Source organism: Phalangium opilio, unplaced genomic scaffold (assembly GCF_054372755.1).
Source record: "Phalangium opilio isolate 3A_F unplaced genomic scaffold, DU_Popi_V2 ptg000041l_1, whole genome shotgun sequence".
Taxonomy (NCBI): Eukaryota; Metazoa; Arthropoda; class Arachnida; order Opiliones; family Phalangiidae; genus Phalangium; species Phalangium opilio.
This window is the reverse complement of record NW_028324165.1, coordinates 3452878-3597056: the sequence shown is the minus strand read 5'-3', so window position 1 is coordinate 3597056 and position 144179 is coordinate 3452878. Positions and strand designations below refer to the sequence as shown.

At 38.9% G+C, this 144179-nt stretch overlaps 9 protein-coding genes across 15 annotated transcripts in view; all 9 read left to right on the top strand.

The window, feature by feature from the left end:
• LOC149679408 (uncharacterized) overlaps positions 1 to 7825 on the top strand; it is an 8206-nt gene extending 381 nt beyond the window's left edge. Inside the window, exons 1-4 of the mRNA XM_089835835.1 lie at positions 1 to 156; positions 7053 to 7134; positions 7208 to 7270; positions 7640 to 7825. The exon at positions 1 to 156 is cut by the window's left edge and continues 381 nt beyond it. Of these exons, the coding sequence (XP_089691961.1) occupies positions 110 to 156; positions 7053 to 7134; positions 7208 to 7270; positions 7640 to 7825 (378 nt within the window). The 5' untranslated portion in view covers positions 1 to 109. The remainder of the gene's footprint in view (positions 157 to 7052; positions 7135 to 7207; positions 7271 to 7639) is intronic.
• Positions 7826 to 7866: 41 nt separating this feature from the next.
• Positions 7867 to 10723, top strand: LOC149679407 (uncharacterized). The gene is made up of 2 exons (XM_089835133.1): positions 7867 to 8005; positions 9120 to 10723. Exons 1-2 carry the CDS (start codon positions 7897 to 7899, stop codon positions 10226 to 10228), a joined length of 1218 nt encoding a protein of 405 aa, XP_089691259.1. The 5' UTR covers positions 7867 to 7896; the 3' UTR covers positions 10229 to 10723.
• A 5064-nt stretch (positions 10724 to 15787) lies between these two features.
• On the top strand, positions 15788 to 18100 carry LOC149679406 (uncharacterized). The gene has a single exon (XM_089835181.1). The coding sequence runs from the start codon at positions 15953 to 15955 to the stop codon at positions 17252 to 17254; it is 1302 nt and encodes a 433-aa protein (XP_089691307.1). The 5' UTR covers positions 15788 to 15952; the 3' UTR covers positions 17255 to 18100.
• A 24845-nt stretch (positions 18101 to 42945) lies between these two features.
• Positions 42946 to 44905, top strand: LOC149679405 (uncharacterized). Its single transcript, XM_089835834.1, has 4 exons — positions 42946 to 43017; positions 43074 to 43137; positions 43757 to 44863; positions 44901 to 44905. The coding sequence occupies exons 1-4, from the start codon at positions 42946 to 42948 to the stop codon at positions 44903 to 44905; spliced, it is 1248 nt and encodes a 415-aa protein (XP_089691960.1).
• A 13466-nt stretch (positions 44906 to 58371) lies between these two features.
• LOC149679400 (uncharacterized) lies at positions 58372 to 136059 on the top strand. 7 transcript variants are annotated; one of them, XM_089835149.1, is made up of 8 exons: positions 58372 to 59058; positions 59979 to 60835; positions 60904 to 60975; positions 61966 to 62097; positions 124209 to 124345; positions 126038 to 126126; positions 126222 to 126878; positions 132648 to 134144. In XM_089835149.1, exons 2-8 carry the CDS (start codon positions 60797 to 60799, stop codon positions 133715 to 133717), a joined length of 2196 nt encoding a protein of 731 aa, XP_089691275.1. In that variant the 5' UTR covers positions 58372 to 59058; positions 59979 to 60796; the 3' UTR covers positions 133718 to 134144. The 7 variants fall into 7 exon arrangements, with proteins under 7 accessions (XP_089691275.1, XP_089691280.1, XP_089691279.1 ...); XM_089835154.1 differs by lacking the exons at positions 58372 to 59058; positions 124209 to 124345; positions 126038 to 126126; positions 126222 to 126878; positions 132648 to 134144 and adding exons at positions 62188 to 62324; positions 63861 to 63949; positions 64045 to 64695; positions 79471 to 82361 and having other exon boundaries at positions 60319 to 60835; XM_089835153.1 differs by lacking the exons at positions 58372 to 59058; positions 124209 to 124345; positions 126038 to 126126; positions 126222 to 126878; positions 132648 to 134144 and adding exons at positions 62188 to 62324; positions 63861 to 63949; positions 64045 to 64695; positions 68014 to 68723 and having other exon boundaries at positions 60319 to 60835.
• LOC149679404 (uncharacterized) lies at positions 66044 to 67707 on the top strand. The gene has a single exon (XM_089835205.1). The coding sequence runs from the start codon at positions 66593 to 66595 to the stop codon at positions 67040 to 67042; it is 450 nt and encodes a 149-aa protein (XP_089691331.1). The 5' UTR covers positions 66044 to 66592; the 3' UTR covers positions 67043 to 67707.
• LOC149679403 (uncharacterized) lies at positions 68733 to 70135 on the top strand. Its single transcript, XM_089835202.1, has 2 exons — positions 68733 to 68859; positions 69695 to 70135. Exons 1-2 carry the CDS (start codon positions 68733 to 68735, stop codon positions 70132 to 70134), a joined length of 567 nt encoding a protein of 188 aa, XP_089691328.1. The 3' UTR covers position 70135.
• On the top strand, positions 84206 to 99181 carry LOC149679402 (uncharacterized). Its single transcript, XM_089835175.1, has 6 exons — positions 84206 to 88285; positions 88602 to 88683; positions 88756 to 88860; positions 89215 to 89346; positions 89432 to 90296; positions 98525 to 99181. The coding sequence occupies exons 1-6, from the start codon at positions 88239 to 88241 to the stop codon at positions 98800 to 98802; spliced, it is 1509 nt and encodes a 502-aa protein (XP_089691301.1). The 5' UTR covers positions 84206 to 88238; the 3' UTR covers positions 98803 to 99181.
• Positions 101792 to 108008, top strand: LOC149679401 (uncharacterized). The gene is made up of 6 exons (XM_089835182.1): positions 101792 to 101820; positions 102148 to 102340; positions 102408 to 102538; positions 102927 to 103057; positions 103143 to 104001; positions 107134 to 108008. Exons 4-6 carry the CDS (start codon positions 103055 to 103057, stop codon positions 107565 to 107567), a joined length of 1296 nt encoding a protein of 431 aa, XP_089691308.1. The 5' UTR covers positions 101792 to 101820; positions 102148 to 102340; positions 102408 to 102538; positions 102927 to 103054; the 3' UTR covers positions 107568 to 108008.
• Positions 136060 to 144179: the final 8120 nt, after the last annotated feature.

Here is a 144179-nt window from a genome sequence, read left to right as displayed (position 1 = left end):
AACAAGTAGTTAATGCAAAAGCATTCAGTTAGACGATATAGGGCTTGACTTATAGCCTTGAATGATTGGTTTAGTCTGATTCTTTGGCGTGTAAAAGAGGACAAGTAGGATGGATTCGTTGAAAGATTGTGTTGTTACGTTGAAGCCTTTAAGCTGGTAAGTAATAAAAATATTTCGAACTCGAAGAATGCCTCAAGTGGTTTAATGGAATTGCCCAGGCTAAACCGTATCTAAGCAGACCTAATCTGGGCTAATGTAACTAACCAAACTTAACACGAAACAAGTTTCAGTTCTTTGATCCATCTATCATAGAATGGCCAAATGGGCCAGAGAAATGAAAATCGTTAAATTAATTACAAATCACGAACTCTTCAAAAAACACGTCTAGATGTACATTCCCTCACAAATCACGTCGTGATGTACATTCCCTCACTAATCACGTCATGATGTACATTCCCTCACTAATCACGTCATGATGTACATTCCCTCACTAATCACGTCGTGATGTAAATTCCCTCACTAATCACGTCGTGATGTACATTCCCTCACTAATCACGTCGTGATGTACATTCCCTCACCAATCCCGTCGTGATGTACATTCCCTCACTAATCACGTCGTGATGTACATTCCCTCACCAATCCCGTCGTGATATACATTCCCTCACCAATCCCGTCGTGATGTACATTCCCTCACTAATCCCGTCGTGATGTACATTCCCTCACTAATCACGTCGTGATGTACATTCCCTCACTAATCCCGTCGTGATGTACATTCCCTCACTAATCACGTCGTGATGTACATTCCCTCACTAATCACGTCGTGATGTACATTAACTCACTAATCACGTCGTGATGTACATTCCCTCACTTATCGCGTCGTGATGTACATTCCCTCACTAATCAGGTCGTGATGTACATTCCCTCACTAATCACGTCGTGATGTACATTCCCTCACTAATCAGGTCGTGATGTACATTCCCTCACTAATCACGTCGTGATGTACATTCCCTCACTAATCACGTCGTGATGTACATTCTCTCACTAATCACGTCGTGATGTACATTCCCTCACTAATCACGTCGTGATGTACATTCTCTCACTAATCAGGTCGTGATGTACATTCCCTCACTAATCACGTCGTGATGTACATTCCCTCACTAATCAGGTCGTGATGTACATTCCCTCACTAATCAGGTCGTGATGTACATTCCCTCACTAATCACGTCGTGATGTACATTCCCTCACTAATCACGTCGTGATGTACATTCCCTCACTAATCACGTCGTGATGTACATTCCCTCACTAATCACGTCGTGATGAACATTCCCTCACTAATAACGTCGTGATGTACATTCCCTCACTAATCACGTCGTGATGTACATTCCCTCATTAATCACGTCGTGATGTACATTCCCTCACTAATCGCGTCGTGATGTACATTCCCTCACTAACCACGTCGTGATGTACATTCCCTCACTAATCACGTCGTGATGTACATTCCCTCACTAATCACTTCGTGATGTACATTCCCTCACTTATCGCGTCGTGATGTACATTCCCTCACTTATCGCGTCGTGATGTACATTCCCTCACTAATCAGGTCGTGATGTACATTCCCTCACTAATCACGTCGTGATGTACATTCCCTCACTAATCAGGTCGTGATGTACATTCCCTCACTAATCACGTCGTGATGTACATTCCCTCACTAATCACGTCGTGATGTACATTCCCTCACTAATCAGGTCGTGATGTACATTCCCTCACTAATCAGGTCGTGATGTACATTCCCTCACTAATCACGTCGTGATGTACATTCCCTCACCAATCCCGTCGTGATGTACATTCCCTCACTAATCACGTCGTGATGTACATTCCCTCACTAATCCCGTCGTGATGTACATTCCCTCACTAATCCCGTCGTGATGTACATTCCCTCACTAATCACGTCGTGATGTACATTCCCTCACTAATCACGTCGTGATGTACATTCCCTCACTAATCACGTCGTGATGTACATTCCCTCACTAATCACGTCGTGATGTACATTCCCTCATTAATCACGTCGTGATGTACATTCCCTCACTAATCGCGTCGTGATGTACATTCCCTCACTAATCACGTCGTGATGTACATTCCCTCACTAATCACGTCGTGATGTACATTCCCTCACTAATCACTTCGTGATGTACATTCCCTCACTTATCGCGTCGTGATGTACATTCCCTCACTTATCGCGTCGTGATGTACATTCCCTCACTAATCAGGTCGTGATGTACATTCCCTCACTAATCACGTCGTGATGTACATTCCCTCACTAATCAGGTCGTGATGTACATTCCCTCACTAATCACGTCGTGATGTACATTCCCTCACTAATCACGTCGTGATGTACATTCCCTCACTAATCAGGTCGTGATGTACATTCCCTCACTAATCAGGTCGTGATGTACATTCCCTCACTAATCACGTCGTGATGTACATTCCCTCACCAATCCCGTCGTGATGTACATTCCCTCACTAATCACGTCGTGATGTACATTCCCTCACTAATCCCGTCGTGATGTACATTCCCTCACTAATCCCGTCGTGATGTACATTCCCTCACTAATCACGTCGTGATGTACATTCCCTCACTAATCACGTCGTGATGTACATTCCCTCACTAATCACGTCGTGATGTACATTCCCTCACTAATCACGTCGTGATGTACATTCCCTCACTAATCACGTCGTGATGTACATTCCCTCACTAATCACGTCGTGATGTACATTCCCTCACTAATCACGTCGTGATGTACATTCCCTCACTAATCAGGTCGTGATGTACATTCCCTCACTAATCAGGTCGTGATGTACATTCCCTCACTAATCACGTCGTGATGTACATTCCCTCACTAATCAGGTCGTGATGTACATTCCCTCACTAATCACGTCGTGATGTACATTCCCTCACTAATCACGTCGTGATGTACATTCCCTCACTAATCAGGTCGTGATGTACATTCCCTCACTAATCAGGTCGTGATGTACATTCCCTCACTAATCACGTCGTGATGTACATTCCCTCACTAATCAGGTCGTGATATACTTCCCTCACTAATCACGTCGTGATGTACATTCCCTCACTAATCACGTCGTGATGTACATTCCCTCACTAATCACGTCGTGATGTACATTCCCTCACTAATCACGTCGTGATGTACATTCCCTCACTAATCAGGTCGTGATGTACATTCCCTCACTAATCACGTCGTGATGTACATTCCCTCACTTATCGCGTCGTGATGTACATTCCCTCACTTATCGCGTCGTGATGTACATTCCCTCACTTATCGCGTCGTGATGTACATTCCCTCACTAATCAGGTCGTGATGTACATTCCCTCACTAATCACGTCGTGATGTACATTCCCTCACTATTCAGGTCGTGATGTACATTCCCTCACTAATCACGTCGTGATGTACATTCCCTCACTAATCACGTCGTGATGTACATTCCCTCACTAATCAGGTCGTGATGTACATTCCCTCACTAATCAGGTCGTGATGTACATTCCCTCACTAATCACGTCGTGATGTACATTCCCTCACCAATCCCGTCGTGATGTACATTCCCTCGCCAATCCCGTCGTGATGTACATTCCCTCACTAATCACGTCGTGATGTACATTCCCTCACTAATCCCGTCGTGATGTACATTCCCTCACTAATCCCGTCGTGATGTACATTCCCTCACTAATCACGTCGTGATGTACATTCCCTCACTAATCACGTCGTGATGTACATTCCCTCACTAATCACGTCGTGATGTACATTCCCTCACTAATCACGTCGTGATGTACATTCCCTCATTAATCACGTCGTGATGTACATTCCCTCACTAATCGCGTCTTGATGTACATTCCCTCACTAATCACGTCGTGATGTACATTCCCTCACTAATCACGTCGTGATGTACATTCCCTCACTAATCACTTCGTGATGTACATTCCCTCACTTATCGCGTCGTGATGTACATTCCCTCACTTATCGCGTCGTGATGTACATTCCCTCACTAATCAGGTCGTGATGTACATTCCCTCACTAATCACGTCGTGATGTACATTCCCTCACTAATCAGGTCGTGATGTACATTCCCTCACTAATCACGTCGTGATGTACATTCCCTCACTAATCACGTCGAGATGTACATTCCCTCACTAATCAGGTCGTGATGTACATTCCCTCACTAATCAGGTCGTGATGTACATTCCCTCACTAATCACGTCGTGATGTACATTCCCTCACCAATCCCGTCGTGATGTACATTCCCTCACTAATCACGTCGTGATGTACATTCCCTCACTAATCCCGTCGTGATGTACATTCCCTCACTAATCCCGTCGTGATGTACATTCCCTCACTAATCACGTCGTGATGTACATTCCCTCACTAATCACGTCGTGATGTACATTCCCTCACTAATCACGTCGTGATGTACATTCCCTCACTAATCACGTCGTGATGTACATTCCCTCACTAATCACGTCGTGATGTACATTCCCTCACTAATCACGTCGTGATGTACATTCCCTCACTAATCACGTCGTGATGTACATTCCCTCACTAATCAGGTCGTGATGTACATTCCCTCACTAATCAGGTCGTGATGTACATTCCCTCACTAATCACGTCGTGATGTACATTCCCTCACTAATCAGGTCGTGATGTACATTCCCTCACTAATCACGTCGTGATGTACATTCCCTCACTAATCACGTCGTGATGTACATTCCCTCACTAATCAGGTCGTGATGTACATTCCCTCACTAATCAGGTCGTGATGTACATTCCCTCACTAATCACGTCGTGATGTACATTCCCTCACTAATCAGGTCGTGATGTACATTCCCTCACTAATCACGTCGTGATGTACATTCCCTCACTAATCACGTCGTGATGTACATTCCCTCACTAATCACGTCGTGATGTACATTCCCTCACTAATCACGTCGTGATGTACATTCCCTCACTAATCAGGTCGTGATGTACATTCCCTCACTAATCACGTCGTGATGTACATTCCCTCACTTATCGCGTCGTGATGTACATTCCCTCACTTATCGCGTCGTGATGTACATTCCCTCACTTATCGCGTCGTGATGTACATTCCCTCACTAATCAGGTCGTGATGTACATTCCCTCACTAATCACGTCGTGATGTACATTCCCTCACTATTCAGGTCGTGATGTACATTCCCTCACTAATCACGTCGTGATGTACATTCCCTCACTAATCACGTCGTGATGTACATTCCCTCACTAATCAGGTCGTGATGTACATTCCCTCACTAATCAGGTCGTGATGTACATTCCCTCACTAATCACGTCGTGATGTACATTCCCTCACCAATCCCGTCGTGATGTACATTCCCTCACTAATCACGTCGTGATGTACATTCCCTCACTAATCCCGTCGTGATGTACATTCCCTCACTAATCCCGTCGTGATGTACATTCCCTCACTAATCACGTCGTGATGTACATTCCCTCACTAATCACGTCGTGATGTACATTCCCTCACTAATCACGTCGTGATGTACATTCCCTCACTAATCACGTCGTGATGTACATTCCCTCACTAATCACGTCGTGATGTACATTCCCTCACTAATCACGTCGTGATGTACATTCCCTCACTAATCACGTCGTGATGTACATTCCCTCACTAATCAGGTCGTGATGTACATTCCCTCACTAATCAGGTCGTGATGTACATTCCCTCACTAATCACGTCGTGATGTACATTCCCTCACTAATCAGGTCGTGATGTACATTCCCTCACTAATCACGTCGTGATGTACATTCCCTCACTAATCACGTCGTGATGTACATTCCCTCACTAATCAGGTCGTGATGTACATTCCCTCACTAATCAGGTCGTGATGTACATTCCCTCACTAATCACGTCGTGATGTACATTCCCTCACTAATCACGTCGTGATGTACATTCCCTCACTTATCGCGTCGTGATGTACATTCCCTCACTTATCGCGTCGTGATGTACATTCCCTCACTTATCGCGTCGTGATGTACATTCCCTCACTTATCGCGTCGTGATGTACATTCCCTCACTTATCGCGTCGTGATGTACATTCCCTCACTAATCAGGTCGTGATGTACATTCCCTCACTAATCACGTCGTGATGTACATTCCCTCACTATTCAGGTCGTGATGTACATTCCCTCACTAATCACGTCGTGATGTACATTCCCTCACTAATCACGTCGTGATGTACATTCCCTCACCAATCCCGTCGTGATGTACATTCCCTCACTAATCACGTCGTGATGTACATTCCCTCACTAATCCCGTCGTGATGTACATTCCCTCACTAATCCCGTCGTGATGTACATTCCCTCACTAATCACGTCGTGATGTACATTCCCTCACTAATCACGTCGTGATGTACATTCCCTCACTAATCACGTCGTGATGTACATTCCCTCACTAATCACGTCGTGATGTACATTCCCTCACTAATCACGTCGTGATGTACATTCCCTCACTAATCACGTCGTGATGTACATTTCCTCACTAATGACGTCGTGATGTACATTCCCTCACTAATCACGTCGTGATGTACATTCCCTCACTAATCACGTCGTGATGTACATTCCCTCACTAATCAGGTCGTGATGTACATTCCCTCACTAATCAGGTCGTGATGTACATTCCCTCACTAATCACGTCGTGATGTACATTCCCTCACTAATCCCGTCGTGATGTACATTCCCTCATTAATCACAGTTCAATGACATTTTATGAGTGTTAAATATAAAAAATATTTTATTAAAATTTAATATTAGACACTAATCAGTCGGAATTTGTAACAATGCTCTCCCACTAATCAAACCTTTCAGCCTTGAGCCGGTTTGTCTCACAAAAGTTTGGCAACACTGTAAACTATTATTAGTTTAAAAAATCAACATTTTTCTCCATTCCTTAGCTTGTTTTTCAAAAAATGTTTCATGTTTCGAAACACGTCTTCATTCAAAGTTTAATTTTAGGAAAGAAATGTGTCGACATAAACTGTCTTTACGCAACGCCTATATGAATGTGGTCTATTTTCAAAGGGATAGTCATAGAAAGGTATTTGACCATAAATTGAACTATTCCTTGTTCTACCGCGTGAAATTACAAAAAAAACTGCTGTTTGTTCTAGGAAATGGATGAGAATGATTGTTGCTTAAGTAAAGATGATAAAATGAAGAAACTGAGGAACAAGGTACTATTTGACAAAACGAGAAAACTTCCCAAATAGTGTTCCCATAGAAAAAACATTACGAGGAAATCTAACATAAAACATGCTTGACCGAAAGCGCCTAGATTTCCTGTCCCCTATGAAGTCTTTATGAGATTCAAAATATCATTGTCTACCCCCATTAAATGGCTGATGAACATTGAACTTTTGTAAATGTCCTGCCAACGAAAAATTTCACTCTCATTGGCTAGAAGTTTAGAGGATAAAGCTCCCTTGTTTTAAGAATCATTGAAAATGAGGATTATAAATGTTCTTTAAAGGACATTGGTTTCCTCTGTCTCTTGTTTGTCCTGAAAGTCACATGGAAATCAGAATCTTAATTAAATTTTTTAGTTTGACATTTTAGTTTCAAACGTGAGAAAAGAGAGGATGGAAAATGAATTAACTATTAATGAGCAAGGAGATAAAATTGACAGGCTCAATAAGGTCAGAGAAGAATTGAAAAACAAAGTCATGAGTCTCAAGGTATACAACATTGTTTATTTGATGAAAACGAAAGATGAGATTAACAATGATTAATGAATATTCCTAAAATCTAATTGTTTAAAAAAAGGCTAACGATGTATCAGTGAAAGTTGAACCAGTTGATTATGATTCAGAGCCAAAAGTTGAACCAGTTGATAATGATTCAGAACCAGATAGCCAAGCATTATCCCTACCAGTTGCGGAACAGCAACAACCTCAACCTCAAAATGAAAGGTTTGCAAGTGAAAAAAAGGTGTATTTTATTGTTTTATTTTATCATAATTTTAATTGTATAGTTCGGAAGGAGTCCCTACTGAGGACCAGAACCACAACCAGCCTGGTGTGTAAATTTTTATTTACGTAGAAATATTGTAGATCTCCCACAAGTCACTTGCTAGGTGCACAATTCTTTGAACCCCCCCACGGATAAGCTACAACTATAGCCCCGAGCAGTTTTACGGCAATTTCTAAAAGCCTTATTAGTCAGTGATGATGGTATGAAGTTGGGCAAACACATTGTGGAACCCTTTAAGAATGTGCATTATACATAATTTTTATGTATTGAACTGATTTGCATAATTTGATGGCTTAACATACAAGAATGAAATTCATTCGACCCCTGTTGGCGAAAGTAGCAAATGTGATTTTATTTCTGAACTCTACTGCTGATGCCAATCACAAAGATTAAGGCATCGGCCCAAAATAGAAAATATTTCGAATTTCTCAACAGTCTTTTGAGGATTGACAGAGCATGCTGGGAAATAACTTATGATAATCTGATTGAGCTAAGATGGCACAGAGAAAGGCTTTAAAATATTATAACGGCAAAAGCAATAAAACCAGAGCTTGAACGCCTCAATTTTTATCGTTTATGATCAGATTAGAATTTTTATATGATAAGTGAAACAAATGTAGGCTTTACTTACAGCGAAATTACGTATGTTCGATTTTGGGAAAGGATAAGGGATTATTAAGTTATTTGGCCACTAGAATACTTATTTCTGTGAAATATTTGAGTTAGATGTTGGGAAGTGTAAATTTGCCTCGTTTTCAGCTTTAGCCCAAAAACTCGCCCCTAGGTCCAAATATAAGTGTGCTTGCAGAATACAGAATTTTTAATGTTAATTTGTGGACTACGTGTGAATATTACTTAGAAAAAATAGATGCGATTCTGAGAATCTTTCACTCCTAGTCCCCACTGTGTGTGAAAAGTGGGCGGATACTTTAGAAGGCTCGCGACTAATTATGGGGTGTGATACGAGCTCCGTCCACATCTCATAGAATCATCGCGCTTTCCAGATGTTACATGATTTTTTTCTTTATGAAATGTATTTTTTGATTTGTGTAGGTAAATCCAAGGAAAAACATAATATTGAAGATAAAAGAGTTGTTGAACTTCGCTTCAAAATTCATAATAGAGAACAAATCTTCAAATGTGATCAGTGTGAATTTTCCAGCACACAGAAAAGTAATTTGATCAAGCACAAACTCATTCACTTTGGGGGAAAAGGAAGACCCTTCAAATGTAATCAGTGTGATTATGCCAGCAAGCTGGAGAGTAATTTGATCGCGCATGAACGCGTTCATAGCGGTGAATTACCCTTCAAATGTGATCAGTGTGAATATGCCTGCACACGGAAGCATTATCTTATCGCGCATAAAAGCACGATGCATATTGAAACACCCTTCAAATGCGAGCATTGTGACTTTAGTAGTGTGTGGAAGCATTGTTTCATTAGACATCAACGTCTTTACCATGGTGTAAATCCCTTCAGATGTGATCAGTGTGAATTTGTAACCACAGAGAGTGGTCATTTGATCAGTCATCAGATCAGTCATCAGCGCATTCGCAGCAGTGAAAAACCATTCAAATGCGATCAGTGTGACTTTGCTTGTACTCGGAAGTATGATTTGGAAATACATCAAAGCATTCACAGGGGGGAAAGACCCTTCAAATGTGATCTCTGTGACTTTGCAAGTACTCGGAAGTATGATTTGAACAAACATGAACGCATACACGATGATGAAAAATCCTTCAAATGTGATCAGTGTGACTTTGCAAGTATTCGTAAGATTGGTTTGATCAGACATCAACGCATACATGGTGATGAAAAATCCTTCAAATGTGATCAGTGTGACTTTGCAAGTATTCGTAAGAATGGTTTGATCAGACATAAACGCATTCATGGTGGTGAAACACCATTCAAATGTGAGCATTGTGAATATGCAACCACACAGAGGAGTAGTTTGAACATACATCAACGCATTCACAGTGGTGAAAACCCCTCCAAATTCGATGAGAGTGAATACGCTATCGCGTGGAAGAGCTTATTGATCAAACGTCCACGCATTCACAGTGGTGAAAAACCCTTCAAATGTGATCGGTGTGGCTATGCATGCACGCATAGGGCTCATTTGATCAATCATCAACGCATTCACAGTGGTGAAAAACCATAATAAACCATTCAAATGTGAATAGTGACCTATGTTAGCGCGTGGAAGTCCTTATTGATCACACATCAACGAATTCATGGTGGTGAAAAACTTCGTATGTGATCATTGTGATTTTAGGTGAGCTGAAAGAGTAGTTTTATCAGACTCGTGAACGCGTTCACAGTAGGGAAAAACACTTCTAATGTGATCATTGTGACTTTACCAGCAAACCCTTAGCACGTGATCGCAATAAATATTCAAAACCATTGACCATAACTAAATATTCAAAAGAATTCTAAATGAAATTTATTAATAAACAGTAGTGGAGGAAGCTAATGTATAATCTTCATTATAGGTTAATACTACATAATTTTTAACTTTTTAATTTTTTTACTTACTCTGATTTTATTATAAGTGAATTTTAATTGTTTGAGTTTCATTTTTGGAAAGAAAGTTAGTTGTACAAGCCTTTGATATTGTAACGAGTATTAAAATTAATAAAAATCTGTTTAAATGATATCAATTTTCACTTGGTAATTCAATTGAAGTGCCTAACCTTGTCATACTGAGATAAATATGGCCTATATTCGTTTCATTTGGCAATATCATATCTCTTTCCTTTGAGATATTAACAAATGAAGTTTTTGAGCAGTGCAGGACTGTATTCGAGGTTTAGTATATGAATAGACCATTCCATAGTTTACTTGAAGAGAAACCAATAGACAGCGTATTCCCCTAAGCCAAGAAGCAAAGCAACGTCCCGCCGACTCGTACTGCCTCGTCGAGCGCGTCAAAGGGCCAGGCTTTCCAGCGCTGTTAGTCAGGCGTCGCTAGTATCAACTTGCCTACTTTTTTGTACAGGGAGTTGCACATCCTATAGAGCTTCGAATGTTTTTCACGCCCATCCTTTATCCATTGACCTCCTTTCTTTATTGTGATTATTTTCATTTTTGGTAACTAAAATTGCCTCAGCGCCGCACTTTACAAAGACTACTCTCCTTATCCTGGAACTAACTGCAAAAATTCACAGAAAAATGTACCTTCAAACAAAATAGCTATTAGAAAACTGTAGTCTCTCATTGAAAAAGCAAGAAGTGACCTTGCAAAGACGCAAGTGCAGGTATTTTACAATTAAAACATCATCGCTCGGTCTACCAATAATTTAAACCATTTTTCCTAACGTAATAATGAATGTAAATCCTTTATTGTTTAGTAATAAACAATGTATATGTTGTGTTTAAAACATGGTGGGAAATATTTTAAAATCTATATAATAACAAAAATATTCACCTTTTTATTAAAATTTGAACTAACATTATCTATAGCAACACCAATGATTTAAAACTAAGCATTTTAAATTTCGCGCCAAAGAGTAGATTTTCTCGCTATTTACGTGTTGCTGTTGGAAGTAAAACATCCAGTGGTTATTGCGCATGTCAATGGGCGGGGCTTTACATTTCCCCACTCGGTCTATATCCCACTCTAGCCGCTGCGACTGCGAGCAGCTTGTGTCCAGGAGCGCATGATCGAGTTGGCTATGGCATACCCCAGGTGCCAGCCCCGGCCCCCAGTCGAGCCGTCCTCAAAAATTAGAACCTTCTGAGTCTGCTAGAGATTAGTTTTTGGCGGCAATTGGTGTAGTTATCTTTTGTTCCGAAATCCGTAACTACTTCAGTTAAGTTTTAGCCATACAGCTGGAAAACGGTAAATAAAAGAGGAATCTATCTCTCCAAAGAGCAAGAATATCAGAACAGTGTAAGTGATAACTGATAACATTATTTTTATAGGGTTTAATCAATAATAAAAGAAATGCACATGGGTAAAATAAATTATTATAAAAGTTAAAAGGAGGGTGAAATCAAGCGATTTTTTTATGGACTCTTCTACTAATTATAAGACCAGTCTACATTATGAAATATTCAGGAAATACCTCCAAATGATTTCAAAATTCAAATTAGGTTGAGATTTTATGGATAATTTGAAATAAGCACCTCCGACCAATCGCATAACGCTTTGCATTCCTGTTAAAAAAAAAATTCGTTGCACCCTCTACATCTCCCACCCAATTTTAAAAAATCTTGCGCTAAATTTCATTCGACATGAAGCACGTACCGCGAGAATTTTGTTATCAAGAGGGCAGGGTGGTACGCAATTGCCCAGAGGTGCTTATTTCAAATAGTCCATAAAATCTCAAATAGGTAAAAAAAACACTTAACCATGGACATGAGTAATTTTAAAATTTATGATAACACTATTACTAAAATAGTATATTTTTTAAGCCTCGACTTAGAACTCTGTTGTACTAAACTTATCTATGCCAAATCTTGATTTACATTTATTTTTATTATATTAAAACTTTTCGTGTCAAAGGTCCTTGACAAAGAGAGAAAATCGAGATATTACATCGCAGTCCATGAAAGTGTGAGTTCCTCAACTGAATGTCGAAGTCAAAAAACGATTTGGAATTGTCCCTTGAAAGAAATATGGAGAACGATTCAATTATAGAATCTATGGAAGCACAGGAATCTAAAAATAAATGTCATGAAAAAGGAAATATTGAACCGAGCTGCGGTTCATCTGAACTGACCCCGGTTCATCTGGATAGCGACGATACTTCAGTGCCCAACTTAGACGCCCTTGAACCTTGCACGACAAACTATTCGTCTGCTAGTTCGAAAATTGGTAAGTTATTTTCTTCTTAAAAAGTGTGGGTACCTAGAGAGAGAATAGCCCGAGTCATACTACTGTGTTTGAAAATAACCTTGAGCAATGTATCCACTGAAGCTGGTAAAAAGGGTGAATTTGAAAAGTCCGTCAATTATGAGGGATCGTGTTTATTGGGAACAACTGAGTGAAAAGTATCAATGAACATGGGGTGTACATCAATTGGTTACAGATATATGCCCCCCCCCCAAACATTGACCATTATAACAAGGAAATATCCAACAATGTAGAGTACGACTTTAATCCGAGTAACCAGCTTGTTTAGAACTATCAGACAATTTCTATAACTTTGAATCTAAGTTAGATTCAAAACCTTTAACTAGCTTGTTGATGGCACTTGAAAACGACGGGGTTTCTTTAGTAACTGGGTCAACTAGAAAATTATGCAGCTAAAATGGTTACGTAGATAATAGTATGGACTGTGTTCAGATCTATGCAACATTGTACTAACAATAGTATTTGGACCAAGTTAATTTTGTCTGTTTTCCATCGAATAAAATGAAAATGTGGGGAATATTTTTTGATAATTCGAGGCAGAGTGTAATACTGTAGCCAGTAAAGACAATTTTAACTCAATATTACGATAATTTTGGTTAATTTTTGCATTTCAAAATGTGTTTTGATCCTAACTTAGCTAGACCAAAATGGATATATATACTAAGCCAACTCATCTCCACGGCACCGAGCTCAGTATCCTAAGCTTGGAGCAGGTAAATCCAGCTGCTTCGAAATCGAGGCTTTAACGGTCTGGAGTGGACCGAAAGTTAATTACACTCTTAAATTATGCCTATATTTAAGATTAATGGAATAATCATATTTCTTTACATGGTCTCTCTTATTTCAGGGTTATTAGGGTCATACACATTTTTAATACATCTTTAACACATCTAAGCATTTTTTTGGAAAAGGTGGCAGCTAATTAGTAGCACAATATTGTGGGAAACGTGACAACGAATTATTGGAACCATTGTTTTGGAAAAGGTGACACCTAACTATTAGGAAAATATTTTGGAAAAGGAGGGAACTAATTAATAGGTGAATATTTTGGAAAAGGTGACAGCTAACTATTAGGAGAATATTTTGGAAAAAGTGGCAGCTAAACTGATGATGGAGGAATACCAAATTGGGGGTGAGGGTTTGGTGGTAGAGATAGACGAAACCAAAAGTACCATCGAGGCTGTAAACTTGACGGACAATGTATAGTTGGGATGATGGAACTTCAAACTGGAAGCGAACGCGGTGGAGGAAGGTTCCGCATCGAATTATGTCCGGATAATCGCCACGATAGTACTACATTATTGAGGAGTTGTTCAAACCAAGGACTTGGACATGCACCTATGCGAGTATTTGTTGCACCGTGAAGCTTTACGATGTGGAGACGACGTGTTTTATCACTTTCTTTTATGTGTTAAAAATGTGGATGACCCTAATAACCCTGAAATAAAAGAGGTCATGTAATGAATTCTGACTATTCCATTAATCTTAAATGTAGGCATAATTTAAGTGTGTAATTAACTTTCGGTCCACTCCAGACCGTTAAAGCCTCGATTTCGAGGCAGCAGGATTTACCTGCTCCAAGCCTAGGATACTGAGCTCGGTGCCGTGAACATGATTTGGCTTAGTATATATATATCCATTTTGGTCTAGCTAAGTTAGGATCAAATTCATTTTGAAATGCAATAATTAACCAAAATTATCGTAATATTGAGTTAAAATTGTCTTTACTGGCTACAGTATTACACTCTGCCTCGAATTATCAAAAAATATTCCCCACATTTTCATTTTATTCGATGGAAAAACAGACAAAATTAACTTTGTTAACGTTATGTCCAAATACTATTGTTAATACAATGTTGCATAGATCTGAACACAGTCCATACTATTATCTACGTTAGTATATTGGCTTCATAATTTTCTAGTTGCCCCAGTTATTAAAGAACAGCCAAAACGACTGTCGTACCTTTTCAGCACCGCGGTTAGCTTCCATTTTCTGTTTAGTTTGCTCGAGGTTTTTTTCTCTAGTCGGAATACGTCATTCGTGTCTGTAAGACCTATCCCCCTTGGGATCCAATGGGAAAGGGCGAAGTAATGACGGACATGAAAAGGGTTTACTTGTCCACTGACACCGGCGTAAGAGTAGAAGTTAATGATCTCGCAACTTATACCTTCTTATAGTATATTCCTTTTTGTTTTAACCATAGCTAAGTTATTAATTTGCAAAATGTGAAAATATCTCAGGGTTTGAAATGATTCTTAAAAGGCCTATCGAATCACTCGTCGCACAGTGATACCATAATTTCATAAGACATGTTACATATGTTTCTCAGTTGTTACTGAACACTTGTCATTAAGTGACGTTGGTGAAACAACATAGATTCTCGAAAATTGACGCCTGGTTATGGCGATGTCAAAGGCTTAGTTCCGACTAAATAGGATGATGAAACTACTGCAAAACCGCGTGTAGTCAATTGACGTGTCGTTCGCGAACTAGCTCTCATTATGTCTCTAGCATTACGAAGTATTAGAAGTGTCATACTTATGGAATATTTCTTATAAACTTATGGTGATACCAACGAACCAAAATTATGAAGTAAGGTCTGCATGGTGAGCAACTGATCACCAAAACTGGTCAGGGATATCTTGCAACAGCCGACGATTTTTCATCGGAAAATTTCGTCCGAAGAGTATTTTTTAATACTATTTATACTCCTATTTTTTCCTATGAGGGATTTACATTTTTGGCTGGGCTCCCTTCAACTATAATTTTCGTGATAATTAAACTTCTTCAGAAGTGAATGATAATCCGCTAAAACTTTGGAAATTCATAACCTTTTTGAAAACAAACCGAACGTTATATTATCTGGAAAATTTGTATCAAGGAGACACAAATTAACAGAGGGTTCAGCTTTTTGTGCAAACTTCGATTTAAACTTATATTCAAGGGTTAATTTTCTTTCTGTAGAAAAATCCAAGAATGAACTTTCAACTCGATGCAAATACTCTAAAAATGATCAAGAACGTCACATGCGAAAGAGGAACGTTGAAGAGATCTTCAAATGTGATGAGTGTGACTTTTCCAGCAAAGAGAATAGTCTTTTGATCACACATCAACTTATTCACAGTCGGGAAAAACCATTCAAATGTGTTCAGTGCGAATATAAATGTTCGCACAAGAGTAGGTTGATCACACATCAACGCATTCACACTGGAGAAAAACCATTCAAATGTGATCAGTGTGAATTTAAATGTACGCAAAAGAGTGGTTTGATCACACATCAACGCATTCACACTGGAGAAAAACCATTCAAATGTGTTCAGTGCGAATATAAATGTTCGCACAAGAGTAGGTTGATCACACATCAACGCATTCACACTGGAGAAAAACCATTCAAATGTGATCAGTGTGAATTTAAATGTACGCAAAAGAGTGGTTTGATCACACATCAACGCATTCACACTGGAGAAAAACCATTCAAATGTGATCAGTGTGAATTTAAATGTACGAAAAAGAGTGGTTTGATCACACATCAACGCATTCACACTGGAGAAAAACCATTCAAATGTGATCAGTGTGGATATGCCAGCAATAACAAGATTAGTTTAATCAGACACCAACGCATTCACAGTGGGGAAAAACCATTCAAATGTAATCAGTGTGAATATAAATGTACGCAAAAGAGTGGTTTGATCACACATCAACGCATTCACACTGGAGAAAAACCGTTCAAATGTGACCAGTGTGAATTTAAATGTACGCAAAAGAGTGGTTTGATCGCACATAAACGCATTCACACTGGGGAAAAACCATTCAAATGTGATCAGTGTGGATATATATGTTCGCAAAAGAATGCTTTGATCACACATAAACGCATTCACAGTAGTGAAAAACCCTTCAAATGTGATCAGTGTGATTATGCCTGCACGCAGAAGAGTGGTTTGATCACACATATACGCATTCACACTGGGGAAAAACCATTCAAATGTAATCAGTGTGAATATAAATGTACGCAAAAGAGTGGTTTGATCACACATCAACGCATTCACACTGGAGAAAAACCATTCAAATGTGATCAGTGTGAATTTAAATGTATGCAAAAGAGTGGTTTGATCGCACATCAACGCATTCACACTGGGGAAAAAAGATTCAAATGTGATCAGTGTGGATATATATGTTCGCTAAAGAATGCTTTGATCACACATAAACGCATTCACAACAGTGAAAAACCCTTCAAATGTAATCAGTGTGATTATGCCAGCAATTACAAGATTAGTTTAATCAGACACCAACGCATTCACAGTGGGGGAAAACCATGCATTCAAATGTGATCAGTGACAACGTTAGCGCGTGGAAGTGCTTATTGATCACATATCAACGAATCCATGGTGGTGAAAAACGTCGTATGTGATCATTCTGATTTTAGGTGAGCTGAGAGAGTAGATTTACCATGTTTTACCAGACCCGTCAACGCGTTCACAGTAGAGAAAAACCCTTCTAATGTGATCAGTGTGACTTTACAAGCAAACCCTTAACTGTGATCGCATAAATATTCAAATCCATTGACAATAACTAAATATTCAAAAGAATTCTAAATGAAAACTATTAAGAAACAGTAGTGGTGGATGCCAATGTATAATGTTCATTATAAGTTAATACTACTAAATTTTTAACAATTTAAATTTTTTACTTCATACTCTGATTTTATTATAATAGTATTTTAATTGTTTGATTTTGTAACTTCGACCCATTTCATTTATTGAAAGAAAGTTAATTGTACAAGCATTTAATATTCGAACGAATATTAAAGTTCATAAAATCTATTTAAAGAAGATCAATTTTCAGATGGTAATTCAATTGAAGTAGTGCCTAACCTTGTCATATTGTGAAAAATATAGTCAATTCATCTTGAACAAATCAACGTCCCGCCGACTCGTACCAGGGAGTAAGGAACGTTAGAGGGAGTGTTGATCTAATGCTAAAAAAACCGTCATACAGTGGCAAATGGGAAAGAAAGTGGGGCGGGGGGGTAGGAATTTTTATCTCCGTTCCTCAATTTTAGCTAACGCGCAGGCGCGAGTGACGTCGTTTACTACCGCCAGCAGAGAGAATTTAAAAATTCTCTCTGCCGCCAGCGCCAGCTTCCGCTTCCATCGACTGCTGCCCCACTCGCTCTGTTCAACGAACAATCAACGTCTGTTGGGAGGAAACCGAGGCTTAATAAAAATGCCAAATTGTTTTTGCAGGGTTCCCACCAGGTCCCTAAAGTCCCTATTTCCCTACAAGGTCCTTAATCTACCCTAAAATTGGTATTCGGTCCTTAAATCACCATATTTTTATAAACCTCAGAAAAAGAATAAGGGTGACCTGAAAATGTCTTGTCTGAGATTTTAGCAGAGACCCAAATTTGCGGAGCTCGCTTCGCTCGCGCCGGTTATTTATGATTTACTTAATGTTAAATTTAATCGAATTAATTGGCCAATTTTTATAACAACAAAAACGGGTGAAAAATATTCGACTGAATTTAGACTGGTTTTCATATATGTTCGCCATGTACGTTATTGCAAATGGTCAGAGAAATTTGTTCAAGTTAGTTAGTAAACATGATACGAAAATAGTTACTTCTAATCAGAAAACCTACCGTTCCCTAAGAATAAGAATATAAACAAAAGAAAGTCAGAAATAATATCCTATTTTGTCGAAAAAATAGAAAAGAGTAATAGGTTCCTAACTGTTTGTGATATTTTCACAGAATAGATATCATTTTGCTTTACCAGTGGTCCCTTTTTGGTTCCTACTTTTAAAATTTAGGTCCCTATTTTACCCTATTTTTATCGTGAAAAGTCCCTTTTTCCCCTATTTATTTTTGAGATTTTGGTGGGAGCCCTGTTTTTGTAACGGTTGTAGGAATGATTCAAGGTATTCGCTTAAAAATATATGAAAGGAATATTCTTCCACGCGTTCCCAAAGCCAAAAACCCAGATAGAAAAATGTAAAAGATGGATATTAGCTTGTGAAAGACCGATTTCCACTAGCTTCTATTCACTTTCAATAAATTTCAAGCTTTGTTTTTAGTTTGGGAAATGGTTTGAAAACGATATTAACCATGTCGGGTCTTGTTAAATACTTAGGGTTACTTGAACAATTAAAAAACAACACTTCTTATAGTTAACCATGGCAGAAATTCAAACACGACCTTCCCCTTCTAGTTCAAAGCCGGTTTTTAAATTTGACGCATGCGCGCGGACACCGCAATGAGTCCCCGAGTCAGCGCCAGAGAGAGACGAGTTTAGCCAGGAAAGCGAACGAACGCGCCTATTCACTTTAACGCTCCCTCTCAAGTCTCTCCTCCCTGCTCGTACTGTCTCTAAACGCGAGTAGCTTGCTTCGTCGAGCGCGTGAGCGAGTGGGTTATAGCCCAGAACTTTCAATTAATTACGCAAGGCAGGGTGGGACATAATAATGTTTATTAAACTGGACATTTGGCCAGCGACCCCCCCTGGCCTGAAATAAACTGAACCATGACCATTGACCAGTTCGCGTTGTTTGCTGAATTTTAGAAGTGGATAATAAAAATAGTTGAGATAATGTCTGGACTCTGGTTAGCCTTGAATTTTCCGCGGATTTAATTTATAAACTGGTCCAGGCACTATTTAAACTGGTCATTTGCCCTGTGCCACTGCCTTATTTCCCACGCTGATTAGTAGACGCCTTTAAATATATGCCACTTAAATTGCTCATATCCGTCTCGAAGATTTCTTCCATTACAATGGGCCATGCCCACAAACTATTGAAAAGCCCCTCAAACACTTGTCCACTACTCTCTGTCTAACTCACTTCACCCATTTCTTATATATATTCAAATTCCACTCCAATAATAACAATATTACAGCCTCCATGTCTTAGTCTGGGAAACTTAACTGTCTGGTAGTCATTCTTATTGGCGCGAAAAGTGGGAGACAAAGTAGACGCCGAAAACTCCGCTCGACCATTATGATTACACTCCATCAAACTCACTTCACCATAAATTTCCCTTGACTGCACTCCAATTAACTGACAAATCGAAATTACGGAAAGCCCTCTCTCCCCACTACTCCATAAATCATAACTTCTTTATCGCATAATTACTACACATAAAACAAGATGGCCCCGGCCAGATTAGAGCCCCATCGTTTTTAAGGCTCCAGCTATGTAAAACATTTTACATGTAAAAAATGCCATAATCTTTGAAATCCCAATCGTTCCCCCGCTACATAGATCGAAAAGAAGCCCAATTTGGGCGGTAAACCGACCATCTGGAAACTGTGAAGCTATTTCAGAGAAATTAAGTAAATAAATACTAACAAGTTGGGAAACCAAAATAAACCTCCCCGAGCCGAGACGAATTTACTTTCTAAACACAGGTCCACCAGCCAATGAGAAAAACCGGAAATACATAGTTCAAATTGGCGAAATATTGCCAAGGTCTTTAGCAAAGGCTTAAGCGTTTAACATTTTCCTTTGTATCCTCAATAATTCTAATGAGGACCTAAAATGTATCACTGAAGGGTGTATTTAACTTTCGGCTCACTCTGAACCGTTAACACCTCCTATAAGAGGAGGCGAAACAAGGTCATTTCTAGTTTAAATCTAGAGTATCTTATTTCACAACCCAATCGTTTCAACACTTGTGGATAGATGAAGAATTAACATCCATATTATCTAATTAATATAAAAAATGCGATTACACTATATATAAATGTAGTAAAGCTGAATTAAAAAGTAAACACCAAATTTGAAATGTTAATATCAAAAGATGTTCTTGGAATATTAAGATGAAACAGAGCTTTATAGCTACACAACTACTTAAAGAATCGTAATGCCGAAAAATATTTAAAATATTTCCATTTAATATTCTGCAAAAAGGAAATGTTATCGTTTTGTAAGAGATCTTATCATTCTACTCGCTTTATATTAACTTTGATGTGCGTGTAGTGTTTCGATTCATTCATTACTCGTTCTATATAAACTCTCACTTGTGTCATTACATATAAATAAGTTTATCTTAAATAATTAATTAAATATAAATGATATTAATTATTTTAATCGCCAGTAAATAACTTTAAAAATAGTTAAATCGTTTAAAATAAAGTTGTTCCTATCATCTTTCGAAACTTTGCTAATATTGACGTTTAAAGTGAAGGGTACCCCTCTTGCCCGCTTTCTTCAAATTTTGGGGTATATATACGATTCGTTTCCATTATAATAATAGATAAAAACGCATTCGCGTGAACCGATGGTGGAAGCCCTGCCATTGGGAGGCTAGACGTTTCTCGTAACCCTAGCCGATCGCCGCGTATATCTTAAAACCAAACGATAACGATGGAGAAGAAGCCGAAATGGACAAAGACCTGAAGACGGTGGTGCATAGAAGCTGGTGTCAATGTGGGATTGACGAAGAACAGAAGATGGTGGTGTAAAAGCTGGTGTCAATGTGGGATTGACGAAGAACAGAAGATGGTGGTGCTTACGAGCCAGAAAGTACAGGCTAGTGTCCATGTGGGATGGACAAAGACTAGCAGATTGTGGTCCTTAGAAGCCAGTTAGTAAAGACCGGTGTTGGCAGATGAATGGTCAAATTTCCGTGAACCGCGAACGCGTTCCGGAAATCGAGTATTTGTTTGCTCCGATTTGTAAACTGCGAACGCGGTCACGTGGGGACTGACAGACAGACAGACAGACACACAGACAAAAACGGCCAGTGTTATACCTCTCCGTGACGTCATCGTCACTCGGAGAGGTAAAAAGGGGGAAAATCCAATGAAGTAAGTCGTACACTCATGAATATAGAAATAAATACTTCAACAATATACTGATGAAGTCGAGAGGAATGGCAAATCACGGCTATTCCATATTCATCGGATATATGACTAACCTAAGGACACAATTAGATTTGGAATCTACGTATCCGAATGTATGAAAAATTCCCCAAGTATATACACTCCTGAATATAGCAATAAATATTATACAAAAACGTCTTTGTTTGGACCAAGACCGAAAAAACCAACGATATGAGTGAGTTTTATCAATTGACTGAAGTTTTAGATATTGAAATTTTTCTTTAAGTATTTCTAGTAGTTTAATCCTTAATCACTATTTAATTCAATCAACTGATTTTACTCTTAATCGATCTATTCCCTCTAAATTTATTCAAAAAATTGCATATCTCCGCTTTTTCAAGAACATTTCCATTTTCCGAAAACATTTTATCATGAAATTAATTATTTTGAAGGGATTTCGTGTCGTTGCACATTAACTTGTAAGCACCTTGACGGACATTGGTTTAAATGTTAGTGGCTTGAGAAATTTTCAAGTTTGCACCAAAAAATGTTTTTTCAATGGTTACAATTTGCTGAGAAGAGTAATTTATTTTTCTCGGACTAATAAAATAATGTCGTTTATCAAAGGAAAATTAACAACTTTTGTCCCATGTGGTACCTTTTAGTAGGTAGCTCTCCTTTCATGGACGGGAAAAATATTTTATAAGCATAAAAATAACCAAAGGTTAGTGTAAAGATTCCATAAAAAGAAAAATTTCTCAGTACTGTACAATGTCATTTTATATTCTTTTCAGCGGAATTAATACGTAAATGACTTCACTTACTTTGCAGTCATCCGTGCTTGCAGTGTATGGGTGCTCTTATTAGAAATTCAGTGGAATATTACAAATATTAATTATTGATCCCTCTAAACGTACTCCCTTCAAAATAATTAATTTCATGATAAAATGATTTCGGAAAATGGAATTGTTCTTGAAAAAGCGGAGATATGCAATTTTTGAATAAATTTAGAGGGAATAGATCGATTAAGAGTAAAATCAGTTGATTGAATTAAATAGTGATTAAGGATTAAACTACTAGAAATACTTAAAGAAAAATTTCAATATCTAAAACTTCAGTCAATTGATAAAACTCACTCATATCGTTGGTTTTTTCGGTCTTGGTCCAAACAAAGACGTTTTTGTATAATATCTGTCACTTCAGTCTTAAGGCAGTAGTCAACTCTTAACAGGCTGAAAATGTCATTTCCCGTCCCTATTATCTAAGGAACCAAAAATGCTATTAGTTAGCGGTTTTGAATAAAATATAAATCGAAATCATCTTTGGTTTGTCATACATTATTGATAATGATGGCACGAGATATTAGTGAGTATTAAATAAAATTAATAGCCTTTTCAAAATCGTAAAGTTAATTTTGTAGAACTGTTTACTTCTTAAATAAGTGCATTGATTATGGCTAAAAGTGCGCCTCTTTTTAGGGTAGAAAGAAGCTAAAATACCATTTTTTTTTAGAAAATTTGTGGCAATAAACAAGATAATTAGCAATAATCAGGGGTAAAAACAAATCCAATTTAGTAAAATTTTGGAGCAGGGGAAATATATTCAGTTGATAAAACTTGATAATTCCAAAAACAGGTGAACATTTAGCCGCTCATAACAACCTAGCCTAACATAAGCTTAACCCTGTATCTAAACCTAACATGATCTATTACTTCATAAATCAAATGGGTCTTAGGTTGCCTATTTATACCCTTGATAATCTATACATATTCTTGATTATTATAATAATTTGCCCTAATATGATAAACTTACAGTTTTGGAGACTTGGGAGACCACAAAAATCCGAAATTGCGTTTTAACATATGAATGCTCACTGAGAATAGCCAAAATAAAATTAATATAAAAATTAAAAAATAATGAAACCCTGTATACCTCATATGGAAGTGTTGAATTAACTGCGCTTACTTAAACACCACTGTCTTAACTGCCAAGCGAAAACACTTTTTGTCATCTTTCCAGTAGTATTTTAAGTGTAAAACCTAGGGTTGGGAACTTAGGATATGTTTCTAGCATGAAACGAAGCAGACTAAATCAAATTCCAAAACAGAGCTGGAAATCAGCTTTTTTTATAATCACAGGGATAGATAGACTTTTTTAAGACGGAATTCCCAACGGTTAATATTTACTTCAGTCCGACTCATAGACGAGTACATAGCCCCTTCCTTCAACACGTAACCAAAAAATTAAATTTTCTTATTGGCTCACTAAAACTACGTATTGGTGACGTTGCTGACAAGGAGGGCCAATAATACGTAATTCCTGTTTACATCTGTCGCTATGACTACGACCCCTCTTGCGTTGTACCAGAGCCCACTCGATCCGCGCTCCCGGACGCTGCGCTGCTCGCGCTATATAGCGCGAGCAGCTTACGTCGTGATGCGCGTGATCGAGTGGGCTATGGTTGTACAGAAAAGCATCTTTACAGGGGTTCAAAATGAAGCTGTCTAAAAGCAAGGGTACGGAAATTATTCGGGAATTGTTTTTAATAGCAATTAAGAGGTAGGGAATTTATTGCCGGTGTTTTGGATTTGGAGTACATCTGTAAGGGTGAAAAGTGTTCGCTAATTCTTTCTAAAGCCAATCATGTCTACTATCCTCATAATTTTGTAAGCGAATTTGATGAAGTTAACCAAGGCTTAGTGAATGGCCAGGAGTTTTGTGAGCTTAGTGTTTGGTTAAAACCTGTTCGTGTTGTAATATCTATGAAGGCTTTTAAAGCATCACTACAACTTCATCAAAGAGAAATAAATCGTATTTCAAAATGTGTTTTGGTTTCAAGCCCTATGTCTTGTGTTACTTCCATTTTTAAACAATGTTCTTTCAAAAATTACAATCGGAGCCCAATCCATTCCAACTTGGCAGACGACGTTTATTTGACCCGGATATACATACAACGCCATAATGAAAATAAGACCCGCCTCTTCTTTCATACCCCCCGTCACGGGTAAGGGGGTCGTGGACTAGGACGCGCACCCGAATAACCCTGTTACCCATTCCGTCTTAAAAAAGTCTATCTATCCCTGATAATCATAAAGGACGAAAGACGCTATAAAGAGTATATTACACAGACTTACCAAAATTCAACTTAAGCCTTGGCCAAAACGAACGTCGAAAAATTACTTCAAATGATATTAAAACCTCTATTAACTGTAATTATTTACCTGAATTCCTTTTTTAGACGAAAATTGGACCTGATAAAAACAATTTTGGTTTTTAAGGGCGTTATAGTTCATATAGAAAATCCAAATAAAGGTGTTAAAGCTCGGATGAAATATAAAAAAAATAATTAGCGTTGCCTTACAGTCGTCTGCTATCTTAGCCCACTCGATCACGCGCGTCACGACGCAAGCTGCTCGCGCTCGAGCAGCGCAGCGTCCGGGAGCGCGGATCGAGTGGGCTATGCTGCTATGAAATAAACTTTCTTACTGTCGTCTGCTATGAAATAGGGAATTCGAGGCATAATTAATTAGTTAAATTACAAAAATTAGACTTCAATTATTTAAAAACTAAGCAGGTAAGTTTCTCATTTAGTAAATGCTTGTTAATTTGAAAGTATTCCGAAAACTAACTTCGCTGTAGTTTTTCCGTATCGCCTATGACAATTTCCCCAAAAAACCGGGTAAAATGAAATGCTTTTTCTATGGGACGCTAACCCTAAAAAGGTGATTTTTTCGTTTAGCATTACAAACGGGTATCAAGTCATATCTACAAGGGCCTACCGGCCCTGTAGAATTTCAATAAGGTACTGTAGTTCTAAACAAGTCGAAAGCAATGACAAATCACGGTGATCCATATTCATTGGATTTATGACTAACCTAGTTCACAATCTACGCGGCGGAATGCATGAAAAATTCCCCAACCCCAGAGAAAGTTTACTGTGGATGTTTCTGAGTCATAGGACGATTTCCCTGCTTGAAGCATTAAAGACTGCTTTTTTCTTTCACTCTTTATTTTGGGCACAAAAAATGGAAGCAATGTATTGGGCACAAATGTAAACTTATACCATATACTTATGATACTGGATGTAAAATCTACTTATGATACCGAATGTAAACTTATACCATATACTTATAATACCGAATGTAAACTTATACCATATACTTATAATACCGAATGTAAACTTATACCATATACTTATAATACCGAATGTAAACTTATACCATATACTTATAATACCGAATGTAAACTTATACCATATACTTATGATCCCGAATGTAAACTTATACCATATACTTATGATACTGAATGTAAAATCTATTTATGATACCGAATGTAAACTTATACCATATACTTATGATACCGAATGTAAACTTGTACCATATACTGCTCCATATACTTATGGTACAGAAGAACTGGTTTCTCTCCATTTCTTCGGTTAACGAAAAAAATCTCGAATTTCATATGAAAGCTTCTTGGCTATTTGGATAGCATGCTTGATTGTGGGCGGTTGGGTCGGGGTTCAAATCCCGACCCGGCTTCGAAAAAAATTTCTTCATTTAATTATTAAATTTAGAAGTCCACCTGGGATTTGAATAGTCGACTATAAGGAAGACAAGTTGGGAAACCAAAATAAACCTCTCCGAGCCGAGAGGAATTTACTTTTTAAACACAGGTCCACCAGCCAATGAGAAAAACCGGAAATACATAGTTCAAATTGGCGAAATATCGCCAAGGTCTTCAGCAAAGGCTTAAGCGTTTAACAATTTCTTTTGTATCCTCAATCATTCCAATGAGGACCTAAAATGTATCACTGAAGGGTGTATTTAACTTTCGGCTCACTCTGAACCATTAACACCTCCTAAAAGAGGAGGCGAAACAAGGTAATTTCTAGTTTAAATCTAAAATATCTTATTTCACAGATCCAATCGCTTCAACAGTTGTAGATAGATGAAGAATTAACATCCATATTATCTAATGAATATAATAAAATGCGTTTACACTATATATAAATGTAGTAAAGCTGAATTAAAAAGTAAACACCAAATTTGAAATGTTAATATCAAAATATGTTCTTGGAATATTAAGATGAAACAGAGCTTTATAGCTACACAACTACTTAAAGAATCGTAATGCCGAAAAATATTTAAAATATTTCCATTTAATATTCTGCAAAAAGGAAATGTTATCGTTTTGTAAGAGATCTTATCATCCTACTCGCTTTATGTTAACTTTGATGTGCGTGTAGTGTTTCGATTCGGATGCAATCTTCATTACTCGTTCTATATAAACTCACATAGAAATAAGTTTATCTTAAATAATTAATTAAATATAAATGATACTGATTATTTTAATCGCGAGTAAATAACTTTAAAAATAGTTAAATCGTTTAAAATAAAGTTGTTCCTATCATCTTTCGAAACTTTGCTAATATTGACGTTTAAAGTGAAGGGTACCCCTCTTGCCCACTTTTTTCAAATTTTGGGAATTATATACGATACGTTTCCATTATAATAATAGATGAAAACACATTCGCGTGAACCGATGGTGGAAGCCCTGCCATTGGGAGGCTAGACGTTTCTCGTAACCCTAGCCGATCGCCGCGTATATCTTAAAACCAAACGATAACGATGGAGAAGAAGCCGAAGCCGGAATGGACAAAGACCTGAAGATGGTGGTGCATAGAAGCTGGTGTCAATGTGGGATTGACGAAGAACAGAAGATGGTGGTGCTTACGAGCCAGCAAGTACAGGCTAGTGTCCATGTGGGATGGACAAAGACTAGCAGATTGTGGTCCTTAGTAGCCAGTTAGTAAAGACTGGTGTTGGTAGATGAATGGCCAAATTTCCGTGAACCGCGAACGCGTTCCAGAAATCGGGTATTTGTTTGCTTCGATTTGTAAACTGTGAACGAGGTCACGTGGGGTCTGACAGACAGACAGACACACACACAGACAGACAGATACGGCCGGTGTAATACCTCTCCGTGACATACGTCACTCGGAGAGGTAAAAATCTTTTCTAGCGTCGTTCAAAAATGACGAACTATACTGCCAAAGGCGGGACTGTGGCACTACTACGGCCCCAGTGAAACTAATATCCTCATCCGTAACAACTTCAGTTAATTTATATTTTTTTAGCCATACAGCTAGAAAACGGTAAATAAAAGAGGAAACAATTTCTCCAAAGAGCAAGAATATCAGAACAGTGTAAGTGATAACTGATAAAATTATTTTTATAGAGTTTAATCAATAATAAAAGAAATGCACATGGGTAAAAAATATTATAAAAGTTAAAAGGAAGATGAAATCAAGAGTTTTTTTTACCGATTCTTCTACTAATTATAAGACCACTCTACATAATGAAAATAGGTTTTGATTTTATGGATAATTTGAAATAAGCACCTCCGACCAATCGCATAACGCTTTGCATTCCTGTTAACAAAATCTTCATAGTACGCTCTACATCTCGCGCAGTTTTAGAAAAAATCTCGCCATAAATTTCATTCGACATGGAGCACGTGCCGCGAGAATTTTTTTATCAAGAAGGCAGGGTGGTACGCGATTGCCCGAAGGTGCTTATTTAAAAAAGTCCATAAAATCTCAAATAGGTAAAAAAATCACTCAACCATGGACATAAGTAATTTTAAAATTTATGATAACATTATTACTAAAATAGTATATTTTTTAAGCCTCGACTTAGAACTCTGTTGTACTAAACTTATCGATGCCAAATCTTGATTTACATTTATTTTTACTATATTAAAATTTTACGTATCAAAGGTCCTTGACAAACAGAGAAAATCGGGATATTACATCGCAGTCCAAGCAGTGTGAGTTCTTCAACTGAATGTCGAAGTCAAAAAACGATTTGGAATTGTCCCTTGAAAGAAATATGGAGAACGATTCAATTATAGAATCTATGGAAGCACAGGAATCTAAAAATAAGTGTCATGAAAAAGGAAATATTGAAACGAGCTGCGCTACACCGGAAATGACCCCGGTTGATCTGGAAAGCGACTTACCGGATATATCGCCTGAACTTGAAAACGATACTTCAGTGTCCAACTTAGATGCCCTTGAACCTTGCACGTCAAACTATTCGTCTGCTAGTTCGAAAATTGGTAAGTAATTTTTATTCTTAAATAGTGTGAGTACCTGAGAGAGTCGTACTGCTACCGTGTTGGAAAATAAGCTTGAGCAATATATCCACTGACACTGGTAAAGAGGGTGATTTTGAAAAGTCCATCAATTATGAGGGATCGTGTTTATTGGGAACAACTGAGTGGAAAGTATCAATGAACATGGGGTGTACAACATTTGGTTACAGATATATGCCCCACCCCAAACATTGGCCATTAAAACAAGGAAATATCCAGCAATGAAGAGTACGACTTTTGTTATGAATCCGATCTAAATAGTTTTTTATGAATGTAACTCTTAAGCTTGTTAATCAATAGTTTTTTATGTATGTAACTCTTAAGCTTTGTTAATGTAATAATAGTTTTTTTTGGCCTATTCTATACTATTTAAACTAATACTCCCTAAAGAATCGGGGTCTTGGTCCGTGGGTCACGATCGGTGATAGTTGTTTGTTTGTTCTTTTATTAATAAAGTCATTTTATTACATAATGAGTTGTCGAGGTAAAAGTTCTTAACGTTTTGAGTAACCGACAAACTCAACAGTGGCGACGGAGGCGAGATATCGGCCTTGGGCGTGAACTCTACATTACCTTCTTCTAGTAATGCCCCAGTAGCACAATCGACGTTGGGCCAACGGAGTCGGTTCGAGGTCCAACCAACACTGACGTAAAAGCGTCGGTAAACTTTCATTTCGACCGTCGAAATGTCCTATCCGTTTAAGCGTCGGCCCGACTTCCGGCCATAGAAATTTTTCCAGCACTTTAACCGACTCTAAAAAGTAAGCGTGTCCAGCTCTTACATTATCAAACAAAAAGTCGGCTTTGTTATCTGGTTATGGTCGGATTATTAATCTAATTGCGGTCGGCTTTATCGACTGTTATTTGTCGGATTTATGTTTGTTTGTGGTCGGCTTTATGGCTTTTTTATGGTCGGCTTTGCAGCTTGTTTATGGACGGCTTTATGGCTTGTTTAGGGTCGGTTCTGCGATTTGATTATGGTAGGCTTTACGACTTGTAATGTTCGGCTTTACGACTTGTTTATGGTCAGCTTTACGACTTGTTTATGGTCGTCTTTATGGATTGTTTATGGTCGGCTTTATGGATTTTTTCTGGTTGGCTTTACGGCTTGTTTATGGTCGGCTTTATGGATTTTTTCTGGTTGGCTTTACAGCTTGTTTATGGAGTGTTTCTGGTCGGCTTTATGGATTGTTTATGGTCGGCCCTATGGATTGTTAATGGTGGGCTTTTGGCTTGTTGATGGTCGGATTTAAGGCTTCTTAATGGTCGGCTTTAAGGCTTGTAGTTACTGTCTTCTTAACACCACTTTCATCTGGTCTTTTGTCGCATGGACACCAGTCTCTACTTACTGGCTTCTAAACAACACCATCATCATCTATTATTTAGTCCCTCCCACATGAACACCAGTCTACACTTACTGGCTTCAAAATACCACCATCATCTGGTCTTTTGTCCATCCCACATGGACACCAGTGTGTACTTCCTGGCTTCTATTCCTTCATCATAGTTAAGGTTAAGATGTAAGCGGCGATCGGCTAGGGTTACAAGAAACGTCCAGCCCCCCAATGGTGTAGTTTTCACCAAAGGTTCACGCAATTGCTCTGTTCTTATCTATTACTAAGATTCGAGACCTTATGTACCGATTTGAGTAAGACAACAATAGGCGTATGCTTCATTTCAAACGTCAATATTAGTCTAGTCTTTCAATAATGTTCAATAGTTATTTTTGAAACGATGTAACGCGCAATAAGCTTAATAACTATCGAAGAAAATATAAAATATTAATTATATTTATCTTTATATTTAAGATAATCTTAAACCGTTGATACACTAGTGCACCTTGTTAGCAGTTTGCCTTGTCTTCATAATATAAAATGAATATATTGAAATATTTTTAAAAATTACGATTCCTTTAGTAGTTTTGTAGCTATAAAGCTGTTTCATTTTGATATTCCAAGAATCTTTTTTATATTATTATTTCAAATGGTTGTTTATACTATACTAGCCGTTACCCGCGGCGTCACTCGCGTGTAATAAGAACTTCCATCTAAAATGATATAAAGAATGTGTAGATTTTACTGATGACTAATATTTTTGTAGCACCCTTAGCCACCCTAGGAGCGAAGGCACTCGGCACAGTCCGTCAGCCCGTCGGGATATTTTTTATTACTTTTCACGCGGACATTATTCCATAAAGAAGGGTTTTTAAGTTTTTGGCCGCCATTTAAAAAGATGGCAACAAATCGAACCCAAAAGACCTTTCAGCCCGTCTATAGGTTAAAGCAAACCAGTGTACTAAATTTTTGTGAAATCGGTTGAAACGCGCGCTCTTAATTGCATCGAGAATATTTTTTACATTTCTGGGCGCCATTTTTCAAGATGGCGGCGGATTGGAAAAATCTTTCTTAGTACGCGCCTACTACTTATGAGTAACGTTCCTGCAAATTTTCAGCCTTCTAGGGCAAGCGGTTTGGGCTGGGCGTTGATTATCAGTCAGTCTGTCAGTCAGTCAGTCAGTCAGTCAGTCAGTCAGGACTTTGATTTATATAGATATAGATTGCTTAAATAACTGGTATTTCAAAGTTTTCTAAACATCCATCAAGTGTACAATACCGCGTATTTGTATGCTTGGTTTGCCTAAAATTGCAAATGACCCAATTTGGGTTACTGCAATAACCACACATTTTTAGCGTTTGAAATAACCCCATCCCAAACTACAGGGAAATATTTATCCAACTGCTACTTGGTTATTTTTTTAACCAAATTGTAGTTAAAATTCAAATAGTCCAACTCATTCAACCCATGAGTTTTAAGAGTGTACCTAGCTAATACCCCTTAGCTTTAAGAGTACGCTACATCATGATCTCGCTTAGCAATATCAAGGGCAATAGCTTATGCTGCCTACTCAATTCTCTCTGGTCGCACTCAGCCGTTTAATCCAATGACATAGGAATGATAATACCCTCTAGACCCCCAATTGAATAGGCTTAAGCTGAAGGCCATGTTGAAATTTTATATAGGTGACGTATTTCCGAGCATTTTGACACGTGATTAGAAAGAGCGCGACTTTTTTCCTTTGGAAATGAAGAAATAAGCTTAAAAGACATTGTCTCGAGCGTATATTCACTTCGCGATAATTTCAGTCGCGCAATTGGGGGTCTAGAGCTAGGGTGTTATAATTCCTATGTCATTGGTTCAATCAGCGCCAAACTTTATATGCCTACCTCTCTTAAGTTACTTTGATAAAAACGCATTTTAGTTGGTAAGGAGTTGAGCAGCCAACATAATCCTTCATTACATTAACCGACTTAAAATGTAACTATCAGCCTACTCTATTCTACTGTTCTCAAGGCCGACTGCAAAGCGGAGTTAGCAACTGAAGTTGGATAAGAGTCGGATTTCCGTTGTAAGTGCCAACTAGACCATAAACCGACGAATCTACCTCGAACCGACTCAAACGCGGAAGAAGCTTCATTATAACGAAATTTGAAATGTTTAGTATTGATAGGTAGGTAGTCGGATATGCCGACCTCTCGACCCTTGATATTAATTAGATAAAAACCCATGCTAGTTGGTAAGGAGTTGAGCAGCCGACCTAATCCTTCCTTACACCAACCGACTTAAAATGTAACTAACAGCCAGCTCTATTTGTTTGTTCTCACGTCCGACTTCAAAGCGGAGCTAGTAACTGAAGTTGGATTAGAGTCGGCCTTTAGTTGTAAGTGCCGACTAGACCATAAACCGACGAATCTACCTCGAACCGACTCATACGCGGAAGAAGCTTCATTATAACTAAATCTGAAATCTTTAGTATGATCGGTAGGTAGTCAAATATGCCGACCTCTCGTACCTTGTTGTTATTTTGATAAAAACCCATGTTAGTTGGTAAGGAGTTGAGCAGCCGATCTAATCCTTTCTTACACCAACCGACATAAAATGTTACTATCAGCCAACTCTATTTGTTTGTTCTCACGGCCGACTTCAAAGCGGAGCTGTTATCTGAAGTTGGATAAGAGGCGGACTTTTGGATAAGTGCTGACTAGACCATAAAGCGAAGAATCTACCTCGAACCGACTCAAACGCGGAAGAAGCTTCATAACAACGAAATCTGAAATGTTCAGTGTGATCGGTAGGCCGTCGGATATGTCGACTTCTAGACCCTTATTGTTATCTTTTATTTGATAGAAACGCATTTTAGTTGGTAAGGAGTCGAGCAGCCGACCTAATCCTTCATTACATTAACCGACTGAAAATACAACTATCAGCCAACTCTACTTTATTGTTCTCACGGCCGACTACAAAGCGGAGTTGGCAACTGAAGTTGGATAAGAGTCGGATATTAGTTGTAACTACCGACTAGACCATAAACCGACGAATCTACCTCGAACCGACTCGAACGCGGAACACTCGTGTTACTGGGGTGTCTACTCTGGAAGACCTCTTGCGCGTACTTATCAAGCAGAATGCGGAATCGGGGAAGCGTCACGACGAGCTACTTGATACTCTGCTTCCTCGCACTACGGGCTTGCAGGATAAGGATTCTGTGGTCAGCCCACCGCGTTTCAATGCCATCGACGTTCCTCTTTTCAGTCCGGAGGACGATGGTTCCAATTTGGATCAATGGCTTAAGCGGTTCCAGTACTCTTTGGATGTCAATGCCCCGACTATGGATGACGAAACTAAAGTCAAGTGTCTCCTTGCCAAGCTGTCGATGGAAGCATTCAATGAGTATGACAAGTTCTGCTCTCCCAAGGAGCCGACAGATTTCGACCTCGACCAAACAATTACACACCTGCGCAAGCTCTTCGGTAAAACGCATACGCTATTCATCGAACGGTTTAACACCATGCGTATTCAACGAAGCTTGGACGAAGACTACGCGCGCTATTTCAACCGCGTCAAGTATCAGCTTAAACGTTTTAATTTCGGCGACCTCACGGAAGAACAGTTTGGGATTCTGATTGCTCTCTCTGGGTTATCTCGACCTGAGGACGAAACTATTCGGACACGGATTCTGCAACGCTTAAACACAGAAGCCTCCGTGGCGCTAGAATCAGTTATCGAGGATATCCTAACTGTGGTAGCCACCAAATCCGAGCAGACCGTGTTTCAAGACCGCACGGCCCGACTTAATGTTGTCCAGTCTACCACTAAGCGTCCAAAGGGGAAGCCATCTCGAAGCCGTGCGCGGTCTCGTGCTCCACGGTCCGGCTCACCGACCAGCTCCGCAAGCGGAAGTGGATCTCTCAAACCACCACCCTCTCCTTGCTATCGATGCGGGGAATTGCATTGGATCCGGGACTGCCCCTATACACATAACGTCTGTCACAAGTGCGCCAAGGAGGGCCACTTGGAAAGTCAATGCGAGAAGTGGCGGATACATAAACAATTCCCCAGGAGGTCCCGCAGACGGGTCAATTGCCTCGCGGTTCCAACGTTACGCCTCAACTCCGTTCAGGGGTCAAGACTAATCACGGGGAAGATCTTAGTCAATGGAGTGCCTGTCGAATTCCTTATGGATAGCGGTGCAGAAGCTAATATCATTGATGAAACGACTTACGAAGCTATAGGAAGGCCGTCACTGCAACCCTGCGAGGATGTTGGCCTCCTCTTTGATGGAACTACTGCTTCCTTCCTTGGAAAGGGTCTGGCGACGTTTCAACTGGGTCCCATCAAAGCCAAACAGTCGTTCTTTCTGGCCAAGAACGGAGCCTTAAAACTTCTAGGCGTAGGAACACTGGACGTGTTCGGGCTCCTTGATCAACTACGACGACCGTTCCAGTCTCTGAACCCTTGCATGCTACAGCGGCAGGAAGATGACCTCACGTCCCTGCGGAACGACTTCCCGGATGTCTTCGCAGATGGCTTAGGCCGCTGTACGACAGTAAAAGCCAGTCTAGAGGTCATTGAGGGGGCAGTGCCTGTTTTCTGTCGGGCCAGGCCAGTCCCATACGCTTCCCGGGAGGTGGTAGATGCCGAAATAGACCGACTACTTACTCTGGGCGTTATTACACCTGTCGATCACACCGAATGGGCAGCGCCAATTCTGGTAATACGGAAGGCGAATGGGAAGACACGACTCTGCGTTGACTACTCCACGGGGTTGAACGAAGCTCTTCGACCAAACCATCATCCACTCCCATTACCGGAAGATATTTTCTCCACTCTCAATGGCGGTCAAGTATTTTCCCAACTCGACCTATCGGATGCGTATCTCCAAGTCGAGCTGGACGATCCGTCAAAACGTCTATGCGGAATCTCTACCCACCGCGGAATGTTCCAGTTTCAAAGGTTATCCTTTGGAATTAAGACAGCTCCAGCTATCTTCCAAAAGATTATGGACAACATGCTCGCCGGGCTACCCTTTGCTGCGGGTTATTTGGATGACATCATTGTGGCAAGCAAGAACGCCGAGGATCATAGAGATCATTTGCGGCAGGTTCTTTCAAGGATTCAAAGTTTTGGTTTCCGTTTGCGCCTGGATAAATGCTCTTTGTTCAAGCCTTCAATTAAGTATCTGGGCATGATAATCGACAAAACGGGAAGAAGACCAGATCCAGCTAAGATCGACGCTCTCACTCACATGCCAGAACCTACCGACGTTCCTGGGCTTCGCGCATATCTGGGCATGATCAATTACTATCAGGCCTTCGTAAGCAACATGCGTCAAATACGGGCGCCACTGGACGCGTTGTTGCAGAAGTCCCAACCATGGCACTGGTCCCCACGTTGCCAAAAGGCGTTTGATGATCTGAAAGGGATCTTACAGTCTGATCTGCTTCTCACGCATTATGATCCAACCCTGGAAATCATCGTAGCCGCCGATGCGTCTGAACAAGGAATTGGGGCTGTTCTGCTTCACGTCTTCCCGGATGGGACCGAGAAAGCCGTAATCCATGCCTCACGGTCGTTATTACCAGCCGAACGTAATTATGGGCAAATCGAGAAGGAAGGCTTAGCGCTGGTTTTCGCCGTCAAGAAATTTCACAAAATGCTTTACGGCCGGCATTTTACCTTACTTACGGATCACAAACCTTTGGTTTCTATCTTTGGCAGCAAGAAGGGAGTACCTATACACTCTGCTAATCGACTTCAGCGCTGGGCTGTCATCCTCCTTGCGTATGATTTTCGCATTGAGTACCGCGGAACGACTATCTTCGGTCAGGCGGATGCGTTGTCTCGCTTGATATCATCTCAGAAGTCGACAGAAGACGAGGTCATTATCGCCCACATACAAGTTGACTCTGATATGCGGGCAACCATTCGGCACCTCCCGTTGACTTATAAGGACATCCAGGCCGCCACTAGAGCTGATGATCTCCTGCAACGGGTCATGCACTTTACAAAAACCCGCTGGCCAGATTCTCGATCCTTGGGGTTCGGCAAAGGCAACGACGAGCTTCACCAATTCTTTCGTCGACGTAATCAATTGGCCATACAAGAGGATTGTCTTCTATTTGATGATCGTATTGTCGTCCCGAAGCTGCTCCAACGAAAAGTTTTGGAACTTCTCCATAACGGACACCCTGGCATTAATCGTATGAAGTCCTTAGCTCGACGCTACACGTACTGGCCATTCATGGATCAGCAAGCTGAAGAATTGGTCCGTTCCTGTGCCAAATGCGCTCTAGCAGCCAAACTACCGACCAAAACTTCCCTCAAGTCTTGGCCTAAAGCGTCACGTCCGTGGGAGAGGATCCACATAGACTATGCAGGACCACATCATGGGGACTATTTCCTACTGGTCGTGGATGCCTATTCTAAATTTCCGGAAATCTTCCTAACGAGGTCTACAACTACAGACGCTACGACAAAGATTCTAAGAGGCCTTGTCGCTCGTTATGGACTTCCAGACACTCTCGTTAGTGATAATGCTCCGCAATTTACCTCAGAAGCCTTTGCTACGTTCTGCGCAAGTCACGGCATTCAGCATGTCTTTTCGCCACCGTATCATCCACAGTCAAATGGCCAAGTGGAACGATTTGTGGATACGTTTAAACGGGCTCTACTGAAGCTTGAAGGCCAAGGCAAGGTTCAAGAGCTGTTGGAAGTTTTCCTTACGACGTACCGGACTACGCCAAATGACCGTATTCAAGGTCAGACTCCTGCGGAACTATTCCTTGGACGCAAACTCAGAACGTCCTTGGACCTTCTTCGTCCACCGGCCAAGCACGTCGCTGTCCGTGACATGGAAATGGAGCGCCAGTTTAACCGACGACATGGGGCACGTCTTCGCCGTTTTAATGCTGGTGATCTGGTCTGGGCAAGGAACGCCTTAGTACCCACTTGGACTGCCGGTCGGGTAACAAAATCCCGAGGGCTCGTGTATACGGTTCAACTCCAGGATGGAGTTTCTCGTGCCTTTCATGCAAACCATCTTCAGCATAGGGCTGAGGCAGAAGAAAGCAGCGACCCTTATTCCATTATCATGGATTCGTTCCAATTAACACCATGTACGGAACCGTTGGAAGTCACGGAAAACCCGGAACGTCATGTTCAATTTAATTTGCCGCACGACGCGGTCGACGAGGATCCGGACACCATCCCGCACCGGTCGGGCCGCGAAGTTCGCAAGCCATCGCGTCTTCAAGTCAATCCGAGCCAGCGATGCTATACCTAATCTCGCGCTTCGCTCCCTCGAGAAAGGGAGATGTTATGAATCCGATCTAAATAGTTTTTTATGAATGTAACTCTTAAGCTTGTTAATCAATAGTTTTTTATGTATGTAACTCTTAAGCTTTGTTAATGTAATAATAGTTTTTTTTGGCCTATTCTATACTATTTAAACTAATACTCCCTAAAGAATCGGGGTCTTGGTCCGTGGGTCACGATCGGTGATAGTTGTTTGTTTGTTCTTTTATTAATAAAGTCATTTTATTACATAATGAGTTGTCGAGGTAAAAGTTCTTAACGTTTTGAGTAACCGACAAACTCAACAACTTTAATCCGAGTAACCAGCTTGTTTAGAACTATCAGAGAATTTCAATAACCTTCAATCTAAGTTAGATTCAAAACCATTCACTAGGTTGTTAATGGCACATGAAAACGACTGTCGTACCTTTTCAGCACCGCGGGCAGATTCCATTTTCTGTTTAGTTTGCTCGAGGTTTTTTCTTTAGTCGGAATACGTCATTCGTGTCTGTATGACCTATCCCCCACGGTATCCAATGGTAAAGGGTAGAGAAATGAGCTGTTCTTTAATAACTGGGGCAACTAGAAAATTATGAAGCCAATATAGTAACGTAGATAATAGATCTACGCAACGTTGTACTAACAATAGTATTTGGACATAACGTTAACAAAATTAATTTTGTCTGTTTTCCATCGAATAAAATGAAAATGTGGGGAATAGTTTTTGATAATTCGAGGCAGAGTGTAATTCTGAAGCCAGTAAAGACAATTTTAACTCAATATTACGATAATTTTGGTTAATTTTAGCATTTCAAAATGTGTTTTGATCCTAACTTAGCTAGACCAAAATGGATATATATACTAAGCCAAATTATCTCTACGGCACCGAGCTCAGTGTCCTAAGCTTGGAGCAGGTAAATCAGTGTTGCCAATGTGCGGGAAATTTCCCGTTTTGCGGGATTTTTCGATGGTATTTTGGCTTTGGCGGGAAAAAGGTAGTTTTTTGATAAATCAATCGATTTGGCGGGAATTTCAATGACCGTGGGGTTTTGATCATATTTTTTTAAACATTAGGTAATATTTTAATCATTTGGCTTGGCTTATCCGATTTTTACCAACGACCAAAAATGTTTCCTTCATAGTTTTGGTCCCCCAAATGGGACCTTTCTTATAGTTTAGTATTTAGCGCTTCTCAGGCAACACCTTCACAATGCTTACTTAAATTGTAGTGCGGCTGAAAACGTAAAACTTACGTCAATTTTGCTCTAAAAGGGGTTGCGGGAAATAATGACCGTCGGCGGGAAATTTTGGCTCGTCAGGCGGGAAATTGACAGTTTGAACATTGGCAACACTGAGGTAAATCCTGCTGCCTCGAAATCGAGGCTTTAACGGTCTGGAGCAGTGTTTCCACTTTGCGGCGAAAAAGACCGTTTTCGGCGAAAATCTAGTCTCTGAGTACCAAAATACTGAAAAGCGGCGAAAAGGCGAAAAAGCGGCGAAAACTTTATTTAGATTTTTTTTATGGTTCAGTTCTTTTCATCACACATTTTTGCTCAGTTTTTATAATATCTAGTAGGCTATGGGCTCAGGGTCTGATTAGGCTCACATTTGTGGTAGTGATTGGTGAATTTGGTGCCATTGCTTGGCGGTCTTAAATTATAATGGGACGCAACAAGCGTGATCGATTTGGCTCAACTTGGCTACGCTTTGTGTTTCTCTCAAGCACAGCCAACTCCATCGCGCTATAAAAGCCCCTTCAAACAATTTTTCCTATGTAAATGCGCGTATCAGGAATTTTCGGCTTTTTAGCTCGAAAAATAAAAGGAGTCAGCTTTTAACATGATCGTCTATGGGAGGAACACCATTTTTTGACCCTTATTTTAAAAATTTGGTTCATATTTCTTGAAATTTAAATGAGATGTGAAAATTAAAAGCGCAAATTGCTGATCTGGGCTTTTACATAGCGTTTGCAGCCTAACCCTATAGAGTGGGCTGTGGTTGGACCAATATAAAGAGAAAAAAATTACGGGATTTTTTGCGGCGAAAATCTACTACAGATGGGGCGAAGAACAGCACTTTTGCACCTAAAATGGGCGAAAATCCTAACCTTCGAGTGGAAACACTGGTCTGGAGTGGACCGAAAGTTAATTACACACCTAAATTATGCCTACAATTAAGATTAATGGAATAGTCAGATTTCATTACATGGCCTCTTTTATTGCAGGGTTATTATAGTCTGTCAAACGAAAGAAGAGCCCTGAGAAATTTGTCCAAATTGGTGTCGCCACCATCGACCCCATAGTACTTTATCAACTTGTTTTGTTTTGTCAATAGTCGTCTGTAATATAGTCTGCTATAAACAGATAGGCTTAATCGCAATAGAACCAATACATTTTGCAATATATATTTAATACGTTATGTTTTTTACGATCATCGAGTATTAAAGAATATAAAACAAAATTAACGACAAGACACCAGTTTTATCTTTGTTGAACTAGCATTGCAACATATTTTAATGACATAAGTTAAAGTATCTGTATATAGCAGACTATATTACAGACGACTATTAACAAAACAAAACAAGTTGATAAAGTACTATGGGGTCGATGGTGGCGACACCAATTTGGACAAATTTCTCAGGGCTCTTCTTTCGTTTGACAGACTATAGGGTCATACACATTTTTAACACATTAAAGAAAGTGAAAAAACACGGCATCTCCACATCGTAAAGCATCACGGCGCCACAAATACTTGCATAGGTGCATGTCCAAGTCCTTACAAATACTTCTTTTCAATAAAATAATAGTCAATAATATAGTACTATCGCGGCAATTATCCGGACATAAATCGATGCGAAACCTTCCTCCACGGCGTTCGCTTCCAGTTTGAAGCTCTATCATCCCAACTTTCCATTGTCCGTCAACTTTACGGCAGAGCTGTGCTAATTAGCTGACAACTAATTGAATTAGAATTAGCAATTAGGTAAATATTTATGAACTAATTAATTAGCCAATTAGCAATTGGACATAGAAACTAATTAAATTCAATTAGAAATTAGCCATTTATTTATCAAACTAATTAATTAGAATTACTAATTTCTAATTAGTTACTTGTCTAATTAAGGAAAAAAAGAAACCATAAGTAAACACAAAAGTTTATAAGTGCCCATGGATTTAGTACTTTGGTAATGCAAAGTTTAATGTTTTAATGCCATTAAAAAACGGGTACGGAAGCCATGAATTATTCTCGAAAAATGAGACAAGCCTCGAGCCTTCCGTCATGTTAAAATTTGTTTCATTTCTTCATTTTCTTGCCACAGTTCCTATAATGGACTCCTGAGTAGTAAATCCATGGGCACTGCTTTAAATTCGAGTAGGAAAAACAGTCGAAATTTCAAAATGGGACAGTTACGATTTACGAAATTTGCTACTAGTACTAGTATTCTCTCATGTTTTGAGGAGCTGAAAAATTTGGAGTAGCACTAAGGTTTCCTCATCGATATAATAAGGCGTTTTCATATTCAAATAGATGAATCAAGAGTTAATTCCTCGATTTTTAGTTTTTACTAAATTAAAAGATTAATTGAAAATCCAATTGGATAATTAGTTAATCCTAAATCTAATTAAATTTTAATTAGATAATTACCTTTTCTATTCATACTAATTAATTAGAATTACTTCTCAATTAGCACTAAGGTAATTAAAATTCAATTACCATTTTCAATTAGTAAATGTTGCTAATTAATTAGAAATTCAATTAGCTAACTAATTAATTAGCACAGCTCTGCTTTACGGCCTCGATGGTACTTCATTTTGCCAATTTGGGTTTCGTCTATCTCTACCACCAAACCCTTACCCCCAATTTTGTAATCCTCCACCATAATTTTATCTGTTGTCCTAATAGTTAGCTACCACCTTTTCCAAAATACTCTCCTATTAATTAGTTGCCACCTTTTCCAAAATATTCTCCTAATAGTTAGCTGCCACCTTTTCCAAAATATTCACCTATTAATTAGTTGCCACCTATTCCAAAATATTCTGCTATTAATTAGCTACCACCTTTTCCAAAACATTCTCTTATTAATTAGCTCCCACCTTTTCCAAAACATTCTCCTACTAATTAGCTGCCACCTTTTCCAAAACATTTTTAAATGTGTTAAAAATGTGTATGACCCTAATAAGCCTGCAATAACAGAGGCCACGTAATGAAATCTGACTATTCCATTAATCTTAAATGTAGGCATCATTTAGGTGTGTAATTAACTTTCGGTCCACTCCAGACCATTAAAGCCTCGATTTCGAGGCAGCAGGATTTACCTGCTCCAAGCTTAGGATACTGAGCTCTCAGCTCGGTGCCGTAGAGATGATTTGGCTTAGTATATATATCCATTTTGGTCTAGCTAAGTAAGGATCAAAACACATTTTGAAATGCTAAAATTAACCAAAATTATCGTAATATTGAGTTAAAAATGTCTTTACTGGCTACAGAATTACACTCTTCCTCGAATTATCAAAAAATATTCCCCACATTTTCATTTTATTCGATGGAAAACAGACAAAATTAACTTTGTCCAAATACTATTGTTAGTACAATGTTGCATAGATCTGAACACAGTCCATACTATTATCTACGTAACCATTTTAGCTGAATAATTTTCTAGTTGCCCCAGTTACTAAAGAAACCCCGCCAGGGATATCTTGCAATAGCCGACGATTTTCCATCTTAAAATATCGTCCAAAAAACTGATAGGAATATCCATAAATAAAGCTATTATTATTATTATTATTATTATTATTATTATTAAGAGTAATTTTTATACCGTTCATCATCTTTTATGCATAATCAGATGCATGTGCTAAAATGATAACCCGTAATCCTTACTTCAATAAATTTATTTATGTCATGATTGTAATAGTGCGACGCAAAGAGAAACTTTGAATGATGCGCTACCCTTAACATTGCTAAAATGTTTACCCGTCAGTCCATTCTAAAAACGAGGGGTTACATTTAACAATGCTAAAATGATTACACATAAGTAACCCTAAATAGAAGAAGAGAAAGTTCTAGTGATTACTACCTCGATGTTCGAATTACCTTTAACAGTCAAACTAAGAGACTCATCGTATATGTACATCATACGATGTGGCTAAAAACAACCTTAAATTGATTAAAACAAAAAGAAACTTGTTTGCGCCGCAATATGAGAAGCCCTCCTTTATCCAAAAATAGTGTCGTAGAGGGGCTACGTATGATTATCTTATCTTCCCAACCGTAGCAAGGGGGTACAAGCGGTGAATAGGCTCATAAAGTAGCAGATGCTAGCTCTAGTACCAAATGTAAAATGATTTTTTAACCTTGTTTAAATAATCACAGTAGTTTTTTGGCACCTTCTATAAAAAACTTTGTTGTTTAATGAAATGACTTTGTCTTTGGCATTTAAAATGGAAGCGATGCGCTTCAGTTCCTGCGTCACTAAATCCATTTTAATTGTCATTCCACCAATTTCAAAAATTATTATTTATTAAATTTAATTAACTCCATTTAGGGCAATTGGAATGGGAAAATATTAAATAACACTGACCAGCGTCCAAACTACAGGGAACCCAGGGGTCCTATAATTCCAACAAAATTCTATTTTTTTGCACTTGACCTATATTATCAAATAATATCCTAAAATTTTCGAGGTTTTCGTATAGTTTTGCATCAACTTTATCAGTATTCAGCTCAGTTATCGAGATCCCATTTGAACAGACACCGAACTTGCTGAACTCCCTTCCCTTGCTCAGGATTTTTTATTTATTAAATTTTATTTACCTAAGTTTCTCTGTTCAAAGTAAAATCAAATTTTGCAATTTTTTGAGATTTTCCTACATAGTCTTAACCAAAGGAATATTATATATGAGCATTTTTTGTCCTATGCTTTCCTATAAAAACACGTTTTATTTCCTATGAAATCCTATAATTCAGGAAAGAAGAAATATACATTTTTGGCTGGGTCCCTGCAACTATCATTTTCGTGATAATTAAACTTCTTCAAGTTTACTGAAATGAAATGAATCCGTTACATTCGTAACCTTTTAGATTTTGAAAACAAACCGAACTTTATATCATCTGAGAAATTTGTATCAAGGAGACAAAGGGGACACAAATTAAAAGAGGGTTCCGCTTATTGTTCTGACTTCGATTTAAACTTGGGCATATATTGATGGGTTAATTTTCTTTCTGTAGAAAAGTCCAAGAATGAACTGTTTACAACTCGATGCGAATATTCTAAGAATGATCAAGAACTTCAAATGCGAAAGAGGAACGTTGAAGAGATCTTCAAATGTGATGAGATCGACTATTCCAGCAACAAGAAAAACCTTTTGATCACACATCAACTTATTCACAGTCCGGAAAAACCATTCCAATGTGATCAGTGTGAATATAAATGTACGCAGAAGAGTGGTTTGATCACACATCAACGCATTCACACTGGGGAAAAAGCATTCAAATGTGATCAGTGTAAATATAAATGTACGCGGAAGAGTGCTTTGATCACACATCAACGCATTCACACTGGAGAAAAACCATTCAAATGTGATCAATGTGAATATAAATCTACGCAGAAGAGTGCTTTGATCACACATCAACGCCTTCACACTGGGGAAAAACCAATCAAATGTGATCAGTGTGGATATAAATGTACACTGAAGAGTAATTTGATCAAACATCAACGCATTCACACTGGAGAAAAACCATTCAAATGTGATCAGTGTGAATATAATTGTAGGCGGAAGAGTGCTTTGATCACACATCAACGCATTCACACTGGAGAAAAACCATTCAAATGTGATCAGTGTGAATATAAATCTACGCAGAAGAGTGCTTTGATCACACATCAACGCCTTCACACTGGGGAAAAACCATTCAAATGTGATCAGTGTGGATATAAATGTACTCTGAAGAGTAATTTGATCAAACATCAACGCATTCACACTGGAGAAAAACCATTCAAATGTAATCAGTGTGAATACAAATGTACGCAAAAGAGTGCTTTGATCACACATCAACGCATTCATAGTAGTGAAAAACTCTTAAAATGTGATCAGTGTGCTTATGCCAGCACTCAGAAGAGTAATTTGATCACACATCAACGCATTCACAGTAGTGAAAAACCCTTCAAATGTGATCAGTGTGATTATGTCTGCACGCAAAAAAGCCACTTGGTCACACATCAACGCATTCACACTGGGGAAAAACCATTCAAATGTGACCAGTGTGATTATGCCTGCACGCAGAAGAACCATTTGATCGCACATCAACTCACTCACAGTGGAGATAAGCCATTCAAATGTGTTCAGTGCGGATATGCTAGCACTTACAAAATTAGTTTAATCAGACACCAACGCATTCACTGTGGAGAAAAACCATCCAAATGTGATCAGTGACAACATTGGCGCGTGGATGTGCTTATTGATCACACATCAAGGAATTCACGGTGTTGAAAAACTTCGTATTTGATCATTGTGATTTTAGGTGAGCTGCGTGAGTAATTTTATCAGACCCATCAACGCGTTCACAGTAGAGAAAAACCCTTCTAATGTGATCATTGTGATTTTAGGTGAGCTGCGTGAGTAATTTCATCAGACCCATACACGCGTTCACAGTAGAGAAAAACCCTTCTAATGTGATCAGTGTGACTTTACCAGGCAAACCCTTTGCACGTGATCGCAATAAATATTCAAAACCATTGACCATAACTAAATATTCAAAAGAATTCTAAATGAAAACTATTAAGAAACAGTAGTGGAGGATGCCAATGTATAATCTTCATTATAAGTTAATACTACTACATTTTTAACAATTTAAATATTTTACTTAAAACTCTGATTTTATTATAAGTGAATTTTAATTGTTTTAGTTTGTAACTTCGACCCATTTCATTTATTGAAACAAAGTTAGTTGTACAAGCATTTAATATTCGAACGAATATTAAGGTTCATAAAATCTATTTAAAGAATATCAATTTTCAGGTGGTAATTCGATTGAAGTAAGTGCCTAACCTTATCATATTGTGAAAAATATTGTCATTTTATTTGGAAAATCATACTCATCTGTCTCTTTCCTTTAAAATATTAACAAATGAATAGTTTTTGAGCGGTGCAGGACTGTATTAGAGATTTAGTATATGAATAGACCATTCCATTGTTTACTTGAAGAGAAACCAACACACAGGTGGGTAGTCTACTTTTCAGCGTACTTCCCTCGCGCCAAGAAGCAAAGCTTGAAAGCAACGTCCCGCCTACTAGTGTTGCCTTTAATGCGAGCAGCTTGCTTCGTTGAGCGCGTGATCGAGTGGGCTATAGCCCGGTACTTTTTACCTCTCCGTGTGACGTAGTCCAGGAGAGGTACTGTAACGGCCGTGTCTGTCTGTCTGTCTGTCTGTCCGTTGTTACACCCACGTGACTCAACTCATCCAGCGTCTATTCACACGATCCAACTACTTGATTCAACTCGAGTTGACCCGTCAAGCTGAGCCAAAAAGTTGGATCGTCTGAAAGAGCCTTAAATATACTTCAAACTAACTTTATGCCAAGTTTCATGCTTTCTTGAAAAAGTGCATGATTATTTCAGCTATCCTCCAGACTATTTTTAGTACAGCGAGTTGCACATCCTATAGACCTTCGAATGTTTATCACGCCCACCCCTCGCTTTTGAAAATTGTTATAGATAGTTTTTGCGGTCCAAGTCTGGCAGAATCTCCGATATTTTCTCGACATGATACTTCTAGAGAACCACAGTTCACTCCATAGCAGCGACAGTAGTCTTCAGCACACTTCCTCTGGTTCAAAACCAGTTTATTAATTGCTTGGACTAGTTTTAAAATTCAAGAAGTGAGGGTTACTGGTCCTCCGGACCAGTTTATTAATTAAGAACAAAGGTGGGGGCCAGTCCGGAAACCAGTTTATTATCTCGGACACTAGGGGGGGGGGTCACTGGTACCAAGCGGCGTGGGAAGTAAGGCGGTGGCATAGGGCGAATAACCAGTTTAAAAATTGCCAGGACCAGTTTAAAAAATTGCCAGGACCAGTTTAAAAAATTGCCAGGACCAGTTTAAAAAATTGCCAGGACCAGTTTAAAAAATTGTCAGGACCAGTTTAAAAATTGCCAGGACCAGTTTAAAAATTGCCAGGACCAGTTTAAAAATTGCCAGGACCAGTTAAAAAATTGCCAGGACCAGTTAAAAAATTGCCAGGACCAGTTTAAGGGTACGTTCAGTAACCCTCTTTGATGGCAGCGCTTACTAAGCGATGTGTGATTTTTCCTACTGTACGCTTTTTTGCGTTTCCGGTTTTGACGTCATGATGCTCAGCGCTTGCCCATCAATAAAACCATCTAATCGATATGGTTTTTTTGATGGCGTGACGTAGCGCTTGACTGTTGAACACTTGGCAGACGAAAAGTTGGCGCGGGATTTAAAAATTAAATTCCAACAACGTTATTCCTACAGTAATTGTATTAGTAATTTAGTTTTCTTTACAAAACTACTTCTACCATTCAAATAGGCATAATTTTCTTAAACAATTTCATTATTTGCGAGCTCGTTTATAATTAAAAGGAGCCATTTGTGCTTCGTAACGTTTTGAGGGCCAGCAAGACGTTTCCCCAACTTCTATTTCTAAAACAGCGCTAACTTCAAAATGTCACTTTTCCGTTCAACAGCCTTTTACGTCACTGTGACGTCTCGAGCCCATCAACCACACATCAAGAAAACAGCGATTTCCTTGAGATTTTCGTTACTGAACGTACCCTAGAAATTGCCAGGACCAGTTTAAAAATTGCCAGGACCAGTTTAAAAATTGCCAGGACCAGTTTAAAAATTGCCAGGACCAGTTTAAAAATTGTCAGGACCAGTTTAAAAATTGCCAGGACCAGTTTAAAAAATGCCAGGACCCGTTTAAAAATTAAATCGGAGGGGGGTCAGTGGTGTACTTGACCACTAATAAAATTCATGTGTAACTGGGTAACCAGAGTCCAGATATTATCTCAACTATTTCAATTATCCACTTCTTTAATTTAGCAGACGACGCGTTCTGGTCAATGGTCATGGATCAGTTTATTTATTCCAGACCAGGGGGGGGGTGGCTGGCCCAGTGTCCAGTTTTAAAAAATCCTTCTTATTTCCCAAACTGTACTCCCAAGGACTAGTTTAAAAAAAATCCTTATTTCCCAGACTGATTGACGGCGGTTAGGAAAAGCTGTCTGCTAGACGTTCCCTTTTTTTTTGGCGTTTGTACTTTGTAGTGATAAGTGAATTCCTTTGTTACGGTAACGGTTCCTCCTTTAAAGGCTTTAATGTATTTTTATTGATTATTTAAAAGAGTATCTATATACAAGAAAAGCTCTTAATAAAAAACCCCTAAAACAGAACTGAGGGAAACGCCCTTGGTAACACTAAATCTTTGTTTATGGCCATATTTTTATTATTATTAAAATGTTACGTATATTATCTTAACAGGGAAACTGTACAAAAAGTGATGGAATTTGTTAAAGAATGTCGTGTTATGGTCGAACGTTTAAACTGGTAAGTGATGAATATAATGCAACTTGGATGATGTCAACAAGGCATAACGGATCCAAACCGATTGAAACTATTATACCTTGAAAAGAAATAGATCTTTCTTGCTGTTTAAAAAATTAACCCCTTCAAATGTGGTCAGTGTGATTATGCCGGTAGAGATAATAGCAATTTGATCGCACATCAACGCATTCACAGTGGTGAAAAACCCTTCGTATGTGATCAGTGTGACTATGGATGCACTCAGAAGAGTAATTTGATCAGACACAAACGCATTCACAGTATGTGATCAGTGTGACTTTGCAAGCACGTGGAAGAGTAGTTTAGTCGCACATCAACGTATTCACAGTGGTGAAAAACGCTTCAAATGTAATCAGTGTGACTATGCAAGTACGTGGAAGATTCATTTGATCCGACTTAAACGTAGAAAACACATGCATGAATAGGTGGATGTATTGGACAAAAACCGTATTTGCTCGTCTTCTGTAATTAATGGGCCGAAACTGTGGATGTTTCTTCATTCTAAATTGTATTAACGGAAGCGCCTCTCATTTTCAGAGAAAATAATCTTGGTGCACTATACCCAGTTGTAACAACTCCATTTTCAGATGTAATTTTATATTAAATGTAATAAAATTCACGTAGAGGATGTTAAAATAAACCAGGTACTTTTTTTGAATTGATCCAAACGTATGAGCTTTTCTTCTTTCGAACCATTTTCATTTCTGTTACCAGCCCACTCGGAACTTTCTTTAATTTAGAATAAAAACTATCAATATTATATTTTTTTGAATTTTGGTAAATAAGTTCAGCTAGCTAATTGGACCAAGTCATCTTGCGACTTATTGCCACTTATCTAACGCCTTTACAATGCATAGAGGGGTGGTGGCTAGCCCCTATGCCACAGCTAACCGACAGCGTCCTATACTAACTATTACCGTTAACCATTTTTCTAAATTACCGTTATTTTTGATGGATCTTCATTTGCGTCTTTAATTACTTTAACTTCGTGATCAGCTTTCAATAGAAACAACACAGACACGAAAATTGTCGAATTATAAACTTGTTTTTCCAGTACTGAGTATAGGCGTAGTTGTTTGTTTGAATTTATCTTCTTTCCGAATATGACCAAGCCGCCTGGTTTATATCGGTAACACTATGGGGGTGTTTTAGAAGTGGTTTGATTGAGTTCTTCTCTAGACTGGTAATGCGACGAACCCCTAGCCTGTTAAGAGCCTACTATTCTGAACCCGTAACGTATTTAACAAAACGTTCACACATTTTAGCCACATCGTTTGATGTACATCTAACGATGGGGGTATTAGTTTGACTTGGTCTGAAGAAGAAGTATCGTTCGTCTTTATAAAGGGAGAGTGAAAAAGGGATTTTTGGGTGGGGATTATGATTTGTCTATAACAGTGCAATGCGAATGTACAACGCACATGTTAATGAACGCACTTAGAATGAAAAGGGATAAATTGAGTTAAGGTGATATTTTTCATTAATTGCTGATTTTAAAGGGGAAAGGCTTATGATCCATCTCTAACAGTACAATGCGGACGCAGTGTGAAAATATTAATGAACAAACAGCAATATCTGTAGTCTTTTATGAACACGCAAATTTATCATATTGCCTCACCTAAAACGAGAAATTTCATTCTCTCATTCCGAACTTTCTATACAATAAAAAGTTCGGGGTTTACACAAAGAAAGAACTCAAGTTGGGTGTTTTACCGAATTCTTTCTCTTTTAAACGCTTCTGGTCAAGTCCATGTTTTCAAACGCTTCTGGGCATAAGCCAATGTTATAAATTTATAAGATGCGATATGTATGCGTCGGCATAAGTCTATAATCACTGTATAAGTTCATGTAGTCTATGTTGTAAACTCACCGAGGGGATAATCCCTAAAAGTATCTGTTCTTCTATTTTGGGATTGAAGATTATTTGGGGGGTTTCGAGTAGTCATAAGTCCATGTTATAAATTTATAAGATGCGATGCGTCCGCATAAGTCTATTTTGTCAACTCATAATCACTAAAACCAAGGACGCCTCTCTAAAACTATCTGTTCTTAGATTCGCCGGAATATTACAATTACAGCATAAGTAAATTTATACGTTGCGTCGGCATAAGTCTATAATCACTGCATAAGTTCATGTAGTCTATGTTGTAAACGTCAGCATTTCATGCCACGGATTAGCCATTTTAAAATAATTTCCCTATTTTATTTTTTTAAATCTTTACTACAAGTATCGCCTACGAATCACAACAAATTATTTTTTCTCTCAAAACTTTAGATAGGTCTAGGCATTCCAACATGTTAACACAAAAGATCAGCTGATTTTTGGGTTTTTACTTGAAAGTGTTATTGGGCTTGAGATATGCATAGGTCTATGTTAGAAGTTTTTTCAAAATTTGAAGAAATCGTAAAACAAGTATATACTGAAAACATTTTCGAGTAGTAATCGTCCAAAGAACATGAATCCCTTAACTTATGGTGCCTACTTTCTTTACCTCTAACCTAATCCTTGGTCAAAAATTCATGTCTGGTCCCAGTCAAAAATATATTTTTAGTCACAAGTAATAGCGGTTATATATGGATGAGTTATGAATATATACGGCAATTTACTACCGCACCAGCAAGAAATTTGTTGCTTCCCCTTTTTGAAAATCCAAAACTTCGCAATTTTTTGTACGTTCACATTCAAAGACTTAACTAACGCCTTTTGTACATACAGTGTGGAAGAGATCAGAGCAACACCTACCTTTGTGGAAAACCCCCAAAACCCCTGACGGACTACTTCACTGCAGTACATTTTCGAGCTCGTATACAGGGTGTGACATGTGTCATTGTATGCAAATGAGAACGTGCAACGAGTATCATAGTGAATATCTTTTAATGATACGCACTTTGAAACGATAAAGACCTACGATTAAGCTTAGGAACTAAGGCATCACACTACAAATTAAAGGGCTGTTTGGTAAACCCATCAGCGTAAATGTTCGATGTGCCTACCGTCGTGGTGTAGGCACTCTTCAAGACTATTGTCCATTTTTTACGTTTTCTAGCATTTGAGGAGTGATTCGTTCAATTGCGCTTCGAATTCTGCCCTTCAAGTCGTCTACATTTAAAGGTTCTGTTGCAAACACCTTCCCCTTAACATATCCCCATAAGAAGAAATCAGGTGGAGTTAGGTCAGGGGATCTTGCTGGCCACGGAATTGGTCCACCTCTACCGATCCTACGGTTTGGAAAGTGCTCAGCCATTGGCGAACATTGACCGCCCAATGTGGTGGCGCACCATCCTGCTGGAACCACAGGTCCCGCATCACTGCTAATGGTAAGGCGTCTATCGCATCACTAAACTCGTGGCGCAGGAAGTGCAAATACCTGTCACCAGTAATGTTGTCCTCGAAGAAGAAAGGTCCGATGATTCTGTTCCCCAGAATGCCACACCAAACATTTATCTTCCATCGAATTTGATGGTAATGTTGCCGTAACCAGTATGGATTTCGTTGGGTCCAGTATTGTAAGTTAAGTCGGTTTACCGTACCATCCCTGTGAAATGTCGCCTCATCAGAAAAAAGAACCTTTCTTAAGAACAATGGATCGGCTTCAATTAGCTCGCGCATGGTAAGACAGAAGTCTTGACGTCTTAGGTAGTCATCGTCCGTTAAGGCTTGATGGAGGTGGATATGATAGGGCCGGTAGTGATGCCGATGTAAAATGGCAAGAACGGTTGAATGGCATATACCAACCTCTTCTCCTACCGCTCTACTACTAGTATGAGGATTGGCTTCAAAACGTGCTAGATTGTTGACTTCCCTATCATGATTACCAATAATACGGTCTCTTCTACGTTGACGGTCTTGCACGACGAAACTCCCGAAATCTCGTAGGTTGTCTCTAATGTTCGTGAAGGTTCTTCGAACCGGCCTTCGTCGGTGTGGGAAGCGTTCGGCATAAAGCAATGCCGCTTGTTGAACGTTACCGCGACATTCACTCAAAATAAACGTCATGTCCAATTTTTCTCGGTTGGAGTAGGCTGCCATTCGTCTACGACACAGGACTTACAACGTTTATACGAACTAAGCTGCTAGTAACGACGCGTACGTTTGATTGAATGTGCCGAATTCTCAGTGCCGCGGAAAATTCTGAACTTCGAAACCTCGTATGGATTCCTTATCTAAGTAGGCAAAAGCTACGAGTTTAGTGATGCGATAGACGCATTACCATTAGCAGTGATGCGGGACCTGTGGTTCCAGCAGGATGATGCGCCACCACAGTGGGCGGTCAATGTTCGCCAATGGCTAACTGAGCACTTTCCAAACCGTTGGATCGGTAGAGGTGGACCAATTCCGTGGCCAGATCCCCTGACCTAACCCCACCTGATTTTTTCTTATGGGGATATGTTAAGGGGAAGGTGTATGCAACAGAACCTTTAAATGTAGACGACTTGAAGGCCAGAATTCGAAGGGCAATTGAACGAATCACTCCTCAAATGCTAGAAAACGTAATACAAGGCATGGACAATCGTCTTGAAGGCACATCGAACATTTACGCTGATGGGTTTACCAAACAGCCCTTTAATTTGTAGTGTGGTGCCTTAGTTCCTAAGCTTAATCGTAGGTCTTTAACGTTTCAAAGTGCGTATCATTAAACGATATTCACTATGATACTCGTTGCACGTTCTCATTTGCATACAATGACACATGTCACACCCTGTATACGAGCTCGAAAATGTACTGCAGTGAAGTAGTCCGTCAGGGGTTTTGGGGGTTTTCCACAAAGGTAGGTGTTGCTCTGATCTCTTCCACACTGTATAAACGCGCACACCTACAATAAAAAAGTGCCAATATTTTTGTAAAGGAGATAGGTTTTTAAAGGTCGAATTTATAAAATGATAGTAACTTAAAGGGAAGAAATGATTTTAATATTACTCTTGCTTTTATAATAAAAATTAAACGAATTGTATTTTTCTTAAAAATTGTCTTTCCCTTTTTTAGCCACATCGTAGTATACGATAGGCTCTTAGTTTGACCCGAGCCGTAGTAGTTGTGGCCGGGGTTTTCGCTTTCGTTATCGTTATTTTTAGCTACATTGTTAGAGGTATTAGTTTGGCTTGGTCTGAAGATGCCGAAGAAGAAGTATCGTTGGTTTTTTCAAAGGGTGAGTGAAAAGAGGGATTGGTGATTTTCTAAGGGCGAGAATTATGATTTGTCTACAACAGTGGATTGGGAATGTACTCTACACATATTAATGAACACACTTAGAGTGAAAGGGATAAATTATGTTAAGGTGAAATTTTTCACTGATTGGTGATTTTAAGTGGGAAAGGCTGATGATTTATCTATAACAGTACAATGCGGATGCACTGAGAAAATGTTAATGAACAAACACCAGTATCTATATGTCTTTTAAGAACAACTAATACTTATTCCAAAGATAGAATGTCCTCGATAGATGGAGCCTTACAAACGATGGGGCTCTAATCTGGCCGGGGCCATCTTGTTTATGTTGCTTTTAAAATTGTGCATAACCAAAAGTAATATAAGAAACCTCCCTTTGGGAGGAAAGTATACAAAGGCGAATTTTTCCCGATACATCCTCGTACCGCGAATGTCCCCGCGCACTTATACGGCCGTAAATAAAGTTAGAAAAATAGGGCCGAGCCGCGTAAAGTGTAGGAATACATTATCTGAGTCTGATCTCGCGATTGCGTCGACTGCTTAAGTTAGGTCAATTTCACAGACTCATTGTAATTTTATACTTTTCCATGCAGTATTTTTAGATTTTGATGATAATCAATCATTAATAAACAGGCAGTGACTCGACTATAGGATTTTCATAGGTCTTTGCGTTAAAATTGAATTAAAACATTACCTTGCCAAGGTATATGACTAACACTATACATAGATAGATTTTAAAATGGTGTTATTATCTATCTCGAAATTTTATTCTTGTATTCATGATTTTCATCTTCTTCTTGGCTTCACAACAAACAAAGATTTTCATTCCGAAATAACCGTATGTGAATATTTATTAACAAAATCAGGAATCTTCTATTTCTCTACGACAGACAGCTAAGCAGACTACACTAGTTTGAAGCGCTTTTGCCTCTTTCCCTTTCCATAGACCATATCAAAGGACTAAGATCTACCGTACCTTGTCCATGAGCAATAGTGTCTGAATATGGTATTTGGCGTTTCGAGGATGTCTCGCGTGTTTTAACGTTATGCCTATGGCGTCTTGTATACTTCCCTCCCGTAGGGAGGTTTCTTATATTACTTCTGGCATAACGTATATTTGAAATGTAGCACTTATGACTTTTCATCCTCTTGAATAATGAAAATAATAAAATGGCCCTCTTTCCCAAGGGTCTTTACTCATTTCTTATTATCGCTGGTAATTATTTCGACCAAAACTATTTTAACAAAGAGGGGGTGCCAGAACGCGATAAATTGGTAACTTGTCTTTAAGCGGCGTTACCTAGCATTTGATTCACTGAAAATCCGTTGAATATGGTTAGAGCAAAGAGAAGCTTAAAATTCGGCCGTTCGATTTTTGAGCCAAGGTTTCTTCGACGTTTAAGTTGATGTTCATCCCCTTCTAATTGATATGCTCGTTTATTTATCAGCTAACGTATTTTATGAACGACGCTTCTTTTCATAAACACTGTGTTTTCGTTCGCCACAGCATTACATTTTAATGAAGTTCCCTTGAATGTTACTGTATTAGTGTATTTTCGATACTAAATAAATGATATATAATATATGTCGTTTTTAAGTTTTATGTGTATAATTATAATCGTTAGGGGTAAGATTAGGGGAACTGTCTAACCTCCACATGGTTAGACTTACGACAAATGTTCGCGCATCTATTCTTATCCCGCTCCTTAATGATTCATAACTATTATGAACCTCCTATTTTTGTAATTAAACAAGTCCTACATACTTTAGAATTAGTTTCATCTCGCAGTAAGTTCTAATGAACCTATCTTAAAACGATTTAACGAAAATTAATTTGCGAGCAAAGACAAGTTAAAAGTACAACCTTTCGGATTTGCATTTATTTAAGTTTATCTTCATCCCCCTTTTGTTGATATGCTCGTTTACTCTAGGCTAACGCCTCAATTGAACAACTCACCTTTTTTCTGCGTTTTCGTGCGCATTACCTTTTTTTATGAAATTCGCTTGAATGGAAATGTATTTTTCGATACTAAATTTGTGCTTTTTATATTTTCTGTAGGTAAATTCGAGAAGAAACGTATAACGGGGACCAAATATTCAACTGAATATGAAAGGGATCTACAACTTCGCGTTAAAAAACGCTTCAAATGTGAACAGTGTAACTATGGATGCATTCACAGTGGTGAAAAACCCTTCAAATGTGATCGGTGTGAATTTAAATGTACACAGAAGAGTACTTTGATCAGACATGAACGCATTCACAGTCGAGAAAAATCCTTCAAATGTGATCAGTGTGACTATGCCAGCACAATGAAGTATAATTTGATCATCCATCAACGCGTTCACAGTGGTGAAAAACCGTTCAAATGTGATCAGTGTGGCTATGCATTCACGCAGACGAGTTCTCTGTACGCTCATCAACGCATTCACAGTGGGGTAAAACCCCACAAATGTGATCAGTGTGACTACGCAAGTGCGACGAAGAATTGTTTGATCAGACATCAACGAATTCATAGCAGCGAAAAACCCTTCAAATGTGATCAGTGCGACTATGGATCCCCGCAGAAGTTTCATTTGATCAAACATCAACGCATTCACAGTGGTGAAAGACCCTTCACATGTGATCAGTGTGACTTTGCAAGCAGGTGGAAGAGTAATTTAGTTGCGCATCAACTTATTCACAGTGGTGGAAAACCATTCAAATGTGGTCAGGGTGATTATGCCAGTATAGATAATCGCAATTTGATCAATCATCAACGAGTTCACAGTGGTGAAAAACTCTACTTATGTGATCAGTGTGACTTTGCTTGTAATCGTATGGGTAATTTGATCCTACACAAACACATTCACAATGTAGGTCCCCAAAAGGTCCTATAAAAGCCTATATTTTTAAAACTGTCCTATAAAATCCTATTCTTTGGCAAAAGTCGTCGAAAATCCTATGATTTTGAAATTTGCGCAAATTTTAAGCAGTCCATCGGTTAAACCAGGACTCGGGTCTAAAAATATTTTAAAATTTTGATGGTTTCCCTAGTATTATAGCTTAACTAGTTAAAAACTTGGCTTTCTGGCTTTTAACTAGTGCGCCTGCACAATTCTACATATTTAATAGCTCTTTGTATATAAACTTCATGTGAAGAGTGGTTCTATCTACTTCAAAATGTTTTTTGCTTCGTCCAGGTTATATTTAGTTCAAGATTAAACGTAGTATGGATGAAATCAAAAACGGATTTATGGGATAAGAACGTCGGAGTTAGCGAATTCACTCCCCATCCTCGCATACTTTATTGAGAAACTTCGTCTGCTTATATTTTGACTCCACCCACAAATTCTGTATATAGCTACTTCTAGAGATCGAATTTGTGGGTGGAGTCAAAATATAAGCAGACGAAGTTTCTCAATAAAGTATGCGAGGATGGTACTAGAGGCTAAAGCTATGATCCGACGTTCTTATCCCATAAATCCGTTTTTGATGAAATCTATAACGTCACATTAAAACGCGGGCCAGAAAAAAATCTTCAACTGTGTTTACTTTCCTGGTGTTTCTTTGGAAGCGCACCTCAAGTTATTTGCAAATTTGTAAAAAAAACCTTACATGTGATCAATGTGCCTTTGGAAGAAAGCTGAAGGCTTGGGATAAGCATAGGCAAATAGAATGGATTTGATGGCCGCGTAAAATTTCATTTATAATCTATATGGAACATATTAAATGTGTTGGACAAACCGTTCACACTATTATGTTGTTTTTAAGATTATGCATAATTCTTGAATAATGAATATAATAAAATACCCTCTCTGCCATCATCGCTGGTACTACTTATTTCAGCCAAAAATACTTTGACAACAGAGAGGGGGGTGCCAGAACGAAATAAATTGGTAACTTGTCATTACGCAGCGTCACCTTGCATTTGATTCACTGAAAATCCGTTGAATACACTCTAAGAAATGGAAGTGTTAAGAACGTGTTAAAACGGTGTAAACACCGTAAAAACACCCAAAAGAGAGTTTTATTACCTTGAGTTTTTAGGGGCCAATTTAAAGTGTAAATTCGGTGTAAAATAACACTATTAAAACACCGTTCGAAATTAAACATGAAAAATTATAATACTGCGGGTTTCTTAAATAAGGTCTTTCATTTATTTTTCATTAATGTTTTAATATTAAAGTCAATACAAACAGTGAAAAATTATTGAAAAACGTACTTGTTAAACCTTTTTTAAAGATGATATTCATGAAGGAAAACAGTTTTATCCTTTAAATAAAATTAACAAAGAAATTGGTAATCTGGCGGTGTTGTACCTTCATAAAACTATGCTAAACGTGTTAGGTGACACTCTTACAGGTGTTAAGCGATACTCTTAAAAACCGAGACTAGGTTAGATACTGGCCTCACAGTAGGGCCAGCTTGAGAAGCCAAAGTGGGGCACTTGCTTTTGTGACATGTTTTGTCATTATTTTGAGAACAATTAGAGTACTAAATGGATTGTGTTTTGTAAAATCTGTAGTGCAAATTAGATTAAACGCGTTTCTGGTGCTCGAAAAACTCTTAGTGAAAAGAGATTATTAAATTTAACAAGAACGTCTATATCTACTGCTTGAATATTATAGCCTCGAAAACTAATTTAATACCCTATGCATTTGTACGAATTGAAAACTCTCTGCCTTTTCAGAAGTTTATAAACCCGTAAAAATTACTTTATACGCAACAACCCTCGCTTAAAGAGGTATAGTTCTGCATGTGAGAACTTTCCTCCCCATAAAAGTAATGAAATCGTCGTAGCGGGGTAACGTCTGTATATTTTAGCCTCTTTTGCCGCTGTTTCTGGTTTGTGTAAAATCTTGTTAACTATGTAATAGAGATACATCGGTTTTTTATTGTTTTGTTTTGTTTTAATCCACGACCATCTTGGGAATTGGCGGCCAAAAAGTAAGTAAAACGTAAAGGCCTAATGTACCTATATTTTAACCAAATAGCTTTACACATGTAACGCGAGGGAACCTTTCCTTCTACCTTCATATAATTACACAACTATTTACCTACTTCATGTTATGAACTTCTGGTTTTCTACATAAATTATATGGAAAATGAAATAGATTTTATACCGCAAAAATTTAATATTTGATTAGGCCCACATTCAGCCTCGAACCACTCAACATGGCTGACGGAAATTCGTCACTAGTCGATTCGTTAATCACGTGTTTTAATTATAATCAATAATTGAGACAGAAATTATGTTTAAATTGATAATTAGGGTTAAGAAAACGAACCTTGGATTGTTTATATTGTCCGTTGTTATAAGTGTTGCGTTTTACTTCACTTGCGGTCGTGATTACGTCATGATGAAATTTCAACCAATGACCGAAGAGGATGATTTTGAATCTGATGATGTGGTTTATTATTCTATGGAGAATGATGATGATTATTTCCCTGAATTTTCCCACGGAAATTATTGAACATGAAGAAGAATTTAAAGTTCAAAAGGATGTTTTGTATCAGGTGATTTTGGAGTCAGTTTAATGACGTGGAACATTTTGAATTATACGAATATGTACGCGTTCGACAAGTGTATTTAATCAGAATTAGTAAACTTTAGGTGTACTATAATAACAATCTTGATTTTACTTTAACACACAAGAAATCAGACCAGTGTAACTATCTATTGAATTTAAAGTTTTGTTTTGCAAATTAATTTTTATTTATCAACTTTAAAACTTCGAAACCTTTTTAGTATAATCTATGGCCAGGGATAAATTCAATTTTAGAAGTAGGAATGGAGAACGGTTAGTATTTACTTCAGTCCGACTCATAGCCCAGCATAGACCCCTCCCTCCAACACGTAACGAAAATTTTAAATTATTCTATTGGTTCACTTAAACTCATAGATATATATACGGGTCTAGATACACTTCCCCTCTGTTAGGCCCTTTAAAAAATGCGGAGGTGAGAACTAGCAGTCGACGCTTTACGGCGGGGGAATTAGATCCTAACGCCATCTATTGAGAGTTTCAAGAAACAAAAAAACGAAAAATTCGAATATGGAAAGCGCGGGAAATTCGAATTAGGCTTAACTTTTCAAATAGCTTTACGTATTTTTGATCTCCTTTATACGTGTAATTATGTTCTTAAGTGAAATAAATTGTTTTTATGTAAAAGAAGTAGTGTTTTTAATGAAATGTTAGTGAAATAAGGCATTAAAGATGGTTAACAGTTGTTCTTTCACACATTGTCATAATTTATCAACTTCTGGAAAAGCAATATCTTTTCATAAGTATGATTAAAAGTTTGTTTACCACCTCGAAACCAAATAATAACATTATAACTACCAAATACAATTGCAAAGCATCAGCACGCCCGCTGGCAAAAGTTATTTATCCAATTGTTTAGCTTTTAAAGTTCAGCGATAGATGGCGCACTAGGTATCTTCCCCCGGGAAAATCGCGTCGACTGCTAGCTGTCATCTCCGTATTTTCCCCGATTCAGTAGGGTATCTAGACCCGTATATATATCTATGCTTAAACTACGTTTTGATGACAGCGTCGAAAAATACGTAATTCCTTTTTACCTCTATCGCTATGACCCGACTCTTCTTTCATACCCTCCTTCCCGGGGAAGGGGGTCCGGGGCTTTGACGCACCCCCACATTACTCTGTTCTCCATTCCTACTTCTAAAATTAAATCTATCCCTGCTGTGGCAAAATAGAATGTATTGCAACACATGTCTCAATGAAATTTCTGGTCATTCGAATCAATAGAATCGTCCGTGGGCGTATGATCGAGTGGGCTATGACTTTCCTACTTGGAGAAGAGAGTGGGATGGAGACTTCATCTCTTTACCTATAAAGTAGCCTCTATAAACACATCTATGGCAACTACGTTCTCCGAGCATCCTCGCTGTTTCGGTATGGGTAATACGGTACGAAAACGTCAAAGATGCCCATTATGAAACTACTCTCATACAAATACAATGGTGCTAAGCGGCAGAAATTAATAATCAACTATGGAAGGGTAGTGGCGTCCGCAAGGTACTCCTGGAGACTTTCATTGCCGCACATGTTCCACCAACATTGTACTCCAGCCCACCGTCTCCTCCAAGTTAGGTCATTGAGCTTCCATGGAGCAATGAAAATGGGAGAAGTATTTGAGGCCATCAGTTAAAGACCGTTTCTGCAGAATCAAGGTCTGCAATTTTTATTGTTCCTTGATAGCGCTCATTCGCCTTGAAAAGTTCATATTTAGAATTGAATAATTCTCTCTTTGAAGCACTTTATTTAAAATTTCAAAAGGGAAATTAGGGAATGTTGGCAGCGTGCCGCCCTTAAACCATCGTCTGCTACCATGACTGCTACACAATTTAAACCGAAATTGGCCCCAACCTGAAGGGGTTCTGAATTTTCGCATTAAATTTTATTATTCTATAACTTATACCCTTTCTGTCTTCTCTCTCAATTTATTTGGCAACATTGGGGGAATGATTTTCGTAAAGGAAAAGTTACGTCTTTAGAGTCAGACATTTCGGAAATGAGTTTAATAAGTCTTCAAAGTGTGGCGCTTAAAGAGGTACTTGAGAAATTATCCGTGGTTTGCACAGGAATTTTAAATTTCGAAAAACTGGACTTTGTTTATAGGAAATGGAGGCGAATGATTGTAACTGTGATCATGTAAGCAAAGATGATGAAATAAAGCAACTAAAAGCCAAGGTGAGTTTTAAAGCCTATAGCGTTTTGGCCAGTACAGCATGAGCCATCCAATCTAGTATCCCTTTAAAGCGAGTCTCGGCTGTGAGCCTGTGACTGTGGTTTAGTATAAAAAAACGGCACTAGATGCTCCCATAGTCGAGGGGTGGAGTTGACTGACCCAATAAGCTTATCAAAGACTAGGTCTAGCTCCGCCCTTGAGGACGATTTCTGATTGGTTCCTGCCTTTGGCTACATAGAATTGGTGTGTAGAAGGTTAATCAGTGTGTTACGCGCGCCACAGTAGCTGATATTTGCTTTGAAGTATAAATCGCAGTAGAAAAACCTTAAGTAAACCAATGTTCATTGGTGGGTGATTAGAAACACCATAAGCCTATCACCACCTCACCTCGACCATTTATAGCGTTATTAAAGGGCTCCCACAAGGTGGGAGCTGTATGCCCACACACTTACAAACTGCAGCCTTGCTTATAGTTCTTGCAAAGCTACCGCGCCCCCAAACCATGGATTAACTAACGCTAGGGATTGTTCACTAACTTAGTTTTCCATGTAATGCTATCGCCAACTACATGTTCTGAATCACTCCTTGATTCCCCTCTTCATTCCCCCAATTTATTGAACCAAAACGGATGTAGATAGCGCCATCTCTAGGCAAAATAAATAGTTTTTTTCCCAATTTAGGCAGTATTTCAATTTTGACGTCATGGACCACGTGATATTTGGTCCAATTTTCTTATATAACTTCCTGTTAAGGATAGTAGTTGCTGCTAGGGGGCGTTTGGAACATGCATGCGTTATCTTTTTGGGGGAGCGAAATATCCCTAGCATTAGTTAATCAATGCCCAAACCTCTGGTGGCGCCCTTGACGAAAAAACCCCTTCTGATCCCCCCCCTTGTTGACGTCACTGGTTTCTCTGTTTTCTTTCTGGACACTTTAAAAGACATTCTGCAAATAAGAAAGTCCTATTCTGTAATGCAGTCTATTTTTTTCAGTGTAATGGTTTAATATCAAACATGAAAGAAGTGAGAATGACAATTTTATTTGCGATTAATAAGAAACTGGACGAAGTTGAAAGGCTCAATGGGGTCATTAAGGAGTTGGAAAGTGAAATCAAGGATCTGATGGTTTGTAACATTCTTCATTTTCGTAGTCGATGTGAAAGAGAATCGGGTTAAAAGTATTAGTTCAATTATTGTTAATTGTTTGTAACATAGGAGGAAAGTGGAATACATGAAAGAGCCAACATTGAACGCGTGAAATCAGAACCTGTTGAAAATGATTCTGGACTGAATGAACAGGAATTATCTCATCCTGTTCTGATAAATCAACAAACAGAAGAACAAATACAAAGGTATATAAAGCAAAAAACCAATGAGAACTTGTCCACGAGGGCGGAGCTAAAACTAGCCTTTGCTTATGCTAAGCTTAGCAGGCCTGTCAACTCCACCCCTCGACTACGGGAGCATCTAGTGTAGGTCTGTGCGAGTCCAGTTTTTTGGGCTTCGAGTCGAGTCTCGAGTCCTAAAAAATCTCTTATAGAATCTCGAGTCGAGTCTTTTAACTGGTATCGAGTCCTCGAGTCCTAAAGTCAGCTTCAAAACTACGTCTCAAGCCCAGTGTCGAGTCCTGATAAATTATATCAAGTCCCAGTCGAGTCTTAATAAATTATTTTATGTCAAAATCAAGGAAAAATATTTTTATCTTTAATTTTTTACTCTTCATTTGTTATAATATCACAGCTTGGATATAAAAAGTAACAAACGTCAATAAACATAATTTTAGCTTTGGTTTTGGTTTGTTCTAGCTGACGTCAAATTTTTGTCCTATCAACTGTCTTCTCTAAAATCTAAATCGGTAAAACCCCACTAGATACCGCGCTTTACTTAAAATTCCGGGTCACCGAGTTCAGGTTAAATACATGGATAAAGGATGAGCGTGAGGAAATTTGTTTTCGCGCTAGAGGGTTGGCAACTCCCTATCTATTCGATATATACTTTGATGCAGCTTCGGTTGTCAGCACGGGAAAGCTAGGCCACTATGTAACGTAGATTTGTGCGTGCTGACAAGAGACGAAAGAAAAATAAATTCTTTATCCATGATAAATATTTTTGGACTTGATATGGTGTTAAACCTCGGTTCGAGTCCTCCTCGAGTCCAGTAGTGATGATTTTTGAGGACTCGAAACTGTTCTCAAGTCCTAAAATTTTGATTTTCAAGTCTCGAGTCGAGTACTCGATCGAGTACTCGCCTTTGATCGAGTACTCGCACAGGCCTAATCTAGTGTCATTTGTTTGAACTAAACCATAGTCAAGTCTCAGCTATGGTTAAGTTTAAGCTCAAGTATAATATTTTATTTGACTGACTAATTCGCGTCCATAAAACTTGATTCGTTAAGCCTTGCCCTGAGAATCGTGAATAAAATCAGAAGTATGTAATGCTTCGAGGGAGAAGTGGGGTAATTGTAACATGATTCTTCCCAACATATCATTTTATATTTGGAGCAAGGTTACTATTAAACCAAATCACACGCGTTAAATAGTTCCCCTCGTTATTACTCTATTAGTGCTTAACTATTTGCCAAGGCGCATGCATGCGCTTGTGGTCATTTTTGTCCCACGTCAAGACAATCAAGGTTTGTGCAGAGTTGATTGCTGAGGATTTTGCAAATTCCAAACAGTTATAGAATTCACCCCACGTTGTGATGCCCATCTGAAGTTTGTTGAGCAGGAAAGCAAATGTTCAAAAAGGGGTCCTTCGCCTGGGAAGAATCATGTTACATGATATAACTAAAGAGTGTCATCCTTTTTCTATTATCCCCTTCTGATAAAATGTATTAATCTTTTATTGCTGTTGCTATATCAGTTTTGACGATTTTTTATTTGGATAGTTCGCAAAGTATACCAGCTGAGATTACCAACAACATTGACCAAAGTCTGCTTAAAGTGGAAGCCACGAACCTCGAGCAATTTGGGATAGGTATGGTGTCACATTATCGTGATTCTGACACGCAACCTGATGTAGTTCCAGTTTGATGAAACTATTAGGGTTATTTTTTCGTTTTGATCATCAAGGTTCGTTGGTAAAAGCCGAAGGTGCTTGCAATATCGAAGGAATTCTGACTGAAGAAGACATTAAGGAAGAATCACCCGAATGTGATGCGCAGATTGGCAAAGGAAACACGTCCCAAACTAAAACTACCTCAAATAATGCGCGTTTTACAACGCGAATTATGAAACTATGTATTCCTAAACTCAAATTCCGTGACGGTGTTCCTTTACTTAACCTTGAAGGCGAAGCGCAGTTCGAAATGTCTCCTGTCCCAACGACAAATTCGCCTCCCGAGAACAATGTTAACAATTCTTATCCCAAATCACGAATTTCTTCGACCAAGAGAGGAAATGAGAGAATAGCAACTCGATCCAAGAAATTGTGCCTTGAAAAACATGGGGAATTGTCGTCGCTTGACGCAAATAAGGAAAGAAATTCTCAGGAAGAAGGTCCAGAGGAGAATCTTGATGATGACCAGTCCAAAAACACCTCGACCGATTCAAAGAAAACTGATAATAGAACAAATAAAGCTATGAAACTGTGCTTGCCAAGCGATTTACCAAAAGAACCGATTGAAGTTGAAGATAATACTTCAGTGTCCAGCTCTGATACACCCGAAAGTAGCTCGTCAAGTAGTTCCGAAAGTAATACAACTTCTGCCAGTTCGGAAATTGGTAAGTCATTTTACGCTTAGGGTCAGCAGCGATTTTCGGGACTGGAACATAAGACTCAAAAATCGTCAAAATTGAGCCACTTACGGTAGAATTTAGAAACCTCACCAAAAACAGAGGATGTTTCGGATATTTCTAGTGGTAGTTCCCCTAACAGGTTTTTTAACCCCGTCCTTTCTAACCCTGATTACTTTCAACCTCATCCTCAATGTTTAGCATGTTAAATCTTAAGTTTCTAAAAATTTTGTCTCATTTAAATTAATACGTTTTTAACTTTAAATTTAAACGGAAAATTGTCCCTGCGAATAATATTAAGAGGTTGAGCCTGAGCTTCGTGGCCACCGGACGAGAAAAAATTCCCTTGTAAAAATACAGGTACCCGGCCGTCCTTGGTGTCGTAAGGAGCGCAAGCAAACGTTGCTCAGATTGATAAGACCTTAGTGCTTTACTCCCAATGGTCTTTGAAACTGAATAATTTCATCTAAAGAATATTTTAGCGACCCTACTCCGTCTTTATAGCAGTTCTCGAATCTATGCAAGTGGTTAATCGGTTCTTAAGGTAGTGTCGAAGGAAGCGCGTCACCGAATAATTGTCCTTCGCGTGCTGGGAGGTTCTATAGGAGGCGTTGCGAATATATCGTGTAGCTCACCTATGGCCCAAGATGCATACTTTGTGTGTGAAGCCTTACCGCTTTTGGTCTTACTGATTATGAAATATGAAACGATCTATTATTGAAAATGTAATGGACACAATTTGTAATGCATTAAAAATTACTTAATGTATTTGGAAACAAGGGGTTTAAAGAGAAAATTTTGTTAAGGTAAACATCCTTGAGATTTGGGTTGAGCCTTTTGGCAAAATAATGTTATAGTCGTTACAAACTATCCAAGACGATTTCATGTGACTCAATTGTTGCAATAAGTAAATCACGATTTTGTCACATACACCGCTTACACTGAGTGACTACCTTCGTGGGAGAAGTGACCATCCTATCCTCAAATTATAATGATATCCGACTTATCGAAAATTTTCCACTTTCTCCAACATCATATTCTGCTCAAAAGGGTACCGCCAGTCCAAGTGCTTAATTTGGTGTTACGTGTTAACGAATTGCAGTTCCTTGCATTTTAACTCTATCACCTAGAAACAAAAAAGAAGAGAGGACATTATATCGCCTTTCAATAACGGCAGTCATATCATTTTTCTTCCAATTTATTTTATCAGCATATAGGTCCTATATATTGCAATAGACTAAAACCTTAAATATTTTCTTAATAATTAATAACCATTAGTTTCCGCTTTCTGATAAGTAAAATCTTCGGAGACAGTCATCTCGATTCGGAGCGGAATTAATTTTGTTTTCTTTAACTTTGTGCCATTTTTGTCCTCGGCATGACCGGTTTTATCAAGTGCTATTGAACATAGTAATGTGTTTGATTCAAATTGTAAGGAAGTTTCAGTTTGTTTGCTTTCTGAAGGGAAAATCGAGAAGCAGCGTTCAACTCTTTGCAAATATTTTCCTGAATATAACAGTGATCTTGAACGTCACATGGTACTAAAGAAATACGCTTCAAACTTGATCAGTGTGAATAGTCACTAGCTCCAAGAATGGTTCTTTGATCAGACACGAACATGATTTAACTGCTCTGAGATCGACCTTGTTTGGCTTTCATCTTCCAAAAATCGCGAATGTGGGAGACACAGACTCCCTGCCGGAAAATCAGACCGAAAAATTCCGCTTTAAAGTTAGATGATAACTAATCTTGGGCAAAAAGCCGCTAATCTATGCTAATTTTCAGTCGTTGTGGTTGTAACATATTTAAATGTGTTGGACAAAACGTTCACACTTTTTATGTTATTTTTAAGATTCTCCATAATTTGAACTGTAGCACTTGAATAATGAAACAAACCCTTAAAATGCTCCCTTTCCCAAGGATCTTCACTCTTATCTTATCATCACTGGTGCTTATTTTGGCCCAAAATTCTTTGGCAATAGAGAGGGGGTGCCAGAATAAATTGGAAATTGGTAACGATTTGAACGTCCATCAGCGCATTCACAGTGGTGAAAAACCCTTCAAATGTGATCAGTGTGACTATGCTACTGCCCGTAAGTGTACTTTAATCGCACATCAATGCATTCATAGCGGTGAAAAACCCTTCAAATGTGATCAATGTGAATATGCCAGCTCACAGAGCTGTCATTTGAACGTCCATCAACGCATTCACCGTGGTGAAAAACCATTCAAATGTGATCAGTGTAATTATGCCAGCACGATGAAGAATCATTTGATCTGTCATCAACGCATTCACAATGCTGAAAAACCCTTCAAATGTGATCAGTGTGATTAGGCCAGCACGATGAAGAATCATTTGATCTGTCATCAACGCATTCACAGTGGAGAAAAACCATTCAAATGTGATCAGTGTTACTTTGGAAGCACTCGGAAGAGTAGCTTGATTGCACATAAACACATTCATAGGATAGGTACATATCGGGCTGTTTAACAAAGTTTCTTTAGATAATGTAATGCGCAATGCACATTAATGTTTAATTACAATCGTCTGCAAAGATTAACGGCTCGGGCCGGATCGAAATTAAAATTCACACTAAGGCATAAAGCAGACTGTGCATTGTCTCTAAATAGAGACTCAGATGGTTCTATAAGTTTAATAAATCGAATTAGGGGGAAAGCTTCCATTCCCGCTCCTTGATCGAACCCGGTGACATCACTGCAAATATATTCAACCGTCATAGGTTTGTGCACCTCCTAGGTTCACGTGGGATATCATTGAAACAAATAATATAGAATCTGTTTATAAGTCTATTTTTATTACCATAGAATATTTTTTTGAAGTTTCCACAATTTCAAAGCATATATTAGGTTAGGAATCATCAAAATTGTCGCTAAGCTTAACTTTACCCTTGAATTCGTACTTGTGTTTTATCACTACTTTGTAGGTGTTATCATGCACCTACAGAGGTTTAATGGCAGAATGTGGCTGTTCATATTGTCACGTATATTTTATTGTACGTTTATTATGGGGAAGTTTGCATTCTGTATTACTCGAGTGACTTACGTGGGATCAAGTTTGAATCTTCCACGTTCTCAAAGCATGTGTTAGATTCGGTAAGGTCAAACCTTTGGAAACCGCTGTTTCGACTCGGACATCGGTTATTGTTTCTGAACTTGTTTCGTTTGCCTTTGTGTTTTTTTAAGCCTAAGCATAACTTGTTATATCAATTGCCTTTGGATAGTGAAATGTTTGTGATGCGAGTTGTTTGATATCATATGAGATTTTAATCTATTTCCTTTCTGTAGGAAAATCCAAGAAAAAATGTTCAACTCGATACAAATGTTCACCTGAAAATGAAAGGGAGCTTGAACTTGACATTCGAAAGGATATCAAAGAAAAACGCTTCAAATGTGATCAGTGTGACTATGCTAGTACTCGTAAGAGTAATGTAATCGCACATCAACGCGTTCATAGCGGTGAAAAACCCTTCAAATGCGGTCAGTGTGCCTATGCTAGTACGCGGAAGTATCATTTGATCAAACATCAAGGCATTCACTGTGGTGAAAAACCCTTCAAGTGTGAAAAGTGTGATTATGCCAGCGCGTGGAAGACTAGTTTGATCAAACATCAAGGCATTCACAGTAGTGAAAAACCTTTCAAATGCGATCAGTGTGATTATGCTTGCACCCGGAATTATGATTTGTTCAGACATCAACGCATTCATAGCGGTGAAAAACCCTTCAAATGTGATCAGTGCGACTATGCTAGTACCTTGAAGAGTACTTTGATCAAACATCAACGCATTCACAGTGGTGAAAAACCCTTCAAATGTGATCAGTGTGACTATGCTAGTACGCGGAAGTTTGATTTGATCAGCCATCAACGCATTCACAGTGGTGAAAAACCCTTCAAATGTGATCAGTGCGACTATAAATGTACGCATAAGATTAGTTTGATCTTACATCAACGCAGTCATAGCGGTGAAAAACCCTTCAAATGTGATCGGTGTGATTAGGCCAGCACGATGAAGAATCATTTGATCTGTCATCAACGCATTCACAGTGGAGAAAAACCATTCAAATGTGATCAGTGTTACTTTGGAAGCACTCGGAAGAGTAGCTTGATTGCACATAAACACATTCATAGGATAGGTACATATCGGGCTGTTTAACAAAGTTTCTTTAGATAATGTAATGCGCAATGCACATTAATGTTTAATTACAATCGTCTGCAAAGATTAACGGCTCGGGCCGGATCGAAATTAAAATTCACACTAAGGCATAAAGCAGACTGTGCATTGTCTCTAAATAGAGACTCAGATGGTTCTATAAGTTTAATAAAACGAATTAGGGGGAAAGCTTCCATTCCCGCTCCTTGATCGAACCCGGTGACATCACTGCAAATATATTCAACCGTCATAGGTTTGTGCACCTCCTAGGTTCACGTGGGATATCATTGAAACAAATAATATAGAATCTGTTTATAAGTCTATTTTTATTACCATAGAATATTTTTTTGAAGTTTCCACAATTTCAAAGCATATATTAGGTTAGGAATCATCAAAATTGTCGCTAAGCTTAACTTTACCCTTGAATTCGTACTTGTGTTTTATCACTACTTTGTAGGTGTTATCATGCACCTACAGAGGTTTAATGGCAGAATATGGCTGTTCATATTGTCACGTATATTTTATTGTACGTTTATTATGGGGAAGTTTGCATTCTGTATTACTCGAGTGACTTACGTGGGATCAAGTTTGAATCTTCCACGTTCTCAACGCATGTGTTAGATTCGGTAAGGTCAAACCTTTGGAAACCGCTGTTTCGACTCGGACATCGGTTATTGTTTCTGAACTTGTTTCGTTTGCCTTTGTGTTTTTTTAAGCCTAAGCATAACTTGTTATATCAATTGCCTTTGGATAGTGAAATGTTTGTGATGCGAGTTGTTTGATATCATATGAGATTTTAATCTATTTCCTTTCTGTAGGAAAATCCAAGAAAAAATGTTCAACTCGATACAAATGTTCACCTGAAAATGAAAGGGAGCTTGAACTTGACATTCGAAAGGATATCAAAGAAAAACGCTTCAAATGTGATCAGTGTGACTATGCTAGTACTCGTAAGAGTAATGTAATCGCACATCAACGCGTTCATAGCGGTGAAAAACCCTTCAAATGCGGTCAGTGTGCCTATGCTAGTACGCGGAAGTATCATTTGATCAAACATCAAGGCATTCACTGTGGTGAAAAACCCTTCAAGTGTGAAAAGTGTGATTATGCCAGCGCGTGGAAGACTAGTTTGATCAGACATCAAGGCATTCACAGTAGTGAAAAACCTTTCAAATGCGATCAGTGTGATTATGCTTGCACCCGGAATTATGATTTGTTCAGACATCAACGCATTCATAGCGGTGAAAAACCCTTCTAATGTGATCAGTGCGACTATGCTAGTACCTTGAAGAGTACTTTGATCAAACATCAACGCATTCACAGTGGTGAAAAACCCTTCAAATGTGATCAGTGTGACTATGCTAGTACGCGGAAGTTTGATTTGATCAGCCATCAACGCATTCACAGTGGTGAAAAACCCTTCAAATGTGATCAGTGCGACTATAAATGTACGCATAAGATTAGTTTGATCTTACATCAACGCAGTCATAGCGGTGAAAAACCCTTCAAATGTGATCGGTGTGATTATGGCAGCACGCAGAAGATTAGTTTGATCAGACATCGACGTTATAATCACATGGACTAATAAAATAGATTGTAGTTAAGCATACTCAGCAATTTAAAACTTGGAAAGAACCATTTCAAAAAGTGTTAATTGCGCAACGTGTTTTCATTTTCGTTTCACACATTACCGTTCTTGACAACTGTAGTAGATGCTCACTAACAAAATGTTTTCGATCATAGAAAAATTATTACAAGTTGGGAAAACCAAAATATTACCTCTCCGAGTCAAGAGGTCTACTACTACAAACTTATTTAACTAGATATGGAATTATTTCTCTTTTTTGAAGTAAAAGTTTACGAAATATTGAAGCAGTATTCCAAGCATAGCGAATAATACAGTAAAGCAGACGACATTTTACATCCAATAAGGATAAATCTTGGACACATGGAAATCAGTCAATGGGGAAAAGATCAGGAAATGAAGTCTTCGCTTCAGCTGTTTACCGTATATTCTGATAGCTACAATCACGACTGGTTTGCAGTGTAAATACTATCGTCTCGTCTCACCTCAACAATATTCTTAGTTTGCCAACATGAATATTAACGTTAAATAACACCAAAGCTAAATTGTAGCTAGACGCACTAATAGTCAATACGCACCATAAAGAGAATAAAAAGTCTGTAACTACTAGGGATGTCAAAAACCGCCCGGTTTAACCGAAAACCGGTTTTTTCAATCCCGGAGCACCGGTTTTTTAATTCTTCGGTTTTAACCGGTTTTTTAAATTGAAAACCGAAAACCGAATCGGTTTTTTTTTTTAATTCACAGAATTAAAAGTTTTCCATTTTCGTCACTTAATGTTACTTAGCTTCGGTTGGCTGCTAACAATCTACCACCATGGAGCAATATCAAAGGAGACATAGATGCGTATAATGCAATTTTAAAGGAACTTTCGTTCTCACTCCAAGAAAATTACTCCATCTATCGAGTAATTTTTCATTGGCCTATTCTAGAATGCCAATGGAAAACGGCATTACTTAACACCTATTGGTACTAACAGGAATACGTACTAACTAATCGGTACTAATAGAATAATTTCGGTTGAGAGGGGGAGTGAACTGTGTATCCCCAACGTTAGGGGCAACTTTGTACTAGAGAATACTATTTGCCCCCGGAAGGGAAGGGGAGAGGAGATATCACTAAGGTAAGAGATAGAGGGTTATGACGTTGCCGTATATAGGAAAGATATTACTCTATATTTGGTCTTTGAGTTTACGTTGGAGTATCGCATTTTTCAACATTTATCATAAACGACCGGTTGAAAACCGGTTTTTTGAAAAACCGGTTTTTTTGTCCAGTTTTTTGAATCGGTTAAACCGGCCATTTAAATATACCGGTTAACCGAAAACCGGGTTTTTTCAGGGAAGTTGACATCCCTAGTAACTACTACCCGTTTACCATTAGCCCTTTTACTATTCTAATTGCCAACATGATCTTTTCGTCTATTATAAAATCTTAACCTGATTATTTAATAGTGTATTTAACTTTCGGCTCACTCTGAACCGTTGATGTCTCTTCGTTTCAGACACGAAAATCAAAGCCAAAAGTTTACTTCACCTCAGGCCTCAATTATTTACACTTTGTTTCACTAAGCCTATTACGGATGATACTTAATATACCCGCCGGAGTCTAGGTCTTAGTTTTCTTCATGAAATCACTAAACCAAGGATTTTTCTATATACAGATGTAGTATAGCTTAAGTAATATATAAACAGCCATTTCAAATAACAATATTAAAAAAAATCTTTGGAATATCAAAATGAAACAGAGCTTTAAAGCTACAAAAGTACTAAATGCATCATAATTACGAAAAATACTTCCACATATTCACTTTATATTATGGAAAAAGGGAATATTAAGGTTCTGTATGATTTCTTAACACATCAACACAAGGCTAACTGCTAACGCGACGCACTAGTGTAACAATGGACGGACACACACAGACAAAAACATAGACTGCTTTTTAACTCTTTCCGTATTAATTTTGAGTTGAGAAACAAGATTATCTTTAATATTTAAATAAATATAATTATTTTTAATTATTTTAATCTTCAATAATTAACATAGTCAAATCGTTTAAAATAAAGTTATACCTATTATCATCTCAAACTTTGCTAATATTGACGTTTAAAGTGAAGGGTACCCCTCTTGCCCGCTTTCTTCAAATTTTGGGGTATATATACGATTCGTTTCCATTATAATAGTAAGGAAAAAGCGCAATTGCGAAAACCTTTGGTGGCGATCCCACCTTAGGGAGGCTAGACGTTTCTCGTAACCCTAGCTGATCGCCGCGTATATCCTAAAACCAAACGATGATAATGGAGTAGAAGCCAATGAGACAGATTGGTGTCTATGTGGAATAGACGGAAGACCAGTAGATGGTGGTGTTTAGAAGCCAGAATGTACAGACTGGTGTCCAAGTGGAATGGACGAAGACCAGAAGATGGTGGTGATTAGAAGCCAGTATGTACAGACTGGTGTCCGTGTGGGATGGACAAAGACCAGAAGATGGTGGTGTGAGAACTCAAGTAGAGGAGCCATTTCCGTGACTGTGAAAGCAGTTCGGAAATGGCGAACACGTTTGCTCCGATTTGGAAACTGCGAACGCGGTCACGGGGGTGTAACAACGGACAGACAGACAGATAGACACACACACACAGACACGGCCGTTACAGAACCTCTCCGTGACATACGTCACTCGGAGAGGTAAAAAACTAAAAAAAACCTATCCTGACAGAATAGTCACAGGGCAGGCTACACGGTTTTACAAAATTGTGGAATGTAACTGTGGGATTCTGGGATCTGGCACCGGATATAATTATGTAGAACTGAACTGAACCGATTCATGTAAACAAAAGAGGGTGGGGGAATCGGGATCAGAAAACGACAGTCTTGGACTCGAGCTTGAGTGTGACAGTAATGTTTTTAACTAAATAAAGAATCCTAATAAAAGTATAGAGAGTTATTAATTATCGAGAGAAATCTAAGAGTAATGAGAACAAATACTACATGGTGTCAGAAGTGCCTAACAACCCCGTCATAAAAACCCCGTGTAAAGTGAGAATAATTTGAAGAATACGCCTACAGACCGAGGCTTAAGAAGTCAACGTGAGGATTTTGGAATCCAAAGAACTTGTTGGAATCAGATTACTGTTGTTCATACGGCGGACGTCGATAATAATGATGGCAACTGTCTACCAACCACCACATACTTTTGCGCCTGAAGATAATCCGGCCCAAGAATGGCGCCGTTGGAAACAGCGATTCCAGTACTATGCAGCGGCTATAGGGCTCGATACTAAACCAGTTGCTCAGCAGCGTGCGATTTTACTCCATACTATCGGGGACATAGGAATCGAGTTGTACAACTCCTTTGCGTACATTGAGACCGATACCAATCCGACATTAGTAGAAGTTCTAACTGCGTTCGACGGCCATTATAAACCGTGTATGAGCCTCACCGTAAAAAGACATTTATTTTATAAAACGAATCAAGAACCAAGCCAATCCATACATGAGTATGTTACTAGCCTAAGGACTAAAGCGGCTAACTGCGAATTCGGAACTCTAAAAGAAGGTTTGATAATGGACCGCATAATATTGGGAATTACAGATCAAACAGTAAGGGAGAAACTGCTTGACACGGACGATTTAGACTTACCAAAGGCAATTTCGATCTGTAAAACAGCGGAATCTTCAAAGAAGGGCTTGCAGCAAGTTAATGGACAAGATACACCTGTAATCTACGCCATACATAACCAACAAGGGCACCCAAGTCAGAGTTACATGCCCACGGTTCGGTTTAGAGGACAAGGGCCAAGACAGCAGTACCACCAATCAACTAGATTCCAGTCAACACCATATTTTGTACAGAGTGGAAGATCGCGAGGATATTCGCCTCAAATTAGGCCTAATACTGCGTGGACAAGGCATACAGAAATTGGAAGAGGGCTTTCAACTCAACAAGATAATAGACAAGGCTGTAATAACTGTGACACAATACAAGGCTGTACTAACTGCGGCACAATACACTCTCACCAATTCTGCCCAGCCCAAGGTAGACCATGTCATAATTGTGGTAAATTGGGCCACTACAGCAGAATGTGCCCGCCATCTCCATCGGTACACTTTCTGGTACAAGAAGACACACCGGAGGAGACCCAAGAGCAAATGCAATTTACGAATAACCAGTGGCAAAATCAGGGGGAAGTAGGACAAGAAGTACCAATAGAAGGGAGAATCGCGGGTGACACCTACCCCGGCGGCCCTAGCTATGAACTCTCGACTTCTTCAACACAAGACTGGAAAATGAAATTAAACACTAATGTGGAAGACGAGGCTCTCTTCCTAGGAACACTTTTAAAAGTTAATATCGATATCCCGGACAATAATGAATTAGACGAATGGATCGAAGAAATCCAAATTGAAACGGAACGTCTTCCCATGAAGATTGATACGGGGGCTCAAGCAAATGTAATGTCTTATCATACATATTTAAGGATACCGGAGCGGGACAGAGCACCCATACTGGCAACTACAGCTAAGATCAGAACCTACTCGGGAGAAGAATTAAAACTGTTCGGAGAATGTCGGCTACGGTGTAGATTTAGAGAGAATTACGTGTATACAACATTCTACATTGTCAAAATTAGGGATGCAAGAATCGGCTTCGGCCAGAATCGGCCACTTGGCCGAATAATCGAATCGGCCGATTTTTCTAAGGTAATCGGCCGATTTTTTTCGGCCGACTCTTTTTGGTTAGATCTAATCTTTTGAGCTAGTATAAAGGAACTAACAAGTTTGCCATTTAACGAATAACGTAATTTAGCCAAATTCTCCGTCAGCCCCCCCTTTCAAAAACGTTACCAGTACCAGTCGCTCTCTAAGAGCGTGGCGCACTCTCTAGTCTAGTGTGGGCCTCTAACCGTATTTTCGGGTTTACCCTTTTTGAATTTCCTTCTCAACGGATCACGTGAAGTCTTACTCCTCGGCTGTGCGCCGAGTTAGGTGCGCGGGAGAGCCATGGTGCCCGGCCGTTATAGTTTGCCTTCTATCTTTGACTCTCCTTTCGATTTGTGCTCACTGCTACTTCCCACCAAAGAGAATATACCAAGAGGAGTGGTAACTTTGTAAATAGGGACCGGGACTGATTTTGAGAAACAAGTTCCGGTTGTTCACGTGACCGTGTCGTCTACTTAAAAATTACCTTTTGTACGTCAACGGTCAAACCAGAGATCAACTCTTTGCTACCATCAAAAATAAGCAGCTGACATAATTTAACCAATAAAAGGCTTAGCCACTAAACAAAAACCGGATCTAGTTACTCCAAAACCGTGGCCGGGCTTTTCAAAAGCCCTGTGGAAGGCTAGACTTTTTGCTCCTCTTGGTATATTCTCTTTGTTCCCACCCGTTTCACAAACAATGTCGCTCTATCACAGTCTGGATTTTATTATTGTCAGCTATCCCTCTAATGTGTTTGGTGTCATTGTCTCTAGCGTGTATTCCTGCAGTCCCTTGTTTACTTAAAGTAATAATACTTGAAGTCTTGAATGCTACTTCTTGTTTTTAAAAGGATGAGAAAGGAAAGGGGTTTTTTAGGAAATGAAACTTAAAACTCACTTTTAAAATTATTTTTTCCTATCCGGAATGCAAAGAAAGAACTAATCAAAAACAAGTTGTAGCAGAAAGAATGGACAAAATGTGTGTTGAACTAAATGAACTGGTATCTCGGAAACCAAACCAGATAAATTATTGTCCTTAGACATTTTTGACAAGTAGTACTCCTATACTAATGCCTAAAACGTATAACCTTGAGGCTTCGGCCGATTAATCGGCCGAAGCCGATTTTTTAGAGACCGATGCATCGAATCGGCCGATTCCGAAAAATTACGAATCGTTGCATCCCTAGTCAAAATACCAGCACTAACCATCCTAGGCCTCAAAATATGTACCTCACTAGGAATAGTGAGGAGAGAGCTCGCAAGAAACACACAAAATGTACACAGCATCCTAGATAAACCGGGTACGCCGACACATTTGTCAGCGCCACCCAGCCAAGCTGGAATAGTCCAAAATCCTGCAAATAAGAGAAGAACAGAAGAACCGCTTAAACCGCCCGATCTCGACCATAATGAAGATGAACTTAAAGTTGTAGAGGAACCACAAGAAGCACTGGAACAAATGGAACCCGACCTATCATATGAGTCACTCATATCCGATGAAGGAGACGTTGCGGGGAACCGGACCAAATGTATAAAAATACAAAACCCAACACCGTAAACACTTTGCCAAACAGACCAAGGCGAACAATAACTAAACCATAAAGATATCATTGGAATAGGAATAGAAAATTTTAGCTTGTATAAAGTCGTGATATTTAGTATATGTACAATTAGAGAAAAAAAAATATTTTAATTTAATTAATGTTGGTTTGTCGTTGGAGGAGTCGGGGAAGGGGAGATGTGGGATTCTGGGATCTGGCACCGGATATAATTATGTAGAACTGAACTGAACCGACTCATGTAAACAAAAGAGGGTGGGGGAATCGGGATCAGAAAAACGACAGTCTTGGACTCGAGCTTGAGTGTGACAGTAATGTTTTTAACTAAATAAAGAATCCTAATAAAAGTATAGAGAGTTATTAATTATTGAGAGAAATCTAAGAGTAATGAGAACAAATACTACATGTTTGTGACGCGACTTGTTTGATATCGTATGAAGTTTTGATTTATTTCCTTTCTGTAGGAAAATCCAAGAAAAAATGTTCAACTCGATACAAATGTTCACCTGAAAATGAAAGGGAGCTTGAAATTGACAACCGAAAGGATACCAAGGAAAAACGCTTCAAATGTGATCAGTGTGACTTTGCAAGTACGCGGAAGAGTAATTTGGTCAAACATCAACTCATTCACAGTGGTGAAAAACCCTTCAAATGTGATCAGTGTGACTATGCTGGTACGCGGAAGGATGATTTGATCAGCCATCAACGCATTCACAGTGGTGAAAAACCGTTCAAATGTCATCAGTGTGACTTTGCAAGTACGCAGAAGAGTACATTGATCACACATGAACTTCTTCACAGTGATGAAAAACCCTTCGTATGTGATCAGTGTGACTTTGCAAGTACGCGGAAGAACGATTTGAACGTCCATCAGCACATTCACACTGGAGAAAAACCCTTCAAATGTGATCAGTGTGACTATGCAAGTACGCGGAAGTATCGTTTGATCATCCATCAACGAATTCACAGTGGTGACAAACCCTCCAAATGTGATCAGTGTGACTATTCAAGTGCGAACAAGAATGGTTTGATCATACATCAACGCATTCACACTGGTGAAAAACCCTTCAAATGTGATCAGTGTGACTATGCAAGTACGCAGAAGTATCATTTGATCAGACATCAACGCATTCACACTGGTGATAAACCCTTCAAATGTGATCAGTATGACTATGGATCCACGCAGAAGGGTAATTTGATCGCTCATCAACGAATTCATAGCGGCGAAAAACCCTTCAAATGTGCTCGGTGTGACTATAAATCTACACGGAAGATCAGTTTGATTACACATCAACGCGTTCATAGCGGTGAAAAGCCCTTCAAGTGTGAACAGCGTGACTATGGTAGCAAGAACAGGAGTACTTTGATCAAACACAAACGAATTCACAGTCGTGAAACACCCTTCAAGTGTGATCAGTGTGACTATGCAAGTGCGCGGAAGAGTAATTTGATCACACATCAACGCATTCACACTGGAGAAAAACCCTTCAAATGTGATCAGTGCGACTATAAATGTACACAGAAGCATAATTTGATCAAACATCAACGCATTCATAGCGTTGAAAAACCCTACAAATGTGTCGGTGTGACTATAAAGGTACGCAGAAGGCTCATTTGATCATACATCAACGAATTCATAGCGGCGAAAAACCCTTCATATGTGCTCGGTGTGACTATAAATGTACACAGAAGATTAGTTTGATCGCACATCAACGCATTCATAGCATTGAAAAAACCCTTCATAAGTGATCAGTGTGATTATGGCAGCACGCAGAAGATTAGTTTGATCAGACATCGACGTTATAATCGCATGGACTAATTAAAGGATTGTAGTTAAGCATACTCAGCAATTTAAAACTTGGAAAGAACCATTTCAAAAAGTGTTAATTGCGCAACGTGTTTTCATTTTCGTTTCACACATTACCGTTCTTGACAACTGTAGTAGATGCTCACTAACAAAATGTTTTCGATCATAGAAAAATTATTAAAAACTAAAAAAACCTATCCTGACGGAATAGTCACAGGGCAGGCCACATGGTTTTTCAAAATTGTGGAATGTAACAAGCCTAACGTCTTAACGGAGAAATACGATGTTTGTGTTAGTTATTTATAAAACCTTCACGACAATATTTAATGTAACCCTTTTTTAAAGTATAATTAACAATATTTAATATGACAAATGGTATATAAGTAATTATATCTTCCCTATTAAAGAATGATATTTTTACCATAATAATTGATTAATCATAATTTGCTTCTTTCCTTACTTTAACTTCGTCATCACTTCTTGTTCTAGTTGATTTCGGCAGAAACAGGAGAGACAGCAAAATTGTCGCTAAGCTTAACTTTACCGTTGAATTCATGGTTTTGTTTTTTCACTTCTTAGTAGGTGTTATCATGCACCTACAGAGGTTTAATGGCAGAACATGGCTGTTCATATTGTCACGTATATTTTATTGTACGTTTATTATGGGGAAGTTTGCATTCTGTATTACGCGAGTGTCTAACGTGGGATCAAGTTTGAATCTTCCACGTTCTCAACGCATATATTAGGTTTGGTAAGGTCAAACCTTTGGAAACCGCTGTTTCGACTCGGACATCGGTTATTGTTTCTGAGCTTGTTTTGTTTTCCTTTGTGTCTTTTTAAGCCTAAGCATAACCGGTTATATCAATTGCCTTTGAACATTGAAATGTGTGTGATGCGAGTTGTTTGATATCGTATGAAGTTTTAATTTATTTCCTTTCTGTAGGAAAATCGAAGAAAAAATGTTCAACTCGATACAAATGTTCACCTGAAAATGAAAGGGAGCTCGAACTTGACATTCGAAAGGATATCAAAGAAAAACGCTTCAAATGTGATCAGTGTGACTATGCTAGTACGCGGAAGGATGATTTGATCAGACATCAACGCATTCACAGTGGTGAAACACCCTTCAAGTGTGAACAGTGTGACTATGGTAGCAAGAACAAGAGTAATTTGATCAAACACAAACGCATTCACAGCGGCGAAAGACCTTTCAAATGTGATCAGTGTGATTATGCCTTCACGCAGAAGATTAATTTGATCACACATCAACTCATTCACAGTGGTGACAAACCCTTCAAATGTGGTCAGTGTGACTATGCAAGTACGACGAAGAATGGTTTGATCAGACATCAACGCATTCACAGTGGTGACAAACCCTTCAAATGTGATCAGTGTGACTATGCAGGTGCGCGGAAGGATGATTTGACCAGACATCAATGCATTCACACTGGTGAAAAACCCTTTCAATGCGATCAGTGTGATTATTCTTACACACGGAATAGTGATTTGTTCAGACATCAACGCATTCACAGAGGTGAAAAACCCTTCAAATGTGATCATTGTGACTATGCAAGTACGTGGAAGAATGCTTTGAAAAGACATCAACTCATTCACAGTGGTGAGAGTCAAATGTGATCATTGTGATTATGGCAGCGCACGGAAGAGCCATTTAATCAGAAGTAAATAGATTATTTGATTTAATCCGACATCAACGTAGCAATCACTAGGAATAATAAAATGGATTATAGTTAAGGATACTCAGCAAACTTGGAAAGAACATTTACTAAATGTATTGTACTACAAAATGTTTTCATTTTCTGAATAAATATTACTGTTCTTTACATTTGTATTAGGAAATCTCTAAGAAAACTTTCCAATCTTAGAAATAATGTAAGCACCCCTAATTACCATACCGGCTCTAAGGTTGTGTGCTTTAAATATACCGCAGTATATATTACAATGGCGGCCGGAACTAACCAAATGTCTTAACGGGCACCGCCGAACCTGTTTTCTACAAGTAATAATAATAATAATATGATTTTTGTAGTTATTCATAAAACCGTTTCGAACGAATAGTAAAATTTATTTGTAACAATATGATCGTGTCAAATGCTTTATTTAACATCAATTAATATTACAACTGAAATTACAGTAATTATATCTTCGCTTACCGTAATAATTGACTAATTTTATTGTTCATCTCCCTTTTAAATTTCTCCAAGGTATTATTTAGTTTCGTTGCTTCCATGGCAAAACTGACCCTCATACTGGAAAGTTGTTTCAAATTACGTTCAATATTTTTCTCAATTCTTGCCAATCTCTTCTCAAATTGTTTCATAAGCTTTTCCTGGCGATTTTGGACACGGTTTTCGAATAGTTCCAAGCGCTTTTCCAAACGTTTGAGCTTTTCTTCTTTCGAACGAGTTCCATTTTTGCCACCAGACTCCTCGGAACTTTCATTACCACTGTCTCAAGTTTCTTCAGGTTTTGGCGTAGTACTTGCTAAAGTTCCTGGATCGTCATTTGCGTCTTTAATTACTTTAACTTCTTCATCAGCTCTGGTAGTAGATGGTTTCAAAAGAAACATGAGAGACAGGAAAATTGTCGCTAACCCTAACTTTGCCGTTGAATTCATGCTCTTTCTTTTTCAGTACTTAGTAGGTGTATATATTGTCACGTATATTACCTCTCCGTGTGACGTAGTCCAGGAGAGGTTCTGTAACGGCCGTGTCTGTCTGTGTGTGTGTGTGTGTGTGTGTGTGTGTGTCTGTCTGTGTGTCTGTCTGTCTGTCCGTTGTTACACCCACGTGACCGCGTTCGCAGTTTGCGTATCGGAGCAAACGTGTTCGCCATTTCCGAACTGCTTTCACAGTCACGGAATTGGCTCCTCTACTTGAGTTCTCACACCACCATCTTCTGGTCTTTGTCCATCACACACGGACACCAGTCTGTTCTAACTGGCTTCAAATCACCACCATATTTTGGTCTTCGTCCATCCCACACGGACACCAGTCTGTTCTTACTGGCTTCTAATCACCACCAGCTTCTGTTCTTTGTCAATCCCACATTGACACCAGTCTGCACCTACACTAGCTTCTAACACCACCATCCACTGGTCTTCCGTCTATTCCACATAGACACCAATCTGTATCATTGGCTTCTAGTTACTCCATTATCATCGTTTGGTTTTAGGATATACGCGGCGATCAGCTAGGGTTACGAGAAACGTCTAGCCTCTCTAAGGTGGGATCGCCACCAAAGGTTTTCGCAATTGCGCTTTTTCCTTACTATTATAACGGAAACGAATCGTATATATACCCCAAAATTTGAAGAAAGCGGGCAAGAGGGTTACCCTTCACTTTAAACGTCAGTATTAGCAAAGTTTGAGATGATAATAGGTATAACTTTATTTTAAACGATTTAACTATTATTAATGTTAATTATTGAAGATTAAAATAATTAAAAATAATTATATTTATTTAAATATTAAAGATAAACCTCTCGTGCAAAGAGAGAGATTATCATCGCCTCCTATATCTATCAAGGCCCGTGCATTTCGATATACTTTTCAAAACAACAACCAAAATGGGAAGCTCCTCTCAGAAACATAATAACTTCTTTTCTCTGTATATGAAATGAAAATATGGATAATATTGCGCTCCTTCTACAGTGTGGAAGAGATCAGAGCAACACCTACCTTTGTGGAAAACCCCCAAAACCCCTGACGGACTACTTCACTGCAGTACATTTTCGAGCTCGTATACAGGGTGTGACATGTGTCATTGTATGCAAATGAGAACGTGCAACGAGTATCATAGTGAATATCGTTTAATGATACGCACTTTGAAACGTTAAAGACCTACGATTAAGCTTAGGAACTAAGGCACCACACTACAAATTAAAGGGCTGTTTGGTAAACCCATCAGCGTAAATGTTCGATGTGCCTTCAAGACGATTGTCCATGCCTTGTATTACGTTTTCTAGCATTTGAGGAGTGATTCGTTCAATTGCCCTTCGAATTCTGGCCTTCAAGTCGTCTACATTTAAAGGTTCTGTTGCATACACCTTCCCCTTAACATATCCCCATAAGAAAAAATCAGGTGGGGTTAGGTCAGGGGATCTGGCCACGGAATTGGTCCACCTCTACCGATCCAACGGTTTGGAAAGTGCTCAGTTAGCCATTGGCGAACATTGACCGCCCACTGTGGTGGCGCATCATCCTGCTGGAACCACAGGTCCCGCATCACTGCTAATGGTAATGCGTCTATCGCATCACTAAACTCGTAGCTTTTGCCTACTTAGATAAGGAATCCATACGAGGTTTCGAAGTTCAGAATTTTCCGCGGCACTGAGAATTCGGCACATTCAATCAAACGTACGCGTCGTTACTAGCAGCTTAGTTCGTATAAACGTTGTAAGTCCTGTGTCGTAGACGAATGGCAGCCTACTCCAACCGAGAAAAATTGGACATGACGTTTATTTTGAGTGAATGTCGCGGTAACGTTCAACAAGCGGCATTGCTTTATGCCGAACGCTTCCCACACCGACGAAGGCGGTTCGAAGAACCTTCACGAACATTAGAGACAACCTACGAGATTTCGGGAGTTTCGTCGTGCAAGACCGTCAACGTAGAAGAGACCGTATTATTGGTAATCATGATAGGGAAGTCAACAATCTAGCACGTTTTGAAGCCAATCCTCATACTAGTAGTAGAGCGGTAGGAGAAGAGGTTGGTATATGCCATTCAACCGTTCTTGCCATTTTACATCGGCATCACTACCGGCCCTATCATATCCACCTCCATCAAGCCTTAACGGACGATGACTACCTAAGACGTCAAGACTTCTGTCTTACCATGCGCGAGCTAATTGAAGCCGATCCATTGTTCTTAAGAAAGGTTCTTTTTTCTGATGAGGCGACATTTCACAGGGATGGTACGGTAAACCGACTTAACTTACAATACTGGACCCAACGAAATCCATACTGGTTACGGCAACATTACCATCAAATTCGATGGAAGATAAATGTTTGGTGTGGCATTCTGGGGAACAGAATCATCGGACCTTTCTTCTTCGAGGACAACATTACTGGTGACAGGTATTTGCACTTCCTGCGCCACGAGTTTAGTGATGCGATAGACGCCTTACCATTAGCAGTGATGCGGGACCTGTGGTTCCAGCAGGATGGTGCGCCACCACATTGGGCGGTCAATGTTCGCCAATGGCTGAGCACTTTCCAAACCGTAGGATCGGTAGAGGTGGACCAATTCCGTGGCCAGCAAGATCCCCTGACCTAACTCCACCTGATTTCTTCTTATGGGGATATGTTAAGGGGAAGGTGTTTGCAACAGAACCTTTAAATGTAGACGACTTGAAGGGCAGAATTCGAAGCGCAATTGAACGAATCACTCCTCAAATGCTAGAAAACGTAAAAAATGGACAATAGTCTTGAAGAGTGCCTACACCACGACGGTAGGCACATCGAACATTTACGCTGATGGGTTTACCAAACAGCCCTTTAATTTGTAGTGTGATGCCTTAGTTCCTAAGCTTAATCGTAGGTCTTTATCGTTTCAAAGTGCGTATCATTAAAAGATATTCACTATGATACTCGTTGCACGTTCTCATTTGCATACAATGACACATGTCACACCCTGTATACGAGCTCGAAAATGTACTGCAGTGAAGTAGTCCGTCAGGGGTTTTGGGGGTTTTCCACAAAGGTAGGTGTTGCTCTGATCTCTTCCACACTGTATAATGGTATGAATCCTTGCCTGTCTATTAATATTTTACGTAGGAGTAATACGTTTTTAGCGAAGTCTAGAGAGGATAAACATAAGCGAGATTGTTTCGGAAAAAAATACTGCTTCCACTAATGGGTTTATACTCCTTGTTACTGTTGTATAGAGTAATCATGATAAAAGCTTAAAAAATTACGAGAGGACAGAGACAGACCTTTTTTACCCTCTTGTTTTTATTCTTAATAAGAATATAAAACATTTATTTTGTATCAAAAAATATTTTTTGGTGCTAAGATTGCTTTAAAAAAATCCTAACGGTTAGGCATTGGTAAAAAAGACAAATGATATTTTTCAAATCTAATGAGATAACGCCCACCTAGTAGAAAATTGCCCTTTTTTATCCGCGGGAGCCATTCTTAATGAGAATTTTGATGCTAGTAGGTTGTCAATTAAACTACCGGTATATTATTGTTGTTGGAAATTGGATATTAAGTCAAATTAAGTGGTTGTAAAGAGCCAGCAGGTTTTTGCCGCTTCTTTTGGTGAGTATTTGATTTTTTATGTAAAATGGAGGAAGATAATGTTTAGAGTAAAGATGAAATGCGGAAGCGCAAATCGCGGGAAAGGATGAGGGCAAAAAGGTCGACGTTTTCATTGGATTCTTAAGTTTATTTAATCTTCTCGACACGGAGAGGTAATATTTTGGTTTTCCCAACTTGTTTTATCATACGTTTATTGGGTTAAGTTTGCATTCTGTATACTGTCTTAGGACCGTTTCAGAGATGAAATTTTAATCTAAATATATTAGCTGCCTGGTTAATTAGAGTGGTTTGATTGAGTTCTTCTATAGACTGGTAATGCAGTGAACCCCTAGCCTTTAAGCCTGTTAAGAACGTCCTATTCTGGGCCAGTAACATTTTAGTTTTATGATTACCACTACTTAAGTATCGTTACACTGAATTTGAAAGTTGTAAAAATTTTTAAGTATTATCACGAAGATATTTCATAGAGGTGGTCTCCAAGTCTATTTAGTGTTTATTGTCTACATAGATGCAGGAAAATTGTCGCTATAACTTTACCGTTGAATTCATGCTCTCTTTTTTTTTAGTTCTTAGTAGGTGTATTCACGTATAGAGGTTTAATGGCTGAATATTACTGTTTGTTCATATTGTCAAGTTTATTTTATCATACGTTTATTGGGTTAAGTTTGCATTCTGATGATTCTGTATATAAACTAAACAATGAAAGCTTTTTGTACCTTAAAAAACATGTTTTTAATTAATTTCAATTAGAATGACAGAGTTGCAATTAACGAGACCGGGATAATTCGAAAGTGGAGCTCAATTAGTATCTTTATGCTAAATTTCAACGTAATTCACCGTGGGGGGGGGGGGAGATTCAAGGTTTTTGTTTTTCCGCGCAAAAACCTGTATTTTAATTAGCTCTGTATTGTAATTATTTTTATTAGAACGAGCGATTTGTGAGTGAAGACATGAATTGATTTCATCGCAAAATACCTACTTTTACAAAAATATTTAGTTTGCTTTTGAAAATTGTTATAGATAGTTTTTGCGGTGCAAGTCTGGCAGCATCTCCGATATTTTCTCGAAATGATACTTCTAGAACCACAGTTCACTCCACAGCAGTCTTCAGCACACTTCCTCTGGTTCAAAACCAGTTTATTAATTGCTTGGACTAGTTTTAAAATTCGAGAAGTGAGGGTTACTGGTCCTTGGGACCAGTTTATTAATTAAAAACAATGGTGGGGGCCAGTCCGGAAACCAGTTTATTATTTCGGACACTAGGGGGGGGGTAACTGGTCCCAATCAGCGTGGGAATCAAGGCGGTGGCATAGAGCGAATGACCAGTTTAAAAATTGACAGGATCAGTTTAAAAATTGCCAGGACCAGTTTAAAAATTGCCTGGACCCGTTTAAAAATTAAATCGGAGGGCGGTCAGTGGTGTACTTGACCACTAATAAAATTCAAGGGTAACTGGGTAACCAGAGTCCAGATCAGGCTGGGAAATAGCACACTTCCTCTGGTCCAAAACCAGTTTATTAATTGTTTGGACTAGTTTTTTAATTCAAGAAGTGGGGGTCACTGGTCCTCGGGACCAGTTTATTAATTGCAAATCTATTGGAGAGCAAAGGCTGGGACCAGTCCGGAGACCAGTTAAATATTTCAGATACTAGGGGGGTCACTGGTCCAAAGGACTAGTTTAAAAAATATCCTTATTTCCCAGCCTGGTCCAGATGTTATCTCAACTATTTTAATTATCCACTGCTTCATTTTAGCAGACGACGCGTCCTGGTCAATGGTCATGGATCAATTTATTTATTCCAGACTAGGGGGGTGGCCGAGGGGGGCGTCGCTCCTTCAAATCTCGTACACCTGGTTTTTTAAATCATTCAAATCACATAAATCACTTCCCAAATCTAGAAAATCACTAAAATCGCTATGAAATCAATCAAATCCTTCAAATCGCTGCACAAATCCGTGAAATCGCTAGTAAATCATTCAAATCAGTGAAATCAATCGTAAATCAGTCAAATCACTATACAAAGCAGTCAAATCAAGAAATCATCAAATCAATCAAATCATTGAAATCACTATGAAATGAACACCAAATCACTCGAATCACTACCAAATCATTAGAATCACTAGCAAATCATTCAAATCGCATCAAATCATTGAAATCCTCGACAAATCATTCAAATCGCACCAAATCCTTCAAATCACTACCAAAACGTGCAAATCGCACCAAATCATTCAAATCACTACCAAATCATGCAAATCGCACCAAATCATTCAAATCCTCGTTAAGTCACCAGTCATTCAAATCGTACAAATCGTTCAAATCATTTCCAAATCCTTCAAATCACATAAATCGAATCGAAATCATCGTTAAATCGTGAAAATCACTCCCAAATCATTCAAATCGGCTCCAAATCAGCAAATCAGTCAAATCATTCTTAAATCTTTGAAATCATCAAAATCGAGAAAGATTTCAAATCTCGTACGCTCTCATGAGTAATGACGGCCTCCTCGGGGGTGGCTGCCCCAATGAGATAGAATATATATATCAAACCTAGAGTCACAACGTGAGATCTCGAGATCGACGTTTCGCGATACACCTTTTGTCGAGCATGAATCTTTATCAAATACGGGTGGCGCCACCCTAAGAACTTTTTTATTACCGTCTGCTGCTATAATCTGTGTAACAAGCTGTCAAGATAGTTTTTAAACGTGTTAAATAAAATACGCGAGTTAAATAATAAAAACTTTAGTCCTTTTTAATCTAATAAATAGATGAAATAAAAATCATAACGATGTTTCTGATTGCAAATAAACAAGTAAAAGTTGTGATTAGTTCCGCTAGAGGCTCACAGATGGCGCTGTCATGTTTTGATAAACTTGCTTGATAAAAGCAATGTGTTTCGCGGTAAGCCGATTTGAATTGGAACTCTATCTATCTCATTGGGCTGCCCCAATGTCCAGTTTTAAAAATCCTTATTTCCCACCCTGTACTCCCAAGGACTAGTTTAAAAAATATCCTTATTTCCCAGACTGATTGTCGGCGGTTAGGAAAAAGTTAAAGTTGTCTGCTAGATGTTCCCTTTTTTTGGCGTTCGTACTTTGTAGTGATAAGTGAATTCCTTTGTTACGGTAACGGTTTCTCCTTTAAAGGCTTTAATGTATTTTTATTATTTATTAAAAAGAGTATCTATATAGAAGAAAAGCTCTTAATAAAAGTTGAAGCTTTTTCTCTTTTTTTTAACCCCAAAAATGGAACAGTGTGAGTAACTGTGAAACCAAAACAACGTTAATATAAGCCTTGCCTGGTAAGAATGTATATTAAACTGAGGGGAAACGCCCTTGGTAACACTAAATCTTTGTTTATGGCCATACTTTTTATTATTATTAAAATGTTACGTATATTATCTTAACAGGGAAACTGTACAAAAAGTGATGGAATTTGTTAAAGAATGTCGTGTTTTGGTCGAACGTTTAAAATGGTAAGTGATGAATATAATGCAACTTGGATCATGTTAAACAGGCATAACGGATCCAAACCTATTGAAACTATTATACCTTGAAAAGAAATAGATCTTTCTTGCTGTTTAAAAAATTAAAAATGCTAGCAGAATAAATAATTTATTAGAATCTAGTTGTAGTTGTATTCAGAAAATGTGCTTGAGAAAATCCCTAGTCTTGAACAAAAGTGTCACAATTTAAGCATCGCTATGTTTTTCTTAGCTTTTTATAGCGAACGGGAAACTTTCCTTGTCCGTTTTTGATTTACCTTCAGTTTGGAAAATTATTTTATTTTAGGGTAGATTTTCAATCTCACCAACTCTCGTTACAAAATTCCGAAATGAGTTTAGTAAATCTTCAAAGGTTGGCAATTAAAGAGGTATTTGCGAAATTATTGGAATATTCCCTTTTTTAGACAAACTGAGTTAAGTTATTGAAACTTTGTTTTTAGGAAATGGACTACGAAGAAGATTGTAACTATGATCACCTGAGCAAAGATGATCTAATCAATGAAGTAAAAGCTAGACATGATCGAGTTAGGAAACTGGAATCCGAGGTATTTTCAAAGCATAGGGGTTTTTAAGGAGTGTGAAATTAAGCACAGAGATATGAGGAACTTTAAATGGACAGTTGTCGAATCAGGTGTCCCTTGAAATAGAACCAAACTCTAGGAGTGGGTTAATTAATTAAGGTTATTGGTGAAAACACCTATCAGGATTGGCACAAAGCTAAGGGGATTGGCAACACGTCCTTCGTTTCTTTATTAACAAAGAAACCCGACGAGGGCCTTTGTTGCTGATCCCCTTCTTGCGTGTCATTATCTTACCCTTTTTCTTGCTTGCCCCTTTAAAATACGTTTAGCCAAAGAAACTCCGAAGATTGATTTGTAATGGAATCTCATTTTGTTTAGTGTAATGTTTTAAATTCAAACATGGAAAAAGAAAGAGTGAAAACATCATTAACGATAAATAAGCAAATAGACGAAATTGAAAGACTCAATAGGGTCAATAAAGAGTTGGAAAATAGAATCAAAGACCTGATAGTATGGAACATTCTTCACTTTCATACTCGATTGGAAAGATAATTACTTTAAGAATGAAAGTTATTGTTAATTGTTTAAAAAATAGGAGAAAAATGGAATACTTCAATTTCCTAACGATGAATTAGTGAAAACTGAACCCGTTGAAGATGATTCTGGAATTAATGGCCAGGAGTTAACCCTTCCAGTTGTGATGCACAATGTCGAAGGCAACCTGTGTAAAGAAAATATTAGTCAAGAATCACCTGTTTCTGAGGTTGGCATTGCAAACACCGAAACTACCTTGAAAAAAACTGAAAATATGGGGTTTATAAAGCGAAATACGAATCCATGTGTCCCTAAACCGAACTACAGTGACAGTTTGCCTCAAAGTGCGCCTTCACCTAAAATTAGGGTTGAAAACCCATTCGAAATGACTCCTGACACAAACACGGAAAGCGATTCTCCACGAGAACCTCTTGAAAACAATATTACCATTAACGATTCTTATCGTAAATCGCCAAGTGTCTCGACAGAGGGGGACACTGAGGATAATTCAACACGATCGAAGAAATTTCGTGTTCCTGAATTGAATGTTGAGTCCGAAAAACATTTGGATCTTTCTGTTGACGCAAATGCCGAAGACGATTCATTAGAAGGATCCCCAGAAAACGATCTTGATGAAAATCAATCCGAAATCGCCGTGACAGATGCAAAAAAAAGTGATGGACAAAATCAAAGTGTTGAGCTGTTTGTCGATCCGAGCTCATTGAGTGTGCCAGTGCTTGTTCCTGAAGTAGAACGCAACCCAATTGAACTATCAGAACTGACCTCCGTCTCTATGGAAAGCGATTTACCCGAAGTGCCAATTGCAGTTCAACATAATAGTTCGGTGGCCAACTCGGAGACATTAGAAGATGTCGCTCCAAAGAATCCAGAAGGTAAAACGTCATCGCCTCGTTCGGAAATTGCAGGTAAGTCATTTCATTCTTTAATAGTCTTGAGTACCTAGATTGAGATATCATATTTCTAAGCCACTATTTCCGCCTTCTCGGTATAAAGTCTAGTCGCGTATTTCTTTTAACTGCTCGTAATACAATCCGAATGTATTTTTCACCCTCCGAAAAACGCGAATGATGGAAACACGGCCTCCCTGCTTTTGGACGTAATTCCGCTTTAAACTTAGATGAAAACTAATCTTGAGTCGAAAGCCCCCTAAGCGATGCTTATTTTCAATCGTGTGTTTGTAAATACTTAATAACAAATAACGGTGGCATGACGCCATATTGTTGCGCACTTTTGTGTAGTTATACTGCTTATATAATTCACGTGATCAAAGCCTTTACTTTTCTTCGACATTGCTTGTTCGTACAACTTGGCATTCTGTTCTTTTCAAGTGCGTCTACACGATTCTACGTATTTAATGCCTTTTTTTGCAAACTTTATGTGATGAGTACATCGTTATTTCTACCGTGAAAGGTTTTTCTTCATCCAGGCTAAATTAATTCAGTATCAAACTTAGTAAGGATGACATTTGTAACGTCCCATTAAAACGCGAAGCAGAAAAACCCCTAAAATGAGATTAGTGTTCCTTTGGAAGCACGCAAGAAATTAATTTGATGACAATCAGTGCATTTACAAATTACACTAAGAAACTTCACATTTCTAGCCGCCATTTTTCAAGATGTCCGCGGATTAAAACCAATTTCTTTAACGTCCCTGCAACATTTATGCGGGAACGGTTAGGCCGGGGCATTGAGTATCAATCAGGTACGACTTTTATTTAACAACACCAGGGTGCCTATTCTGTAAGCTTCGAAAGGGAGTTGTCGATCGACATCTCTCTCGGTCTCGAAAATCACAAAAATGGTTTTCTGTCAGAAGTTGTCGAACTAGATATCGACAGGGTTTCGTTTCGAGTAACCCCTCTTACATGAGTTTTAATCTGAGAGTAAATAGCTGCCCTTCTACATTTATCTCGCTTTGAGTTAAATAATCTGGCTAGGGAAATTATTCGGTGAGTTTTACGAAGACAACGTTCTATCAGAAGTAGAAGTAGAAGTAGAAGAAGAAGATGTAGGGTGCCTTTTGCTAGGTAGAGAAACAAAGTGAAAACTATATGTGACAACAGAGAGTGGGTGCCAGAACGAAAGAAAATGGTAGCTTGTCTGCACGTAGCATCAGTTAGCATTTGATTCTCCGAACATCCGTTGAATTTCAAAATACGTCCTTTCTGTTTCATTATCTTATTTGTTATAATGAATTTAAGTTTATTGGAGAAAATCACAGTACGTTTTAATGGTTCACAAAATGAGTTGAGACTCGTTACAAAATACATGTATATCTTATACATGGAGAGAGAGGTACATTACTTAAACCCTAGCGCCATCTAGGTTGATTCCGAAACATCCCCCTTTTTTTAGTTAGTTTAAACATAGTCATTTAGTTTGAGTGGCGGTCTTATAATGCGACCACTGCGTGATTGACGGAGAAGTCTGGTAGGCAAAGGAGATGAGGAGCTGCCGGACGGACTTCTTTGAGGACTAGGAACACTGGACGGCATGTGACTCTGAGGATGGTCAGTTGTTGGCCTTGCTGTTGCCTGAGGTTGGGACTCATCCGGAGGCGGTCTAGAACTCGGCATTGTAGTGACTGGCAACTGCACGGGTAAAACCTCGATGTTCACAATGTATGATCGGTTTTGTACTTGACAAATAATCTTTCCTAAGCGCCAAGTGCTTTGTCTTAAATTTGGATTGGGTTTCACCCATACTAGTTCACCAACTTGCAGCTCACGTAAGGGTTTGGTTCTTTTGTCAAACTGCGTTTTGTATTGTTGACGGCGTTTCTTCAGTTGTGTTGTTACCTTCGTGACTACTTTGGGTCGTAACTGTTTGTCGGCAAATGGCAAGGTTGAACGAAGACGACGAGACATGAGGCGTTGGGCCGGGCTTGATCCAATACCTTCTGTCGGAGTATTTCTCCAGTCTAGTAAAGCCATGTGAAGGTCTTCCTTCGATTTTTCGTACTTCTTGAGCATTGTCTTCGCAATTTTCACAGCCGATTCTGCCTTTCCGTTACCTTGAGCGTGAAAAGGGGATGAGGTTTCATGACGAAAACCCCATAAGTCTGCAAATTCTTGAAATGTTCTGCCGTTGAATGGAGGGCCATTATCGGACATGACAACTTCTGGTATGCCAAAACGACTAAAATGGCGCTTGCAACATTCGACGACTGTTTCTCCAGTGGTATCAGGGAGTAGATCGACTTCCCAGTAATCCGAATATGAATCCACCATTACCAAATATTTCTTTGAGTCCGCAGAAAGAGTGAAGAGATCCAGTGATATCTTTTGCCATGGTAATGAGGCAAGTGGGACGGTCATAAGAGGCTCTTTAGCTTGTGCCGTGGCAAACTCGTTGCATATATGACACTGACCAATGGTGTGTTTAATTTGTTCCGTTATCCCTGGCCAGTATACTACTTCTCTGGCTTTGCGGAGGCAAGCTTGTATACCACAATGACTAGAATGCAGGATCTTCAACATGTCCGAACGCATGCTGTGAGGAACAATCACGCGAATGCCTTTATAGATGAGACCTGAGTCGACGGTGAGTTCTTCTCTGTAATTCCAATATTCTCTAACATCAGGTGGTGTTCTGGCTTTGGAATTCGGCCAACCTTGTAGAATAACGGTTTTAAGCGTTTGGAGTGTTTTATCTTCTTGCGTCATTTTGCGCAACTTCTCAAGGCGACCGAGAGAGACTCGTAGGTAGTCTGAGTGTTGTATACCCGCAAAATAGTTGCTAGAGTTGGTATCGCGGTCTAATCGAAAAACAATGGGGTCCTGAGTATCTTTTTCATTCCCATGCAGAGGTAGTGGTACGCGTGATAAGCAGTCTGCTATGTACATGTCCTGTCCTTTCTTATACTGAACGTGAAGAGCATAGTTTTGCAACTTCAGTAACATACACTGCAATCGTTTTGGAGCATTAAGAAGAGGTTTTTTCCATATATTTTCCAACGGTTTATGGTCTGTTTCGACGTTGATCTTCTCGCGTCCGCATAGATATTGATCAAATCTGGTGCATGCAAACACTATTGCCAAACACTCTTTTTCTATTTGAGCGTATTTTCTTTCTGTCTGCGTTAGCGATCGAGAAGCAAACGCAACTGGTTGTCCCTTCTGCAATAAGGTTGCTCCTAATCCAAACTCGCTTGCATCACATTGGAGAGTGACGTCTTCTTCTAGATCGTAGTAGCGAAGGACTGGAACAGAGCTCGCAAGACTTTTAATCGCTTCAAATGCATCGGTATGGCTGTCATCCCACACCCAATCAGCGTCCTTTCGGATCAACTCTCGAAGTGGTTCTGTATAATCCGATAGTTTGGGAAGAAATTTCGCAAGATATGTTACGAATCCGATGAAGCTTTGCAAGGACTGTACATTATGTGGTACGGGCATGTCTTTGATGGCTCGTACTTTTTCAGGATCTGGCCTTACGCCTGTAGACGTCAATAGGTGTCCAATATATGGGACTTGGTTCATGCGAAGTTTCAACTTGGACTTGTTTAATTTGAAGTTACATTGTCTGGCGCGATGTAAGAGCGCGATGAGATTAGAATCATGATCCTTTATAGCTTCCTCGAGTGTGTCGCCATATCCAACACAGACAATGTCATCAGTTATATTCTCGATACCTTGTAGTCCTATCAACACTTCATGTTGGCGCCTTTGATATTCTTCTGGTGAGACAGATAAGCCAAAGGGCATACGTTTCCAACGATAGCGGCCGAAAGGAGTCCAGAAAGTGGTAAGCTTACTACTTTCGTCATCTAGTCGGACTTGCCAAAATCCATCCTTGGCATCCAAGACGGAAAAAACTTTAGCCTTGGCAATCCTAGGTAGTATCTCCTCTATAGTTGGTAGTGGATATTTTGGGCGTTGCAGAGCTACATTTAGATCTTTGGGATCTAAACATATGCGCATACTCTTCTTTTGGTTGCGGACAACGACCATACTTGAGATCCACTCTGACGGTTCCGTAACTTTTTCCACAACGTCTAAAGCTTCTAGTTCCGCTAGTTTATCTTTTAGGGGTTGACGGAGTGCCACCGGAACCTTCCTTGGTCTATGTTGTACAGGAGGGATAGTTTTGTCTACTACTAGGTGACAATATCCAGGTAAACACCCTAATCCTGTGAAAACATCTGCATACTCTTCTAGAATTTTCTCCTTGGTCAACGGACTTGGTATTGTGACTGCGTCTGTGGTATTGACTGTAGCCAGCGTTTCTTCCGAGTTTGTACTTGTAAATGGTTTATTAAACTTTAACAGTCCTAACTTTTCGCAAGTTTCCCCAGAGAGCAGTGGTACTTTATCGCTTGTGACCACTTGAAATTCCAAGGTATACTCCTGGGAATTATATAGGACTTGTATACTAGCAACTCCCATGACCTTTAAAACTGAGTCGTTGTAGCAATTTAAACGAGACTCATCAAGTTCTATCTGCTTCTGACTTTCTGGGAGGGAATCAAAAAGCTTCTTGCCAATTACATTGCAAGTTGATCCACTATCAATCTGGAACTTAACCATCTGTGACTGATTCTTTGTCTTATCTTCCACAAGCAACTGGGTGAAATACTTTTTCCCATGCTTGGTTTTCTTGACTGTCACCAAGTTTAAAGCGTATGTAGATTCGTCAGAATCAGCTGTCTCGGGAGAGGCTGGCACCTGTCTAGTGTCGACTGAGTGAACCTGTTTCCCCGGTTTTGTCTTGGTGAACTTCCCCTGTCGTTTCCGATTCTGATCAGTACAGCATTTTGCAAAGTGATTTAGTTGGTCACACTTGCGGCACGTTTTTCCATACGCTGGACAGGCTTGACGATCTTGTACATGCATAGTTCCACAAAAATGACAGGATTTTTGTAACATCTTCTTAGCGCGACTTACTGACTGTTTTGTAGAGAACTTCTTATCAGCCATATTGACAGAGTGGACTGTCATGGAGTTATTTGACGAGTCAGTATCGCCTAGATGTTGCACTTGTCTACATGTAAGTTCATTTGTTCTACACATCTCCAGTGCTTTATTTAACGTCAGATTGGGTTTATTCAAGAGTTGAGGTCTAAATCTTGAATCTGACATACCCAATACTAGTCTATCACGAACAAATTCGTCCACGTTTTGCCCATAATCGCATGTTTTGGCAAGTTTCTTCAAACGGTTTATATATTGGTCAATAGTTTCCGTAGGCTGCTGAGACGCCGTATGGAAAACATACCGTTCATAAATAGTATTCTTCATAGGTGCAAAATGATCTTCTAAAGCTGCTGTTAGTAACGCGAGTGTAGCAGTTTGCGCAGCCGTTAGTTCAAGATCTTGATAAACTTGGAAGCATGCAGTTCCCATGACCGTAAGAAAAGTAGCTTTCTGTACTTCTTCAGTTTTAGTGGCCACACCTGTAGCTGTAGAATAATTTGTCCATTGCGCTCGAAAAAGTTTCCAATTCGTATATACATCCCCTTCTAAAGAGACCGGAGTAGGCGGCGGAATGTTGGCCGAAGCCATGACGAACTAGCAAGCGACCCGCAAAACAAAAGCAAACCAAAACTAAACGGTGGGAACGTACGACGTACACACCGAAGCTAAGCCTTGGACACGGCTACAGTTAGGATAAGTTAGCAAATTTACCTCAAGAACTGGTAAAATGAGTCAGTTTTTAAGTAACGAGTACGAGGAACGCCACATAAAGCCAATACCCACTTCTGGCACCATGTTTCATTATCTTATTTGTTATAATGAATTTAAGTTTATTGGAGAAAATCACAGTACGTTTTAATGGTTCACAAAATGAGTTGAGACTCGTTACAAAATACATGTATATCTTATACATGGAGAGAGAGGTACATTACTTAAACCCTAGCGCCATCTAGGTTGATTCCGAAACACTTTCGAGCCAAAGTTTCTCTTGCAATTCAATTTATGTTCATCCCCTTTTTACCTCTCCGTTTGACGATGTCGTCACGGAGAGGTATTACACTGGACGTGTCTGTCACCGCGTTCACGCAATTGCGGGTTTTCTTATTATTTATTTTGAATCAATCGCCTTATATACCCTAAATTTCCAAAAATTGTTAAAGAGGCATACACTTGAATTGAAACGTCAACAATAGCCAGTGGCGTCGCCAGGGTCTCGAATTTGGGAGGGCTTAAGCCCTCCCTAAAGTATTGTGTTTCCAATTTTTCAAAACACATCTTTTTTATCATAAGAACATAATATTATGTTACTTATGCTTTTTAATGACACCCTCTTGTCTATAAGGCGTATATTAGAGTAATGAAATAAGGAAAAGCAGAAGAAAATAGGGGAAGTGGGTAGCCGTAGCCTTGAGCCATACAAGTCGTCCAGTGATTCTCACTTACAATGGTCGATTCCCCTACCACCCTTAAAATTTGAATCTGGCCAATCGGCGCGAAGCATAAAATAGTACCAGATTTCATTGCGAACGTCACCATGTAGCAAACTGTGGAACTAACTTGTGTAGTCTGCTTATATTTCTGCTGTGCTTCAGTTTGAGTTAGGGTTACGTCAGGCAACGGGTTAATGCGGATATTGGTTTAATTAAGGACGAAAATTCGGTTATTTAATAAAATGAATGTCGTTAAGAGTACGCAGTGTGATTTAACGTGCAAGGAAACTACCGATAAGAAAACTCAGGCTGTGTTGAAAGGAAAAGTAAGATCTACCCAAACCAATCCCAATGTTAAAAATCAAACTACAACAACTTGGATTCAACTTTATTACTTTGAACTCTTCCCTATCACAGTTTAAAACTTCGGACAAGTTAATTTTTTCCCTGGAACTTAGAAATACCCTTGTATTTAAAAATAAAGACATATTTTAAAATAAGTTATGAATTTAGTACTTACCACTCGATTCCAGCCTCTGCCATTCTGCCTGAGTGCCTCACTGCCTCTAGCAGACGCCTCTAGTCAGTTGGAAGGCGTAGGACCGTACTGTCCACAGAATCACGTCACTCGTGTGTTAATGCGCGTAAAAATCCTATCTCTCTTCACCCCCACGGGGAGGGAAATGGCGCGAAAAATCCGTAAACGGGACGCCTCGCGAAGTTGCCCAAGCTACCCACTTCCCCTATTTTCTTCTGGGAAAAGTAATTAAGGACTGAACGCATGTTTTATAAAAAAAGCTTTCGCATCACACAAATTAATTTTATTACTGTTAAAATGTTTGAATATAACTTGACATTGACTATATCGGGACTAGACTAAACTCGAGTGTTATTGGGCGTGCTTAATTGAGGGGGGGCAGTTAACGGCAAAATTTCAATTATTCGATTCGGAGATCCTCGGTACTTTAGTGGTATAGAGGACGGGGAGAAGTTATTTTTGAGACCTTGCTTCGGAAGGCACGCGATTGAGGCTAGTGGTCGGCATTTGGATAGGATAATATCTGTTTGTTTTATCTTTATTCATAATTTGAAATTATCCACGGGAAGTCTATGATTAATGCAATGCAATCACGAATAATTATCTGATTATTATTCATGAATAACTGATTAACCAAAATTCTGTGGATTATCTTGTCCAAACGCCGACCACTAATTGAGGCGAAAGAGGGAAGATGTTGCCCTCAGTGTTGGGACAGTGTAGAGTAGCTATGCTATATAAAAATCATGAAAATAGACTGTTACGACTGTATACACACGATCTAGATGATATAAATATGAAATAGTGTGGTTTATGTGTATTTCACTTTCAAGTAGTAAAAACTTCAATTCACCCCAAAAGAATAATTAGGAAAGGGTTTTGGTAATTATAAGGGAGGGGCTTCAGAGAATTTTCAGGGGAGAATTTTCAAAAAACCCCTGGCGACGCCACTGACAATAGCTATGTTTAAAATGATTTTAGGAATTACGTTTCTTAGAATGATTAAACTAATATTAAGCTAAATTACTGACGATAAAAATAATCAATATAAATTATATTTAATTAAGAACAACGTCTCGACTCGTAGAGGTCTATTTTGGTTTCCCAACTTGTTGTTTCTTAGGTCGTTTACTCATACTTTAATAAAAAACAATGAGTTTTCGTAGTGCGCTTGAATGTTACTGTATTTTTTATACTATATTGTAAATGACGCATGTGTCGTTTTTATATTTCATTAATAAATTTCTGTAGGGAAATTCAGGAAGAAACGTGCAACTCGGGTCAAATATTCTGCTGAATATAAAAGGGGTCCACAACGTCACACAAAGAAGGGTAACGAAGAAAAACCCTTCAAATGTGATCGGTGTGACTATGCAAGTACGTGGAAGAATAATTTGATCAAACACCAACGCATTCACAGTGGTGAAAAACCCTTCAAAAGTGATCAGTGTGACTATGCAAGCACGCAGAAGGGTCATTTGATCAGACATCAATTTATTCACAGTGGTGAAAAACCCCACAAAATTTAATTAGTGCTAATATGCTAGTAATCATTTGAGTAATTTGATGATACAATGGTGAAAAACGCCTTAAGTGTGATCGGTGGGACTATATATAAATGCAGACAGAAGTGTCATTTGATAGTACATAAACGTAGAAGTCACACGAATGAATAGATGGATTTACATTTTAAATGTGTAGGACAATAACCATATTTCATCGTTTTGTGTAATGAATGGGCCGACACTGTGTATGTAACAATCTATTAAATTTCTCCATTCAGAGACAAGACTCTTGGTGCACTATACCCAGTTGTAACACCGCCATTTTCAGAACTAATTTTATATTAAATGTAATAAAATTCACAAAGACGATGCTAAAATAAACTATAATAAATTTTGGATACGTTTTTCGAATTGTTCCAAACTTGTTTCCAAACCTTTGAGCTTTTCTTCTTTCGAGCGATTTCCATTTCCGTTATCAGTCCCCTCAGATCTTTCATTAGCACATAAATTGTCGGAAGTTTCTTCAGGTTTTGATGTAGTACTTGCTAAATGTCCTGGATCGTCATTTGCGTCTTTAATTACTTTAACTTCGTCATCAGCTCAGGTACTAGATGGTTTCAACAGAGACAGGAAAATTGTCGCTAACCCTGACTTTACCGTTGAAATCAGGCTTGTTGTGTTTTCAGTATTTATTAGGTTTAACACTTATAGAGGTTTAATGGCAGAATTTTACTGTTTGTTCATAGTGTCAAGTTTATTTTATCATACATTTATTGGGTTAAGTTTGTATTCTGATGATTCTGTATATAAACTAAACAATGAAAGCTTTTTTGTACCTTAAAAAACATGTTTTTAATTAATTTCAATTAGAATGACCGAGTTGCAGTCAACGAGACCGGGATAATTCGAAAGTGGAGCTCAATTAGTATCTTTATGCTAAATTTCAAGGCAATTCACCGTGGGGGGGGAGGGGGAGGAGATTTAAGGTTTTTGTTTTTTCTCGCAAAACCCTGTATTTTATTTAGCTCTGTATTGTAATTATTTTTTATTGGAACGAGTGATTTGTGAGTGAAGACATATGAATTGATTTCATCGCAAAATACCTACTTTTACAAAAATATTTAGTTTGCTTTTGGAAATTGTTATAGATAGTTTTTGCGGTCCAAGTCTGGCAGAATCTCCGATATTTTCTCGACATGATACTTCTAGAGAACCACAGTTTAGGGCCGTGCAGACTATTCGTTACTATTTGGTCGGACCAAATAATTTGGTCAAAATTGACGTTTACTATTCGCACCGACGAATCGAATAATGATTTTCAAAATTCTAGAATACCAAATAATGAGCTTCGAAAAACCGACTATTCTATAGCGGATAAAACATTTTGAAAGTGAATGTTTTTAACAGTCTCTTGACCAAATTATTTGGTATTCGCAACCAGTTTTTGAACTTTTCTGTTGATTTTGTGAATTTGAGGGCGCTGTCATAGAGATAGAAACATAAATGTTATGCTCCTATCCCTATGGGCGATGTGATAGTGTCCGCTGGACCGTGGCCTCATAGATGACGCGACTCGGCAGACACAGCCTTAAAATTCTGACTTGGCTACTGTTAAGTATTACCCGCGTTCACCGAGTCGCGTGATCTAGGAGGCTATAGCTGGAATCAGCCACTCAGTCTTTAGAAGTTCATAGACAAGGATAAATCATTAAAGGTTTTAACTTAACCTTTTATGAACTTCTCGCTGCGGAGCTAACTATATTGAACTTCCTAATAATATGTCACTATTTTATACCTATTAAAAAATATAGTATCATGGGAGAGGTCATGCATTGCAAAGCGAGTAGGGATATATTGACAACTAACCTAATTTTGATTAAAATAAAACCTTTGATTAGTTCAAAAATAAGTTTTCAGCTGTTCAAAAGTACCTTTCCGTGTCCCATTATTTATAAATTTGAAATTTGGTAGAATAGTTTTATAGAAATTTAAATTTGGTCGAATTTTTGAACTTCACACTATTTGGTCATTTTCCTATTCCGAGCCGAGAGATGGCTCCCAAAAACACTGCTATTTGGTATTCGACGAATACCTTAAAAAGTACTATTCGCACAGCCCTACCACAGTTCACTCCATAGCAGTCTTCAGCACACTTCCTCTGGTTCAAAACCAGTTTATTAATTGCTTGGACTAGTTTTAAAATTCAAGAAGTGAGGGTTACTGGTCCTCAGGACCAGTTTATTATCTAAGAACAAAGGTGGGGCCAGTCCAGAAACCAGTTTATTATTTCGGACACAAGGGGGGGTCACTGGTCCCAAGCAGCGTGGGAAATAAGGCGGTGGCATAGCGCGAATGACCAGTTTAAAAATTGCCAGGACCATTTTAAAAATTGCCTGGACCCGTTTAAAAATTAAATCGGAGGGGGGTCAGTGGTGTACTTGACCACTAATAAAATTCAAAGGTAACTGGGTAACCAGAGTCCAGATATTATCTCAACTATTTTAATTACCCACTTCTTTATTTTAGCAGATGACGCGTCCTGGTCATTGGTCATGGATCAGTTTATTTATTCCAGACCAGTTTTAAAAAATATTTTTATTTCCCAGACTGATTGACGGACGGCTGTTAGGAAAAGCTGTCTGCTAGACGTTCCCTTTTTTTGGCGTTTGTACTTTGTAGTGATTAGTGAATTCCTTTGTTACGGTAGCGGTTCCTCATTTGAAGGCTTTAATGTATTTTTATTGATTATTAAAAAGAGTATCTATATACCAGAAAAGCTGTTAATAAAAGTTGAAGCTTTTTTAACCCCAAAAACAGAACAGTGTGAGTAACTGTGAAACCAAAACAACGTTAATATAAGCCTTGCCTGGTAAGAATGTATATCAAACTGAGGGAAACGCCCTTTTTAACACTAAATCTTTGTTGATGGCCATACTTTTTATTATTATTAAAATGTTACGTATTTTATCATAACAGGAAAACTGTACAAAGTATGATGGAATTTGTTAAAGAATGCCGTGTTATGGTGGAACGTTTAAACTGGTAAGTGATGAATAAAATGCAACTTGGATCATGTTAAACAGGCATAACGGATCCAAACCTATTGAAACTATTATACCTTGAAAAGAAATAGATCTTTCTTGCTATTTAAAAAATTAAAAATGCTAGCAGAATAAATAATTTATACGAAGCTAGTTGTAGTTGTATTCAGAAAATGTGCTTGAAAATCCCTAGTCTTGAACAAAAGTGTCACAATTTAAGCATTGCTATGTTTTTCTTAGCTTTTTATAGCGAAAGCTACAATGTATGGGGAAACTTTCGTTGTCCGTTTTTGATTTACCTTCAGTTTGAAAAATTATTTTATTTTAGGGTAGATTTACAATCTCACCAACTCTCGTTACAAAATTCCGAAATGAGTTTAGTAAATCTTCAAAGGTTGGCGATTAAAGAGGTATTTGCGCAATTATTGCAATATTGCCTGTTTAAGACAAACTGAAGATGACGAAAAATGGATTTGGAAGTATCCTTGTTGCCGCCTCTTGAGAAATATACCTTTAACACAGTTGGTTCTCTCTCTCTTGTTTATATTATTAACAAGTAAAGTTAATATTAATTTTCGTCGTCTCAAGAGCAATAAATGGGAATCCATTTTACCCAAGTATTCGTCTGCTACTGGTTTTCATTATATTTTGTGCCTACAACGCCACATATATCTATGGAAATCGGTGGCCTTGGTGCTAGCGACGCGTCAAACCAAACTGTAGGTGTGCATGATTTTCCGCTGACGCGCTCCGTTGGCCGTTGCCGCTACCGTTCCGTTTACCGCTCCCAAACCCATGTATGCATCCGCCTTTAGCGCATGCGCGTCGGCGACAACGGAGAGCGGCAACGGCTCAGCGGCGTATGTGTGCCTTAATTATGGACTGTTCGATATTGGTGAAAACACCTATCAGGATTTGCACAAAACTAAGGGGACTGGTAACACGTCCTTCGTTTCTTTATTAACAAAGAAACCCGACGAGGGCCTTTGTTGCTGATCCCCTTCTTGCGTGTCATTATCTTCCCCTTTTTCTCGCTTTCCCCTTTAAAATACGTTTAGCCAAAGAAACTCCGAAGATTGTTTTGTAATGGAATCTCATTTTGTTTAGTGTAATGTTTTAATTTCAAAAATGGCAAAAGAGAGAGTGAAAACATCATTAACGATAAATAGCAAATAGACGAAATTGAAAGACTCAATAGGGTCAATAAAGAGTTGGAATGGAGAATCAAAGACCTGATGGTATGCAACATCCTTCACTTTAGTAGTGGATAGGAAAGAGAACTACTTTAAGGTTGAGAGTTATTGTTAATTGTTTAAAAAATAGGAGAAAAGTGGAATACTTCAATTTCCTAACGATGAATTAGGGAAAACTGAACCCGTTGAAAAAGATTTGGGAAATAATGGCCAGGAGTTAACCCTTCCTATTGCGATGCACAGTGTCCAAGCTGTCAATGTCCAAGGCAACCTGTGTAAAGAAAACATTAGTCAAGAATCACCTGTTTCTGAGGTTGGCAATGCAAACACCGAAACTACCTTGAAAAAAAGTGAAAATGTGGTGTTTATAAAGCGAAATACGAATCCATGTGTCCCTAAACTGAACTACAGTGACAGTTTGCCTCAAAGTGCGCCTTCACCTAAAATTAAGGTTGAATCTATTCGAAATGAGAGCGATCCGCCACGAGAACCTCTGGAAAACAATATTAACAGTAACGACTTCCTTCGTAAATCGCCAAGTGTATCGACAGAGAGGGACACTGAGGATAATAGAACTCGATCGAAGAAATTTCGTGTTCCTGAATTGAATGTTGAATCCGAAACACATTTGGATCTTTCTCTTGACGCAAATGCCGAAAGCGATTCACTAGAATTAGTCGTAGAAAACGAACTTGATGAAAACCAATCCGAAATCGCTTTGACAGATGCAAAAAAAAGTGATGGACAAAATCAAAGTGTGGAGCTGTTTGTCGATCCGAGCTCATTGAGTGTGCCAGTGCTTGTTCCTGAAGTAGAACGCAACCCAATTGAACTATCAGAATTGACCCCCGTCTCTATGGAAAGCGATTTACCCGAAGTTGCAATTGCAGTTCATCATGATTGTTCGGTGTCCAACTCGGAGACATTAGAAGATGTCGCTCCAAAGAATCCAGAAGGTCAAACCTCATCGCCTCGTTCGGAAATTGCACGTAAGTCATTTCATTCTTTAATAGTCTTGAGTACCTAGATTGAGATATCATATTTCTAAGCAACTATTTCCGCCTTCTCGATATAAATTCTAGTCGCGTATTTATTTTAACTGCTCAGTGGTTCGTACAACTTGGCATTCTGTTCTTTTCAAGTGCGTCTACACGATTCTACGTATTTAATGCCTTTTTTTGCAAACTTTATGTGATGAGTACATCGTTAATTCTACCGTGAAAGGTTGTTTCTTCATCCAGGCTTAATTAATTCAGTATCAAACTTAGTAAGGATGAAATTTGTAACGTCCCATTAAAACGCGAACCAGAAAAACCCCTCAAATGACATTAGTGTTCCTTTGGAAGCACGCAAGAAATTAATTTGATGAAATTAATGCATTTACAAATTACACTAAGAAACTTCACATTTCTAGCCGCCATTTTTCAAGATGTCCACAGATTAAACCAATTTCTTTAAAGTCCCTGCAACATTTATGCGCGAACGGTTAGGCCGGGGCATTGAGTATCAATCAGGTACGACTTTTACTTAACAACACCAGGGTGCCTATTCTGTAAGCTTCGAAAGAGAGTTGTCGATCGACATCTCTCTCAGTCTCGAAAATCACAAAAATGGTATTCTGTCGGAAGTTGTCGAGTATCGACAAGTTGTCGAACTAGATATCGACAGGGTTTCGTTTCGAGTAACCCCTCTTACATGAGTTTTAATCTGAGAGTAAATAGCTGCCCTTCTACATTTATCTCGCTTTGTGTTAAATAATCTGGCTAGGGAAATTATTCGGTGAGTTTTACGAAGACAACGTTCTATCAGAAGTAGAAGAAGAAGATGTAGTTGTACTCAGGGTGCCTTTTGCTAAGCAGAGAAACAAAGTGAAAACTAGATGTGACAACAGAGAGTGGGTGCCAGAACGAAAGAAAATGGTAGCTTGTCTGCACGCATTGATTCTCCGAACATCCGTTGAATTTGAAAATACGTCCTTTCGAGGCAAAGTTTCTCTTGCAATTCAATTTATGTTCATCCCCTTTTTACCTCTCCGTTTGACGATGTCGTCACGGAGAGGTATTACACTGGGTTCACGGGTAGTTGAGCGGTTTTCAAAAGAGCGTTTTGGAATAAAGCGGTGCCCAAAACAGCGGTTTGCAAAACCGCGTGGAAGTAAAACCGCGGTTGCTGTTTCCGCGTTTCTCAATACAGCGCTATTTCCCAAAACAGCTGTTGCTGTTTCCGCGTTTCTCAATATAGCGCTGTTTTCCCAACCAGCGGTTTAGCACTACAGCGTTTCATAACCGTTTGTGATCCTCACGTTATGAACTGGTTCGCGGAATATATTTTGGAAAAGGTGGCAGCAAATTAATAGGAGAATATTTTGGAAAAGGTGGCAGTTAATTAATAGGAAAATATTTTGGAAAAGGTGGCAGCTAATTAATAGGAGAATATTTTGGAAAAGGTGGCAGCTAATTAAGAGGAGAAGATTTTGAAAAGGTGGCAGCTAATTAAGAGGAGAATATTTTGGAAAAGGTGGCAGCTAATTAATAGGAGAATATTTTGGAAAAGGTGGCAGCTAATTAATAGGAGAATATTTTGGAAAAGGTGGCAGCTAATTATTAGGAGGATATTTTGGAAAAGGTGGTAGATAATTAATAGGAGAATATTTTGGAAAAGGTGGCAGCTAATTAATAGGAGAATATTTTGGAAAAGGTGGCAGCTAATTAATGGGAGAATATTTTGGAAAAGGTGGCATCTAATTAATGGGAGAATATTTTGGAAAAGGTGGCAGCTAATAGGAGAATATTTTGGAAAAGGTGGCAGCTAATCAATATCAGAATATTCTGGAAAAGGTGGCAGCTAATCAATATCAGAATATTCTGGAAAAGGTGGCAGCTAATCAATATCAGAATATTCTGGAAAAGGTGGCAGCTGATTAATAGGAGGATATTTTGGATAAGGTGGAAGGTAATTTATAGGAGTTCAAATAACCCATCCCAACCAAACATTAAAACGCTAGACCACGAAACTGTTTGTTTGACATTCATTAAAATTCAAACCTAAAGCTGAAATCAATACTAATTAAAGCTCGGCATTATCCATCCGTTATCCGTAAATTAGTGAATAATCGATTATTTATAGATAAATGTTGTGGACATAATTCGATTTAATATACAACTTCTGTTGATAATTCTGGATTATGGATAAAATAACGTGGATAATGGATAGATAATGCCGAGCTCTAATACTTATACCTTCAACAATACGAAACAACGCTCAAGATATAAACGCTGTAATCAAAATGCGCTCAAACGAGAAATGGCTATAATGGCAAACGCGTTTATGAAAAAGCCTTTTGGACAATGCTGTTTTGATAACACGCCCAATCGATAACATACCATTACACTGGACGTGTCTGTCACCGCGTTCACGCACTTGCGGGTTTTCTTATTATTTATTGTGAATCAATAGCCTTATATACCCAGGATTCGTACGGAACCTAGATAACCTGGAAAAGCTGGATAAGTCAGGGATATGGAAAATAGGAGCACAAGTCAGGGATAAGTCAGGGATTTAAAAAAATTCCTAAAAAGTCAGGGATATGTCAGCGATTTCGTTTGGTATATCAAACCATGCTTCGACCAATGCTAAATATGAGACAGGTGTGATGAAGTGGGCTCTGGTAAACACCTTAAAATGGTCAGGGATATTGCCAAAAATTTGGTCAGGGATAACCTGGAAAAGTCAAGGATTTTGAAAGTAAAAATTTCGTACGAACCCTGATACCCTAAATTTCCAAAAATTGTTAAAGAGGCATACGCTTGAATTGAAACGTCAACAATAGCTGTGTTTAAAATGATTTTAGGAATAACGTTTCTTAGAATGACTAAACTAATATTAAGCTAAATTACTGACGAATAAAAATAATCAATATAAATTATATTTAATTAAGCACAACGTCTCGACTCGTAGAGGTCTATTTTGGTTTCCCAACTTGTTGTTTATTAGGTCGTTTACTCATACTTTGAAAAAAAACAATGAGTTTTCGTAGTGCGCTTGAATGTTACTGTATTTTTGATACGATATTGTTAATGACGTATGTGTCGTTTTTATATTTCATTAATATATTTCTGTAGGGAAATTCAGGAAGAAACGTGCAACTCGGGTCAAATATTCTGCTGAATATAAAAGGGGTCCACAACGTCACACAAAGAAGGGTAACGAAGAAAAACGCTTCAAATGTGATCGGTGTGACTATGCAAGTACGTGGAAGGTTCATTTGATCAAACATCAACGCATTCACAGTGGTGAAAAACCCTTCGTATGTGATCAGTGTGACTATGCAAGCACGCAGAAGAATAATTTGATCACACATCAATTTATTCACAGAGGTGAAAAACCCTTCAAATGTGATCAGTGTGACTTTGCAAGTGCGTGGAAGACTGATGTGATCAGACATCAACGAATTCACAGTAATGAAAAACCCTTCAATTGTGATCAATGTGACTATGCATGTACGCGGAAGAGTTCTTTGATAGCACATAAACGTAGAAGTCACAAGAATGAATAGATGGATTTGAAGGCTGCTAGACAATGTAAAATTTCTTTAAAATCGTAAAATGAACATTTTAAATTTGTTGTACAAAAACCATCTTTCATCCTCTTTTGTAATGAATTTGCCGAAACTGTTTACGTAAGAATCCATTAAATTTCTCCTTTCTGAATTGTATTAACGGAAACGGTGCGCATTGTCAAGGACAGCACTCTTGGTTCACTAACAGCCGTTTTCAGAATTTATTTTAAATTAAATGACGTTACTAAAATAAAACAATAAAGAGACGCCTCTTCATTTTGTTTTGGGTGCTTCTCTCCAGGCTAGAAAATTGCCAAACGTGCAATCAAGAGCGAATAAATATTTGTAACTTGTCTTCTCCTATCTTTTGGTTGCAATTAATTCCAAGAATATCTGTTAAACATTCTGAGTGAAAAATTAAACGACCGTTTGACCAAAGGTATCCACTTCCTTTTTATTTAATGTTCATCACATTTATATCCATAACGTTTATTCGCCTTGAACGTTATGCTATTGAGAGTACTGTCAGGGACGTTTCTTCATTGCCATCGTTAGATATAACGAGGAACGTCTAGCCTCCAAGGGGCGGGGCTTACGCAAAATTTTCACCGAATTTCGCTATTCATCATCAAATGATTGCCTGCAAGTCTGAAACACCATTTTAATCGTTAGGGGTAAGATTACGGGAACTGTCTAACCTCCACATGGAGGAACTTACAACAAATGTCATAACAATTATGAACCTCTTATTTTAGTAATTAAATCAGTCCTACATTCTTAAACATAAGTTAGATCTGGCAATAAGTTAAAACGATTGAACAAAAATTATTTTGAGAGCAAAGAAATGTTAAAAGTACAACCTTTCGGGTTTCGAGCCAAGGTGATGTTTATGGTTTATATTTTTTGTAGGGAATTTGAAGAAGAAACGTAAAAAGGGCTTCAAATATTCAACTGAATATAAAAAGGCTCTACAACGTCGCATTAGAATGGGTAAAGAAGAAAAGGGCTTCAAATGTGGTCAGTGTAATTAAGCCGGTAGAGATAATAGCAATTTGATCGCACATCAACGCATTCGCAGTGGTGAAAAACCCTTCGTATGTGATCAGTGTGACTATGGATGCACTCAGAAGGGTAATTTGATCAGACACAAACGCATTCACAGTGGTGAAAAACCCTTCAAATGTGCTCGGTGTGACTATGCAAGCACGCAGAAGAATAATTTGATCACACATCAATTTATTCACAGTGGTGAAAAACGCTTCAAATGTGATCAGTGTGACTATGGATATACGCGGAAGATTCATTTGTTCCGACATAAACGTAGAAAACACACGCATGAATAGGTGGATGTATTGTACAAAAACCGTATTTGCTCGTCTTCTGTAATTAATGGGCCGAAACTGTGGATGTTTCTTCATTCTAAATTGTATTAACGGAAGCGCCTCTCATTTTCAGAGAAAATAATCTTGGTGCACTATACCCAGTTGTAACAACTCCATTTTCAGAACTAATTTTATATTAAATGTAATAAAATTCACGTAGAGGATGTTAAAATAAACCAGGTACTTTTTTGAATTGATCCAAACGTATGAGCTTTTCTTCTTTCGAACCATTTTCATTTCTGTTACCAGCCCACTCGGAACTTTCATTAATTTAGAATAAAAACTATCAATATAATATTTTTTTGAATTTTGGTAAATAAGTTCAGCTAGCTAATTGGACCAAGTCATCTTGCGACTTATTGCCACTTATCTAACGCCTTTACAATGCATAGAGGGGTGGTGGCTAGCCCCTATGCCACAGCTAACCGACAGCGCCCTATACTAACTATTACCGTTAACCATTTTTCTAAATTACCGTTATTTTTGATGGATCTTCATTTGCGTCTTTAATTACTTTAACTTCGTGATCAGCTTTCAATAGAAACAACACAGACACGAAAATTGTCGAATTATAAACTTGTTTTTCCAGTACTGAGTATAGGCGTAGTTGTTTGTTTGAATACACCACTTCGACATTCTGTTGCGCGCATGCCCGATGCGCCGCGCTCGAAGCGCCGCAAGGGGAAAGACTAGAAACTTCTCTTTGTTACCCCTACTAGCAAAAGCGCAACCCCTCGCGGTTTTTTTCCCTGCCCATCTTAATAAGTACTAGTTCGCAGTAGCCCGCTGTGGCGCCCTAGGTAATGTCAAAGTGGTGTATTTATCTTCTTTCCGAATATGACCAAGCCGCCTGGTTTATATCGGTAACACTATTGGGAAGTTTTAGAATTGGTTTGATTGAGTTCTTCTCTAGACTGGTAATGCGACGAACCCCTAGCCTGTTAAGAGCCTACTATTCTGGACCCGTAACGTATTTAACAAAACGTTCACACTTTTTTATGTTGCTTTTAAAATTGTGCATAACGTATATTTGAACTGTAGCACTTATGACTTTTCATCCTCTTGAATAATGAAAATAATAAAATGGCCCTCTTTCCCAAGGGTCTTTACTCATTTCTTATTATCGCTGGTAATTATTTCGACCAAAACTATTTTAACAAAGAGGGGGTGCCAGAACGCGATAAATTGGTAACTTGTCTTTAAGCGGCGTTACCTAGCATTTGATTCACTGAAAATCCGTTGAATATGGTTAGAGCAAAGAGAAGCTTAAAATTCGGCCGTTCGATTTTTGAGCCAAGGTTTCTTCGACGTTTAAGTTGATGTTCATCCCCTTCTAATTGATATGCTCGTTTATTTATCAGCTAACGTATTTTATGAACGACGCTTCTTTTCATAAACACTGTGTTTTCGTTCGCCACAGCATTACATTTTAATAAAGTTCCCTTGAATGTTACTGTATTAGTGTATTTTCGATACTAAATAAATGATATATGATATATGTCGTTTTTAAGTTTTATATGTATAATTATAATCTTTAGGGGTAAGATTAGGGGAACTGTCTAACCTCCACATGGCTAGATTTACGACAAATGTTCGCGCATCTATTCTTATCCCGCTCCTTAATGATTCATAACTATTATGAACCTCCTATTTTTGTAATTAAACAAGTCCTACATACTTTAGAATTAGTTTCATCTCGCAGTAAGTTCTAATGAACCTATCTTAAAACGATTTAACGAAAATTAATTTGCGAGCAAAGAAAAGTTAAAAGTACAACCTTTCGCATTTGCATTTAAGTTTATCTTCATCCCCTTTTTTGTTGATATGCTCGTTTACTCTAGGCTAACGCCTCAATTGAACAACTCACCTTTTTTCTGCGTTTTCGTGCGCATTACCTTTTTTTATGAAATTCGCTTGAATGGAAATGTATTTTTTGATACTAAATTTGTGCTTTTTATATTTTCTGTGGGTAAAGTCGAGAAGAAACGTATAACGGGGACCAAATATTCAACTGAATATGAAAGGGGTCTACAACTTCGCGTTAGAAAGGGTAAAGAAGAAAAACGCTTCAAATGTGAACAGTAACTATGGATGCAGTGGTGAAAAACCCTTCAAATGTGATCGGTGTAAATTTAAATGTACACAGAAGAGTACTTTGATCAGACATGAACGCATTCACAGTCGAGAAAAATCCCTCAAATGTGATCAGTGTGACTATACCAGCACAATGAAGTATAATTTGATCATCCATCAACGCGTTCACAGTGGTGAAAAACCGTTCAAATGTGATCAGTGTGGCTATGCATTCACGCAGACGAGTTCTTTGTACGCTCATCAACGCATTCACAGTGGGGTAAAACCCCACAAATGTGATCAGTGTGACTACGCAAGTGCGACGAAGAATTATTTGATCAGACATGAACGAATTCATAGCGGCGAAAAACCCTTCAAATGTGATCGGTGCGAATATAGATGCAGTCAGAAGAGTCATTTGATCACACATCAACGCATTCACAGTGGTGAAAAACCCTTCAAATGTGATCAGTGCGACTATGGATCCACGCAGAAGTTTCATTTGATCAAACATCAACGCATTCACGGTGGTGAAAAACCGTTCAAATGTGATCAGTGTGACTTTGCAAGCAGGTGGAAGAGTAATTTAGTTGCGCATCAACTTATTCACAGTGGTGGAAAACCATTCAAATGTGGTCAGGGTGATTATGCCAGTATAGATAATCGCAATTTGATCAATCATCAACGAGTTCACAGTGGTGAAAAACTCTACTTATGTGATCAGTGTGACTTTGCTTGTAATCGTATGGGTAATTTGATCCTACACAAACACATTCCCAATGTAGGTCCCCTAAAGGTCCTATAAAAGCCTATATTTTTAAAGAGAGTGTCTATTCTCACCATAGCTGTCCGCGCTCACCTCAATTTAGCGAGCCCGAGCGCGAATTGAGCGAGGCTCTTCGAAATAATTGATAAAGTCACGAGCCCGAGCCGAGGCCGAAAGTTTATGAAAAAGTTTTCTGAGCTTGAGCCCGCGCTCACAATACGTCGCAAACAAATTGAGCCTTGAGCTGAGCCCAGGTTCAACTGTAAAATGAACGAGAGCTTGCGCTGAGCTCTCTTACAAATGTTTTGGCTTTCCTGAGCTCGAGCGAGGCCAACTGAAAACTATGAGACCGCTCATTTTGAAAGGGTGCTCACTGTTTTGAGAATGCGCTCAGCTTGGCTCAGCTTGGCTCAGCGCCGTATTCAGTGCCAACAGAAACTAGCGTAACTCATTGGTAGATGAAGTTTAGAATTTTTTTTTAATACAAATGTAGTGCAAGTCATTTGGATAGTAAATATGTATTGTAGTTTTGCATTTATCGAGTAAAAATAGCTGCAAAATTATTTATTTCAACATCTACACTGTTTGAAAGAAATATTCTCCGGAAATATGAGACCAAGCTCGAGCTTGAGCTTACTAAATTGAATGAGCCCGAGCTCGAGGTGAGCCTTAAATTCTATCGATTTTGAGCCCGAGCTGAACCCGCGAAAGATTATTAGAGAGAGCTTGAGCTCGAGCTTAGCCCATCAAAATTATGCGAAGGAACCCGAGCTCGAGGCGAGCTCATTTATAAAAACTAACTGAGCTTGAGCTCACATTGAGCTCTAAGGAAACACTGTTTCAATTTTGAGCTTGAGGTGAGCTCGTTGTCAATTTCTAGAAAAGTAACGTGAGCTGAGCTGAGCTGAGCCCAAGTGATGGTGGACAGGTATGATTCTCACCCCCGGGTGGAAATAGCCTACGCGCTATTCTCACCCCCCCCGGGTGAAAATAGCTTATACGCTATTCTCACCCCCCTCCCGGGTGTAAATAGCTTAAACGCTATTCTCACCTCCCTCCCGGGTGTAAATAGTCTGACTACTATTCCTACCCTACCACGTGATCGCACTCCCGCGTGACGCCATGCGGCCTAGAATATTTTGGTCATTCCTTTCACTAATTAAGCAAAATGTTCATAAACATCTCCTCCATAGAATTAACATTACACTAAACTTTGGACGCTCATAACTCTGGTTATATTAGAGATACGGGGATGTCCTTTGAGTATGTTATAGTCATATTTGCCCCCCCCCCAAAAGTTGTATGAACCCTGTAACAATGAGGAAAAATATAGATGATATGACGTTGGCATCATCAAAAAAAGTGTTTTCAACTCACTGCAAACCAGAACAGTGAAACATCCCATAACTTTATATGTGTATATAAGGATCTTTTTATGTATTCGAAAGTTCTCCTAACATGAACAGTTTCTATGGTTTAATTATAAAAGCAAGTTTTTACCGAAATGACATTAGTGTCCAAAATAATCCTAACGTGGTCTAAAGTTAAACTATGGTGTCCAAAAAAGCTTGTGGTATAAGTTGTTTTAGGTTTTCCAGCGTTATTTACATGTTTTGTAAACTTCTCGTAATAATTTCCATACAGTGCGTAATCTTTAAATGTATGGCTAACTTTTTGAAAATACATAAAATAAGGGTTAGTCGCATGGTAGGGTGGAAATAGCCTGGAAGCTATGTTCACCCGAGGTAGACTTCACCGGGCGGTGAAAATAGCGCCCAAGCTATTGTCACCCTACCGATGTCTTTACCTCAATTCTTAGTCACGTGGTAGGGTGGAAATAAAATCTACGCTATGTTCACCCGGGGTAGACTTTTCCCTTCACCGGGCGGTGAAAATAGCGCCCAAGCTATTTTCACCCTACCGAGGTCCTTACTTAAATTCTTAGTCACGCGGTAGGGTGGATATAGCCTCGACGCTATGTTCACCCGGGGTAGACTTCACCGGGCGGTGAAAATAGCGCCCAAGCTATTTTCACCCTACCGAGGTCCTTACTTAAATTCCTAGTCACGCGGTAGGGTGGATATAGCCTCGACGCTATGTTCACCCGGGGTAGACTTCACCGGGCGGTGAAAATAGCGCCCAAGCTATTTTCACCCTACCGCAGCCCTTACCTCTATTCTTAGTCACGTGGTAGGGTGGATATAGCCTCGACGCTATTTTCACCTAGGGTAGGAATAGGCTTCCGCCTATTTCTACCGCCTATTTCTACCCGGGGGTGAGAAAAGTGACACTCGTTTTTAAAACTGTCCTATAAAATCCTATTCTTTGGCAAAAGTCGTCGAAAATCCTATGATTTTGAAATTTGCGCAAATTTTAAGCAGTCCACCGGTTAAACCAGGACTCGGGTCTAAAAATATTTTAAAATTTTGATGGTTTCCCTAGTATTATAGCTTAACTAGTTAAAAACTTGGCTTTCTAGCTTTTAAGAACTGCGCCTGCACAATTCTACATATTTAATAGCTCTTTGTAAACTTCATGTGAAGAGTGGTTCTATCTACTTTAAAATGTTTTTTGCTTCGTCCAGGTTATATTTAGTTCAAGATTAAACGTAGTATGGATGAAATCTATAACGTCACATTAAAAAGCGGACCAGAAAAAAATATTCAAATGTTATTATTGTCCTGGTGTTTCTTTTGAAGCGCACCTCAGGTTTTTTGCAAATTTGTAAAAAAAAACCTTACATGTAATCAATGTGCCTTTGGAAGAAAGCTGAAGGCTTGGGATAAGCATAGGCAAAATAGGCTTGGGATAAGCATAGGCAAAATGGGCTTGGGATAAGCATAGGCAAAATGGGCTTGGGATAAGCATAGGCCAATAGAATGGATTTGATGGCCGCGTAAAATTTCATTAATATCCTATATGGATCATATATAAATGTGTTGGACAAACCGTTCACACTATTATGTTATTTTTAAGATTATACATAATTCTTGAATAATGAATATAATAAAATGCCCCCTCTGCCATCATTGCTGGTACTACTTATTTCAGCCAAAAATACTTTGACAATAGAGAGGGGGTGCCAGAACGAAATAAATTGGTAACTTGTAATTACGCAGCGTCACCTTGCATTTGATTCACTGAAAATCCGTTGAATATGGTTAGAGCAAAGGAAAGTTTAAAATACGTGGTTTCTTCTCCTTTAAAGTTGATCTTCATCCCCTTTTTGTATATGCTCGATTACCCATCGGCTAACGCCTTAAAGGGGCTAACCGGCGCTGTTGGGGTCAAGTCCGCCCTTAGTTCAGGCATAGAGAAAGAAAGGTGTTACACCTTTCTTTCTCTATGGTTCAGGGGGAAAACACCCAGCTCTTTGGCCATAAGAAATGGCGCCACCGTCGCGGTGGGCGGGTAAGCAATATGCTAACCAACAGTTTGACCCCCCCTTCACCCCAACAGCTCCGGCCAGCCCCTTTAATTGATCAACACCCCTTCAACGCATCTTCTTTTTTATGAAGTGTGCTTGAATGTTATTGTATTTTTGATGCTAAATTATAAATGATGTTTTTGGTTTTTATATTTCCTGTAGGGAAATTGAAGAAGAAACGTAAAAAGGGGCTCAAATATTCAACTGAATATAAAAAGGGCCTACAACGTCGCATTAGAAAGGGTGAAGAAAGAAAACGCTTCAAATGTGAACACTGTGACTATTCATGCAAGTATGAGTACGATTTCATCAAACATCAACGAAGGCATAGCGGTGACAAACCGTTCAAAGTGATCAGTGCGATTATGCACGTTTCTTTTCTTTTTTTTTTTTTTTTGCTCCATTTAATTGTCGAGCTAGGGCTATGACGCCTTACAGCTCCAATCTAACTAACATAAAGTAACTAAATAGTAATAAAGAATAGATGGGGAGTGGTGGATTACTTTCCCTTCATTCGAGTTAAATTTTAAGAAACCTGCGCAGTTTAAATTTAAAGAGGGGGAGAGTGGGCTGGGAGACCACGTCGGTAGGAAGGGAGTTCCAGATGGGAATAGTCCTCCTGAAGAAGGAATGCTTCATAGGGTCTTTGTGGGATTGACGTAGAAAAAGTTTATGAACGTGCCCTCGAGTCATATGGGCTTTGGGGGCAGCAGTAAAGTAGGTCTGACCTTGGCGGTTTAGGGTTTTAAAGAGGCAAGTGTGGTCTAGATAGGTCCGGCGAAGCGAAAGGGAAGACCAGCCTAAAGAATCAAGTCTTGCCTGACGCGAGAGGTGTTGCTAGGTTGATGGGATGCGCGAAGCACGACCCTGGACATTGTCAAGGAGATGTATATCTTGGGTCATGTAGGGATTCCAAATCTGACTACCAAATTCTAGTATGGGACGGACATAACATTCAAAGAGGCGAGAGAGGAGAGTGCTAGAAATTTTCGGAAAGTTGGCTTTAATAGTTGCCAGTAGGCCATTTGCACGACCGCATGTTTTTTTGATGTGTGAATGAAATTTAAGGTCATGTGAAACTTGAATGCCGAGGTCCCGACACTCATTTACTCGTTGAATGTTATGTCCTGAAAGATAGTACGGGGACGGAGATTGGGGGTCAGATTTGCTTTTCTGTATTGTTAAAACCATAGATTTTTGTTCATTAAATGATAAACCGTTGAGTTCTGACCAAGTCGCAAGTTTTTTAAGATCTGATTGAAGACAAAGAACATCATCATAGGATCGAATCAGACGAAAGATCTTAAGATCATCAGCAAACAAACACAGCTGAGAGGAGAGTACATCAGGTAGATCATTAATGTAAAGTAGAAATAACAACGGACCCAGGACACTCCCTTGAGGAACCCCACTAACAACAGGAAGGAAATCACTTAATGAATCCTCCACCCTAACCGCCTGGGTACGGTGGAGAAGGTAGGACTCGATCCAATGATAGATGTTATTGTCTATTCCAAAAGCGCGCAACTTGGCCAAGAGGCGATGGTGGGGAACAGAGTCGAACGCCTTGGCTAGGTCAAGATAGATAACATCCACCCGACAACCGCGATCAAAGGCTTCTAGCCAGGTGGAAAAGGCGGACAAAAGATTGGTTTCTACCGATCTATTGTTTAAGAAGCCATGTTGAACGGGGCTAAGGTAGAGATTCACGTGTAGTAAAAGGGCGGAATGGATACATTTCTCCAAGACCTTACATATCGCCGAGGTCAGGCTTATAGGTCGATATAGATTTGCTTTTCTGTATTGTTAAAACCATAGATTTTTGTTCATTAAATGATAAACCGTTGAGTTCTGACCAAGTCGCAAGTTTTTTAAGATCTGATTGAAGACAAAGAACATCATCATAGGATCGAATCAGACGAAAGATCTTAAGATCATCAGCAAACAAACACAGCTGAGAGGAGAGTACATCAGGTAGATCATTAATGTAAAGTAGAAATAACAACGGACCCAGGACACTCCCTTGAGGAACCCCACTAACAACAGGAAGGAAATCACTTAATGAATCCTCCACCCTAACCGCCTGGGTACGGTGGAGAAGGTAGGACTCGATCCAATGATAGATGTTATTGTCTATTCCAAAAGCGCGCAACTTGGCCAAGAGGCGATGGTGGGGAACAGAGTCGAACGCCTTGGCTAGGTCAAGATAGATAACATCCACCCGACAACCGCGATCAAAGGCTTCTAGCCAGGTGGAAAAGGCGGACAAAAGATTGGTTTCTACCGATCTATTGTTTAAGAAGCCATGTTGAACGGGGCTAAGGTAGAGATTCACGTGTAGTAAAAGGGCGGAATGGATACATTTCTCCAAGACCTTACATATCGCCGAGGTCAGGCTTATAGGTCGATAATTTGAGGCATCACCTTTATTACCCTTACCCTTGTAGATAGGAGTAACGTGAGCCATACGCCAATCAGAGGGAAGAGCACCTTCAGTAAGAGAGGTTGTAAATAAAATGTGCAGTGGGCGGGAAAGGGTTGAAGCACAATTCCTTAGGAGTCTGTTGGGAATGTCATCAGGACCAGAGGCGCTTTTAACATCTAAGTTATTTAGAATTAAGTGAACACCACGAATAGTAGGAAAGAAATCCAACATCATAGGCACTTGGGGTTGAGGTAAACTTTTTAGGTCAGCAGGGGAGTAGTTAAAGTTTTTAACAAGGGTTGCATTTAAACAGTTCGCCATAAGTAGAGTAGAGTCAGTTTTTGTTCCATCCGGTAACTTGATATTTAGTCGAGTAGGTAGACTACGTATCTGCTGTCGTACAAAACGATAGAATGCTCGAGGATTTGTTTTAACGGAGCATAGCTTACGAGCATGGGCCTTAGCATTGGCATTGGATATGAGCGTCTTCACGAGTTTCACCTGGGCCTTGTAGAGGGGCTGGTAGTGATCATAGAGCGACTGATCACTAGTACGGTTGGCAAGTTTAAGCTTCCTCCAGAGACGTTAATTTTTACGGATGGCACGTTTCGTCGCGACAGGAATCCACAACCGCGACGGGCGTTTAGTAGCCGGATTATAAAGCGGTATTGATTTAGATATACAATCAAAAAGGGTTGATTTGAAGAAAGTCCATGCATCCTCCGTGGTAGAGCGAGAGAGAGGGGACCAGTCAATGTTGGAAAGAAGGGAGTTTAGCAGGACGTAGTCACCCTGGCAGTAGTCGTAATCACGCCTGAAGCCTCGAGGGACCGTGAAGTTAACAGCAAGCGGATATTGTGCATGGAGCGTGATGTGGTCACTGCCACCAACCGGGGGGGTGGCAGTTAGTTCAGGGTTGATATTTGCTTTGGTAATGAAGAGATCAAGAGTCGCACACCTTATATTACGGGTTTGGCCGTAACGAGTAGGGAAGGTCACGTGTTGTTGCAAGCCACAGTTATGTAGTAAGTCTAAAAATTCACAGTGGGGCGAGGAGGAGCCATAAACTGTGGTTAGGGAATTCCAGCAAATGGGCGGAAGATTGAAGTCTCCAGTAATTATTAATTCTTCATGACGGCTTGAAATGGTGATAAGATCCGTAAAAAGCTGCTGAGTAGATGCAAGAGAGCAGTTAGGCGGGCGGTATATACATCCAAGCACAATCCAGGACGAGGTGCAAGGGTGAGTTAGTTCAACCCATAAAGATTCATCGTAAGATGTTGGAATACTAAGTCTGTGGTAATTGAGGGAGGTACGTAGATAGATAATAATTCCACCCCCGTTACCGTCAGTTCTATCTTGACGAAGATTAGCATATCCAGGTAGGTTATAAACTGCATCATCAAGGTGCGGTTTAGCCCAAGTTTCGGTGATGCAGATGCAGTCAGCATCCCATACTTTTGAGAGGGCTAAAAGTTCACTTCGTTTTCCATAAAGACTTTGGGCGTTAAATACTGCAATTTTGAGATTCGAGGCTGAGAGTTTAGGGGAATTGAGGGATGCTGGAACTAGTTTTTTGGAGGTGAAGAGAAAGCCGGTAGAAACTGTTTCGGGTCGGTGATGCATCATGCATGAGCTGTTCGGGGACGATAAAGGTGCTTGGAAAACAGTGACGAGAGATGGTGTGGGCTGCGGATGCATGGAGTCGAAGTCAGGTTTCACTATTTGGCGCTGACGGATAAACAAACCAACTTCCCCGTGAGAACGGCGCTCACGGAGTTCAGCAACAAAGCGTCGATGAGCGTCATGTAAGCGGAAGTATGTTTAGATCACACATCTACGCGTTCACAGTGGTGAAAAACCCTTCAAATGTGATCAGTGCGATTATGCATGTAAGCGGAAGTATGTTTTGATCACACATTGAAGTACATGTATAATAGATGGCGCTAGTGCATAAGGATTAGGGACAGGGGAGAAGTGTAAAGGCTAGGGAAATTTAGGGCACTTGGGAAGTGACTCCCGCCGAGGATAGATCGTTCTATTGCCATGTAAATGATAACTATTTTAACTGTACAACAATACAAATTAAACCTTCACAATTTCTTAAGTATTAATAAAATATGTTCCTAGTTAATTAATGATCCAAGTTCATTACTATAACATACAAACATAATACACATCAACCCTTCAAATGTGTCACACTGATCACGCAGAAGAGTTCATTGATCAGACATGAACTTATTCACAATGGTGAAAAACCCTTCAAATGTGATCAGTGTGATAGATATATGGTTTTTGGGTTTTGAAATCGCGGTCATCTTGGAAAATGGCTGCCATAAAAGTAATGAAATCGTCGTAGCTGTTTCTGGTTTGTGTAAAATCTTGTTAACTATATAATAGAGATATATGGGTTATTTTTTTTATTTTGTTTTAATCCACGACCATCTTGGGAATTGGCGGCCAAAAAGTAAGTAAAACGTAAAGGCATAACGTACCTATATTTTAACCAAATATCTTTACACATGTAACGCGGGGGAACCTTTCCTTCTACCTTCATATAATTACACAACTATTTACCTACTTCATGTTATGAACTTCTGGTTTTCTACATAAATTATATGGAAAATGAAATAGATTTTATACCGCAAAAATTTAATATTTGATTAGGCCCACATTCAGCCTCGAACCACTCAACATGTTTGACGGAAATTCGTCACTAGTCGATTCGTTAATCACGTGTTTTAATTATAATCAATAATTGAGACAGAAATTATGTTTAAAATGATAATCAGGGTTAAGAAAACGAACCTTGGATTGTTTATATTGTTCGTTGTTATAAGTGTGGCGTTTTACTTCACTTGCGGTCGTGATTACGTCATGATGAAATTTCAACCAATGACCGAAGAGGATGATTTTGAATCTGATGATGTGGTTTATTATTCTATGGAGAATGATGATGATTATTTGCCTGTAAATTTTCCCACGGAAATTATTGAACATGAAGAAGAATTTAAAGTTCAAAAGGATGTTTTGTATCAGGTGATTTTGGAGTCAGTTTAATGACGTGGAACATTTTGAATTATACGAATATGTACGCGTTCGACTAGTGTATTTAATCAGAATTAGTAAACTTTAGGTGTACTATAATAACAATCTTGATTTTACTTTAACACACAAGAAATCAGACCAGTGTAACTATCTATTGAATTTAAAGTTTTGTTTTGCAAATTAATCTATGGCCAGGGATAAATTCAATTTTAGAAGTAGGAATGGAGAACGGTTAGTATTTACTTCAGTCCGACTCATAGCCCAGCATAGACCCCTCCCTCCAACACGTAACGAAAATTTTAAATTATTCTATTGGTTCACTTAAACTACGTTTTCATGACGTGGCTGATGGGGGCGTCGAAAAATACGTAATTCCTTTGTACCTCTATCGCTTTGACCCGACTCTTCTTCGGGGCTTTGACGCGCGCCCACATTACTCTGTTCTCCATTCCTACTTCTAAAATTAAATCTATCCCTGCTATGGCAAAATAGAATGTATTGCAACGCATGTCTCAATGAAATTTCTGGTCATTCGAATCAATAGAATCGTCCGTGGGCGTATGATCGAGATGGCTATGATGACTTTCCTACTTGGAGAAGAGAGTGGGATGGAGACTTCATCTCTTTAGCTATAAAGTAGCCTCTATAAACACATCTATGGCAACTACGTTCTCCGAGCATCCTCGCTATTTCGGTATGGGTAATACGGTACGAAAACGTCAAAGATGCCCATTATGAAACTACTCTCATGCAAATACAATGGTGCTAAGCGGCAGAAATTAATAATCAACTATGGAAGGGTAGTGGCGTCCGCAAGGTACTCCTGGAGACTTTCATTGCCGCACATGTTCCACCAACATTATGCTCCAGCCCACCGTTTCCTCCAAGTTAGATCATTGAGCTTCCATGGAGCAATGAAAACGGGAGAAGTATTTGAGGCCATTAGTTAAAGACCGTTTCTGCAGAATCAAGGTCTGCAATTTTTATTGTTCCTTGATAGCGCTCATTCGCCTTGAAAAGTTCATATTTAGAATTGAATAATTCTCTCTTTGAAGCACTTTATTTAAAATTTCAAAAGGGAAATTAGGGAATGTTGGCAGCGTGCCGCCCTTAAACCATCGTCTGCTACCATGACTGCTACACAATTTAAACCGAAATTGGCCCCAACATGAAGGGGTTTCTGTATTTTCGCATTAAATTTTATTATTCTGTAACTTATAGCCTTTCTGTCTTCTCTCTCAATTTATTTGGCAACATTGGGGGAATGATTTTCGTAAAGGATTCGTTGTTTGTTTTTGATAAAATAGCTCTAGTTTGAAAAGTTATGTCTTTAGAGTCAGACATTTCGGAAATGAGTTTAATAAGTCTTCAAAGCGTGGCGCTTAAAGGGGTACTTGAGAAACTATTGGACTATCCGTGGTTTGCACAGGAATTTTAAATTTCGAAAAACTGGACTTTGTTTATAGGAAATGGAGGCGAATGATTGTAACTGTGATCATTTAAGCAAAGATGATGAAATAAAGCAACTAAAAGCCAAGGTGAGTTTCAAAGCCTATAGTGTTTTGGCCAGTACAGCATGAGCCATCGAATCTAGTATCCCTTTAAAGCGAGTCTCGGCTGTGACTGTGGTTTAGTATAAAAAAACGGCACTAGATGCTCCCATAGTCGAGGGGTGGAGTTGACTGACCCAATAAGCTTATCAAAGGCTAGGTCTAGCTCCGCCCTTTCATGCGATTTCTGATTGGTTCCTGCCTTTGGCTACATAAAATTGGTGTGTAGAAGGTTAATCAGTGTGTTAGGGGCGCCACAGTAGCTGATATTTGCTTTAAAGTTTAAATCGCAGTAGAAAAACCTTAAGTAAACCAATGTTTATTGGTGGGTGATTAGAAACACCATAAGCCTATGGTGATAGGCTGATGGAAACACATCCCTCGACCATGGACGAACCAATACTGAAGGACCGATGGCAGCCCATAGAGTCCCATACTAAGTGACTAAACGACCAACATTAACCTTACTTCCCCCCTTTTCAGCCCCAAAATGTTTGGGGGTCAAATGCCGGAAAAAGCTAGCGCCATCTAGACAAAATAAGACGTTAGCTGCTTCCCTCTCTAGAACGTACGTTGATTCCCCTATATGCCCCCCACTATCCGGTTTGCTACTATCTGCCGCTAGAAGGCGAATTGGCCTTATTCCTGATCAACGCCACCGAGGCGTAGCGGCGACTTTTGGAACTATAATAATACGGTAGCCAATTACAGGTGGCGGTGGAGTCGATGGACTCTGATGGAGATGTTATTTTCTCTGTTTTGATTATTACCGCTTCAACTTCAAAAAACGTGTTTTAAATAAATTTATTATTAACCGAATAATCTCCAAATAGACCAAAATCGAATGAAAACTTACTCCGAAAATCTTATTTCATAATATTAGACAGAATAAGAAAGGTAAAATGAACTTTTAATACTTTTGAAACCATATCGCTTGTTAAGCCTTGGCTATTCACATGATTCAAAATAGAGAGTCCATCGGCTCCAGCGCCACCTGTAATTGGCTACCGTATTATTATAGTTCCAAAAGTCGCCGCTACGCCTCGGTGGCGTTGATCAGGAATAAGGCCAATTAACAAGTATTTTCAACTTTCTCCCTCTGCCATCCGTCCTTCAGTATTGGTTCGTCCATGCCTCGACCATTTATAGTGTTATTAAAGGGCACCACAAGAGCCTTGTGGGAGCTCTATGCCCACACACACAAACTGCAGCCTTCCTTATAGTTCTTGCAAAGCTACCGCACCCCCAAACCATGGATTAACTAACGCTAGGGATTGTTCACTAATTTAGTTTTAAATGTAATGCTATCGCCAACTACATGTTCTGAATCACTCCTTGATTCCCCTCTTCATTCCCCCAATTTATTGAACCAAAACGGGTGTAGATAGCGCCATCTCTCGGCAAAAATAAATCGTTTTTTTTTCCCAATTTAGGCAGTATTTCAATTTTGACGTCATGGACCACGTGATATTTGGTCCAATTTTCTTATATAACTTCCTGTTAAGGATAGTAGTTGCTGCTAGGGGGCGTTTGGAACATGCATGCGTTATCTTTTTGGGGGAGCGAAATATCCCTAGCATTAGTTAATCCATGCCCAAACCTCTGGTGGCGCCCTTGACGAAAAAACCCCTTCTGATCCCCCCCGTTGTTGACGTCACTGGTTTCTCTGTTTTCTTTCTGGACACTTTAAAAGACATTCTGCATGTAAGAAAGTCCTATTCTGTAATGCAGTCTATTTTTTTCAGTGTAATGGTTTAATATCAAACATGAAAGAATCGAGAATGACAATTTTATTTGCGATAAATAAGAAACTGGACGAAATTGAGCGGCTCAATGGGGTCATTAAGGAGTTGGAAAGTGAAATCAAGGATCTGATGGTTTGTAACATTCTTCATTTTCGTAGTCGATGTGAAAGAGAATCGGGTTAAAAGTATTAGTTCAATTATTGTTAATTGTTTATAACATAGGAGGAAAGTGGAATACACGAAAGAGCCAACATTGAACGCGTGAAATCAGAACCTGTTGAAAATGATTTAGGACTGAATGAACAGGAATTATCTCATCCTGTTCTGATAAATCAACAAACAGAAGAACAAATACAAAGGTATATAAAGCAAACAAGGCGACCCAAGGGCTCGTAATAGTAGCCACATCGTACGAGTGAATAGCCTCTCTATACCTACCCTAATGAGTGGATAACCCCTCTATACCTTACCTAACCTACTGTGATTGTTCAATCCTTTACTCCTCAATTCGAACTAGGAAACGATAAAAATGTACTGCGCACGCAACACAATTTAAACGAACGTCAACAACAACAAAAAAATATTAATTATAATAAGAAATTACTAAATAATTGTTAAAAGAAGTTAAAAAAATATTCCGCAATATCTTAGCACCAAAAAAAATAAACGTCTCTTCGTTTTGAAGCTTTTACAAGAATGAAAGGAAAGGAATGCTGCCCCAAGCTAGTACCTTCTTTTAAAACTCTTCTCGATTTATGGAGAAACGACGTAACTTCTAGTAATAAACACCACCTTTCCAAATGTAACGTCGGTATATAGTTCCTTTTGCTTTTTAAAAATCCCCCTCGATTTCTTTGAATTTTGAAATCGGGGGGTGAGATGAAAAGCGTGAAACCCTTATTGTTGACGGGTGACAGGAATTTTAAAGGGAGTATTAAACCTTCCATTTAAATTAAGCCAATACTAAATTCCTCTCTCTCTCTCTCTAGCTTTAAATATATGGAGCAAACGTAAACCACATTTCACAAAGCTTAACCTTACCTGTACAATTAAATGTATGCTTGCACTTACTATTATAATCCCCATCCTTTTAAAATACACGAACGAAAAATATCACCTCACCACAATTCTCTCACATTCACTCTCCCTTCAATGTCGAACGAAACGTTTTATACTGCCAAAGCAATAAAATAACCATTTCTTCGGTTAGCTCTGACTAACTATTTCCTTGGGTAACTCTGACCACATTCCAAATCGCGAAAAACTACTACGACCACCACACCCACACCCACAGGCTCGCGGGACAAACTAATAGCCTCATCGTATATATACGATGTGGCTAAAAACTATTGAGAACTTGTCAACGAGGGCGGAGCTAAAACTAGCCTTTGCTTATGCTAAGCTTAGCAGGGCTGTCAACTCCATCCCCTCGACTATGGGAGCATTTTGTGTCATTTGTTTGAACTAAACCATAGTCAAGTCTCGGCTATGGTTAAGTTTAAGCTCAAGCATAATTTTTTATTTGACTGACTAATTCGCGTCCATAAAACTTGATTCGTTAAGCCTTGCCCTGAGAATCGTGAATAAAATCAGAAGTATATAATGCTTCGAGGGAGAAGTGGGGTAATTGTAAACTGATTCTTCCCAACATCATTTTATATTCGGAGCAAGGTTACTATTGAACCAAATCACACGCGTTAAATAGTTCCCCCTCATCATTACTCTATTAGTGCTTAACTATTTGCCAAGGGGCATGCGCTTGTGGTCATTTTTGTCCCACGTCATGACAATCAAGGTTTGTGCAGAGTTGATTGCTGAGGATTTAGCAAATACCAAACAGTTATAGTATTCACCCCACGTTGCGATGCCCATCTGAAGTTTGTTGAGCAGGAAAGCAAATGTTCAAAAAGGGGTCCTTCGCCTGGGAAGAATCATGTTACATGATATAACTAAAGAGTGTCATCCTTTTTCCATTATCCCCTTCTGATAAAATGTATTAATCTTTTATTACTGTTGCTATATCAGTTTTTAACGATTTTTTATTTGTATAGTTCGCAAAGTATACCAGCTGAGATTACCAACAACATTGACCAAAGTCTGATTAAAGTGGAAGCCACGAACCTCGAGCAATTTGGGATAGGTATGGTGTCACATTATTGTGATTCTGACACGCAACCTGATGTAGTTCCAGTTTGATGAAACTATTAGGGTTATTTTTTCGTTTTGATCATCAAGGTTCGTTGGTAAAAGCCGAAGGTGCTTGCAATATCGAAGGCACGCTGACTGAAGAAGACATTAAGGAAGAATCCCCTGAATGTGATGCGGAGATTGGCAAAGGAAACACGTCCCAAACTAAAACTACCTCAAAAAATGCGCGTTTTACAACGCGAATTATGAAACTATGTATTCCTAAACTCAAATGCCGTGACGGTGTTCCTTTACTTAACCTTGAAGGCGAAGCGCAGTTGGAAATGTCTCCTGTCCCAACGACAGATTCGCCTCCCGAGAACAATCTTAGCGTTAACAATTCTTATCCCAAATCACGAATTTCTTCGACCAAGAGAGGAAATGAGAGTATAGCAACTCGATCCAAGAAATTGTGCCTTGAAAAACATGGGGAATTGTCGTCGCTTGACGCAAATAAGGAAGGCAATTCTCAGGAAGAAGGTCCAGAGGAGAATCTTGATGATAACCAGTCCAAAATCACCTCGACCGATTCAAAGATAACTGATAATAGACAAAATCAAACTATGAAACTGTGCTTGCCAAGCGATTTAGCAAAAGAACCAATTGAAGTTGAAGATAATACTTCAGTGTCCAGCTCTGATACACCCGAAAGTAGCTCGTCAAGTAGTTCCGAAAGTAATACAACTCCTGCCAGTTCGGAAATTGGTAAGTCATTTTACGCTTAGGGTCAGCAACGATTTTTGGGACTGGAACATAAGACTCAAAAATCGTCAAAATTGAGCCACTTACAGTAGAAACCTCACCAGCGGTTGAGCCTGAGCTCCGTGGCCACCGGACGAGACAAAATTCCCTTTTAAAAATGCAGGTACCCGGCCGTCCTTGGTGTCTTAAGGAGCCCAAGCAAACGTTGCTCAGATTGATAAGACCTTAGTGCTTTACTCCCAATGGTCTTTGAAACTGTGAATAATTTCACCTAAAGAATATTTTAGAGACCCTATTCCGTCTCTATAGCAGTTCTCGAATCTATGCAAGCAAAGAGAATATACCAAGAGGAGCAGAAAGTCTAGCCTTTCACAAGGCTTTTGAAAGGCTCGGCCACAGTTTTGGTCGTAACTAGATCCGGTTTGTGTTGATTGGCTAAGCAGCGACGCCTTTTATCGGTTAAATTATGTCGACTGCTCATTTTTGGTGGTGGCTACAGGGCCGGAAATATGAAAAATTTCTTATAGGACACGTGTCCAGTGGCCCCTCTATTTGACTGGAAAATTTACTAGTTGCTCCAAATTCAGAGCCGGTCCCTTTTTACAAAGTTTCTGCTCCTCTTGGTATATTCTCTTTGATGCAAGTGGTTAATCGGTTCTTGAGGTAGTGTCGAAGGAACCGCGTCACCGAATAATTGTCCTTCGCGTGCTAGGAGGTTCTATACGAGGCGTTGCGAATATATCGTGTAGCTCACCTATGGCCCAAGATGCATACTTTGTGTGTGAAGCCTTACCGCTTTTGGTCTTACTGATAATGAAATATGAAACGATCTATTATTGAAAATGTAATGGACACAATTTGTAATGCATTGAAAATTACTTAATGTATGGGGAAACAAGGATTTTAAAGAGAAAATGGTGTTAAGGTAAACATCCTTGGGATTTGGGTAGAGCCTTTCGGCAAAATAATGTTATAGTCGTTGCAAACTATCCAAGACGATTTCTTTTCTTCTGACTTAATCGTTGCAATAAGTAAATCACGATTTTGTCACATACACCGCTTACGCGTCGGAGAAGTGGCCATCATATCCTAAAATTATGATGATATCCAACTTATCGAAAATTTTCCGCTTTCTCTACCATCATATTCAGTTCATAAGGGTAACGCCAGGGCCAAATGTTTCCCACACAGTCTTGAGTTAATTTGGTGTTACGTGTTAACGAATTGCAGTTACTTGCATTTAAACTCGATCACCTAGAACCAAAAAGAGGAGAGGACATTATAACGCCTTTCAATAACGGCAGTCATACCATTTTTCTTCCAATTTATTTTATCAGCATATATATATTGCAATAGACTAAAACCTTAAATATTTTCTTAATAATTAACAACCATTAGTTTCCACTTTCTGATAAGTAAAATCTTCGGAGATAGTCATTTCGATTCGGAGCGGTACTAATTTTTTTTCCGAACTTGTGTTTTCTTTAACTTTGTGCCATTTTTGTCCTCGGCATGACCGGTTTTATCAAGTGCTATTGAACATAGTAATGTGTTTGATTCAAATTGTAAGAAGTTTCAGTTTGTTTGCTTTCTGAAGGGAAAATCCGAGAAGCAGCGTTCAACTCCTTGCAAATATTCTCCTGAATATAAAATTGATCTTGAACGTCACATTACAAATGGTACTGAAGAAAAACGCTTGAAATGTGATCAGTGTGATTATGCCAGAACAATGAAGAAAAGTTTGAGAATACATCGACGCATTCACAGCGGTGAAAAACCCTTCAAATGTGATCAGTGTGACTATGGATCCACGCAGAAGATTAATTTGATCAAACATCAACACATTCATAGCGGTGAAAAACCGTTCAAATGTCATCGGTGTGACTTTGCAAGTACGCAGAAGAGTTCATTGATCAGACATGAACTTACTCACAGTGATGAAAAACCCTTTGTATGTGATCAGTGTGACTTTGCAAGTACGCGGAAGAACGATTTGAAAAGACATCAACGCATTCACAGTGGTGAAAAACCCTTCAAATGTGATCAGTGTGACTATGCAAGTACGCGGAAGTATCGTTTGATCATTCATCAACGAATTCACAGTGATGACAAACCCTTCAAATGTGATCAGTGTGACTATTCAAGTGCGACCAAGAATGGTTTGATCATACATCAACGCATTCACAGTGGTGATAAACCCTTCAAATGTGATCAGTGTGACTATGGATCCACGCAGAAGGGTAATTTGATCGCTCATCAACGAATTCATAGCGGCGAAAAACCCTTCAAATGTGCTCGGTGTGACTATAAATGTACACAGAAGATCAGTTTGATCACACATCAACGCGTTCATAGCGGTGAAAAGCCCTTCAAGTGTGAACAGCGTGACTATGGTAGCAAGAACAGGAGTACTTTGATCAAACCCAAACGAATTCACAGCGGCGAAAAACCATTCAAATGTGATCAGTGTGATTATGCCTTCACGCAGAAGATTAATTTGATCACACATCAACTCATTCACAGTCGTGACAAACCCTTCAAATGTGATCAGTGTGACTATGCAAGTGCGCGGAAGAGTAATTTGACCAGACATCAACATATTCACAATTGTAAAAAACCCTTCAAATGTGATCGGTGTGACTATAAAGGTACGCAGAAGGTTCATTTGATCATACATCAACGAATTCATACCGGCGAAAAACCCTTCATATGTGATCAGTGTGATTATGGCAGCACGCAGAAGATAAGTTTGATCAGACATCGACGCATTCATAGCGGCGAAAAACCCTTCAAATGTGCTCGGTGTGACTATAAATGTACACAGAAGCATAATTTGATCAAACATCATCGCATTCATAGCGTTGAAAAAACTCTTCATATGTGATCAGTGTGATTATGGCAGCACGCAGAAGATTAGTTTGATCAACAATCGACGTTATAATCACATGGACTAATAAAATAGATTGTAGTTAAGCATACTCAGCAATTCAAAACTTGGAAAGAACCATTTCAAAAAGTGTTAATTGCGCAACGTGTTTTCATTTTCGTTTCACACATTACCGTTCTTGACAACTGTAGTAGACGCTCACTAACAAAATATTTTCGTTCATAGCAAAATTATAAAATACTAAAAAACCAATCGTGACGGAATAGTCACAGGGCAGGCTACACGGTTTTACAAAATTGTGGAATGTGACAAGCCTAACTTCTTTTAACGGAAAACTGGTAGTAATACGATGTTTGTGTTAGTTATTTATAAAACCTTCACGACGATATTTAATGTAACCTTTTTTTAAAAAATATAATTAACAATATTTAATATGACAAATGGTGTATCAGTAATTATATCTTCGCTATTAAAGAATGATATTTTTACCATAATAATTGACTAATCGTAATTTGCTTCTTTCCTTACTTTAACATCGTCATCACTTCTTGTTCTTGTTGGTTTCAGCAGAAACGAGAGACTGCAAAATTGTCGCTAAGCTTAACTTTGCCGTTGAATTCATGGTTGCGTTTTTTCACTTCTTTGTAGGTGTTATCATGCACCTACAGAGGCTTAATGGCAGAACATGGCTGTTCATATTGTCACGTATATTTTATTGTACGTTTATTATGGGGAAGTTTGCATTCTGTATTACGCGAGTGTCTTACGTGGGATCAAGTTTGAATCTTCCACGTTCTCAACGCGTATATTAGATTTGGTAAGGTCAAACCTTTGGAAACCGCTGTTTCGACTCGGACATCGGTTATTGTTTCTGAGCTTCTTTTGTTTGCCTTTGTGTCTTTTTAAGCCTAAGCATAACCTGTTATATCAATTGCCTTTGGATAGTGAATGTTTGTGATGCGAGTTGTATGATATAATTTGAGGTTTTAATCTATTTCCTTTCTGTAGGAAAATCCGAGAAAAAATGTTCAGCTCGATACAAATGTTCACCTGAAAATGAAAGGGAGCTTGAACTTGACGAACGAAAGGATACCAAAGAAAAACGCTTCAAATGTGATCAGTGTGGCTATGCAAGTACGTGGAAGAATCGCTTGATCAGACATCAACGCATTCACAGTGGTAAAAAACCCTTCAAATGTGAACACTGTGACTATGGTAGCAAGAACAAGAGTAAGTTGAACAAACATCAACGCATTCACACTGGAGAAAAACCCTTCAAATGTGATCAGTGTGACTATGCAAGTGCGTGTAAGAGTGGTTTGATCAGACATCAACGCATTCACAGTGGTGAAAAATTCTTCAAATGCGATCAGTGTGATTATAGAGGTACGCAGAAGTATCATTTGATCGAACATCAACGCATTCACAGTGGTGAAAAACCCTTCAAATGCGATCAGTGTGATTATAGAGGTACGCAGAAGTATCATTTGATCGAACATCAACGCATTCACACTGGAGAGAAACCCTTCAAATGTGATCAGTGTGACTATGCAAGTCCGTGGAAGAGTGGTTTGATCAGACATCAACGCATTCACAGTGGTGAAAAATTCTTCAAATGCGATCAGTGTGACTATGTAAGTACACGGAAGAACGATTTGAACAAACATCAACGCATTCACAGTGGTGACAAACCCTTCAAATGTGATCAGTGTGACTTTGCCAGCACGCACAAGGGTAATTTGGTCGCTCATCAACGAATTCATAGCGGCGAAAGACCCTTCAATTGTGCTCGGTGTGACTATAAATGTACACAGAAGCATAATTTGATCAAACATCAACGCATTCATAGCGTTGAAAAAACTCTTCATATGTGATCAGTGTGATTATGGCAGCACGCAGAAGATTATTTTGATCAGACATCGACGTTATAATCACAAGGACTAATAAAATAGATTGTAGTTAAACATACTCAGCAATTTAAAACTTGGAAAGAACCATTTCAAAAAGTGTTAATTGCGCAACGTGTTTTCACTTTCGTTTCACACATTACCGTTCTTGACAACTGTAGTAGATGCTCACTAACAAAATGTTTTCGATCATAGAAAAATTATAAAAAACTAAAAAACCATTCGTGACGGAATTGTCACCGGACAGGCTACACGGTTTTACAAAATTGTGGAATGTAACAAGCCTAACTTCTTTTAACGGAAAACTGGTAGTAATACGATGTTTGTGTTAGTTATTTATAAAACCTTCACGACGATATTTAATGTAACCTTTTTTTAAAAAATTTAATTAACAATATTTAATATGACAAATGGTGTATCAGTAATTATATCTTCGCTATTAAAGAATGATATTTTTACCATAATAATTGATTAATCATATTTGCTTCTTTCCTTACTTTAAATTCGTCATCACTTCTTGTTCTTGTTGGTTTCAGCAGAAACGAGAGACTGCAAAATTGTCGCTAAGCTTAACTTTGCCGTTGAATTCATGGTTGCGTTTTTTCAATTCTTAGTAGGTGTTATCATGCACCTACAGAGGCTTAATGGCAGAACATGGCTGTTCATATTGTCACGTATATTTTATTGAACGTTTATTATGGGGAAGTTTGCATTCTGTATTACGCGAGTGTCTTACGTGGGATCAAGTTTGAATCTTCCACGTTCTCAACGCATATATTAGGTTTGGTAAGGTCAAACCTTTGGAAACCGCTGTTTCGACTCGGACATCGGTTATTGTTTCTGAGCTTGTTTTGTTTGCCTTTGTGTCTTTTTAAGCCTAAGCATAACCTGTTATATCAATTGCCTTTGGATAGTGAAATGTTTGTGATGCGAGTTGTATGATATAATTTGAGGTTTTAATCTATTTCCTTTCTGTAGGAAAATCCGAGAAAAAATGTTCAGCTCGATACAAATGTTCAACTGAAAATGAAAGGGAGCTTGAACTTGATGACCGAAAGGATACCAAAGAAAAACGCTTCAAATGTGATCAGTGTGGCTACGCTAGTACGTGGAAGTCTCATTTGATCGAACATCAGCGCATTCACAGTGGTGAAAAACCCTTCAAATGTGATCGGTGTAATTATGCAAGTGCGTGGAACAGTGATTTGATCAGACATCAACGCATTCACAGTGGTGCAAAATTCTTCAAATGCGATCAGTGTGATTATAAATGCACGTGGAAGAGTAATTTGATCACTCATCAACGAAGCCATAGCGGTGAAAAACCCTTCAAATGTGATCAGTGTGGCTATGTAAGTACGCGGAAGACTGATTTTATCAGACATCAACGCATTCACAGTGGTGAAAAACCCTTCAACTGTGATCGGTGTGACTATGCCAGCACAATCAAGGGTAATTTGATCACTCATCAACGCATTCACAGTGGTGAAAAACCCTTCAAATGTGATCAGTGTGGCTGTGCTAGTACGTGGAAGTCTCATTTGATCGAACATCAGCGCATTCACAGTGGTGAAAAACCCTTCAAATGTGATCAGTGTGACTATGCAAGTGCGTGGAAGAAGGATTTGATCAGACATCAACGCATTCACAGTGGTAAAAAATTCTTCAATCGCGATCAGTGTGATTATAAAGGCACGCGGAAGAGAAATTTGATCACTCATCAACGAAGCCATAGCGGTGAAAAACCCTTCAAATGTGATCAGTGTGGCTATGCAAGTACGCGGAAGACTGATTTTATCAGACATCAACGCATTCACAGTGGTGAAAAACCCTTCAACTGTGATCGGTGTGACTATGCCAGCACAATCAAGGGTAATTTGATCACTCATCAACGCATTCACAGTGGTGAAAAACCCTTTAAATGTGATCAGTGTGACTATGGCAGCACGTATAAGAATGATTTGATCAAACATCAACGCATTCATAGCGGTGAAAACCCTTCAAATGTGATCAGTGCGACTATGGATTCACGCAGAAGAGTAATTTGATCAGACATCAACGTAATAATCACTTGGACTAATAAAATGGATTGTAGTTAAGCATACTCAGCAATTTAAAACTTGGAAAGAACCATTTCAAAATGTGTTAATTGCACAACGTGTTTTAATTTTCTTTCACACTTTGCTGTTCTTGACAACTGTAGTAGATGCTCACTAAGAAAAAGTTTTCGTTCATGGGAAAATTGTAAAAGCCTATCGTTACGGATTAATCACCGGACAGGCTATATCGTAATATAAAATTGTGAAATGTAACTAGCCTAACGTCTTATCGGGAAACTGGTAGTAATACTATGTTTGTGTTAGTTATTTATAAATAATTCACGAACAATTTTGAATATTTGACTATTATTAACAATATTTTATATTAAAAATGGAATATCATCTTCGCTATTAAAGAATAAAAATTTTACCATAATGATTGATTTATATGTTATTGCATTGAATCTTAATTTGCTTCTTTAATAACTTCATCTTTGTCATCACTTCTGGTGCTAGTTGGTTTCAGCAGAAACAAGAGAGACTGCAAAATTGTCGCTAAGCTTAAAGGGGCTGTCCGACCCCCTCTCCTTTTTACCCACCCGCTATGTTAAGCTCTATGAGGAAGATCGTCGTTTGTCCCAGTGTTCGAACAGCCCCTTTAACTTTACCCCTGACTTCATACTTGTGTTCTTTCACTACTTTTTAGGTGTTATCATGTACCTACAGAGGTTTAATGGCAGAATATGGCTGTTCATATTGTCACGTGTATTTTATTGTACGTTGATCATGCGAAAGTTTGCATTAATTTCTACCCAAATTTCTAACGTGGGATCAAGTTTGAAATTTGAATCATATATATATTGAGAAAGTTGTTTGTTAGTTTTTTATGACACACGCAGTCACGATTAGTTAATTTCCAAATTCGACCAAGCTGCGGGGATAATATCACTGATACCAGGAATTAAAAAAATCTTCCACGTTCCCATGTTATCCCAACGCGTAAGGTCAAACCTTTGGAAACCTCTGTTTCGACTCGGACATCGATTATTGTTTCTGAACTTGTTTTGTTTGCCTTTGTGTTTTTTTAAGCCTAAGCATAACCTGTTATATCAATTGCCTTTGAACATAGAAATGTTTGTGAGGCGAGTTGTTTGATATCGTATGAAGTTTTAATTTATTTCTTTTCTGTAGGAAAATCTAAGAAAAAATGTTCAACTCGATACAAATGTTCACCTGAAAATGAAAGGGAGCTTGAACTTGACATTCGAAAGGATATCAAAGAAAAACGCTTCAAATGTGATCAGTGTGACTATGCAAGTACGCGGAAGGATGATTTGATCAGACATCAACGCATTCACAGTGGTGAAACACCCTTCAAGTGTGAACAGTGTGACTATGGTAGCAAGAACAAGAGTAATTTGATCAAACACAAACGCATTCACAGCGGCGAAAGACCCTTCAAATGTGACCAGTGTGATTATGCCTTCACGCAGAAGATTAATTTGATCACACATCAACTCATTCACAGTGGTGACAAACCCTTCAAATGTGATCAGTGTGACTATGCACGTACGACGAAGAATGGTTTGATCAGACATCAACGCATTCACAGTGGTGACAAACCCTTCAAATGTGATCAGTGTGACTATGCAGGTGCGCGGAAGGATGATTTGACCAGACATCAATGCATTCATACTGGTGAAAAACCCTTTCAATGCGATCAGTGTGATTATTCTTACACACGGAATAGTGATTTGTTCAGACATCAACGCATTCACAGAGGTGAAAAACCCTTCAAATGTGATCAGTGTGACTATGCAAGTACGTGGAAGAATGCTTTGAAAAGACATCAACTCATTCACAGTGGTGAAAGTCAAATGTGATCATTGTGATTATGGCAGCGCACGGAAGAGCCATTTAATCCGACATCAACGTAGTAATCACTAGGAACATAAGTGGATCATGATTCACTTCTGCTAGGAATAATAAAATGGATTATAGTTAAAGATACTCAGCAAACTTGGACAGAACATTTACTAAATGTGTTGTACTACAAAATGTTTTTATTTTCTAAATAACTATTGTTCTTTACAATTGTATTAGGTAATCTCTAAGAAAACTTTCCATTCTTAGAAATGATGTAAGCACCCTTATTTACCGAATAATTACCATGCCGGCTCTATGGTTGTGTGCTTTAAATATACTGCAGTATATTAAAATGGCGGCCGGAACTAACCAAATGTCTTAACGGTCAACGCCGAACCTTTTTTCTAAAAGTAGTAATAATAATATGATTTTGCTAGTTATTCATAAAACCATTACGAACTGATAGTAAAATTTATTAGTAACAATATTGTCTCAAAGGCTTTATTTAACATCAATTAACATTACAACTGGGTTTACAGTATTTAAGTCTACGCTTACCGTAATAATTGACTAATTTTATTGGTCATCTCCCTTTTAAATTTCTCCAAGGTATTATTTAGTTTCGTTGCTTCCATGGCAAAACTGACCCTCATGCCGGAAAGTTGTTTTAAATTACGTTCAATATTTTTCTCAATTCTTGCCAATCTCTTCTCAAATTTTTTCATAACCTTTTCCTGGCGATTTTGGATACGTTTTTCGAATTGTTCCAAGCGCTTTTCCAAACGTTTGAGCTTTTCTTCTTTCGAACGAGTTCCATTTTTGCCACCAGACTCCTCGGAACTTTCATTACCACTGTCTGAAGTTTCTTCAGGTTTTGGCGTAGTACTTGCTAAAGGTCCAGGATCGTCATTTGCGTCTTTAATTACTTTAACTTCGCCATCAGCTCTGGTAGTAGATGGTTTCAAAAGAAACAAGAGAGACAGGAAAATTGTCGCTAACCCTAGCTTTACCGTTGAATTCATGATCTTGCTTTTTCAGTACTTAGTAAATGTATCACGTATAGAGGTTTAATGGCTGAATATTACTGTTTGTTCATATTGTCACGTATATTTTATCATACGTTTATTGGGTTAAGTTTGCATTCTGTATACTGTCTTAGGACCGTTTCAGAGATGAAATTTTAATCTAAATATATTAGCTGCCTGGTTAATTAGAGTGGTTTGATTGAGTTCTTCTATAGACTGGTAATGCAGTGAACCCCTAGCCTTTAAGCCTGTTAAGAACGTCCTATTCTGGGCCAGTAACATTTTAGTTTTATGATTTACCACTATTTAAGTATCGTTACACTGAATTTGAAAGTTGTAAGAAAATTTAAACAATATCACGAAGATACTTCATAGAGGTGGTCTCCAAGTCTATTTAGTGTTTATTGTCTACATCGATGCAGGAAAATTGTCGCTAACTTTACCGTTGAATTCATGCTCTTTTTTTTAGTACGTAGTAGGTGTATTCACGTATAGAGGTTTAATGTGAGAATTTTACTGTTTGTTCATATTGTCAAGTTTATTTTATCATACGTTTATTGGGTTAAGTTTGCATTCTGATGATTCTGTATATAAACTAAACAATGAAAGCTTTTTTTGTACCTTAAAAAACAGGTTTTTAATTAATTTCAATTAGAATGACCGAGGTGCAATTAACGAGATCGGGATCATTCGAGAGTGGAGTTCAATTCAAGGTTTTTGTTTTTCCCGCGCAAAAACCTGTATTTAAATTAGCTCTGTCTAGTAATTATTTTTTATTAGAACGACTGATTTGTAAGCGTTACGATACATTTACTTGAGGACATATGAATTGGTTTAATCGCGAAATACCTACCTACTTTTACAGGTATATTTAGTTTGCTTTTGAAAATTGTTAGAGATACTTTTTGCGGTCCAAGTCTGGCAGAATCTCCGATATTTTCTCGACATGATACTTCTAGAACCACAGTTCACTCCAGTCCACACTCCACAGCAGTCTTCAGCACACTTCCTCTGGTTCAAAACCAGTTTACTAATAGCTTGGACTAGTTTTAAAATTCAAGAAGTGAGGGTTACTGGTCCTCGGGACCAGTTTATTAATTAAGAACAAAGGTGGGGGACTGGGGGCCATTCCGGAGACCAGTTTATTATTTCGGACACTAGGAGGGGTCACTGGTCCCAAGCAGCGTGGGAAATAAGGCGGTGGCATATGGCGAATGACCAGTTTAAAAATTGCCTGGACCAGTTTTAAAATTAAATCGGAGGGGGGTCAGTGATCCACTTGACCACTAATAAAATTCAAGGGTAACCAGAGTCCAGACGTTATCTCAACTATTTTAATTATCCACTAAGTGGATTACCAATTCTACTCATAGGTAGTTAGTACTCCTTGGCTACAACTTTCCTACAAAAGTTTTGTAGTCTAATACTCTATTGACTATCGATCTTGTCTAGCGTCTATACTCACAGGATTTTGATCTGGCTTACTGATAGCGAGAGAAGATATTGCCACCGAATTTATGTAAAATGCAATAAGGAATAAGGATAGTTCAGAAAAGGATTAAGAACTTCAAATATCATTAGACATGTTGATTGATATTTAGTGGCAACTAGTTGAAAAATTGTGATTAAGAAATAAAAGTTAACTGTTATGGATTGTTATATGCTACCTTTTCCGACAGTAAAAAATTCAAAATCAATTAGAATTTTCAGCTTCTTTACTTTTGTGTCTTTACGTGCTTATTATTCTCACCATTTTAGAAATTTAATTTATAGTGGGACCATGAGTGGGACCAGTAAAATAATAATTAATGCGAGGGTCACTGGTCCCAAGGACCAGTTTACTAATTCCAACATGAGGGGTCGCTGGTATCGAGGACCACTTACAAAATTCACCTTATTTCCAACCCTGTCATGGACCAGTTTATTTATTCCAGACCAGGGGGTGGCAGGCCCAGGGTACGTTCAGTAACCCTCTTTGATGACAGCGCTTACTAAGCTATGCCAGATTTTCACTACTGTACGCTTTTTCGCGTTTCCGGTTTTGACGTCATGATGCTCAGCGCTTGCTCATCAGAAAAACCATCTAATCGATATGGTTTTTTTGATGGCGTGACGTAGCGCTTGACTGTTGAAAATTTGACAGACGAAAAGTTGGCGCGGGATTTAAAAATTAAATTTCAACAATGCTATTCCTATAGTAATTGTATTAGTTTTCATTACAAAAATACTTCTACAATTCAAATAGACATAATTTTCTTAAACTATTTCATTATTTGCGAGCTCGTTAATAGTGGACAAGAACCATTTGTGCTTCGTAACGTTTTGAGGGCCAGTAAGACGTTTCCCCAACCCCATTTTCGAAAACAGCGCTAACTTCAAAATGTGACTTTGCCGTTCAACAACCTTTTACGTCACTGTGACGTCTCGAGCCCATCAACCAAACATCAAGAAAACAGCGATTTCTTTGAGATTTTCGTTACTGAACGTACCCCCAGTGTCCAGTTTTAAAAAATCCTTATTTCCCATTCCCACCCTGTACTTTTGCGGGAAACTTTGCCAAATTGACTCGCGCTTCTCTACGCTCTTTTTTTGACTGAAATCGGTATAATTACCTTAAATCTTTGATCAATCTTTAGTTGGAAGTTATTCTACGTGCTATTTTAATCTTTGTGTCGTTAATGTGTTCATAATGTCTCTGAACGGTTTCAAAGGATGGCCTGGCCAAGGTCTAATAGTCTTTCTGCGATCTCCCCTAAGCCTCGGCTTAAGTCTGTACTACATTTATATGTGAACAATGGTAGTCACCCACTCACCCAAAAAGCAGGGTCGTACCTGTGTTTTGGACAGTACTCTGCCGTCTACAAATGCACCTTTCACCGATACATTAACATTGTCTTGTCACAAGCCTGCCTTATGTTCGACTCATAATGCCTCAGTTCCTACGTCACAGGTTCCTCTTGCTACACCTTCAAGTGACCTCTCACATAATGATCAAAGTCATGCAAATACCTTATCCTGTGATACTGATACTAATAGTTCCTCGTCTGGCTCTTTGATATGTGACAATTCCTCTCCGGCAACTGAATTGTCAGGTGCTTTTGCCTATGATATTGCCCGTACCAAAAGCGTATAGAAAACCATAAAGTGAAGGTCTTTACCGCCTGGGCTGAACGTGTAAAAGTAGGAGCCCCCTCTCTATCGCGTTGTTCCGACCCCCCTCCTCGTTAGAGCCGGTACGATGCCGCTTCTTCGTGGCGGAAGATTAAATTCGCGTAGTGTTACACAAGGTACATGAGTGAGTTGGCTACAAAATATAGCTCCACTAAATTTCGTAGGAGTTGCGTCGGCTGCTTATATTATTAGGCCTAAAGACGAGTGTGCCGTCCAATTTCGGTAGTTGGAGAAACAACTTTCTTATCGGTTTCCGTTTGAATTGATATGTCCTTATTTAGTTTAGGAATGGGTATATTTATGATCGTTTGTACACCCAAAGTACGGCATTCTTTCACATAAAAATTGTATTGCGTACTTTGGTTTTTTGGCTTTAAAGCTAAAAGAGCAATCTGCATTCTGCTCTGTGGTTTTTTTCCGAGGCATTTCAAAAACGAATAATAATAATAATAACGGCTTTATAATATTTGTATAATTAAAAGAACTACCACGACAACTACATATTCTAAACTAAACTTAGTAAACTAGTCTACTTTAAATATTTATATAAAAATTAAATTATCACCTTGGGAAGTTAGGAAAAAAGTCGGGGTACTTTAGGCCTTGCCGCCTGACTTAGCGTGCCGTGGCGTTAACGCGGTGACCGAAGAGGCGAAGACCCGAAGCGCTCCCGACTCCCGTTCCGGGGTTGTTTAAAAAAAGCAGACGATATTTTAGTGTTTCTATTTTTGCCCTGAAGTAGCCGGCGCCGCTAGCGTCGCAAAACTATTTCTTGCTTGAGTATGACGTCTGCCTACGATTCGGATGAGGTAATGCAAGTGGAAGGTGATTGGTTGTTTAATCGGAGGAGCTTACTTAGATCCCGCGAGCTTCTCATTTTACATGTTAACCAAAGCCAAAGCCTAAGATAAGTTACTGACCTTCACTTTATGGTTTTCTATACGCTTTTGCCCGTACTTTACTAAGTGATATCATCAATGATGCTACCTGTGATATCTCGCGTTCTTCTGTTAATGACAATGCGCGTACTCTCTCCAGTGATATCTCCAATGATGCTACCTGTGACATACTTAGTTTACCTCCTCCAAGTTCCGATGCCCAAAAAGCTCAAGTCAGTAACTCTACATGTGATAATGAGGTCAACCCCCCACGTGCGCCACGTGGTCGTCCTAAAGGCTCCCGCAATAAAGGAGGTCCTCAGAAAGTTACCCTTTCTACTTCTATCTCTCAGGCGCAAAAAACAAAAACAAAAACTAAAGCTAAACCTCCGAAACTCACCACCGATGTCTTTTCTCCCTGCCCAGTTTGCTCACAATTTGTGGAAGATACCCACCCCTCATTTCAATGTGAGGCCTGTCTAAACTGGTGTCACATTAGCTGCGTTAACATCTCTTCAGCCCTATACGAGTTCCATCAAGCCAATCCATGTGATAGCCTACTATTTTTCTGTCCAGACTGTCTTCAACATGCCCCGTCAATCCTACAAACTCTCTCAAGCCTCTCTCGAGACTTTGAATCTATAAAAATGAAATTGGACCCCCTAGCCTTGAAATTTCCCTCACTATGTGCTGCAACGGCTAAACTCACTGAAGACTTTAAAAACATTCCAACTATGCCACTCAATACCTCTCCACCTCCTGAGTTTAATACCCTAGAAGACACTGTTCGTCATTTCGAATCTCATTTGGAGGCGGTGGTAGCCGATGCCTCTAATTCACGCACTTCCATTATCGAAGAACTCCACGCCCTAAAGGCCTTTCAGTCAATCCTAACTGAGCAACTGGAAGCACAAAGTGATGAATTGCAAAACCTGAAGACCCAGCTACACACAAATCAAGACAAATTGGAAACTCACCTCGCTCATGTTACTCCTACTACTGCCCATGATTATTTTCCCCAACTAACCTCCTTACTACCTCAGTAAAATCGACTGATTTCCCTATTACTGTTTCTTCACCTCCTCCTTGTAATGAAGCCCCGCCAACCATTCCATCTCAAATGCTGCAATGTCCTCTCAACCCAGTCACTCCAGCATCAAACGTTGCCCGGCCTACCATCTACCATAATGGTGGTCCTCTGACCTCAACAAGCACGATACATAATCCTGCCACTATAAACTGTTACCCTCCCCATTTTGCCTTGAATGCACATACCTATGGGCCCACCCAGAGCTCCACCAAGAGCTGTACCAATACCACCAATGATGACTACCAAGAAATCTCGCGTCGAAAACGAAATGCCCTTCTTTTTCACGTTCCTGATACTGCAGATCCAAGCGCGGACAATACTCTAGCCTATGACATTCTCCGTGATATGGAGTTCACCCATGCTCAATGTACCTGTATTCGCGTTACGCGTCTCGGCCAATTTCCTCCAGGCTACTGCCGTCCCTTACGTTTTGAGTTTCGCTCAGTAAACCACCGTCAATACTTTGTTCGTGGCATTGCTCATTGGCGGTCCCACTTTCACTATGAATATGCGGTCTCCCCCGACCGTACTGAATCCCAGCGGCTCCTCCACCGTCGTCTACTAGCCGAACTACGCGACCGTCGCGCCAGAGGTGAAACAAACCTTGTTATTCGTCAGGGTAAATTAATTGTGCGTGGTACTAACTCACAAGACACGCCCATCCCTGAAAATTCAACCCATAGTATGCCGATACCTCTCTCCTCTCCCAATTCCAACCCTGTTCAATAATAACCCCTTCATTCCAACAACACCTTATCCATGCAAAAAAACTAACTGATACCCCACCGTCCACCACCAGCCTCGTCGTAATTTCATTTAATGCCCAAAATCTATATGGTAAAAGGCAAGAACTATCAGCGTTATCTCACACTTGGAATGCAGATTGTATCTGCATAACTGAAACCTGGGCAACTCCCTCGTTAAGTGATGCGGTATATAACCTGCCTGGCTATACCCTACTACGTCAAGACCGTTCTGATCGCCCTGGTGGTGGGGTGTTTATTTATCTCCGTCAAGATTTAGTTTTTCATCAAATAACTACCCGTGTGAGTTACTCTGAAGCTGTATGGCTTGAATTAAAACCACGTTCCTCAACCTCCTGGATTATACTTGGGTGCATCTATCGTGCTCCCAATACGTCTGAGGCAGCCACCTTAAATCTCTATCAGGACATCAAGTCTTTTTCTTCTCGTGCTGGGGAAATCATCGTCACAGGAGACTTCAACCTACCCAAAATATGCTGGTCAACTTTATCATGTTCGATAGGATCGACAAAGCTTCATAGAGCTTTCCTTGACCTCTTACATTCCGCGGCTCTTCAGCAACATGTAAATTTCCCCACTCGTTACAGCCAAAGCCATTTAGTGAGTGCCAATACACTAGATCTTGTATTAACCAAACTTAATATAATACCAACGGTCGCTGCTCTCCCACCACTTGGAGGTAGTGACCACTCAGTACTACACGTTTTATATCCCCTCCTGGGTCCATCCCAATCAAACTCTGGCCATTTCACCCGAGACTACACGCGTGGTGACTATGTTCGCCTTAACTACCTAATATCTAACCATGACTGGTCCGTTATCACCGGTCTAGCCACTGATGCTGCTTGGACTTACTTTAAAAATACGCTCTTTGACTTCATCGCTAAGTCTATCCCCTTATATGACCACTCGGATGCCCGTTCGTCTCGCCCTTGGATATCGGTATCCACCAAACGTGCGATACGAAAAAAAGAGAGACTTTGGAAAAAACTATGTCGACTTTCGAAGTCTGGAAACTCACTTCGTCATAATCTTACGCAAGCGGCCTATAAACAACAAACGCGACTTGTAAAAAAACTCCTCCATGATGCAATTGCAAAATCTCACCATCGCAAGCTAAACTCTATTCACGCAAATACTCACGCTTTCTACCGATTTGTGCGTAGAAACCTACGCTCTATGCCATCTCGCCTTAATATTTGCCTACCGAATGGTTTAAAAACGGACTCTGATTTTGCAATGGCAAACTGTGTCAATCATACTCTAGTTCAAAATTTTAACTCGTCACCCCCCAATTTCAATAATCTCCCTTCTCCATGCCCTAATAACATGCAAGATTTCTATCCAACACCCAATGACATTTACTCTATCCTCCGTAAACTTGATGTTAAAAGTGCCTCTGGTCCAGATGGGATACCCAATAGAGTCCTAAAAAATTGTGCCTTTTCTTTATCCAACCCACTTCATGCTCTCTTTACCATATCCTTATCTGAAGGTGCGTTACCGTGTGATTGGTGCACAGCGCATGTTACCCCTATCTATAAGGGCAAGGGAAAACAAGTTGGGAAAACCAAAATATTACCTCTCCGAGTCAAGAGGTCTACTACTACAAACTTATTTACCTAGATATGGATTTATTTCTCTTTTTTGAAGTAAAAATTTACGAAATATTGAAGC

Coding starts and splice junctions, on each gene's coding strand:
- LOC149679407 (XM_089835133.1), top strand. CDS start 7,897: ATGATTCAGAGCCAAAAGTTGAACCAGTTGATAATGATTCAGAACCAG. Junction 8,006..9,119: donor CCTCAACCTCAAAATGAAAG/GTTTGCAAGTGA, acceptor TGATTTGTGTAG/GTAAATCCAAGGAAAAACAT.
- LOC149679406 (XM_089835181.1), top strand. CDS start 15,953: ATGCGAAAGAGGAACGTTGAAGAGATCTTCAAATGTGATGAGTGTGAC.
- LOC149679405 (XM_089835834.1), top strand. CDS start 42,946: ATGACTTTGTCTTTGGCATTTAAAATGGAAGCGATGCGCTTCAGTTCC. Junction 43,018..43,073: donor TCACTAAATCCATTTTAATT/GTCATTCCACCA, acceptor AACTCCATTTAG/GGCAATTGGAATGGGAAAAT. Junction 43,138..43,756: donor AAACTACAGGGAACCCAGGG/GTCCTATAATTC, acceptor TTCTTTCTGTAG/AAAAGTCCAAGAATGAACTG.
- LOC149679404 (XM_089835205.1), top strand. CDS start 66,593: ATGAAACAAACCCTTAAAATGCTCCCTTTCCCAAGGATCTTCACTCTT.
- LOC149679403 (XM_089835202.1), top strand. CDS start 68,733: ATGAAGAATCATTTGATCTGTCATCAACGCATTCACAGTGGAGAAAAA. Junction 68,860..69,694: donor TAAACACATTCATAGGATAG/GTACATATCGGG, acceptor TCCTTTCTGTAG/GAAAATCCAAGAAAAAATGT.
- LOC149679402 (XM_089835175.1), top strand. CDS start 88,239: ATGGAATTTGTTAAAGAATGTCGTGTTTTGGTCGAACGTTTAAAATG. Junction 88,286..88,601: donor TTGGTCGAACGTTTAAAATG/GTAAGTGATGAA, acceptor ATTTTATTTTAG/GGTAGATTTTCAATCTCACC. Junction 88,684..88,755: donor AAAGGTTGGCAATTAAAGAG/GTATTTGCGAAA, acceptor CTTTGTTTTTAG/GAAATGGACTACGAAGAAGA.
- LOC149679401 (XM_089835182.1), top strand. Junction 104,002..107,133: donor GCCTCGTTCGGAAATTGCAC/GTAAGTCATTTC, acceptor ATATTTCTGTAG/GGAAATTCAGGAAGAAACGT.
- LOC149679400 (XM_089835148.1), top strand. CDS start 122,016: ATGTCTTTAGAGTCAGACATTTCGGAAATGAGTTTAATAAGTCTTCAA. Junction 124,346..126,037: donor ACAGAAGAACAAATACAAAG/GTATATAAAGCA, acceptor TTATTTGTATAG/TTCGCAAAGTATACCAGCTG. Junction 126,879..132,647: donor TCCTGCCAGTTCGGAAATTG/GTAAGTCATTTT, acceptor TCCTTTCTGTAG/GAAAATCCGAGAAAAAATGT.